This window comes from Carassius carassius, chromosome 49, assembly GCF_963082965.1.
Source record: "Carassius carassius chromosome 49, fCarCar2.1, whole genome shotgun sequence".
NCBI classification, from domain to species: domain Eukaryota; kingdom Metazoa; phylum Chordata; class Actinopteri; order Cypriniformes; family Cyprinidae; genus Carassius; species Carassius carassius.
In genome coordinates this window covers 8,353,018-8,474,913 of record NC_081803.1, presented here as the reverse complement: position 1 = coordinate 8,474,913, position 121,896 = coordinate 8,353,018, and the positions used below count along the sequence as shown (strand labels likewise).

The 121,896-nt window shown below is 37.1% G+C and overlaps 4 protein-coding genes and 1 pseudogene across 14 annotated transcripts in view; 2 read left to right on the top strand and 3 right to left on the bottom strand.

Moving 5' to 3' along the window:
• Positions 1-692: 692 nt before the first annotated feature.
• LOC132132434 (T-cell leukemia homeobox protein 3-like) lies at positions 693-5,253 on the top strand. The gene is made up of 3 exons (XM_059544802.1): positions 693-1,352; positions 3,644-3,881; positions 4,825-5,253. Exons 1-3 carry the CDS (start codon positions 908-910, stop codon positions 5,036-5,038), a joined length of 897 nt encoding a protein of 298 aa, XP_059400785.1. The 5' UTR covers positions 693-907; the 3' UTR covers positions 5,039-5,253.
• Positions 5,254-9,106: 3,853 nt separating this feature from the next.
• Positions 9,107-13,260, bottom strand: LOC132132139 (nucleophosmin-like; annotated as a pseudogene).
• A 466-nt stretch (positions 13,261-13,726) lies between these two features.
• Positions 13,727-50,805, bottom strand: LOC132132137 (Kv channel-interacting protein 1-like). 5 transcript variants are annotated; one of them, XM_059544428.1, is made up of 8 exons: positions 50,049-50,797; positions 18,508-18,632; positions 16,124-16,193; positions 15,939-16,009; positions 15,751-15,858; positions 15,568-15,672; positions 15,184-15,246; positions 13,727-14,802 (listed from the first exon to the last, which is right to left on the bottom strand). In XM_059544428.1, exons 1-8 carry the CDS (start codon positions 50,134-50,136, stop codon positions 14,755-14,757), a joined length of 678 nt encoding a protein of 225 aa, XP_059400411.1. In that variant the 5' UTR covers positions 50,137-50,797; the 3' UTR covers positions 13,727-14,754. The 5 variants fall into 5 exon arrangements, with proteins under 5 accessions (XP_059400411.1, XP_059400412.1, XP_059400408.1 ...); XM_059544429.1 differs by lacking the exon at positions 50,049-50,797 and adding an exon at positions 29,071-29,316; XM_059544425.1 differs by having other exon boundaries at positions 15,939-16,193; positions 50,049-50,805.
• Positions 50,806-69,799: 18,994 nt separating this feature from the next.
• Positions 69,800-93,918, top strand: LOC132132714 (protein mono-ADP-ribosyltransferase PARP14-like). 7 transcript variants are annotated; one of them, XM_059545207.1, is made up of 18 exons: positions 69,800-69,908; positions 72,303-72,390; positions 84,461-84,579; positions 84,887-84,917; positions 85,369-85,572; positions 85,869-86,102; positions 87,695-90,117; positions 90,353-90,589; positions 90,792-91,001; positions 91,097-91,205; positions 91,290-91,439; positions 91,550-91,612; positions 91,699-91,881; positions 91,985-92,191; positions 92,278-92,883; positions 93,009-93,157; positions 93,277-93,451; positions 93,540-93,918. In XM_059545207.1, the coding sequence occupies exons 1-18, from the start codon at positions 69,882-69,884 to the stop codon at positions 93,818-93,820; spliced, it is 5,496 nt and encodes a 1,831-aa protein (XP_059401190.1). In that variant the 5' UTR covers positions 69,800-69,881; the 3' UTR covers positions 93,821-93,918. The 7 variants fall into 7 exon arrangements, with proteins under 7 accessions (XP_059401190.1, XP_059401188.1, XP_059401195.1 ...); XM_059545205.1 differs by lacking the exon at positions 69,800-69,908 and having other exon boundaries at positions 72,185-72,390; XM_059545206.1 differs by lacking the exons at positions 69,800-69,908; positions 72,303-72,390 and adding an exon at positions 83,523-83,734.
• Positions 93,919-110,749: 16,831 nt separating this feature from the next.
• Positions 110,750-121,896, bottom strand: part of hrh2b (histamine receptor H2b) — a 12,948-nt gene continuing 1,801 nt past the window's right edge. The window contains exons 2-3 of the mRNA XM_059544924.1: positions 112,084-112,882; positions 110,750-111,745 (exon numbers count right to left, since the gene is read on the bottom strand). Of these exons, the coding sequence (XP_059400907.1) occupies positions 111,401-111,745; positions 112,084-112,704 (966 nt within the window). The 5' untranslated portion in view covers positions 112,705-112,882 and the 3' untranslated portion in view covers positions 110,750-111,400. The remainder of the gene's footprint in view (positions 111,746-112,083; positions 112,883-121,896) is intronic.

Below are 121,896 nucleotides of genomic sequence, written 5' to 3'. Positions count from 1 at the left end.
TGCCCCATGGTCAAAATAAACGGAAAGGGATATTAAATTAGTTTTATCTTCGTCTAATAAAGCAGCGAAAGAGTCTAAAGTTGACTGACATATTAGGGAAAAAAAATAAAATAAAAAAAATAAAAGGTAGAGGGCAGCTTTGAGGTCAAATGCACTCCTCTGAATGCTGGAGGCGACATAAAAATTCGATTTCTTTTTTTCATATTAATGCGTGAATTGATAAGTGTTCCTGATTTTAATATATCCTACTGATTAGAGTTTATAGAAACCAGAAATATTATTGAAACATTTAAGTCATCAAATTATACTTTCCTCATCTCATCTGATGAAACTACACTACAAACTTCTTTTTCTACACAAAAGTTAAAAAATTACAATTGATGAGCACTTTATTTTCCATAAGGCCATGGTAGAATCTCTATTAAATACTCAAGAATTTAAAAAGCCACTGATGCATGCAGATGTCAGCATGTCCATAATAAAGATACTTGATAAAGATACTTGACCAATACAGAAATGGGAGACTAAACGATCTGCATTTTAAAGAATGATGTCAAAACGCGTTATGTTTTGTGACTTGTAACGAAATGAAAGCCAACAAGGAGAGGGAGACTGAGCACTACCCAATCAGAGAACAGTAGAGCCCAACGAGTTCCGTGCAGGGATCCAGTTGAGAGAGAGAGTGCCAGAAATCTGCCAAGTCCTCGTGCCAAAAACTTTTTACAAACAGTCGAATGCGTCCAAGCCATCCTAAGTCAAGAACTGAATCTCGAGGAGTAATACATCATAAAGTATATATTAGGAGGGATTCCCTTATTCATAGAGATAGAGTTTTCCATTTTGCAATTCCAGGGCAATACGAAATTGTCTGTGGAATTAACCCACTGTAAAGGTTCGGGTGGTGAGGATGGACCGAGCCCCAAGCTCCAGCCCAAGTGGCACCAGTCAAACCTCACAACCTACCCAACATGAACCCATCAGCTTCGGCATTGACCAGATTCTCAGCGGCACCGATCAAGAATCACAGCAGAACTCGAGCAGGAATAATTCCGAGAGCAACAGCAGCAGCGCGAGCGGAGGCAGTTACCATCTCGGCAGCCCAACGGGAGCGAGCGCAACGCCGTACACGACGCTAACAGGCACTTTTCACGGTATCGCGGCTCCATATGAGGAGTCTAGTCCGTACGGAGTGAACTTGAACCTTGCACACGGAGGAGTGATTAGGGTCCCGGCTCACAGGCCCCTGGCCGCGGCCGTGCCTCCACCCATGGCCAGCGCGGTACCCGGACTTGGGAGCCTCAGTTTTCCGTGGATGGAGAGCAGCCAGCGATTCGCAAAAGACAGGTTTGCAGGTAAACAAATACTCCTATTGTTTCGATCTGTTATTTTAGTTTTTCTAACAAAATCCTCATGGTTGAAGTAATCAGAATCAGGAAATGGTGAATTGACTGCACAAATCACTCAAGTTCACCATTTGTGTTTTATAGCCTGATTATAACAACATAAACAGAATTGTAATAAGTCCAAACTCGAAGTGAATTAGGTTTTAAAATATGTGTAGTTTGAAATGTCGATGGTTTGTAGATTTGTGACAGAGTAAAAGTCAAGCAGACTTCCAACTTATGAAATGTAAAACCGCACTCATTTCTTATATTGGTAACATAACAGACTAAAAAATGTCTGTTTTTTTTTGGTTCTCATTTTAAATATATATATATATATATATATATATATATATATATATATATATATATATATATATATATATATATCGCACGGCATTATTATGAGACAAGAACTAAAACAAAAAAGTACTTAAGCTATTGTTGGTGACACGCTATAATAACATGCTTTATCAGTAACTTTAGGCCTACGGTATTATCTGATGCTTTATCATTAAAGTGCATTTAAACAATTAGACAATGTATTTTATTATAGTCCATATTGAGATGAACGAAGTACGAATTATTCAAATATTCTACATCTAAAAACGACGAAGCCTTTTTAAAGTCTTTGCGAGTTATCGCAACAGAAATGTAGGCATACTCAAAAATAGCATAGATGCACTCTTCATCAGTTGCCATTTTAGTTGTGCAAACTGTGATGCTGTTGCATGTTTGCTTGTGAAAGAATCAGATGGATGAATTGATGGAGTTTTCAATACAGTAAATATTAGACAGTCTGTCTGGGAAACTTGATCCTGCTCTTTCCATAAAGAGGCGGCAGATGAATGGATGCTGCAGAAGAGCTCGTTTTACTTTTATTTGACCTTGAAGAGCGTGATACACCTGTACCGGCTATGGGCGAAATTAAATGAAAAGGACGAGAGAAAGTCAACACCTCAAGATGTTCAGCTTATAGGTCAACGTGTCTGTTAACCGCACACACACAAAAAAAGATTATTATTTTATGTATTTTTATTATTATTTTTTGCTAGATTTTGCAACATCATTTAAGCTCATTTGACACATTTTAACACATATCTTAATAATTATCTAATCATTAAAATCATTGCATATTTTATTTTCATTTTTTTTTTAAAGAATAAACTGTTTTGATTAGCTATGCGGGCATTTGTTTTTATTTTTTCAAATACGTACTGAACATATAGCCTGCTACAGAAATACATGAATAAATTAGTATTGTTATATTTAGTGTAACCGCTCTTTTGCATATGAATGTAAACTCTTACAGTTCAGGCCTATCACATAGATCACCCGCTTTCTTTATTCTGGGTTAAATGGCGAACGCTGTGCCATTAGAAAGACATATCAATATTTCACCAGCTTTAATTATTGCCAACTATAGCTGCGGTAACAGGCGCTCTCTTCTCTGTGCGTTTTAGGTAATAAATAAATTAACAATATAGGTAATAACTTTCATTAGAAGAACAGCTGCTGTTTGTATTTGATGCAACATTAATAAGATAAGTTTTGTGTGATTTTGTTGTACAGCCTATATGTAACCTGAGTAACAGGCCTCTCAACAAATCCTAAGAGCATCAGCAATCCATCTATTTACGAGGGTTTTTAGTATTTATCAATCAATAGCCTAATATAAAATCTAAAAGGTATAGTGCATGAAGGCATAATTTATAATGTTGAGGAACACAGTTTCTCTTTGACTCAGCAAGAGTCAGAAACTTAGGCTTATTTATGCAGCACACAATTACACAAACCTTTAAGCGAAAGCTTATTAAATGCGCAAAACAAACAACAACAAAAAAAAAACAATTTGCTTCCTAACAGTCCTTCTTGGAGAAAAAAAAAAAAAAAAACAAAGCTAGCCCAAAACCAATATTTATATAGAACGAAAAAGTCCTTGATTCTGAGAATGTGCAATGCATCCCATTTTTGTGGGCTTGGACAATCTGTGTTTACAACATTTAAATGCATTTCAAATATATACACTAATACAGCAGAACAACAGTAATATTGTATCTAACATCTTGTATCTAAAAATTACATTACTAAGAGGCAACAAAAAAATATTTTGAATCTTGAAAAGGCAGGTTCCAATTGTGCTTTTTGTCTACTGAGAAAAATTATGTAGTGTGATAAGGAGGTCAGTAAGCTGATTGTCAGACTCTTCTTGACTCACCTTACCTCTCACTGGCTTTTCTCTCCTTATTCACATTTCACAGCAGCCCTGACGCCTTTCACTGTGGCTCGGCGTATAGGTCACCCATACCAGAACCGCACACCACCTAAGAGAAAGAAGCCTCGTACGTCTTTCTCCCGAGTACAGATCTGTGAACTGGAGAAGCGCTTCCACAGACAAAAATACCTGGCCAGCGCTGAACGAGCAGCTTTGGCCAAAACTCTGAAGATGACAGACGCTCAGGTCAAAACCTGGTTTCAAAACCGCAGGACCAAATGGAGGTGAGACCTAGAAAGAAAGTGAGATATATTCATATAAAATGCAGAAATGGGTGTGAAAAATGGTGAAAAACTCAAGTGTGATCAGATATGAGGAATAAAGGCATAAAATCACAATTTCACTAGACAATACCCAATTTTTCTAAACATTTGTCTGGACATTGATAGTGTCCAATAACACTTACTGTGAAATAGGTGCCCTGATTGTTTTACTGTCACATGGTTTTAGGCAGAGTCACTGTAAACAGTAATTATTTGAATGATTTACGTAATAAAAATTCAATTCTGGACATAAAATCTATCTATCTATCTATCTATCTATCTATCTATCTATCTATCTATCTATCTATCTATCTATCTATCTATCTATCTATCTATCTATCTATCTATCTATCTATCTATGTTTAGATAGACTAACCACATTAATGTCTGTAATGACCTGAAATCACTTTTCAGATTTGACCTACTTAGGGCCATAATACCTGTAAGAATTAATGGGAAAATAATGGTGTTGTCAAGAAGAAATATGAATTATTAATTAGGCAAAGGCACTAATGACATGCCGCACTTTGGAGAAAAGGAGGGGCTGCTCGTACATAACACAAATTTAATGTTTAAATAAATATTTACCTTTTGGCACGGTTGATTAATCAATCACATCTCCGCAAACTTTTCAGCTGCATGTGCACATCACGAAATTACAAAAACTTAGATGAATTATATTCAAATCCATAACCTGGTAAAATATTCACACAATTAGTGATTTGTTCCTCAAAGATCTTCATATCTTGATGTAGTCTTAATGTTGGGTCTTGGAATATCTTTCACCCTGTAATTTCATATATAACTGAATATCTGCAGTAAATTTGCACATGATCAAGTGTGTGGCAAATGAAAACCTCTACTCCCCTAATTTTCTCCATCTTTTCCCTCCATCTCATGTCAGGCGGCAGACGGCAGAGGAGAGGGAGGCAGAGCGACAGCAGGCCAACCGGCTGATGATTCAACTCCAGCATGATGTCTTCCAGAAGTCTTTGACTGAATCAGTTCCAACAGACCCGCTCTGCATCCACAACTCATCACTGTTCGCCCTGCAGAACCTACAGCCTTGGGCGAGTGAAGAGAGCGGCAAGCTCGGGGGAGTGACTGCGCTCGTATGAGTACCACAACTCAAGAAGCTAAGGACATTCTCGTTCTTTTTTGATGGACTGGGATGTTGGTTGACCTTATCTCCTTCCTAAAAGACTATTTAATTCCACAAAAAAGTGAGGAACTAATACTGAACCAATGAGCAAACCCATATAAATAAAAAGTTCTGCATCGTATGAGCCTCTGCAGAATAAACCAAGTCCATTTTTTTTAGTGGCGTGTGTGTACAGGGATTTTTCTTTATCCCCATCAGGGTCAGTTTCATTGACAAGGGAACAGGCCCTCTCAGCTGACCCTTTTATACAGATCCACTGATCTTCTCCTCCATCCTTTCATTTGTCCTTCTGCCCCCCTGTGTAATCTCTCCACCAATCACAGCTGTAAAACACGGGATTAATGCAGAAGAGGGAAGTAACCATCATCGATTCAAGTTATCGTTTTATCAGGCTGGGTAGTATATGAATATTTCATCATTTTTGGGTTCAAAGGATAACCAGCTACTTTTTTTTATGAAATTACATCCCAACCAGTTGAGGAATCACATGAAACGTCCAGAAGACAGGTGTATGATGTTGTACAGAACAGTTGCAATTTATTTTATTGGGTGGATTAATTCAGCAGTGATTCCGAATTGCGCTAAGAAACTCCTCAGAATCATGCTTCCATGGTTGAATGTTGTATGTCAGAGGGAAAGAACGATTTCAGATGAAACAAGGGTTTGTTAGATGCCCTGTGTTGTAGGTGTGCTGTGGCATCCCAAACTCTGTATTAAACTTTGTATTTGATAAATATGTAAATAGCATACAAAAAGTAATAAACAATCTGTTTTGGCATTAACACAAAAGGTGTGTTTTGGTTAATTGGCTATTCCCCTAATGTTTTTTTTTTTTGAAGAGGCATTTTCAAATTCCCTAAACTGCACTCTTCTCTTTAGTAATGCGTTGCTTTCAGAGGCCCTAATATTGTTCTACACAATTTGATCGACAAATAACGGAGTCCTGGTAGTTGCTTGCAGTCGATTATGCCTGCCACAGCAAAGAAGCACTTATGTCCTCAAGCAGATAAATGCAGGATCCTGTGGGACCATAAAAAAGCCTGTATGCCCTCTGCAACCAACTCCCTCCTCCCAAAGTGCTGACTCTCAGGAACTGACCGGTTTTAAAGGTCTGGATGGGGGGTAAATGGAGGGGTGTCCATTATAAAGTGATTTAACAGACTCGTTAGATAATAATGCTGTCGAAGCCTCTGCATGCTGAACCGGAGTTCCGCAACAGCTCTTTATGGACGGATGGTTAGTAATGACCTGTGCCAGAGCTCCTTTGACTGGAGAACAGTTGAGTCGGGGTCATTTGAGAAAGCCTTCAGTGATATAGACTCAATGCTCAGGATAATTTACACAGGAAGTATTCCTGGCTCCTTTCCATGTCTACAGCCATGACATCACATCTATAGTTGCTTAACTACAAATTGCTTGGTAAAAGGCGGTGTTTTACTGCCCTCTGCTGGCTATTACGTGAAAGTGATCCTTTGTCAGTCTGCATCCGCAAACTTACAACGTGAAATGTAATTGGCCTATATATGAAACGTCTAAAAATATATTAAACATATATTTAACTTATAAGTGCAGAAATTCATCCAGTTTGGTTAAAATGCTAAAAAAAAACCACAACGCTATGCCTAGCTAGACGCTGCTCTAAAAGCTGCCAGGGCCGAGCATATCTGCAAACTCATAGAAAACAACCAAACCTATTCAATGTTTTTATTTAGCACAGTGGCTAGATTAACAAATAATCATGTTATAAACAACATCTTTATTATATCCCGTGCCCACTAAATTAATAAAAGAGTTTTTACCTGTAGCTGCAGAAAAAACAGCTTCTCAATATGATTAACTCATTGTTATCTTTAGGCCACCTCCCAAAAGCCTTCAAGCTGGCGGTTATTAAGCCACTTATTAAGAAACTACTACTAGATCCCAGTGAACTGGCAAATTACAGACTTATTTCAAATCTTCTGTCTTTGTCTCAAATTGTAGAAAAAAAAGTTGTCTGTTCAATTGTGCTCCTTCTTGCAAAATAAATAAATAAAATAAAAAAAATCTATGAAGAATTTCATTTAGGATTCAGGCCCCATCACAGCACAGAAACTTCACTTGTTAAAATTACAAATTACTTGCTTCTTGTCATATCAATGCTGCAGTTACCAGTTTAACTTGATCTAAGTGCTGTGTTCGACAATACAGATCATGAAATACTCATATCATAGATAAATTACAAAGCGATTTGTGTATTCAAGGGCGTGCTTTAAGAAGGTTTAGTTCAGGGGTCTCCAACCTCAGTCCTGGAGGGCCGGTGTCCTGCAGAATTTAGCTCTAAGTTGCCTCAACACAACTGCCTGGAAGTTTCCAGCATGCCTTAAGACCTTAATTAGCTGGTTCAGGTGTGTTTAATTAGACTTGGAGCTAAAGACACTGGCCCTCCAGGACCCATTTTGGAGACCCCTGGTTTAAACCACTGGTTTTCACCCCTGGTGAAAAATTAACGCCAGTAAAATATGGAGTGCCACAAGGATCTGACATATGCCCTCTGGTATTTTGAATATACATGTTGCCCCTTGATAATATTATTAGAAAATATGGGATTAGTTTCCATTGCTATGCTGATAATACTTAACTAGACCAGATGAAACTTCTAAGTAATCTAAGATATCATAATGTGTTACAAATGTAAAAGACTGGAAGCCCAATAATTTTCTCCTTTTAAATTGGATTTCTCCTATTAAATACAATATATGCACTGGCTACCTATTAAGTTACGTATAAGTTACAAAATATCAATACTTACTTATAGGGCCCTAAATGGTTTAGCTCCTGCATACCTAACAAGTCTTCAGTAACGCTACAATCCATCATGCTCCTTAAGGTCACAAATCTCTGGACTTGATAGTATCTAGTAGGAAAGCATAGTCGGCTAAAGGAGGTAAAGCATTTTTCACATTTAGCTCCCAAACTCTGGAATAGCTTCCAGATAATGTTCAGGTTCAGATGCACTCTCTCTCTGTTTAAAAGGTCATGAAACCCAAACACATTTTTTGAGATGTTAACAAATATATAAGTGTTGTACATTATTTAAAACAATAATAGCAGTCACAAAATATGTTATCTAGATTAAAGACACATATAGCCAAGCATTGACATAACACATCTAATAACCTTGTACTCCAATTATATCGGTTCAAATGCATATTATCATTCTTTGCTTGGTTTAAGCAGCAGCTCCAGGATGGGAACGCTGAAGTAACTTCGAATGACACAAGCTTCAGTCTGGATCAGCTCTTACGAAGATCTAAGATGACCAAACACCTGAGAAGAGAAGATTCCATCCGCCTCAGATGATGCCACCCAGTGCCAACATAAAAAAAAAAAATTAATTATAACCCTGTAAGTTTGATCACAACACACAATCATTGCTCTTAATAATGTTCAACGTTTGTTATAATACATGCCATTGACAGCATTTTTTTGTACATATCTGCAATATGGACATCACTTAGAAACGTTAATTTTCTGTGAAGCTTTCATTTTTGTGAAAAGCTCTATACAAATAAACTAATATTTAATATGTACCCTTATCATTGCGCTCTCATTCTTTTAAGTACAGACAATCTTTTCATTCACATTTTCCCTCCAGTTGAGTGTTGGACGACTTGAGTTTTTCGTTCACTTTTTGTTTCAGTTGTATGTTTTAATATTATTCTGGAATCTCATTGTATCTACCTGGTAATAATTTTGAGCGATCATACAATTCAAGGTGCATAATGCTTACACTAGTTTTACTAGTAAGTAACCTAATTTCTTCAAGATTGGTCATTATTTTACATTGGGTACATACAAAAAAAAAAAAAAAAGATTTATTAGAAGACATTAGACTCATTAACCCGTGCTAAATGCTAGAAGTTCAGACTAGCTAAGAAACTATTAGACATAGATGTCACAGTCAAGCATATAACAAACCTTGGGGAAACCCATCAAAACAGTCCTGATTTCTCCAAGAGGAATTTTATGAGCCACATTAACTGGGTTAACACTTGTGAAATATAAACTTTATTTGTATTTAAACAGATTTAAGGTAGTCAAAAAAAGTGAACCACATCTGAATTGCAGTCCAGAGATTAGATTTAGCTGCACAGACTGTCATATTAACTTCAGTATTCATTGTTGACATTTGGATTTCTTACAGTTGACTAATCAATCCCAAACATTTAAACATCCCACCTTCAAGCATTTTACAGTATACTGATATTCACAATTACAACGTGAACTGCTGAAATTCATCACTGATACCATTCTGAAACCCATTAATCATGCATTACAAATCACGTTAAGCTGATTTCAGTAAATTGATTCTCAGGCACATCTCCAATCAGAATGCCATACACATTTCAATGTCATTTTAAAGAAACCATGGACGGGTAGTCAACAAGCCACCAAATGAAGGCCACACTCAACACCACAGAGGTGAGGAGAGGCCAGATTGCAAAGGATGAAAAAGGTCACGTTCTGAGACTGTCTTTTCAAAGAATGGCACGGATTAAGATAAAAATTGAGGAATATGTTGGACAAACATAAAATTGAAGATAACCAAAAAGTAAAATCATGCTAAAAAAATATAAAAAGATAAAAAAGGTGCCTAATAATTTAAGCAAAATAAAAGGGGTTTTAGTTCTTTTATTTGACACTCTGTCTCCATTTCCAGAGCTCCTCGATTACCTTGGGAGAAAACAAAACAAAACAGAAGAACAGGTAAGACCTTCATTAATCATGATAGGAACTTATTCTCATTAATTCAAGCATACAATGACTTGAATACACCTCTTCTGTAATTAACATTTTTACTTTAATTATAAACATTTGGGGGACAAAAAAAAAAAAAAAAAAAGTGTTCCAACATCATAATGAAACATTCTCAACTTAAGTATTTATGTAAAACTTAATAAATATTTGAAAAATTACTAATATGCCAAATCTATTAAAAGCACAAAATAAAAAAATAAATCAGTCTTGGACATTCTTATTTGTCGTTGACACAAATATCTACATCAAAACAACATAAGCACAATAGCAGTTCACATACCTTTGCGTCTGTGACTCTGAAGCCGTTCTTTACATAGTTCTCAAACTTTGGCTGTAATTTTGGCAATGCTACGCCCTGAGAGAGAGCGAAAAAAAAAGGTGTTTGAGTGCTATTATTCTTTATTTTCAAAAATATCATGCACTAATCAACCTTTTCCCATAATATCCAAAGCATAGAATGATAATGGTTTCTTACTAAACAAGAACTCATTGTGACTTTGTATGCAGAGAGGATGTGAAGGAAGCATACCTTTTCTACACTCGCCATCATCTTGGATTTGATCTCTTGGACAGTGAAAACCCGTGGCGTCTGTGGCGTTTTGGGTGACTGTGTTTTTTTGTCATCCTTTTTGTTCTTTTCAGGAGTCTTGTTCTGTTTAGAAGGCGTATTGGCCTTGGGTCCTTTTCCGTTCTGTGCAGGGGTCTGTGGTTTGGATGGTGCCTTTTCCTGAAAGAACAATCGGGACAATAAGCATTTCTGATCACACTTTTAAACATTCTACAAGATGCGGGGCCTGATTAACTCCTTTTACCTTTACAGGAGTTTCTTCTTCACTTTCCTCCTCATCATCATCTTCACCATCCTCATCATCATCATCATCCCTGGAAGGTAAAATGGAAATAATTAAATTTCTTATATATATATATATATAAAAAAATACTATTTCTAAAACAACAAATACGTATGACCTTACAAAGACTACACTTACTCATCATCGTCGTCGTCATCCTCCTCCTCCTCCTCCTCTTCTTCCAACTTCATTTTTTTCTATGAGATAAAGCCAATTAGAAAATGAGCCACAAATTACACATACAGATCTCAATTATAAGATCCTAATTCATTCCAGAACTTACCGAAGGCTTCTGAGACACCAACGCTGGCCTCTTCTTAGCTGGGGTCAGGGTCTCCTCCTCTTCTTCCTCCTCCTCCTCGTCTTCATCAAAGGACTGGTCTCCTCCCATGACTGAAAGAAAATGTAAAAAAAATAAGAAGCTTCCTGAAAATTCCTGAAGCAGTTTTCCATTATTATTATTATTATTTATTTTTTTTACGAAATACTTACTGACGAGATGCTGTCCACTAATGTGAACCGGACCGGAACCAGAGCGTAGACGGAACACAACAGGTGGAGTGATCTCAAACCCACCCAAACACACCTTTAGTAAAAATCACCAAGAGCAATTCATGGAGATCAACAAGTTTACCCAAAAGATGTGTGAAATGACACTGCTTACTGGATGGACATGGTACTTACGCTGGGGAGAGAGGACGGCTTGAGCGTGGCCAGAACTGCCTTGACCTTCTGACCCTCTGAATCTTCCCCTTCGATCTCCACAACGTTCAGTTCATCTTTTGTTTTGGGGTCAACGCAGACCTGCAACAATAACAGATAAACAATATGAAATAACATATATGAAATTTACAAGTTACTGAAAATCGGTGGACTGTTTAAAAAAAAAGGCCACTTACCATTCTGACTGATAACTGATGATCACAATCGTCATCCTCCGGATTAAAACTGACCTCCTTGCCTGCTTTGAGTTCACAACCTGTAAAAACAAACAAACAAGTTTATTAAAAAAAAAAGCATTAAGATCCCTCCTTTAATTAGAAGTTTAACTTACTTCTGTAAGCCTATATTCTCAAGCAATTCTCTCTTCAAACCAATGAAGTGATTCATATTCTTTGGCACGTGGTCCACAACACAGATCATGGTTTATAAATGAGTCAGTGAACCGCTCGATTCAATCCGATTCGTGAATGAATCATGAGTGCCCGATCTCGTGAACCGATTAATTTAAATAATCTGGCTCCAAAGAACACCTCGCTCAATCATTTTAAGCATGCATTTCACTGCATTGTTTTTTTTTTAGAACTACATTTAAAACAACGCTCTAATGCAACAAAACACAGTCATGGTTTCACGTGAAAGCAATAACCACACGTGGCAAGGTTTGTGAGATGCTCTACAGGTTGAAATCTTAATTTACTGCTCAAGGTCTGACAATGCAGACGAATTTTAAACCAGGGTCGAGTTTCCATTGTAAGCAAGTAACGTTAAATTAGATGATGGAGAATAAGGATACCTATAGTTTCAAACGCCATTAGCGTTGGTATAATTAGAGCAAATAACCTGGGTGTGTTTGTTAGGAAAACGACAAATAGAAAAAGTATCTAATAAGCATTCTATTGATTTATGACAAATAATGAATAATACAATTTTAAGTGAAATGCTAGCAAACGAGATTCCAACACTTGATGCATTGTCTCAACTAACACGTGGAGCACAGTGACGCCATTTTGGATCGCTAGTGCACGTGTTTAGACAGCGCGTGAAGGGACACACGAACTGTGGAAGAGTCATTGTATTAATAACTTATCCAGTAAGTTTATTATGAATCTGATCATAAAGGCTAGAACAAACACAAATAGCTGTCAGCTTAATTGCTAACTGCCACTGTGTGAATAATCTAGCAGGGGTAACCAACCCTGCTCCCGGCGATCGACTGTCCTGCAAAGTTTAGCTCCAACCATAATCAAACATACCGGACTTTAATTTTTAACTGATCCTGAAGACCTTAATTGGTTGCTTCAGGTGTGTTTGATTAGAATTGGATCTGAACTTTGCAGGACAGTCGATCGCCAGGAGCAGGGTTGGTTAATTTACGTTACCCCGATCTAGTGCTAACCGATTAACGTTAGTTAGTGCGAATTCATGCTCTACACGTGTTGTAGTTGAATGTCACTCCACATACCGCCATTTAATAGCTATATTACAATGCATTTATACAAGTTAACACCTCAACATGTGTTTTTAAGCAAGTTAAGCCTGAAATTATAACTTGGGCTGGTTGGCAAGGTACATTACGCCATGCATTTTGCCACGTTTACGTACAATACGTGGGATCTAATAGACTATATGACAAGAACGGATCAAGGTAAGTATTTATAGCATCACATACCGTACAGGAACGTTTGGGGTCCCATTTGTTCGAGATCCATCTCTGTAGGCTATATGAGTGGCTGTACGTAGACTGAACTGTGGCGCGCGCTCGAGTGCAGGTCAGGATGGATACAGTATGTCACGCCCATTACTGGGACGGTCCTTCTGCTCAGCCAATGAATCAGCTCCATTTCACGGAGGCTGGGGCTGCATTGAGATGCGCTGCAGATCTTGACACTCATCCGGCTAAGCGTGTATTGGAAGATTTAAATTAAATGTATTCCTCTCGCGAATTGTGTGCACTGATAAAAGAAATGTGTTGTAAAAATTATTGTTCGAAGTAAAACAAAAATATTGTTAAAGTACCGTGGTTTAATTAGGATATTTTTTTCTTCTTCTGTTGTCTCTGAAGCAAGCAGTGAAACATTTTAATAAAACGTTTACATAAATGATTAACACTAAACATAATGAATTTGAAATATCAATCAATAAATTATAATAATTCACAATAAAGTGATGCCCTTCATATACTCTACCAGCACCTAGGAAAAACAATAATAGCTTAACCCAAACGAATGACCCCAAATCTTCAGAGTATCACAATAAAATAAGAAAACACAGAATGTTATTCCACAAATGTTTTTAATCGGTTTTGACAGCGATATGAATTGCACCGCATATTTCTGATACTTTGTTTTCACAGTTTATTTCTGCCTCATCGGACATTTCTTCATGTGGCACCATACTTGCAAGAATAGCCTATAAATAGCTTATATGTCTTCCGACTGACACTGACCCATAAATAATTATTTTTCCTTCCTTCTATTTGTCCTTCTTGAAAGTATGCAGAGGTATGGGGATAGAAGGGTATCCAGGGACTAGATTGTCATTTGTTGAGTTTGAATACAGTTGTGATTTAGTAGTTTCCTAAATATTCCTGACTTCCATACTTAGACACACAGAATTTTACCTTCTGTCCCACCTTATTCATTAAGATCTGGTGGGCAAAAATGGCTTGGAAAGTACTGAAATGTACATTAAGCGGTTGGACTGGAAACACCAATTGCTAATAAACAACAGTTACAACACAAGACAAAATCAACATTCAATTAAGTATCCTTTAAACCCAATGTCATAGATAAATACATCATAAAATTAGATTTTTTTTTTTTTTTTGAAGGCAAGCATTATTTTCAAGCAACTCATCGGGAACAAATCTGCTGGCTTTTCTCATGCAAGCTCTTTTGGCAAAGAACGCAAGGCTGTATTTCCTCCTGAATGCAGTTCCAGTACAACAAATGTAGATTCCTGAGCTCTAGGGTAAAGCAAATGAAAAAAGCTTGAGTGGCTTTCTTTTTTGTATAGGGAAGATGGACGTTGAACATCACCACCCACTAGTAAGGAAATGCCTTTCAAACATATTATTCCATGGCTGGATTAAAGTGGGTTCTGGGATGGCAATTTCCCACAACACCAGCAAGAAAAACATGGAATATGTTACAAAAACTGAAGGAGGAAGAGAGGAAAAACAAAGCAGACTCTCATCCCTCTCTGGCCATCATTCCCCCAGAACTCAGTTCAGTGAAATATAGCAAATATACATTTAAACGTAAAATCCCTCTTGCATTCTTGGGTGTTCTTTTCTTCTTCTCTACATCACATTTTCAAAGAGCTGTATGGATCTCATCATGTTTTCATCCTGGTGAAAAAAAATATTTTTTTTAGATGTAATTCATTAGTTTGACCACAATGAGGCAGTATAACCTTTTCACACTTGATCCTATTATTTGACCATTGCAGAGGACTCTTTCTTTCTTTCTTTCTTTCTTTCTTTCTTTCTTTCTTTCTTTCTTTCTTTCTTTCTTTCTTTCTTTCTTTCTTTCTTTCTTTCTTTCTTTTATAATCATACAGTATGTGGCTTTTTCAAGTAGGCTAACTAATGCTGTTTTTGAGCTATGAGTCATTTTGCAAGTTTAAGATTACTATTACTTTTCTAGCAGAAAGAAATGTCAAAAGTAGTGACAGGACGCCATAAGAATAAGGCAGAGGTAAATAAATTCCAGCATGTATATGAACAAACCTCCTGACAGGCAAGGACGAACTCTTCTAATGTTACAACTCCATCTTTGTTTTTGTCCATTTTCTGTAGGAGAGAGAAAATTGATTAGGGTTGCGCTGACATTTTTTTTTGTCTGTAAAAATCACACATATATAATTGCTATGGAAGAATATAACGTTAGCAAATATGTTATCATAAGCAAATGTTTTATCACAAAATTAAAAGAAATGTATAAATCAATAAACATAAGTAGGCTATATTTTGAACCACATTATAATAACACCAATTAAATTGAGTATAATGGAAATTGTGTGTGTGTGTGTGTAAATAATTTTTTTTTTATTTTGTTGCAAAACTTAAACTTTTATTTAACATGAAGTAAATAATTAATTCCTAAATACTGACCTCAAAGAAGGCATCCACATGCTGTTTTGGTACATCCCCTTTTAAAGCCGGATACGTGTACTTCCCCATCATGTCATAGATGGCCCTCACTATCTCTGTCATTTCCTGGGAGGTACATGAAGACTGAGTGGGTTATTGAATTAAGTTATGTTAATTATTGCTGCCTATTTAAATATGATATACCTCCTTATTGATAAGTCCATCTTTGTTAATGTCATAGAGATGAAACGTCCATTCTAGTTTCTCTCTGACCGTCCCCCGCAGTAGTGTAGATAGTCCCATCACAAAGTCCTGAGAGAGAGCCAGAAAATAAATCCTGTGTGTAATGTCACTAATATATATATATTGCCAGAACAGCACATTGTTCATACCTCAAACTTTATGGATCCATTATTTCTGGTGTCAAATGCATTGAAGAGATAATGTGCATATGTGCTGGCATCTGGTACAGCAATGACAACAGATGAAAACATTAAACACTTTAATTCTCTAAAATGTAGCTGTTGTAATTGTAAGAAGCATGTAATATTTAAGGATTTCTCTTTTTTTAAAGTACCTCCATGTGGAAAAAACTGTGCATAAATGTGTTTAAATGTCTCTTCATTCACCACTCCACTTGGACACTCCTGAGAGGAAAAGAAAACATATTATTAAAATTATAAACATATTATTGGCTTCAGAGACGTGCACAGACATTTTGAGGGGCAGGGGCTCAAGTGAAATAAAGGGCACTTCTCATAATTAGTTTTTTTTTTTTTTTTTTAACAAAAAAGTATATATATATATATATATATATATTAACACAACTCTGACTTCCTTTTAAAAAAAAATAATTTAAAAAGTTAATTAATTTTATCTTCCTCAAACTCACGCAATTGTTTCATTTTAAAAAGATGTCTACAAAATAATCAGTTCACAGAAACCATGGTCTCCTTAGTATAGGTTTATAGAGCAGCAAAGGAAACCATTCCACAATGTGCATGTTTTGAAAACATTTTCTATGCTACTAGTTTCAAGTATATATGAAGAGTTCAGATGCAAAAGCCTCTAAGTGCCATCTGAAATTTTCTTATGAGCTTTTTTTTTCAAGCTCGCATTTAAGTTCAGTAATTTAACTTAAATGACAATTAATAGGCAATTTTCATTGCCAGTAATGTGAAATAAGTGAACATAAACATACAAGCTTGATAAAAATGATCATTATTGAAGGAAATTTCAGATGGCACTTCATCTGAACTCTTCATATTTAGAATAACCTAAATAACTGCATCAAACAGAGGGGCGTGTTTTACTAATAATTTGTTTATTTTTGCACAAGGCACTACATCGTTTTAATTATTTTGGTGTTATCAGAATACATAACACTTTAAAATTAAACTTACCAAAATAATTGAGTAAAAATTCAATGAAAGCCAATGTCATGTATGTATTTGTGGTGGTATGGAATACTATTTTATAAAGGTTTCGAGGAAATAAAAAAGTTAAATTACTTAAATAGTTAATTTATAAATATTGTTATTTTTAAAGTTTAATGTTAACTTATTTCTACTCAGTTTTATTTATTAATGTACCAGATGCAGTTACTCAGATTTACGACATTTTTTAGAGTGTATCCTCCATCTGTTTGCATCTGTAGATTTCTTCTAAATTCACCAATTTAGATTTCTAAATTTCGGGGGGAAAGACTCTTGATGTAAGTCAATAACTGGGGACGTTCTGTATGCAAATTAGGCGTCAACTAGTTAAAATGCGCACATTTGCATCTAATCGACAGGGAAATGCAGGTAAATAGGATAAACAAAATAACTAAAGCATATCACCTGGTGGTGATATATGCTTATTTTATTAACTAATTTTATTACATGGCTTGGTTGAATTCCAATGTAGAATGCGGTCTGTTATAACCAACAGACCGCTGTGCGGAGTATAACAGACCGTTGCCATGAAAAACAGAGCGTTGCTATGGACAGGATTCTAACCGTAGAGACGGAGCGGAATATTTTCTTTAGCGGAAGCAATACAATCGGGTTTAACAATCGGGGGAGAGGGAGAGGGAGTGCTTCAGAACTCCTGACCTGATATTTAGATACTATATTTCAATAAATATATTTGTTTGACAGGGAAGCTGTGTGCAAACAGAAATATATATTATTTTTCAAAAATAAAAAAAAGCATCCCAGATAAAAAGGCACTTTCTCTCCAGGAATAAAAAGGGCAGGTGCTCAAGCCCCCTTTCATGTCTATGTGTGCACGTGCCTGATTGGCTTGAGTCTGAGTCTTGCATATGCAAATATATAATAAATGAAGCTCCGCAGGCCCTTCCTAGATATAATTGGATTAAATAATAAAATAGAATATTATAATATTTTTATTAAAATATTTTTATTATAATAAATGTGATCTTTATACATTTATTATAATTACACATTTTAATAAATAATAAAAAAAACACCTGCAGTTATGTAACATTTTATTTTCATGAGAAAAATATCATGGGCTTCAATGCTCAAATGAAAAAGGTTGAGAAACATTGGCATAAAATACTACACAGTGTTTTTGGTAAAGCTTTTTTAACAGATTTATGTGGGTTGCCAAGCCTTACTTTTTATGTGTGTTTAATAGAGCGTGTGAATGCTGGTATTGTGAAATAGCTGACTGTTGCTTGAGGCTAGCACACAGTGATTAGTGACACGTTGGATAATGCATAGAGGAATAATAAGAGCTTTCAAGACAGATGAGACACAGCAAACAGAACCACAGGGACAGTATATGCAGATGAGATGTGATGATTCATAAGAGAAGATATTGAGACATAAGGATGCATTGCATAAACACTATAAGCTTCTTATCAGATTCCAAAATGTGTCAAAAGATATTTGTGTAAAGTAAATGTGCAGATGTGGGAGTGATGCAAAGGATGAGAAATACCGGGCAGCGTACATTTTTGAAGCCTCTGTAAAGAACTTGTAGCTCTTGTTTGGTGAAGTTTGTCTGCGCCTCAAGCTGCTCAAGACCCTCCGGCCGATGGGAGACCATTGTCATCTCTAATTCATCATCTATATTATCTAGAGAGAAAAAGAAAGCAACATGTCAGTTTCAGGCTGAGAAATGACCACTGCTTGCTCAGAAGTTGCTCTTTAACTGTACAGTAAATATAAACTTATTCTCAGATGCTCGTCCTCAAGTTTCTTAAGAGAAATAAACCATTCACATGGAAATCCCAAAGCGTCATCCTTGCAAATTTTAGCACAGTTAGTAGTTTAATGTGTAGTTTTACACATTTGCCTTAATAGTTTTCCTTTTCCTTCATTACATCTGGGTCAAATTATGCATAGTCATGACTTTGCTTTCCAATGCTATGCAGATGATATGCAATTATATGTCCCAATAAAGCCTGGTACCGGCACGGATGCATCCTGTATCATGTCCTGCTTCACCAAGATGTGATTTCGAAAAAAAAACAACAAAAAAAAAACATCTGAAATTAAATGACTACAAATCAGAGGTGCTTATAATTGCCTCATGGTGCTATATACAGGTGCTGGTCATATAATTAGAATATCATCAAAAAGTTGATTTAATTAATTCCATTAAAAAAGTGAAACTTGTATATGATATTCATTCATTACACACATACTGATATATTTCAAATGTTTATTTCTTTTAATTTTGATCAATATAACTGACAACTAAGGGAAATCCCAAATTCATTCATCTCAGAAAATTAGACTATAACTTAAGACCAATACAAAGAAAGGGTTTTTAGAAATCTTGGCCAAATAAAAAGTATAAAAATGAAAAGTATGAGCATGTACAGCACTCAATACTTAGTTGGGGCTCCTTTTTCCTGAATTACTACAGCAATGCAGCGTGGCATGGAGTGGATCAGTGTGTGGCACTGCTCAGGTGTTATGAGAGGCCAGGTTGCTCTGATAGTGGCCTTCAGCTCTTCTGCATTGTTGGGTCTAGCATATCGCATCTTCCTCTTCACAATGATTGTCTAAGGTCAGGTGAGTTTGCTGGCCAATTAAGAACAGGGATACCATGATCCTTAAACCAGCTGTGGCACTGTGTGCAGGTGCCAAGTTCTGATGGAAAACTAAATCTGCATCTCCATAAAGTTGGTCAGCAGCAGGAAGCATGAAGTGCTCTAAAACCTCCTGCTATACGGCTGTGTTGGCCTTGGACCTCAGAAAACACAGTGGACCAACACCAGCAGATGACATGGCCCCCTAAACCATCACTGACTGTGGAAACTTTACACTGGACCTCAAGCAACATGGATTGTGTGCATCTCCTCTCTTCCTCCAGACTCTGGGACCCTGATATCCAAAGGAAATGCTAAATTTACTTTCATCAGAGCACATGACTTTGGACCACTGAGCAGCAGTCCAGTCCTTTTTGAAGCGAGACGCTTCTGATGCTGTCTGTTGTTCAAGAGTTGCTTGACACAAGGAATGCGACAGCTGAAACCCATGGCTTGCATACGTCTGTGCGTAGTGGTTCTTGAAGCACTGACTCAAGTTGCAGTCCACTCTTTGTGAATCTCCCCCACATTTTTGAATGGGCTTTGTTTCACAGTCCTCTCCAGGGTGCGGTTATCCCTATTGCTTGTACACTTTTTTTCTACCACATCTTTTCCTTCCCTTCGCCCCTCTATTAATGTGCTTGGACACAGAGCTCTGTAAACAGCCAGCCTCTTTTGCAATGACCTTTTGTGTCTTGCCTTCCCTGTGCAAGGTGTCAATGGTCGTCTTTTGGACAACTGTCAAGTCAGCAGTCTTCCCCATGATTGTGTAGCCTACAGAACTAGACTGAGAGACAATTTAAAGGCTTTGCAGGTGTTTTGAGTTAATTAACTGATTAGAGTGTGGCACCAGGTGTCTTCAATATTTAACCTTTTCACAATATTCCAATTTTCTGAGATACTGAATTTGGGATTTTCCTTAGTTGTCTATTATAATCATCAAAATTAAAAGAAATAAACATTTGAAATATATCAGTCAGTGTGTAATAAATGAATATAATATACAAGTTTCACTTTTTAATGGAATTAGTGAAATAAATCAACTTTTTGATGATATTCTAATTATATGACCAGACCTGTATAAATAACCCTGAAAATCCTTTACATAGTGTTTCTGGACAAAAATAACTGGCCTTTAAAAAAATGCTTGCAAATATTTTATTATGCTATATTATAACTTGTTTTCCTTTAGTTTGCACAGATTTTGAATCTCTTTTTGAAAATTATTGGACATAGGCTTTATTGATCTGAGCTTTTGCACCCCTGTTTTTGAGTAAAAAAAAAGCATAGTTTGTGGGTAATTTTACCAAAGTTCATTCAAAAGTACATAGCACTCAAAAAAAAAAAAAGTATTTTCACACAATTTTTTTTTTGGATGCCAGTCATTTCCTAAGTGTTGGAAAGAATCCTCATGCTAACTGGCTGCCACCTCTGTAAATATGCCAGTAGCATAGTGTTGTTTGTTGAATATTAAACAATGGAACACTTTGTGCTTTACAACTGGAGACAACAGGAGAATCAGTAGCTGCAAGGATAAATAAGTAGAAAAGGCCAAAGAAATCAAAAAGACAAAAAACGGGCATAAACATTGAACAATTGTAAATACAAATTAGAAAGATTTAATCACAGAGAAAATCCTTAGTAATGCTCAGTAACACATTTTACATTATAATATAACCTAATTTGCATCAAATTCAGAGACCATCATGCTGATCCACATTCATAGATGACAGTACAATGTCTAAAAGTGTGGTCAAAAACTTGCAGGTGAAAAAGGTCCATTGTCTATAGTCAATAGAGTATTAATGTATGAAGCACAGGTCACACAAAAGTCACTTTCAAACAAAGAAGCTTTCGGTTGGTCAGCGTGAGAATCCGTGTGACCAGCCTGAACCTGATGCAAAATCTGCGGCTAAATCATTTACTCTCAGACAAAATTCCTGATTGCGTGGATTCCTAATGAAATGGATTTTCCCCTTCAAAATGCGTTGAACAACCATAAATTTGACCGCACCATCACTCCACTGTGGTATCGGTAATTAAAGTACATGAAGAACAGCAATGCTAAAGCTAAAGTCCCTGGATTTTAGTTTGTTTTTTTATTTTGGGTAACATTTTCTTCTCAGTGCAGCGGGTGAGATTATGGAAGCAAGATTGTCAGTGGTGATTAGAAACACACACTGTTTCCCTTTGCAAAACCAGAAACTGTGCTCGGGGCAATCCCACAATGTACAGTACACCTCCACTTCAAAGACTTTCACTTTGGTAGGAAAGAAACTTGGATGACATGTGTTTCGAGATGCACACACATACACACAGGCTCACACCTGTGCACTAGCCCACTGCAAGCCTTGCTTCTGCTGCTGTTGCTGTGTCAGCTCCTGCAGAATGATTGGTTGTGGGTAGAGAGGCAGATGGGGGAGATCAGTAGAATGAATGAAAATGGCCATGGGTGGCTTGAGGGAAGACCTTCATCTTTCTCAAAACACTGGAGAGCCATTGCATCTCCTTATAAATGCTCCAGCCCTTTCTAAATACTCTGGTTTTCATACAACCTCCTATATATCCTCTAACACATGTGCATATATACCCATAAACATGACAGGTAAAGGTTTATAATATTTGAGATGTTAAAATACTTTCTCATTTTGTTACATTGATTAAGTGTGCAGAGGGAACTATAAGAAAGCTATCCGTAGGCTGATTTCCCTGAAGAGTATGATCATTGTGCTGCTTTCAAAAGCTCGACTTGTTTGAGCAATCGATTCTGTCACCTTTGACTCGACCAATATTGTGACTTTGGGGTGTGTGTGGCTACCTATAAAAGATTGGCTGCTAATATTAGGGGCGTGTGCCTAAATTAATGCAGGATTTGGACCATATTGTGGTTAAACCATTTGTTGGTGAAAAGATTGATTGAACTATTTTGAATTAAACTTTCAATGCCAAACTATTATCTCAAATTTCCCCTTGCAATCAGCATATGGTCACATCAGCTTTATGATGTATAGAAGAGCCAGCAAAACAACTCTCAGCCTCTAATGAGTTTTATTCATTCTTTATTTCCTATAGTGCTCAGCATTTTCTGAAGACACAAAAGCACACAAGAAGATAAAGAATGATCTCATTAGCCATTTCTGGATTTTATGGAAAACAACAGATTTCGTCATGTTTAGCAGATTTTACCAGCTAAAGACCTGCTTAGTATGAATGTCTGGGGTCCTTTCAGGCTGTCTTATGCTGGTTGGTAATTTGTGGCTGAGAAACCATTATGCTTTTCATCAGCAAAATTTCACCAGCATGATATTTCTGGTGAAACTGATTGACAATGGAAGTTTGTTGATTTTTGACATTAGCTTCCAAAATAGAACATGCACTACTATTAAAAAGATGATATTTAAAGAAAAGTAATACATTTATTCAGCAAGGTCCCATTTAATTGATCCTTGATTCGTTTTTATCATAACAAGTAATGCTGGGCATTTTATTAATCAAAGATTTCTTAAAAAAAAGTACATTTTTTACAAAAATATTAAGCAGCACAACTGTTTTCACCATAATTATATTAAAAGTTTATTAAGCATCACACTTTGATCATGTAAATCAGGCTGGAGTAATTGCTGGTGAAAATTCAGCTTTGACATCACATGAATAAAACATATTTTAAAATGCAAAGCAGTTATTTTTTATTTGTAATAATATTGATGTATTGACTGTAAAATGTATATTTTACAGTAAAGTAAAAGTGTCTGAAGTGTTTTTTTAAATAGTGCATGAATTGTATGGACTGCTTTATGTAATTAGTTACAGTTACTAAGAAAACATGAGTAATTAAATTACAGTTACTTATGAATTTTTTTACGATTACAAAGGGGATTACATTTGAATATTTACACACATCCACATACAGATGTAACTGATATCTTTTCCAAATTGCACTGACTATTCTGAGACATACCGCCCTAATAATTTCCGGGATGCGGAAATACAGTCTGGTTCGTAGAATCCAGTCATAAAACGAAATGCCTAACGCGGACGGAATATGCCACATTTTGGATGACTAAATCAAAAGTAGGTCAGTTCACTTGAATCAAAACATGACATCGACTAGTGTCTGTGAATATAAAGCCCCAAAAATGCAATATATGACTTGCACATTCTGTGTGTCTGTGGAAATCAGGCGCGGACTGGACTACGGGAGAACCGGGACAATTCCCGGTGGCCTGGCAGCCGATTTTGCCCGACTATTTAATATCATTATTGTATAATTGCCTGCCGAATGTACTAAAGTGATCATTTGCGAATCCGCCATTTGATAATTAAATCTCTAATAAATCATGAATTGTTAGTCATGACAGTGAAAGTGAAGTGACATTCAGCCAAGTATGGTGACCCATACTCAGAATTTGTGCTCTGCATTTAACCCATCCGAAATGCACACACACAGAGCAGTGAACACACACACACACACACACACACTGTGAGCACACACCCGGAGCAGTGGGCAGCCATTTATGCTGCGGCGCCCGGGGAGCAGTTGGGGGTTCAATGCCTTGCTCAAGGGCACCTAAGTCGTGGTATTGAAGGTGGAGAGAGAACTGTACATGCTCTCCCCCCACCCACAATTCCTGCCAGCCCGGGACTCGAACTCACAACCTTTCGATTGGGAGTCCGACTCTCTAACCATTAGGCCACGACTTCCCCCACGAATGACTCGCGCACTCTCCGCGCCTCCGCCAAACGGTTTGGATTAGACTCAGAGTAAACAATGAGAGAGAGAGAGAGAGAGAGAGAGAGAGAGAGAGAGAGAGAGAGAGAGAGAGAGAGAGAGAGAGAGAGAGAGAGAGAGAGAGAGAGAGAGAGAGAGAGAGAGAGAGAGAGAGAGAGAGAGAGAGAGAGAGAGAGAGAGAATAAAGTGGACTGCTGGAGCAGAGAAGCAGAACTACTGTTCAGGGTTTCAGGTCAGTTTCATCTGTAAAGATGCTTTTTTGTCTTTGTTTTTTTATTTAGGAAGCAGCAGCACTCATCAGTGATCACTCAAATACTATTAAAGGACATCATTATTATCTGTTGCAATGTTACAGTAGTAATTTAGCTGAAAAAAAAATATTTTTTCGATTGCTTTTTATAGGTTTAGGGGGAGCTACGACAGACAGCAACAGAACCCTTATAAAAATTAACATTTTAATATTTAACTATAAATCCAGAGAAAATGGTTACTATTGTTTAACTGTGATAACCAAAAATGTAAAATAATTTTACAAATGTATTTATTAAAAAAAGTAAATACAAATCCATTTGCAAAAAAAAAAGGTTATTTTACTTTTATATAGGCTAATAAAAGCATGGTAATATTTTGTAAGGAAAAAACATGACTCGTGTACAGTATTAGGATTTTTCTATAAAGATATTGTAGTATTGTAGAGTATTGTATTGTAAAGTATAGTTTTGTTCAATCTTGAGTATTAAAGTCATGAGAGAGATGGATAACAGGGCAAAATAAAGAGACTGAAGAGAAAAATGGAAGTGAAGGTGCAGTTCAGGAGAGAACCTTTAATTATTTTGCATGTCCCCAAATTAAAGATTTAAACCTTTTTTTATGTCAGGTCCATACAAATAATAGTTTTGTCCATGAATTTGTTTGTATGAGTTTGAATTTTCCAGTCTGAATTGTTTTCCCAGTCCGCCCCTTCTGTAAATTAATGGCAAAGACATGGTTTCATTTACTACACATAGGCCTACTGAAGCTCGCAGTGTTTTCAACCTCTGCCATCTCAATATAGGAGTACACGAGCACATAAACATAATTTCTAGAACTGCTCTGTGTCACTTCATGTGCAGTTTACTTATTTTGAGAAAACTATCATCATATACAGAGACAGCAGTTTCAAAAAAACACCAATGTTTCAGGAGTTTATTACACAGAATACGTCACATGCTTATTAGATAACTGTATTTAAGTGGATGTATATGCTTTTATTTATTATTCTTTAATTTTCAAAAATTTAGAATAGTAATCAAAAAGTACTCAAAAGTAATTAGTTACATTACTTTAATAAAGTAATTGAAAAAGTTACAGTACTATTACATTTTAAACAGGGTAACTTGTAATCTGTAACCTATTACATTTCCAAAGTAACCTTCCCAACACTGTTTATCAATGAGTATAACTGCTGGTCACTATTTGCTTTCATTATTGTATTGAAAAGAGCAACAATTTCATTCTGATAAGCATCTTTTGTGTTCCACAGATAAAGGGAAGTAACACAGGTTTAGAACAACGTGAAGGTGAGTAAATGATGACACAAATTCTTTCAAAACATCACTGTAATATCATCTTAAAACACAACTCTCCACAGTCAAATATCAGTGTTTTCTCAGCATTAGCCATTTCTTCAGATTCTACAAAATCCTCCTTATTTCTTTGCCAGTTCTGCTTCAGTCTTAATCTCTGTCAGATCCCATACAATTTCAAACAAATTCTGTCTCTTTGGAAAGACTGCAAACCATTTTAACCAGCTTGACAAGATAAGTTTGTAATGGAGAGTATAAACTTGAAGCTGAACTGAATTATAACAACAAAGCAAACTGCATCCATTAGCTATGTGTTTTGAACAACTCCCAGATATTGTATGACCTGTCTAATAACAGCAACCTCATCTCATCACTCTTAATTATCATCTCTCTCACAGATTGTATGTTCTTTTTAACACATACAAACTGATGTAATAGTGAGAATGAAAAGGGAAGGTGAGAGAAAATTATGGGGAACACACCTAAGAAAGTAGTTTTAATTAGAAGGAGAAGGATTATGATAAGGATCAGTAGAGAATGGAGGAGTAAGATATCAGTGCATAAAAAATAACTCTCTCCTTCCATCTATTTCTCTCTCTTCCTCTTTAATGCTTAAAAAAGCTACAAAATCCTTGAAAACAGCGAAAGTAGGAACACACTAAAATTAACTTTAAAGACACATCCTCCATTTAAACAGCTATTAGTGCCATTAGACTGCTTCCTCTAGCACAGAGATGGAGGAAAGTCCAAAACAACAACAGCACACGTCTTCTTGTCAGTCTTTTCTTTACAGATTTAAAAACTGAGATTATGAGATTGATTATGTACCTATTGAATTCATTAGGAAAATCACTGCAGATTAAATTTGTTAGCTGGATGCAATTGCAGTACAGTTTCTGACTAGTTATTGCTTAAATTAAAATCGTTTTAGCTCTTGTAAGATTCATGTATTCAACTATTATTTTGCTTCCTCTGATGTTATTAACAGTGCAGAGATCACCGTTTAAAATGTAGCTGGATTTAATTGCACACTTTAACACTGGTTGAAATGAAAACCAGTAATTATGACTGCAGAGTGTTTTATTTAGTTTTATTTTCCAGTTATGTATCTATTTATACATATTTTTAATGAGCCGATTATAAACAATCAGGTCGAGTTTATCAATGTTACTGGCATTTATTCTCAGTGAAAGACAAGTAGAAGAAAAAAATAAATTGCAGTTCAGCACCACCATGACGCTATATAAGAAGACCGTGTCATTCCAAACCAGCCCTTGACGTCAAACTCAACAATCTATATCCTTCTAAAACGTAGTTTACCAAAATAAGCCGCCCACATTTAACCACAGGGAGTACTAGACCTCAGTGATCTGATAGATTTATAGGGGAAGATATCAGAGCGACAAATTGCAAGGAAATAGTTAAACAGTAGGATGAATATTCATGAGTAGCTGCTGTAAAGCAGTGCAGATCACTTGTTACTACAGCTCTAAACTCTGCTCTCATTAGGACTGGGGTTGGGTCTGAAGTCACACTCCACACATATAGAGCTGAGAATTCAAGCAAAGGCCTCCAGACCAGTCAAACGTCTTGGATCACTGATCTTTGAATGGTGAAATGGTTTACCTGGAGCCTAATATCTCAATATGGTAAACTGTTTGGCTGGAACAAAGGGAACAGAAGACCATCTGCCAGATGGCAGAAGTTTATTACGTAATTTAATTTTGCTTTAAACAATTTTAGGAAATTGTAGAGGAATAATTCACCCCCAATTTCACCAATAATTTACTCTTCTTACTCTTCTTCACAAGGGATTGTACAGAATTTAAATTCATGAGACTTCAATTCATGAGTATAAATCTGAACTGAATTGTTTACAGAAAGTTTAATAGGCATGACATGAAGTGGAATTTACTGAAAAATTATTCAAAGACAGGTAATGCATTTCAGAGAAATGTGTTTACATTTTATCTTTAGATTTAAATAAGTTACATTTATTGTTCTATCATTTCCTCTGTCTGGAAGCTTTAAAAAACTTTCAAGTCTTGGCTTTTCATTAACAATTATATTATATCTGTACTTCAATTTATTATTAATTCATTTGTTTGCTTTCATATTTGAATTTATATTAAAATGCATTCAGATTCATCGTATGGACACTTCTTATTTGTGGAGCAGCTTTTTAGTTTTTGGAGCCGCTCAACAGCATTGTATGGAAAAGAGCAGCTTGGACATTTTACAAAAAAAATAAATATATATATATATATATATATATATATATATATATATATATATATATATATATATATATATATATATTTGCATTTCACAAAAGAACATCACAATGACAAAGGTGAAATATAAAATTAAAAATAATTTTTGGGAGAATTTAGCTCTTCATAAATGAGGTATTCTATAATCTTATAAATAAATAATAATAATACAGTCATTTATATTGAAATGTATAAGCAGCACAGAGTTCCAGTGTTTTATAGATTCTCCCTTCGATTTGCTATGCTGATGGCCTCTAGTTTAGTTATTGATTGAATGAATAAATGCATATTATTGCTTAAATGTAATCATGATTAAACTTGTGATATGTGAATGGATCGAGAACAGTAGCAGTGCTGTATAATATTCCTGTGTATAATGCTGCCCTTGCTGTCATGTCGATCATAACATTCCATCATCTGCTGTGCCAAGCATTAGAAAGCTGTCTCCATGACAACTACACCATGGCGCATGTGAACAGGAAGAAGGCTGATATGTGAGCAGAGTGTTAAAACACGCTCATGTACAAAGATGCCACACACACCCACACTGTCGATGATGTTTATCTGCGAGGGATGAGGTTAAACCATCATTTGTAAACAGCAGACCGTGATGTGTTGCCTGTCAACTGCATATCTTCTCAACCTCGCATCCGTTCTATCCTCTCTCAGCTCTTTAGTTGTCTGTACATAAATCTCATCTTTTTTTTTTACTCTTATCTGTCTTTGAACACAAATAGGACACTCATTCTTTTCTCTAAGAGCTCTTTCAGCGACTAAGTTAGCCATTGTATAATTGATTGTGTTGTTATTGATTCTTCAAAACTCTTCCAGTCTTTCTCCATTGCAGAACCATTTAACAATAATGCATTGTTGAGTACAATTTGGATAATCTGCCATTAGTTAACATACCTCTGGATGGTTGTCTTTGTCTTGTCTGCAAAGTCAATGTGCCCACTACTGCTCCCATGTTGTCACTGCAGAGACACGCGTGCTCAAGCTAATAAGCGTTGAGTCTGCCAGTCTGTGTTTCTTTGTTGAAGCCCCTGCTCTTGTTTTCCTCTCCACTTTCCTCTAACTTGTCAGCGAATAAAGACAAGCTGGAATTTTCTTGGTAAAAGCATATGGTTCCTTCCTTGATGCCCCTCCCACAAATTTCTCTCTCTCTCTCTCTCTCTCTCTCTCTCTTCAGTTCTCTTTCTTTGGCTTATGCTCTTGCTGTTTCTCCATGGTCCCGTTTGTTATTCAGTGTCAGGAACTGTTGCACACACACACACACACACACACACACACACACACACACACACACACACACACACACACACACACACACACACACACAGCAAGCAGATCTGTTCCTTATGGAATTGCACATTTCCAAACAAACTGAATGTAACAAGATGGATAGTGACTTTAGTTCACACTCTACTGCACAGGCGTTTGTTGTTCTATCATGGTGGGGATGTTCCACTGACTTTTGTTGTTCTTATATTAGGCAAATTATGTTTTCTGTCCTCTAACCCAGGGATAGGTAACGTCGGTCCTGGAGTGCTGATGCTAAACTCTGCAGGACAGCAGCACTCAAGGACCAACGTTGCCTATCCCTGCTCTAACCTTACACCTAAACCTCATTAGAAAACATTTTTAAAGGGATAATTCACTCAAGAATGACCATTATTTAATACTCACACTCGTGGTGTTTCAAACCTGATTTTTGTTTTCTGTAAAAAAAACAAAAGATAATTTGAAGAATGTGTTTTTGTTTAAACAAAGAAATAAAAATCCTGTTCAGTTTATAGTAAAATAGCTGTGGTTGCCAGAAATTGACCATAAAAATTGAGTGATGTTTAGCATATATAACAGGGTGGAATATTGGTGCCTTTCTATTTTATAACCATATATTTCATTATGTGATATAATGTTTATTTATTATATAAGCTACAAATAATATTATTACAAACAATAAATATTAAGTAAAAAACTGAAAATGTCATAAAACTGAACAAAAAGTAAGAAAAATTTAATCATATGGGAATGTCCTTTTACTGTTTTTCACCATAAATTATATGGTCATTAAAAATAAATAAATAAATACATTGTGAAAAACACATATTTGATAGTTTTGGACTGAAAAAATTACATATAATTTTACAGTAATATTACATATAACCAATACAGTTAATATGTACAATTAACTAATGAACAGGTTTTTACTGTAGCATTTTTAGCCTTTTTCTGTAGATCCCCCAGTGTTGATGATTTTACTACATTTGTGGACACATTTAGTCCCCATATTGCAGGCAAAACCTAATCCATATACGTCAAATGACCTGTAGTCTGACTGTGAGTGTTTTGTTTATTCTTCCACTGTTCATTCCCATTTATGTGCCTTTGTGCGTGTTTGTTTGAAATGTAGTGACTAAGATAAGAATGATTCATGGATAGAGTACTCTAAATTTGAGTTTGTGCACTGTACATATACCATTTTAACGCTTTGTAAGTGACCCATATACTCTTGTTTGTTTATGTATTCTCTCTCATTAGTGGGGAACTGACCCCACAAACTTTTCAGATTAAAGAGATGGAAACAGAGATCAAGTAAACAGAAAGACAAACAGCGGAAAACAAATTGCCGTCGGTAGCTGTCTGAGTTTCAAAACAGCAGGTCTGTAACCTTATTAATAATCCAAAAAAGATGAGACTTCAGACGGACGAGCTTTGGGCTCAGAGTGTGGAGAGAAGTTGGAGGTAATGAGTAATTACATAATATCAACCCGCACCGCTCCATGTTACGCAAATCCAGCAGGACTGACCTGAATATCAGGCAAAGATATCCAGCAGTCTGCACTCCATCACTACAACCCGGTCTGCACAAAACACAACACTCTGAAGTTGAACCATCTGCTTTACACAGGATAAAGATGTTGGTATCAACATTCAAATTTCCTCAGACCACTTTTTTTTTTTTTGATGTTTGTAATGCTTTTCTCACTTTGGCAGAAACAATGATATCCAGCAAACGACTGGCATGCATGAAATCCACACAGGCAGGTGTAAGCCTCTTTTCTTGCTCAGTCTGTGTTAGACGTTGCTTTGCAGACGCCTCACTGAATCTGCTAATGCATTTGGGAGATGGTTACAGATGATTGACTTACACTTGAAAAAATATTCAGCGGTGTGAATGACAGCCTGAAACCTTGTATCACTGAGAACCTATAGTCATAGTGATATTGTTGAATAAGGTTTTGCAACAGTGGTACAGTAAGAAATTGCATAACAGAATTTTACCAGCAGTGCGGTAAAAAAAAAAAAAACAGCATTTGGATTATGTATGTTTGGATTTATTAATAAGTAATCTCTTCTATTCCTGTGTGTGCAGATCGCCATTGTTTCCGCACAACATTTCTTAACAAATATATATATAATATTTTGTAGTGTTGTAATTGTATTTTTTAAGCTGCTGATCTTTTGATAGCTTAAAAAAAAATTACTGAAAACTTTCTACTTTTCTAAGTTCAAGTATGAGTTGAAAATGTTAACATATATTAATATTGACATTAACATTAACATATATTAATATTTTAATATTAACATAACTATTATTTGTTATAATAATGTTTTGTTTTTATAGTGCTTAGCATGGTATCTTAAAATTAATAAAATACAACCAATATAAACCATGCATATAAATTAATTCAAGCATGTGAAATGACATATCATTTGGGTTTGTTTATGCTAATCATTTATTTCTCAAGTATTGATCACAGAATTTTATTTTATTTTATTTTATTTTATTTTTCATGTACCATGGCATGAATAACTAATTAGACTTCAGGTTTTCACTATTTGCCAGCTTTACTTATTTATTGTTTAGTAACTTGTTTTGTGAAATATGGAATTCATTTTGTAGATGAAATGCCCTTTTTTATGCAAAAAATTTATTACTCGCTAATTGTTAAAATTATCATGCCTTGTGTGTCAATTATTGAGCTCTTTGTGTTGTTTTGATTAGAATAGTCTTTAACCAATGATAAGACATAAGTCTTTCACATTACTAGGCTGTTTGCAAGGCATCTAAAAGGAAAGTCCACCATCTACAGCTATTACTAAGTGAGTTAAACCTGTGAGTTAAACACATTCACAAATACAAATCTAGTAATGAAACAGTACAGCTGCAGTCTTTTATATAGGCCATTCCTACAAACCTAGAGATACACTAAAGTTGAAACTGAAATCTCCTATTTATCATCCTCACATTTGTTTAATCCCCAACTCATGAACCTGAAGCAATGCCCTTCAGAAATACAGCAGAAGTTCTAGTCCGTCAGGGCTGAGTGCCAAAGCCGACACACAGTTTGTATCTCTAGTTATAAACTCAAAGGCAACTCCTGTAACTCCTGGGGATTTTAGTGAAGACTTCAAACAAGCTTTCTGTCTTCCTGCCCAGAACTGGTAATCCTTTTGGGTCCATAATCTTTCTTCAGGTCTCCCGTGTGTATACTGTATATGTGTGCACATGAAATATGGCTCTCTCTTTTGCTCTTATGAGCGAGTAAAAACACATGCCACCACATGTGAGTGCAGTGGTGTTGATGTTGTGTTGATTTGTTGCAGTATTGTTTTAGCATATTCTGTAGCACATAAAAGCTGTGGAGAATCAGAAATGGTACATTTGCATGGAGTACACGTTAATTAACCTTTAAGGCATAAATAATCACTAACAAACCGCCTTCTCTTTTTCCTCTATTTATGCATTTTCTTATCACACACTTGCAGCCTGATCGTTCCACTTTTCAAATCCTTCAAATTGCCTCCTCCGTGTTTTCAGCTCTAACTCTGAGCGTTACAGGAGGTAATAATTTTGGAATAAATGGGCATGTAATACTTTCATAACCCATTATGCCTTTTATGGAGCCTATGCTAGCATATGGCAACACATTCACTTCATCCTTCGCACATCCACATTTACTTTATCTAAACTAAATTACAGGCTAATTAAAATAGCTGTTTGTTAGCCCTTTGAGATATAAACTCTGGCATTTATTGAAATTAATAAAACATATTCTCTCTATGAACAGTTTTTTCCTTTATAACACAACCCCAAGAGAAGTTTTTCTGTTTTAGCCAACTTCAAGTGGCATTCTGTTGCAATTTTGCTGTCCAAATATTCTAGGTTAAACACACACCTAGAGACATTAGATTTACACATTAAGTAGAACAAGAGTGATGCGTGAATAAAAAAAGTAATATATTCTAATTATCTTGATCTTCTCATCTACTCGTCCATCACTCCTTCATTCTCACAAAAAATAGCCTAATTTTACAAAAAACGTATTAATGAAGGTATTTAAAGCTGGGTAATATGTAAATTGGATCCTACCTGTTCTGAAGGTGACCTGTTTGGTGTGCAAAGAGAAGGTCCCAAACACTACACCCATCTTCAACAGAGTTCTTCACTTTTTCACTTTCCTCACTTTAGATCTTGGCTTGAAAGAAGCACTGGTCCCTGTCTTTATCTCTTGATGTTTCAACTCTCTTTCACTCTCAGGTTTGCTGGTTACTTAGCTCTTGCTCATTCTCTCGCTCTTTCCTTTGCGTTCTGTCTGTCTATCATGTGGACTCTGAAGGCTTCTCATCATTTCCTGAGCTTTTATTGGGGGATGAGAGAGACATGGAAAGAGAGGGAGGGAGAGGGAGAGAGATGGTGAGTGGTTCATTTAGTCGAGAATGAGGGAGTGATAAAACTGCGTAGTTAATAGGTCTATCCAGTAGTGTAAGAGCAGACTCGTGAAAACAATATCAGACTTGGTCTAGCAGGTATAAAAAGAAGATCCTCTTCAGTCAGAGATTTTAAAAGTGAAGTTTCATTTCTGTGGCACTAGCATCATCGAAGATAGTTATGAAAATAAGACATGATTTCCAAACAGGTTTCCTAAACATTGTCTGCTAGTGGTTGATCAAACATTTTGCCCCACCCCAAATTCATATGCAGGTGCATATATGCCCGGGCAGTTTGGGGGCTACCGAGCTGGGGGAACTTTAAATTGAAATGAGCGAATGTCCAATGAAGAGATGGTGAGTCAGGTTCATCAAATTCATTTTTGCAACATTTACTCAGAAAACATCAGTTTATTAACAAATTAATTAAAATGTATCCCTTCACTATTTTTTACTTTTTTGTTTGTTTGTTTGCTTTTTGAACTGCATGGTAGACCACCAACACGAGCCACGGGGCAAGCTTGCAAATTGAGGTAAGACTAGTTAAGTAAGAAAGCAAACAAAATTGTGTTTGCATTCAGTAGCCTATATGGCAGCATTCTTGTTCCATGTTGAAAAAAATAAAAATAAGATTAACGTCATAATATTTTAAGAATAAATTAAAAATGACCATAGTAAAATCATGTTATATTGCGTGCAGTTAATGTGAAAATTTCACCTATAGGCCTACTCCTCAAAAAAAAAAAAAAAACTGTGGCATCTGTCATTCTTTTGACTTTTTTTAAAAACTCTGATTAATCGATTTATGCGACATTAGTTTGTATTAAATTGTTTAGATTTTTTTCAACATGGATTCAAATATTCATGTTTATTTCATTAAAGAGGAAAATATCATTGTTTCATGCAGCTTGAACTGAGGCAAATTATTTCACACATTAAAAAGCGTAAAAACACGTTTATTGATTGATGTTTAAAGACTGAGACTTTGTAGTATCAAAGCACAAAGTTGCATACAATTTTTTTTAATATGGGCCCAGGGCTGAATCGCTATGCCACTGGCCTGTCATCAATTATTCCTTATTTAACCAGTCTTACCTCAATTTGCAAGCTTGCCCCGTGGCTCGTGTTGGTGGTCTTCCATGCAGTTTAAACAGAAATAATGTTAGCACTCTGACAATGTTGTGGTATTTACAAATATTATTCTAAAACTTCAGAAATTAAGAATTAAGTGGTTGAAAAATAAATTATACCTTTGAAATTATACATTTGAACACTCTCGGCATTTGATTAAAGCGCAAATGGAAAGCAAAACACAACCCCGGCCACAAATACATGCCACTTTCAGAGGAGCTTCTGCGCCACCTTTGCAGTGTAAATTCTGTATAATATGATGATTTGGTGCTCAAGAAACATTTCTTTTTATTATCAATCTTGAACAGTTGTACTGCTTAATATTTTTGCAAAAATAAATATCAAATAGAAGGTTTTGACAAATAGAAGGTTTAAAAGAACAGCATTCTGATTTACTTAATGTGCCCTTGTTAAATAAAATAATTTATTAGAATTAATAAGTATTAATAAAAATATACAACACACACACACACAAAAAGTCTTACAGACCATGAACTTTTGAATGGTGAAAGTTGTTGATTTAAATGTATGGTATAAATTATGGCATTGATTCATATTTATCTCTACATATGTTCACGTTAAAGTGTTAAATATGTTTCCTTTTTTAAGATATACATTTGACTGAACCAATTGGTTTTCTCGCTCAAATACATGGGTTTATGGGCTCTATCAGTGGTCAGAGTATCGCAGTGTGAGGATTAAGATAATCACTTTAACCAAAGAGCTTTCGCTCGCTTTCTAGAACATGCTGGACTCTTATCTATCTGGGCCACTTAAACATTGATATCTTTTAGCGCAGCACTCCATATTGACTCATTCACACACAGAGGGAAAAGACTAGAGATTCAATTACCCCCTGCTATTCAAATACAAGTGTTTGGGCTATTAAAAAGAGAGCTTTAAAAGCATAAAATCCTTGGGCTGGAAACAACTCTGGATAAACACAAAGCAGAGCTGAAGCATGTGTTCAAGAGGGGGAGTGAAAAACAGAAAAAAAGGCTTAGAAGAGGATAGAAAGAACAGGGATGATGTGAGGACGGCAAGGAATTGTGAGGACGAGGCTTTGTATCCTTGATTTTCACAAATCTCTCTTCTCTTCTGTCATTCCTTTCTGCGTGCGGAGGAAATGTGTGACAGCCAGATAGAAGTGGATGAACGTGAAGCAAAAGAAAAGACAAATAAGGAAATAGTGGGAAATACTGATGGGAAAGAAAGACTGAGCTGCTGCTTTTGAGTAAAGCCTTGTTCTGTCAAGAGCTGATCACTGAAACACATCTCAGAAATGTGCTTGCACATCATTCCATGTCCTTTCATCTGCCAATCACATTCTTCTTATTCTTTCTTAATCTTCTACCCAAACGTCCCTATTTCCACCCGGCCTGCTATACATTTTTGTACCTCTTTCTTTTAAAGGGTAATAAGATCAGTATCAAGGCCTGTTCACACCAACACTAATGTTTGGTGTGAAAATTCGGTCCAATTTGAATTTGCCACCTGCTTGTCGCTGAGAATAAAGTGAAACAGTATGTTTTCAAACAGCCGATCAGATTTTTGTATTTGTTACTGTGTTTATCAAATAACACCAGATACTAGAGCCAGTTCCGGATTCTTCCTCTGCTATTTACTGCTGCATTTTTTTGTAACAGTTTGTGACAAAAGTGCACATTTTATTGGTTTGCCAGTTCTTCGCAGTTGAAAAGAGTTTAGAATACATAAAAAGAATTCTGTCACATTGATGTCAAGCGAATCTTTGTGTTTTTGTGAGTCGTTCTCACAAAAGTGTCGGTTGTGACACTGCAAATCAAAAATCAGAGATCTCATCATGAACTTTCTTTCAAAAATAAAATAAATAAATAAATAAATAAATAAATAAATAAATAATAATAATTAAATAAAATAAATAAATAATATTGTGAAATATTATTCACAATATTATCACAATAGAACCGCTTCTCAATATTATTAACTCGTCGTTATCTTTAGGTCACGTCCCAAAACCATTCAAGCTGGCGGTTATTAAGCCTCTTATTAAGAAACCAAAACTAGATCCTAGTGAACTGGCAAATTATAGGCCTATTTCAAATCTTCCATTTATGTCTAAAATTTTTGAAAAAGTTGTGTCTGCTCAATTGAGCACCTTCCTGCACAAAAATGATCTGTATGAAGAATTTCAGTCAGGTTTCAGGCCCCACCATAGCACAGAAACTGCACTTGTTAAAATTACAAATGACCTGCTTCTTGCGTCAGATCAAGGCTGCATCTCATTTAGTTTTACTTGATCTTAGTGCTGCGTTCAACACCATAGATCATGACATACTCATCTACACAGAATCTTGTAGATTACAATCTGCAACTAGACGGATGTACTGTTACTTCTTCTACAGTCACAAATCTGGGTGTTATATTAGACAGAAACTTGTCTTTTGAAAATCATATTTCCCATGTTACAAAAACTGCATTCTTCCATCTTAGAAACATTGCCAAGCTACGAAACATTTTGTCTGTTTCTGATGCAGAAAAGCTAGTTCATGCATTTATGACCTCTAGACTGGACTATTGTTATGCACTTCTAGGTGGTTGTCCTGCTTCTTCAATAAACAAGCTACAGGTAGTCCAAAATGCAGCGGCTAGAGTCCTTACCAGGTCAAGAAAATATGATCATATTACCCCTATTTTACAGTCTCTGCACTGGCTACCTATTAAGTTCCGTATCAGTTACAAATTATCATTACTTACCTGTAAGGCCCTATAAATGGTTTAGCTCCTGCGTACCTAACTAGCCTTCTACCACGCTACAATCCATCACGCTCCCTAAGGTCACAAAACGCTGGACTTTTGGTAGTTCCTAGGATAGCAAAGTCCACTAAAGGAGGTAGGAGGCTTTTTCACATTTGGCTCCCAAACTCTGGAACAGCCTTCCTGATAATGTTCGGGGTTCAGACACACTCTCTCTGTTTAAATCTAGATTAAAAACGCATCTCTTTCACCAAGTATTTAAATAATGTATCTTAAATTGTGAGTATAGTTGTATCTGATCAAATGTGCATTCTTATTCTTTAGCCTGGGTTAAACTAATTAATTTTACTTTGTTGGAACAGCAGCTATGCTAATGATGTCTCTATTTGTTTCTATGTTTTATGGTAACTAGGATTTACACAAGCTCCAGTCTGGATCCAGAACACCTGAGAAGAGATGATGCTGACCCTCAGAGGACCCCAGATGATGCTAACCCTGAATCAACAACAGAACTAACAAATATTGCTACAAGTGTGACTGCATCATATAATAATTATTAATTATTAATAATATTAATAATTTTCATCATCTGGCTGACTACGAATTTTTCTACAAATCCTGTCATACGTGCACAAACTGACAGTCACCACTTATAAGCTATTACTAAATATTGTAGAAACATAATTTTCTGTATATATATATTGTACTTTTTATTTATTTATTTATTTATTTTTATTTTTACTATTCACATTTCTTTTATAGCACTAAACTCTTTCTGTATGGTAATTGTATCATTTATTTCAATTTGTATTTCTCCTAAGGATTAGATAAAACATCTGAGCCAGAATCGATACTTAAATGAAACATTACTGAGTACTCGATTAAGTCTCCTAAGCTATGGAAGAGCAACCTCTTAGTTGCAGTCAAATTTTCCTTTGGGTATCTGTGCTATACTCCACACTGTAACACTAACAAGAAAGAAAAGAGTTAAAGCACTGTACCAGCTTGATGTTGTTAAAATGAGGTTATTTTTGCTCATTATATATTTTACAAAGCTAATGTGTCAGTCACTCGACAGCGGCAGCTGCAGCTCACAGTATGTGAGTTACTGCCTGGGGTAGATCATCAGCCTGTGCCCCCTCATATGCCCACAGTTCACAGTCAGCTTCTGCTTCAGGCCTGCTGTTGACTGTATGTACTGTATAAACACAGTCCCTCGTGACCACGTAAGGACTGCAGTATGATTTGCAAGTGTGATGCGATTACAAATGCTACAAATACATGAAATGCTGTTTATGCTATGGAAAAATCTACTTATGGACCTGAATATTCCATTGTGGAGAGTTTTTCAGGTTTCTTACTTTAAGTCATTTTCTTTTTGAATAGCTGTTACACATGATTTTGCCTTGTAGGCGATTTGTTGAGGCTGTTGGCTGCAGATATATTTTCCTTGTCATATCTAATTTTGCCAGCCACCCTCAGAATGCTTACAGAGGCATTACAGGTGGCCTATTATGCAAAAATCACTTTTATAAGGTGTTTGAACACACTTTTGGGGTAAAATAGTAAAAATCCACCCACTCATTTTTTATTAATCCCAATAAATCATAAACAGTCATTCCAAACAAGTGGTTCCAGATTTCTCCATATATTGACGTCATACTAGGGAAAAGTCCAACCCATTTGTGATGATCTCTGCCGTGTTGGCATAGACCCAGTCCTGAGTGAGAAACAGCAGTCTGCCATTACTATTTTCTTGCTGTAGCTGCTGAAGATTCAATAGCAGCACCAAAGAGGTATTAAAAGTTTCATGTGATGGGATGCACCAACAAACATAGGGGTCTATGTTTGTAAAAAAAAAAAAAAAGGAAAAGTCCTATATGTTTGTGCTAATCATTTTATGCCAGAATGCATCAAAATGAGGGTCAGTTCAGTGCCGGAGTTGTGCAAAGATTGCTTCTGAAAGAGGGAACGAAACCAATGCTTTGCACGCGAATGTCAGCTCCAAAGTAAGCATCACCCCTCATATGTTGTTTTCCAGAAGAGCTTCTTGGCACTTTTTTAAGGATAATGTCTCTGCCTGTTTTCACTGATGCTGCCTTCACGTGCTACCAGAATGATCGTAAATTGGAATAAAAATATGAATGAGGTCGTTAAAAAATGCATACGAAAGCAATGTGAAGTCGACCACTTGAATTTGTCAAGCTCGTAATGTGATGGCATGCGAAGGAACCATGAGACCAGCTATGTCATTTTTTTTTATCACTCCGTGCTCCCCGTCTCTGTAATTCATAAACACGCATTATCAGATTGCATGGTATATGTATGTGAAGGTACAAAATATAAGCCAGTTCAATGTGCACAGATGGCATGGGTGCATTCATCAGTCTGAGAGGTGCAGAAGAGAGTGTATATGAGGTGGAGGAAGAGGAGGATGGGTAAGAGCAAGACCAAGAACAGTAATTTCAGATGAAATCAGAGCTGACCATGTCCTTGTGCATGGAATGACAGAGGCGAGAGAGAGTTCAACCTACAGTAATTTGAGATACCCTGTAGTCACCATAATCAGTTGGAAAGTTCAAAAGAACAGCAAAAGAAGAGTGGAAAAGAATCTTGTGTAGAATTGCTAGACTACCACGGAAGAACTGGCCTGTAGTGACTTAAGGCCGGGACACACCAAGCCGACTTCAACCATCACGTTGGTAGCTTCGGACCAAAAAGCTACGCTGGAACACACTGCACAGACTACAGCCGACAGCAAACTAACACGTGTGTTCTGCACATGCGTGAGAGGAATGAGCTGTTCATATCAGCAGCTATTAAAGTTTTTCTCGATTGCTAAAACACTATAACCAGGCTTTTGAAGTTTGAAAACCATTACGCCATTTTTCAAAAAGCACCACCCAATTATCCAAGTGGAAACACTAGGAGTCAAAATTGATCACACACCAATTAGAACCTTCGATGGATAAAGGGCCAGAGTCAGCTTACAGTTTCTCTCAGTGGCTTTGCATTTCTCGAATCAGAAATTAAATTCTCAAAACTACCTTTTCAACCTCCACTTTATTTAGTCCCTTGTGCACATCATAAAAAGTTTTGATCTTCTGATCAAGTAGCAATTGCTTATTCATGCAACTGATTATGCACATTTGTCTGTGATTTCCTATTTGCTATTGTCATGTTGCTGAAAATGTATTGTATAATTCTCTGAAATAGCTCAAAGGTATATCTCATGAATCATATCCATTCTTTTTCAATCAATATCCCACATACAGTACTGTACACATTAGTACTTTTTAAATGGATATATGGCATACGAAGTGCAGCCTTCTGCATTTCAATACAGTAACTGTCATTTAAACACTTGTCATGTAATACTAACAGAGTGCAGTGTTAAACTGACAACATGACTAAGCATTTTGGCTCTCTTGTTTGTGAACAATGACACAAGGACATCAGGCATCAGCGAGAGGAATTTACTCCTGCTGCCTGTCCAAGGCCAGGGGCCTGTGATGTTGAAGAGGTTCTTTGGCCTGTTCCAGACCAAAAAACAGGATAATGGGGCAGAATAATTATTTTTGTTGTTGTTGTTTGTTGTATTGTACTGTACTCAAAAAAATTGAGTGATGGTTTCAAGAAATGTGTTTTAACTGTAGCCTAATACAGTTTTTTTTACATTTTTCACAAGTGCATTTATTTTGGATATACTGCCATCTTGTGGTTACTCATGCCTGGTGGTTACCTGCTTGGGAGCAGGCTCAGTTCACGTAAACAGGATTACAGTAGATTGTGCCATTTTAAGTGATGATGTTACTGAACGTCTGTCCCAGCCACTGATACTTTCATATTTTGTATTAGTTTATTCAAAAGTATGATGTATGACTACAGCAATAATCAATAGACTGATCAATATGATGATTGTTTCAATATTGGATGTCTCAGTACAGACATGAGTCTCAGGTGCTTTCCACTGGACAGTACCAGTAAATTTGGGTGAACCAGAGAACTTTGGGTAGCTTCCATGAATATGACAGATATAGCATAAACAAGTTTGATGTATAATGTCCCCACAAGGACACCTGCGCCCAGTGAGAGGGTGGAATTTGGAATGGAAAGGTTATTTAAAAACAAATAATAATATAAAAACCCAATTATGCAATTATGAAATATGCCAGAAGGAGTAATAATTATGTGGCAAACCAGACAAGCTTTTTTGATTAAAAAGGCTAATTTAAAAATTAAATTAAAATTATTAACCAGAAGAGGGCAGCATTTTACACATAATCTACTTCGGAGCCTCTGTGCTGTCAGACAGTCATGCTATGCAACTGTAAGTGTAGGTTACATATTGACATAAACTATAAATGCATCTGTCCAGTAAATAATGCCAATGAGCTGTCATGCTCTTCCAATCATGTAACCTAAGAGCTTCTTTACATTCACTGCATGATCATCGACCTGACTTAGTGTCAGAGATCTCAGTGGTCTACAGTTTTGTTACAGTTGTTAGTTTTTTATTGTATGTTTTATTATTATTATTATTTTACCCATACTTTTAGTGTTTCAGCAGATGTGCTTCATCATTGTTTCAGTGAAATCATATAAAATTCCACATCCAAAGTCCCAAGTAAAGATTTGAGGCAACAAATCTACCAGAGAAGTCATTCATTTTCAGTGAAAATTGCAACAATAACAATAAACTATTGGTTTAAAGTTACTAACATCAATTGTAAGCTACTCGTTGCAAAGAAAATGCAAGTTGGGGAGCCACTTTAAACAGGCCATGTCCTGCCTGAAATATTGCTAGAAAGCCCACAAGTGACAGTAAAGTGACTAGCAGAGACATAATTGCTGTCAGTGTGAATGGTGCTTATTCTGCTATTCTGCTATAATGCATTGGTCTCATAACTAAATGATTTCTAATGTTTGTTTTGGGGGCTTGTAAACTCCTCAGCGAGCAAATTCGAGCCGACAATGATTGCCTCAGTAAGAGCTGTGCAACATCGACCCGACGCACCGTCTCAAGCTTTGGGTCAGTGCGCATATGACAAGAGAGAAGGAAATGATAGATGGGTGGAAAAAACAAAGACCAGAGAAAGAGAGAAAAATAAAGTGTATGCGGGATGTGTCCTGAAAATAGAGGAAAGATGGGTAAAGGAGGAAAGAGATGGAGGGGAAGAGTGCTATAGATGGATAGGGACGCTGGGGATAAAAATAAACTGGAGGAGGAAGTAGATTACGTAAAACAGGACAAGTGATTTAAAAATTAAAGGTGGAGACGTGCACTGTCAGCTTCGATCTGCTGTTAAAAGGAGAGAGAGAGAGCAAGGGAAAGGCAGAGAGGCAGAAGGAAAGAGATAACATGAGTTAGAGTATCGTAGTAGATGTTTATGTTCACTCTGCAGGGAAGAGAAAATCTGCCGCCAACCAGACAGAGTCTCCGTCTTCACTGCAGTGAGTCTAACATCTGGCCTCTGCAGCACGACATCTGGACAGGCAGCATTTAACTGCTGTTTCTTAGTCTTTAGTCTAAGTGGATTGTCTTGAGAGTCTCATATGAACTTATTTTACTTTAAAAGAATGGGTGTATGTTTGTTTGTAATTTGTAACAAATTTGGTAAAAAAAAAAATAAAAAAAAATTGTACCTAAAAGCTAAATTGTACTTTTGAGGATGTCCTAATGAAAATAATAGAGGAAAATTGCAAATTAGTAATTTTTTATAAAGTAATATATATATATATATTTATTTAAATTTTTGCATTTAAATGACTTCTTTATATTTTAATATATTTTAAAATATAATTTATCGATGTAATGGTAAAGCTGAAATTTCAGCATCACATGATCTTTTGGAATCATGCTCAAGAAACGATTCTTATTGATCAAGGTGGAAAATAGCTGTGCTGCTTAATATTTTGTTGAAACCATGATTCCTACATTTATTTTAAAAAAATCCTTTGCTTTATTGTCACTTTTGATCAATTTAATGCATCTTCACTGAATTATCTAATAATTACTGACTCCAAACATTTTCATGTTTTGCAAACTTTACGTTTATTGGTTTACCATAATCTTTTAAACATTGGAGTTGTGAATTATGCTCACCATGATAAAGGTATCCAGCTGGTGAACATATTTTTGCTGTTTTTGCACACATATATATAATTTATTTATTTATTAATGAGGCAGTGTAAGTATATATGAATCTAAACCAACCAGCCAGCAGCAAGTTCTTCATGTTTAGCTCAAGAGAGAGAGTGGAAAAAAGGGAAAAAGGAGACGTGTGTTCATAGCTAAAGGTTTCTATTTGTGTAAAAGAAAAAAGGACAGAAAGGACGGCAAAAGAGAGAGAGAGGTCGTACGTACATTAAGAAAAAGCTGACTGCTATCTCTAGAGAAAGTTCAGTCCAGGTGTTTCTGAAACAAGTGCATCCAAGTGTGTGCCAATGTGCATGTGTGACCCTTGAAGAGTGCTGAATGCCTCTGTGGCTGTGGGTGTGTGTCTGTGAGGCTGCCTATCTCTCCTCAAACTCACAAAGACTCAAACACACCTCTGGGACACTGCAGTCAGATGGACTCTGCTCTCATACACATGCAGTGTTGTTCCGCTCTCATCTCTCCTGGTTCCAGCTTATCTTTCCATTAAAAGTCAATTAAAGGGCCTCTGTTAACATCAACTGAGGTAACCATGGTTGCACATGCATGCAAACCTCAGTTTGCTTGTGCAAAGCCTGCAGTCAGAAAGATGGTCAGAAACCAGGTTTTGTTCAGTTAAGATGAAACATGGTGCATTGAACATTAAATGAACATTGTTTGAGCAAACTACATTATAGGAGGAGTCCAGCTAAATAAACTCTCTGACTTAATGCAGTTCTCCAAAGGTGAGACATAATTTGCATACAAATATTTCTAAAAATATCCTCTTGAGGATGAAACAAAATGGAAAAAGGTAGCTTGATCATTCTTCAACACATCTCCTTTTGTGTTACTAAGTAAACTAGAAAGTAAAAAATACAGGTTACACACACACACACAAAACTGGTCCAGACTGCAATGTTTTTTCCAAATTTTCCAATTCTGGACTACACTGCAAATCTGACTCTGAGTTCATTCTCCCACACACACGTACAAACACATGCTAATTCAGGCATATTTTTTTAAATGTCATTGGGATGTGTGTTTAACATTCATTTAATAAGTTTAATAAATGTTTAATTACTTTAGCCTTCTTTAAATAAAAGGAAATTTGTTAGAGGTTGTGTCCTGCTGGAATTGCCTGTGTTGTTGCCGCAAGGTATTATGAACCTCACACACACACACACACACACATTATCAACAGCTCAGCAGGAACTGGAGGCCGAGGTGGAGGAGGAGGACGTGAACAGGCCTGAATGTATCGGGGATGTTCTGAATGTTTCACATCTAATGTTACATTTACATAAGATGATGCCGAGAAACATTTGGCACCTCCACAGCTGCTGAAGCTAAACCGAAACAGAATCATTGAGAAAACGCCAGAGTCTGAAAAGAGATTGAAATTCAGCGAATGACAGAGGAGGAGGTAAAATAGAAAGAGAAAATGTGCGAAGGAGGGAAAGAGTGTGGGAGAATTAAATTGCACTGGCATCAAACAGATGGTAACAAACTAGTGTCAACTAAAGAGTTTGAATGAAATCAGATAGAGGAGGAAAAACTTTTCTGGAAATAAGTAAATAAAAAATATATCATATTAGATCACTGCATAATAAAGTACTCTGACTAATCTTAGTCCTCATTTCAGTTTATTTGTTTATTTTCTCAAGCAAAATTATTGTATCTTTTCAGAAGACTTGGGATATCTTATTATGACACATTTATGGTGCTTTGTTTTCATTTTGGAGCATGACAAATCCAATCCCTTTCATTTTCATTATAATGAAAAGAGCTTTGCAAGATATCCATCAAAAATGCACCTTTTTGTGTTTCACAGAAGAATGAAAGCCTTACGAGTTAGAAACAACATGAGAGAGTCAATAATGCCAGAAATTTTCTTTTTTTTGGGGTGAACTATCCCTTTACTGTAATGAGACACTGAATAACTGAGTCACTCTCCCAAATCTCTTTATTTTTTACTAAGTGTGTGTGTGTGTACATCTTGGTCTGTTCTGAAAATGTTCTGTTTAGAGTCCTCAGGGCAATTGGACTGTGAACACTGCATCAGCCTTCAGATGTGATATAATTCATCAAAATCTATTAAAGGTGAAGACGCAGTGGAATTTTGTCTCTGGCCATGCTCACACAGCAGCACAATACAGTACACAGTGCAACCCCATTCTATAATTGAACTCAAACTTGTAATGTGTGAACTAAACCATGTCTGTCACATGATACAGTGTGCTGCACATACATGACTAGCGTGTTCCATGTTTTCATGTGTGCTTTCAGCAGCTTACAGGCACACAGATATTAGCTGTAGACATATTACCTACCCTATAATCAGAGCCTTAAAGAAATAATTCAACTAAAAATTGTGTCATAATTTATTAACCCTCATGTTATTCTAAACCTGTATGACTTTTCGGCAATGTAAGTATCTAAAATGTAATGAGTGACCACTGCATTTAAATATGGTAATGAATCACCTAAATTATAGTTTTGTGTGTGTATGGAACAGAGCTCACTCTTGAAATTGTGAGGATTGGCACCACGTTAACCATAGCAATGTTCTGGTATCTTGTGTGTTTGGTGTACACTATTTTTAAACAAAGTAATATTGCAGTGACCAAAGACTTATGTTCAGTGATTTTTTTGTTCTTCTTCTTTTTTTTTACTAAGCTTTAACTTCACCTTTGTTTATGTTTGGAAGACTGCTTTAAATTGAGCATTCTTGAAGGGTTGCCATGTCCACTTATTATAAGCAATGCTTATTAGGCGCCTCTGGGCATGGTGTTTGGACATGCAGAGAAGTTAAAATTACCGAACTATGTGCTGAGCCAAACAGGAGAAAAGGTGAACTGACAACCGAAATTAGCTGCACTGATTCTATGGCCTTTTATGCGAGAAAAGAAAAAAGAGGAAGACAAGTATGGAACATGAAGTTCAGTAAATGTTGACAGAATTTTACATTTTTAATTTTAGGAATTAAAACAGATTGTATGGTATATTGGTATATTGTAAGTATAGATATGTCATTCCTATTTTTTTAATGCTCTTTGGCATATGAACACTCAACCTGGTACAAAACTCCAAGTGCGTCTGCATCAGTATTGATTGCTCCAATCACAAGGGTTCACGTCAGCTGTTGTAAGGATATACTGTACTCTCTCATGTGTGCTACAGTTCTTCTACTGAGAACAGGGAAAATTTGCAGCATGTCAAGGGAAGTTGGAAGGATTGATCGACCTTGTACTCTTTTAAAATGTCAAATGCTCTCTCTCTTTCCCCCAGATGCTCATTCTATTAAAATATAAAACTGCAGTAACACCAGTAGGCATGTTGTCACGCGTTGTCACTCATAGTCACACACACACACACACACACACACACACACACACACACACACACACACACACACACACACACACACACACACACACACACACACACACACACACACACACACAGACACACACACAGACACACACACACACACACACACACACACACACACACACACACACACACACACACACACACACACACACACACACACACACACACACACACACCCTGCACTTAAAAAAACACTTACACCCTGCCATGTGTTTGACTGGCCTTTTCACTTGCACTGAAGGTTGCTATTGGTAACAAAAAAGCTTCTGATTGGGTGTTCATGGGCAACAGTATTTCTTCCTGCAATGTTCTTGCAGTGTTAAGAATTGTGAGATACAAACTCAGAATTATGAGAAAAAAAGTAAATAAAATAGAGTTTATGTGTCGCAATTCCGATCCCTGATTCTCATCATTTTACAGCAAAAAAGAGATGATTCGAATTTTTATTGCACAATTCTGACTTGTTTTTTTTTCTTTTTTATTCTGTGGAATAAAATAATACTGTTCTATTTAAAATGCTATCAATATTTTGTGCTGCTAAATATTTGATTCTGTTCATCTATTTTAAGCTCTGTTCTGATAAAGATTCTATTCTATTAAAGATTCCATTTCATTCTTCTGTATAGAGAAGAATAGAATAGCATGATATACTGATTATATTCTGTTCTATAGAAAAGCTATTCTATTGAGCTAAAATGTAATTACATTGTTCTGTTGAAGTTTCTGTTCTATTGTATTATATTCTGCAAAAAAAAAAATCTCTTTATTATATTAATATCCAATTTTACTTTGCTGTATCTTGCTAAGTACTCTATTTTAATCCATTAAAGATTCTTTTATTGTGTTTTAGTTTCCAAACTATTCTAATTTAATCAATGCAGAATAGTATTTATTTATTTATTTTTATTCACACAGCATAAGATAACACTAAGATAAGCTCAGAGCACACAAATACAAAATATTTGAGTCACAGCTTCCTTTCAACGCTTTAGTGCTCTCTGGTCTGATTTTCTTACTGTGCTTCTTTAGTGGTCAAGAGAGAATGGTTTAGATTATATACTGTGGCTTCAAATCCTTAATATCCTCTTTGAATTAACTTCCTACTCCCCTGTGTATAGAAAGACTATCTATCTGTGAGGAAGATATAATGAAGTAGTCGTGAGATAACTGGGGTTCATCATGCAGTGCGCGGTGAGGTTCCGGCTCTCCGCACTCAATGACAGCAGATAAACAGCCACTGTTTGGTGCCAGAATCTCCACGGGCCCCGTCGGCATTGAGATAAACCACGCAGTGATTTTTCTGCTGACACAGTGCTATGGTACTCAAGAAACAAAGAAAAAAGAAAACAGAATGATAAAAAGGATTTTCTATAGGAGTTGCATGGAAGTATAAATGTGTGCTGATGAAAGATTCCAAGTGAAGCGTGAAAGAGTTAACCATTGGAACTCCATCCTAATATTGACTTACTATTTGGCACTATGATACAAAGGTTGAAATATCAAAAGAGAAACAACAGACAAATAAGTAAAAACAATCAATGTGAATACAGGTAAACTGGGACACTATCAAAAATTTTGTGATTGGCGTTGTTTTAAAATATGATGCCAAATGGCTCATGTCCCCAGAAATAATACCATTTTAAATAGCTACATTTCTCCTCTACACTATACAAAGGAAAAATGAAGAAAAATTAAAAACAAATACTTTGCATTAATTATAAACTTAAAATAAAATATTTTAATGAACTATTGTGTAAAAAAATATACAAATAAAAATATTATTAAAACAAACTTTAAATTAAATATATTATAGAATAGAATAGAATAGAAAAACAACATGTATTAAATATAAGGACATAAAAATGCTTTTATAGTTAATAGAATGTAAAAAAAACACTTACGAATATAAAATGTATATAAAATACCTTATATTAAATATATAAAAACTTTATATGGATAACTTTATATTGATAAAATAAAATGGAATAAAATAATAAATGATACAATATGATTCAACTTTATTTTCAGAAAAAGTCTGAAATTCCCCCTCACAATTACAAAACATTATCAAATGGACAAGAGCCCAAGTCCGTCAAGAGACTTATTAACATAACATTAATTAACATGAAATCTTTATATTAACTAAATACTATAACAAAAATTCTGTCATTAATTACGCATCGTCTTGTCGATCCAAACATGTAGGGAAACCTCTCGGATTTCATCAAAAATATCTTAATTTGTGTTCCGAAAATGAACAAAGGTCTTACAGGTTTGGAACTACATGAGGGTAAGTAATGACAGAATTTTCATTTTTGGGGTGAACTAATCCTTTAAATATTAAATGTATAAATAAATTACATATAATACATATATAATAAATAAATATTAAACAAATAATTTATAACATATATAAAATCATTGTATAAAATATATTTTTAATTATTTTCATAGTAAATATAATATTCAAAATAAAAAGGTATTGCCATTAATAACATATACTTTACAATAATTATAATATTTTAAACATGATATTGAAAATGATCTTAAGATAAAATCTTTATATTAAACATTATGCAAAAATGAAAACATTATTTAAAGCAATATTTTTTTTATTATACAAATACTTACAAATAAAAAAACAAATAATAATAATAATAATAATAAAAATAAAAAAACTTCATAATTTGTCCCACTTTAACTGTACTTTACTATTTTAAACAGTCTTGTCTCCTTTTTTTCTTTGAATTTGATATTAATGCAGGTGTCTTACCTTTGCTGAGGGTTCCTGAGACAAGCCTCTGAAGGGACTGAATGAGCTTTAGCACACCCTGTCTGCAGCGGCTGGAACAGCCAGCCATGATGACTGAGAATCCAAGGGTGCACAGTCTGCCCCTTCAACAGCCTAAACACTGCTTTCACCAGCGGTGCTCACAGACGAGATGTAAGTTCCATACGAGCCTTTCCTTGGCCTCCAGAGTGCTTCTCACACAGCCTCTTGCTCGTTTAGTCCCACAAGAGCTGCGATTTTAACAATGGGTTCCAAGTCCAAGAATGAGATGAGCAGGATGCCCTCTTTCCAGACAACACACACACACCTTTCACCCACTCTCCTCATACACACACTCATAAACACACATAAGATGCACACAAAGTGCTTAAACCTGTTTTCCTCTGCCTCTGTGCCAACAGTTTAAAATATAAAAGGAAAATTGCTGAAACAGCCGTCTGCTGCTGTGCAAAAGTTAGAGAAGGTAAAGTTGGTGAGCGCTGCAGGCTCAAAGCTCAGAGACCGACCTGATGAATTATTAAGTGGATGGCAAGATCCCACTACTGCGCTACACAGACTAAGAACTGCTTGGAGGAAGTTGAGTGTCCATGGAGACAAAAGAGTGGCTTTCCTTTATCTTGACGGTGCTTCTCCTGGTTACACCTCTGCCTCTCTCATCCTCTAGTTGTATGTGTGTGCGTGCGTGTGTGAGTGTGTTGTGTGGTGTTGTGGTGAGAAGTCTGTGGTCTGCTGCAGCGTTTCCAACTGCTCTGTGCTGCTGGACAGATCCCTGCAGCATAAAACAGAAGACTACGCTCTCTCTCTCTCTCTGTCTCTCTCTGTGCGCATGTGCTGAGTGAGTAGGGTAGAGTTGAGTGCAAGTGTTTGGCATGTGCAGGTACGAGTGGTATACTTTATTTTAATCCTTTTCTTTCCTTTTGTGTTTATTGTCAATTAAGATTGGGAGAGTAAGGTAATTTAAAACATACCGGAGCATCTGCTCCCGGTTTTGTATCAGCAGCATGGCTGCCTCAGGTAGTTGGAGTTTTGATTTCCTGACAAGGCGTCACGGTGTCAAAGTAGACTCTTTGTGTGTGTGTGTTGCATATTGCAGTCAGGTCAAATGACTCGTACTGAAAACATACTGTCTGCATCCCGTATGAACAATGCTATTGTAGTGTTCCTAAAGACAGAGGTGTAGTGATCAATGGAATTTTCACCCCAATGCTTCCCCTCTCTACTCTATCGAAAAGAGTAACTTTGTCTAATGTGCCACCTTTTATCTTCAATGAGGTTTCGACTGGAATGCTTTCTCAATAGGGCAAACTTGTTTCTCTGATAAAGATGATTCCAATTGGGTGCAAGTTCCAGTTAATGAAGCGTGTTGTGTCTTTTAGGCATTATGTCTATATGAAGACAATTTGGTTGAATTGGATTTGTCTTTAAATTTTCATCAGGATGACTTTAACTATGTAATTTTTGTCACAACAAACAACATGAAATGTTTTGCCTGTGGGGAAACAGGTCACTTGATTTGTACTTGTCCAGGTAGATCAAATCAGCCAGATAAAAATCAATTATGTTAATGTTATTGTTGCTTTGCCTGCTTCTGTTGATGCACCTGCCTTAGAAATTGGTACCAAAGACCATAGTGGACAAAATAATCACAGACGTAATGCTGATAGACTGATATGCCTGATGAGAGAGAGAATGCTGTAGGTGACACAGAAAGACACAGGTCTTCCGTGGTAGATGAGCAGTCAGTGCAGGTTCTGGTGAACGAATCGCGAGATAGCGGTAACCCTGTTACAGTTGGGGAGCAAACGTCTCTCAATATAGAGCAGGATCAGATTTCTATGACGGATTTAGACAATGTTGCTTTTAAAAAGCTTTAGCAGAGACGATTAAAGCAACAGCACAATGGTAAACAGACAAAAAAAAAAAACGGACAACTGTGACTTGGTCACAGTCATGATTGCCCCTTCTGTCAGCAGAGAGACACTGTATTTTACGAATTTATGCAATGTTCTAGACTTGAGCCTTTGTTTATTGATTTACATAATTTATTTTTGTGTTTTGGTGAGACTGTTTCTATTAGGCTTTTTAATTGTGGTTTTAAATATTTTCAGAGAAAATCAGCTTTTGAATTTTTTTGTTAGGTCAAGCTAAAATGGCTATATTTGGTACTAGGAGACACAAAATTGAATGAAACATGAGTTATATTTTATTGTTAGTTTTTTTTTTATTCTTTCAAATCTAGAATTTTCATTATTTTAGAGCTATGGATGATCTTCTTTTAACTTGATTTTGGTGTTATGGTAGAGCTTTGTGTGAGTTTTTTTTTAAACAACTTGGTCTTTGCTCCTATTTTTTCTTAATTCTCTGTAATTTTTATTTATTTATTTTCTTTTTTGACTTAATTTTCTGGATAATATGTTAATATTTTGTAATATATATATATATATATATATATTTTTTTTTTACCGAAAATCTCTCTCTCTCTCTCTCTCTCTCTCTCTCACTCAGGAAGCATCCCTTGCTAAAATACATTATAATCTATTCCATTGTACTCTCTATTCTGTTCTGATTTGCTCTATACTATACCAGTATATTCTACTCAATTAAAGTTTTTATTGTATAACCTTCTATTATAATCTCTATTCTGTGAAAGAATATATTCTACAAAAACCCCTTCACCTGCTACATTCTACCATATCTTATTATATCCTCTATTCTATTCTATTCTATTCTATTCTATTGCATCTTCATTCTTGTTAGGGTTATGTTTAGTTTTCTTTGTGTCTTCAGTTCTAATTATCATTTAATTCACCTGTGTTTGATTATTAACTCATTAGTTCTTTTGTTTGCTCCCCTTCAAATACTCTCTGTTCTTCCCTTAGCCTTTGTCCGTTCTATTTTAAGTTGAATTGCGTATATCTTGTGGTTCTTTGAATTAAAATACGATTATTGGTTTTGCAACCATTTGCCCTCATCTAACTTCCTTTGACACAACCGTAACAATTCTTCTGTTCTGATATATTCTATTCTTTTAAAGTTTCTATTCTAATCTACCCCATTGTATTATACTATATTCTGTTAAAGATTATATTCTATTTAAACTACATTATTCCGCTCCTCAGAACTCTACCGGATTCTATTCTATTCTAGTTTACATTATATGCCACTCTGTTCTATTAAAGGTTATATTCCATTATAAACTCTGTTCTTCTTCTCTATCTTTATAGATTCTATTCTATTAAGGTATATATTCTATTATATTCTCTGTGAATGTAAGAGACTTATGATTTATAAGCTGCAATAAATAACTAGAATAACAACAAAGTGCAGAAAACTGTAAAACTGTTTGTGTCACAAACCACTGTGTTTATAATTACAGTAATTATTTAAAATACTGTAGTATGGAGTATTAAGCAGGGTAACAGACTGTTTTTGTACAACTAATATAAATGTGAGCAAATTACATTGAAAGCCTTGCACAATGGTGTTGCCGTGACAAACAGCTACACCTGCTAATACTTAAAAAATATTGTAGATACTGTCAAATATTGTATTCTATTAAATACATAATTTTTCCTGCTCTATTATACTAGATTCTGTTCTATTACAGTTTCTGTTCTAGAACAATTTTGACCTAAACAAGCCTGTATTATAATCTAAAGTGTTTAACATTTTGGCTTCTTAGAGACTTATAATATCGGTCAGTTACCCCACAAAAACACAAAATATTAATTTGATAATAGTAACTAAACAGAATATCAATACTGTGCTGTTAGGTACAATATTACTTCTTTGAAATATCATTGTTTCCACCCCTAAACTCCCTCACACAGCCCACTCCAATCTCTCGCCCTCATTTATCATTCTTGCCTTGGTTGAGGGGAACCCAAAATAGTCAGACAGAAGTAGAGGAAAGTGAGAGAGAAAGTGGGAAGAGGTAATGAGAAGTGACAGCTGTGATAGATGGCAGGATGATGCCGTAGGAATGAGATAGATAAAGTTAAATGGAAATATGATGGAAAGATGCAAAGACGTATGTGAAGATTTGGATGATCCACTGTTTCTCTCTTCTCCTGAGAAAAATACACCCATAATCTCACATGTATCTCCACTAAGGTCCCAGAAAAGAATTCAACAATGTCTCAAACTGTGCTCAGATTTGCCAAGATACCAAAGTCTGCAGTCAAAGTAAGAGATCTCAATATGAGTCCAAACAAACTGTGCAATGACATCCACATTATTTATATCTAACCAACAACTATAAATTTTTTTAAAGGCACATCTGGTTATACTGCAATGAAATAGCTGAGAGCTTCTAGGAAACAACAAACTCTGGAGATAGAATTTACCTTTAGGCATAATTCAACACTTTTTTTTTTAAATATGGCTTTAAATATAGCAGTATAAAGTGATAATTGAATATTTGTTTCTTTATTTGAATTATTTCTGCCAGTGGGACGTTTGTAAAGGTTAGGTTTAGCATGTCCCCAGAGCAGATGCTTCTTATTCTATTAGACATGCTCAGAAAAGCCCTTTTATGTCCTTCGTTGCATATTGAAATATTTTTGGACTGTGTGGGTGGAAGTGCAAAGTGGATAGAGAGCTAGCAAGACAGAGTGAGAGTTTTGCTTTTATTGATTAGAAGATTTACATAACCGATGTAATAGAATAGAGATAGACTTCAGCGTCTAGATTTCCTTTTATATTTCAGTTCTGCTTCTGTAAGAAAGTAAATCTTTTATAAGCACAGATGCAGATCAAATAATTTACTCTTGTGCCTAAAACAATAAAAAATGGTTTCTCACATAATTATGCAGAAACAAGTTTCAGTCCTATGAAGATGTGCTTCAGTTCTGCAGGTGTGACATCTCCAATTCTATGTGTTGTTCAATTTGCAAGCTGCTGGATGCATTTGTTTGGGATGTATTTAGTCAAACGGCATTTGAAGAGTCATAAATTACATATTCAGAAAAAAGCATATTGCATATGTACATGCATGTTTAGATAAGTGCTTAATGCATGCTTATTCATATTGTGTTCTTTCCTCTTTATTTGAATACATAATGGTTAGTGAGGCTGATATGTCAACCAGGAAAATAAATCATAATTTTAATAACATTGTATATTAGAATGATACAGAGTAAAATAATATATATATATACACAGACACACACACACACACACACACACACACACACACACACACACACACACACACACACACACACACACAAATAATAATAAATAAAAATAAAACAAGACATAATATTTGTTTTTATATTTATTTTTAGTTGTAAACTGCTTAGTGTCATGTGTTTGCATTGAGTAATAATAGTAAAATTATATATGCAGAAAGAGAGAAATATTTATTTTATTATTTATTTAATTTTATATTACTTTTTTGTGTCAACTGCTCAATCTCATGTCTGTATTAAATAATAAATACTAGATAAATAATAATAATCATAAAATATTCATACAATTATATATAATGCTCATAGACTGTGTGTGTATATATATATATATATATATATATATATATATATATATATACAGTAAAAAGGGAACAGAAATTTTGCTTTATGCTTCTTTCCAAACACAGAGTTCCTCCAAGGACTTTTGTTTTGCATACAGCTAACTATGCTCCAGTGTGCCCATTAAAAAATGCCATCCCATCCCAATCTATCCCACAAAGCCTGAGCACCTCGAAATGTTCTTTGCCACACACAGACTCATGCCAGCGATTCAGTTGCCATTATATCACACTGTCTGAGCACACACATCTCAGGCTATTTTTACTGCTAACCCTTTAATGAAGCTGCCACGACTCACACTTACACACAAACACTCAGTGATACACGCACACACGCTTAGGGCAAGGAACTGCACTCGGCACTGTTGAATTAACCTTCAGACTCCTCTGTAGATCCCCTGCACCTGTTCAATCCCACAGCTCTGAACGACACTCCTAGACTTCTTACTTTTTGAATTTATAATTAACAAACTAAATCTATCTGAATAAAACTCTTTAAAATACCTAGCAAGGTCATGCAAATAATCTACAAAAGTGATGATTTTGATTGATACAGGATACCTGCCAAACGTACCGTATCATCCGTGAGACAGAACTGCAGAACATTTTCTGTGTTCCAATTTAGATACAAGCAGTAGATCCAGCAAAACCCATGAGATTACAGATACATCAGTCAACTCATCTATTAAGTTTATCTTCAGAAACAAAAACAGAAAAATGAGGCATCATTCTAGTTCAAAAGTTTACACTCTTTAATGGTCATTAACTATGATGCTTTTGGTAAATGAAATTTGCATATGCCCAGAATACACTAGCAACTAGCAGGCTGTCTTTCTCTCTATTTGTCCGGGTGACTGTAAACGGTCAACAAAAGCATCAAATCAACTTTTTTTTCTAGTTTTAAGCATCAATATTTTGTGCAAGACAAAGTTCGTTTGAAAAAAAAGAAAAGAGAAAAGAAATACAAACTGATATGCAAATATAATTATAACTAATTAATCAGATATATTCTCTGAAAATCTTTGTAATACTTATTGCTTCAAAATTTTTATAAATAATATTTTAGATATTTTTTTATTTTATTTTTTACTGGAAAAAAAAAGAAGAAGAAAAAATCTGACTGACTACAAAAGTATTTTTGCAGTGTTGATACCTTCTGAATACCAATGGATTCTAATTCACTTCAGTTAGTTTATGGGAGAGAAAGAGAGAAAGTTAATGATCTAGAGAGAGTTAATATGATAAAATGAGGTAGTGGTATGACATAAATGTAGTGTAATTTATGAAGAGAGAAAATACATTGGGATATAATGATATAAAGCAAGACTAATTTGCACTCACAAGCCAGAATGATAAAGCTCTATGACACATAATATATTACAGTTCACTACACCTCCTCTATCCTGCTATACCTGAAAATGCAGTCACTGAATCAGAATCAGAATCAGAAGGAGCTTTATTAACAAGTATGTTTACACACAAGGAATTGGACTTGGCAACAAGAGCTTCCACTGCAGAAGATATTACACACATAGTGCAAACATACATTATAGTGAAGACATACATAGAATTACACAGTAAAGATGAAATAACAATAATATAAGAAAAGCAGAAAAATACTATAAAAAACACTATATATGGAATCGAAATACAGAGAAAAAACATATTATTGATTAAATTAATGTACAGATATGTTATTTACCAATAAGTGTACCGATTATGTAGTTTACAATATACAGTTTCCAGATACTATGTATAAAAAGTGTCAGTTATGATGGAAAGTGTGTAGTTGTGAACATTTTAATTGTTCAGGCTGAATATTGCCTGCGAAAAAAAAAAAAAAAAAAACCCTGTTCTTATGCCTGGCTGATCTGGCCGTCAGTGCTCTGTAGCGCCAACCAGAAGGCAACAGATCAAAGAGAGAGTGGGCTGGGTGTTTTTTCTTAGCCCTTTTCCTCAATCTGGAAGTGTAAAGATAATGGAGGTTCGGCAAAGGGAACCAATGATCCTCTCAGCAGTCCTGACTGTCCGTCGTAGTCTGTGGATGTCTGATTTGGTAGCTGAGCCAAACCAGACAATTATAGATGCACCCAGGACAGACTCAATGATGGCCGTGTAGAACTGATTCAGCAGCTCCTGTGGCAGGTTGAACTTCCTCTGCTGGTGAAGGACATACAGCCTCTTCTGGGCCTCACTGTAAAGTAAGATACCACAGCCTCTATTTAACACAGCATTTTATGCGATAATGGACAAAGCATGTGTGACTCAAGTGTGTTTGATAGGTGACAGATAGCAGGTGCCAGACAGTTGTGGCACCACATCTCAAAAGCGAACTGGAAGAAGGTTTCAAACTGACAGGAAGATACGGACCAAGCGAACGCTCAACAGAGCAATCCAGGCTGTTAGCTGAGAATGCTATAGTGAAGGTCTGAAGTGCTCAAATTGCTTATTTTAGAACCACTGCTATGATTTACATCTTTTTAACCAGTTTAGGCAATTAACGTGTTTCAAATGATCTCCTGTGACTACTTAATGTAAGTTCAGATTTTGTCGAGACCCCCAAACACTTTTAAATGAACAAGTACAGGCTTACAAAAAATCCATCATGCCATTTTAACTTTAAACCATTGATTCGGCGCAGAATATGAGTTCATAATCCATAATAATGCCTCCATAATAATAATTAGTTACTTTTTTAGGGAGTAACGCAATATTGTAATGTATTACTTTTAAAAGTAAAAATGCAAAATTTCACCAAATCTGTTCTGATGAAGAAACAAAAACTCATCTTGGATGGACTGAGGGTGTACATTTTTCATTTTTGGTGAGCTATTCCTTTAAATCCAAGAGTTGTTCCAACATGGTCCATAATGGCCCATGCATGTTCATAAACCTATTTTATTTTGTTAAGGATCAAGCATCTTTAGGCGACGGCTTGCTTGAACAATGGTTAACCCATCGAAATCAGTGTGAGATGGTGATTCAGGAAGCATGGACAACAATACCTGAAGAAAATTCTAGCATATCATGGTCTCCATGGCTCACAAAATACAAGAATTGGGGAAGATAATGGAAATGCAACATGTATCTGTTTTTTCCTTCTGCGCTGGACGAAACAGAGTGCTAAACCTGATGTCACCCGAAGTAAAAATAGACACTGTCTTCTAGATCCTGACTCGCATGCATGCTCCTGAATGAAATCATGTGATGCTGCGCTCTTCTCCCTCCTTGCTACCCCTTTTCCTCTCTCTCCTCCTCTTTATTTTCTTTCCATACAATATAAACAATTCCAAGACACGTACAATCCACTGTGCAGGATTCTTCTTTTTTTTTTACCACCCAGTTAAGAAAAAAAAAACAGGCTTCTGGAGCTCGTCTTACATTACGAGTAACAGACATAACGTTTTGCTTGTTTCACTCATATTCACATGAAGGTATTTGTTTTCTTCATGTTTCCCTTGAGAAAGGAAATAATGCGTGCTTTAATCATGCTGCTTTTCATCACCACTCTGACCAGCCAAGTCCAGAATGAATCCCTCTGGTCTCTATCTGTCTTAATCTTGCTTTCTCTTTCACCATGGTGATTTTTTTTTCTGGTTGCTGGTCTTATTTGATTTACATTGTTCTGGCGTTTTCCAGTTTGTCGGTTATTTTGTTAATTTTATTGTATAATGATCAGTGTTTTAAAATGTACTGATAGCATTTATGGAACTCATAGTTTGTGTTACTTGAATATTGCAGTAGAAGTGCTTCTTGAAACTCTCTGATGATTGGACCTTGGCATCATGTGACCCCTTACATCAGCACATTTTGCACATTCTTAACAGAAACGGTGAATCCATCTAAGTTTCACCCTTGTGAGCAATATAGAGCACAGTTTTACGATCATTAAATATGAAAGACTAAACGTAAGCAATGAAGATGCTGGCATGAGGAAATCTACATGAAAATCATTGCTGTGAGGTTCAAGGGCAGGGGGATTCAAGAGAGAATTGTAAGTGTTTGGGTTAAAGGTATGTAGTACATAGTTATGTAACTGAAGGAGACAGACATATTTAGACCACAGTGTTTCATATCTCACTGGGCAGAGGACATTTTCAGTAACTCACTCTCTTTTTTACATACTCCTTCTTGTTAATATTTGGTTATGACTGTCAAAGCTAATCTTCTGAAAAAGAAAAGTGATCCACACAGTACTCTTAGTGTTCATGAACAAGATAAACACACCTACAAAAACCATGTTGAGAGCTCTCCCTGACATGAGTCTAAAATGCTGGGGGAAAAGCAAAGCAGCCACAAAAATAATAGGATTTGTATTATTATTATTATTATTGTGTATTTATGTATTTAATAGAAACAGAAATACAGAACCATTTAGTCATGATCCAGTCCATAGACTGAAGTGATAGTTAATCCAATTATGAAATTCTGTCATCATTTACTCATGGTGTTCCAAACCTGTATGCATTTTCTTTGTATCCTGACTGCTCTTTTCAATGTAATGAAAGTTAATGAGGATCTTCTTTTATTTTCCACATATAAATGAAAATCAGCTGTGGAACAAAATTATTAAATGATGACATCATGTTATTTCTATTCAACTGTGGACACTTTTCACATTTCTTGGCTCTCAAAAGCCGAAGTTGTCATAGTTGAGTAAACTTCTATAGTGGTGTACAAACTATAACAAAAACAGTGAAAAAAAAAAATATCAATGAATAGTATATGCCCTTATATTATTATATGCCCTTACAAAAGAAAGAAAGAAAGAAAGAAAGAAAGAAAGAAAGAAAGAAAGAAAGAAAGAAAGAAAGAAAGAAAGTTTGACTACAGTAATCAGAAGAGAGAAATATGTCAAATTTGCCTTCACTCCCAAAGTCATTGTATAAGAAACACTCAATAGTTTTCTGTAATTTAATGGCAAGTTAAAATAACAAAATGCACTGTTATAAATGTACATTGTATATAAAAAAAAAAAATAAGTAAATCTTTGCTAGATTTACTATGCAAAAAACTGTGGAAACACAGTATTTGAGAAGGGTTAATTTCTTTTTATTATGTGGAGTCCATTGTGGACGTTCATTTTACCAGAGCTCTATATCTTAATTGATCCTGGAAGATAATGCCATTACTCCCTAAAACCAAGAGCATACATAGCGTACATACGTACCTTCCTCAAGAAAACTTTGTGCTGACTTCTCCTTTGATTTCTGTAACAACACTGCACACAAAATCAATGAAGCATTGTCGATCTCTCTCTCTCTCTCTCTCTCTCTCTCTCTCTCTCTCTCTCTCTCTCTCTCTCTCTCTCTCTCTCTCTCTCTCTCTCTCTCTCTCTATCTCTGTTTGCTTCATTTCTCAGGGATGAACTGTGCTGTAGACGAATAACTAAATTCAATATTTCATGAAGCTACGGTCATAACAGTTGCATGTTTATGTTGTGCATATATACAACTGCATGCTTTAGTCGCACCTGCACTGATTGTGAATTCCATGCTCCATTTTTTTTTCTGTGTGTGGAGGGAGGTAATTGCTGGAGCTTTGTGTTGTGCCGGGACTCAGTGCTGTTGGTAATAATTATTTATTTAGGGCTCTGTGCTTGCACATGAAGCAGTACTATACCAGACCTCAGACAGACACCACCCTCCTTCTCTGACCCTCATAGTTGGGTGAATAAAGGCTAATGATGTTGAGTAGCTGTTACTGAACTTAAACTGTAAAAGGTGACAGAAGATCAAAGAACTAATAGCTGCCCAAACCTCACGAGGTACATCTTGTAATAAAAGTTTGCATTTACTTTAATGTGATTGGATGAATGGTAATTATGCATTCAGGTCTAATTACAGAAGAGAGAGAAGAAACTTTTAAACCTGCTACATTTGACTGTGAAAGGAAAGCACCAAGCTACCTTGAAACGAATGAGTGGCCATGGAAGTGTAGCCTATCTTAAAAGCTAATAAGCAAATATCTGAATGCTACAAATTTGTGTTAAAATATTCTAGTGCTAATTTTATACATGGAAATGCTATTTTACATACTAACTGGATGTGTTTTGACTTAAGTTTTATGAGGCCAGACATTCAGGATAAAGCTGTACTGCCACCTGTTGGTTGTAGGGTACTATTACTTTAACAAATCTAATTAAGGGACTTATATAAAAGTTAAATTCTGGAAACTGGCTTTTACTGAACTTTGTGTGACCTCACATGCAAAATAAATAAATAAATAAAATAAAATAAACTAAAATAAATTGACCACACATGACAACGATTAATTCACAAAATTGAAAATTAAATGATACATGACCATAATTGTGAATAATTTATAGTATATTATAGTATATTACTATATACTATAATATATTATTATATCTAATAATAAAAGTGTAAAGAACCAATATTTTTATTTATTTATTTATTTTTGCTAAACATCGACATTTTTTAAGCATTTTTTTTCTTACACTAATGTAAATCAGGTCGATAAGAACTGTTTTCTGTAAAGAACTTAACGGATCATACGTGGGCACTCTTTTCACCTCCAGAAACTCCAGAGCCCTCAAAACTCACTGTCATCTCACTATCTCGATATTCTGGCATTGATATGTATGTTCCTTGCATTACAAATACTCTGAATTTGGACAAAAGTGACTTCAGTGTTATCAGACTTAAGGTTATACTGCCATCTATTGGTTTTAGTGTACCATTACATTTACATTTATGCATTTAGCAGACGCTTTTATCCAAGCAGTGACTTCAGGCTAACATTTTTTACCTAACTTCTGTTCCTTTTCAGGAACTCGAGCTACGTCGAAACGCTTTTGGGGAACGTCCCTGACGAGACCGACTCTGAATATCGTGTGCAATCAGTCCATCGGAAAGGCGTGACGTCACGGGCGGGGTGATGTAGCGACCAGGAAGCTATAAAAGCACGTGCCGTGCAGCTGGCTTCAGCTTCGAATCTGTCAGCAAGCGCTCTGTGTGTGCATGTCAAAAGTCTGTCCTGTTGGTCCTATTTATTGTTGTCTGTCCCTTAGCCTTTAAAAAGATCACTAAAACAGCTCAATATGCATAAGCAAAAGCAAAAGACCAAACATATGAAACATATGATTCCAAGCCACGTTATAGATTGTGTGTTCCTCCCAACCCAGTTCCGAAGGCGGACGCTTCGATCCCGGAGGGCTCTCTTCGAGGAGGGAGACTTCACCAGCGTTCCTCGCGGTGCTGGCCCCGCTTCTGCCGAGGCAGAGCGGCTGCTGCACTCGTGGGGTTCGCAGGTGGATCTGTCAGAAGGAATGGAGACGGGCCAGTCCTTATCTCCTTCCTCATCTGCCAGATCCGGCGCCCAAACCCTGGGTTCGGAAGCACGCTCGTCGGTTTCTTCCCCCCGGGGTGAGGGATCAGCTCTTCACCTCTCGTCCTCCGAGGAGGTTGATGTGGAGACTGTTGCTGGGGATTCGCCACCCCTGTCGCCCCAGTATGAGGAGCTTTTGGAGGTGGTCACGCGAGCAGTAGATAAATTAAAAATCGACTGGCCTGCTGACAAACAAACTGAGCCGCAGAGAAGCAAATTAGACGAACGCTTTCTGCGGCCGAGGCAACCATCTCCACGTCGGAGCCTTCCGTATTTTCCCGATCTCCATGATGAGTTATCGAGATTGTGGAACCACCCGTATTCGACCCGCCTCTTTGGCCCCGATTCACTTTATTATGGCAACGTGATGGGGCTGGGAGAGCGTGGTTATAGAGCGATGCCACGGGTCGAACAGACGCTCGTGGGCTATCTGTCGCCCGGTTCGGCTTCGTCTCTAAAGGCTCCGACATTGCCCACTAAGCCGCTTCGAGTTACATCATCGCTAGTGGACAAAGGTTATGTGGCAGCAGGTCAGGCTGGGGTGTGCCTTCATACTATGGCAGTCCTGCACGCTTATCAGGCTGACCTGCTGAGAGATATCGATGAGGGGGAGGGGATTAAGTCTGAAGACATAGAAGAACTCAGAAAGACCGCTGATCTCTCCCTCCGCGCCACTAAACAGACCGCTCGCGCAATTGGCCGGTCTATGGCAGCCTTAGTGGCCGCGGAGAGGCATTTGTGGCTGACCCTGTCAGAAATTAAAGAACGAGACAGGGTCTGCCTCCTGGACGCCCAGCTTCAAGCCTCGGGCCTGTTCGGCGACACAGTCAACACTGTCGTCATGGTTCCAGGAGGCACACAAGCAGGCGGCGGCGTTCCAGAGTTTCCTCCCTCGTCGCTCTCGTGGTGCATCTGGGCGGGAGATGACCACGCCACATACCAGCTCCTCACACCGGGAAGCGCAAAAACAGAGCGTCGCCGCTCGTGCTCCCCCACGTCGGGACCGAGGGCAACGACGCTCTGAGTCGGGGGCTTCTAGGGCAAAAACCGATTTAAGATCTGTCATCGAAGCCCGGAAGTCCTCGACGAAAAGATCCTGACGCCAGGATCCAGAGGGTAGCCCCTGCTGGGGTAGAGCGCGGTCCACCTCATTATACGGTGCCCGTCTCACCTCAATACCCTCAGGAGGTCGGTCTGCCAACCCTGCCAGAGTTTCAGGGCGCAGCGGCCTCCAGCGAGCGCCACTCCCAGTTACTTCCGCCCGTGAGCGTAGCGGAGCTGGGATGCTCGCCGCCCCTTCGGGGGCCCCTTACACCAGAGGTCAGTCTCGAGAGACTGATTCCCTTAGTAGATTATTTAGCAGCGTGGAAGCTACTGCCAAATGTATCTCAGTGGGTCCTGTGTACAATAGAAAAAGGCTACTGCATTCAGTTCGGTCATCCACCACCGAAGTTCAACGGGGTTACACCGACTGTGGTCGGCCCCCAGCAGGCTCTGGTTATGGAACAAGAAGTGAATACCCTTTTAAGGAAGGAGGCCATCGAGGTGGTCTCTCCTCTAGACAGGGAATCCGGATTTTACAGCCGGTATTTCATAGTTCCAAAGAAGGATGGGGGGTTGCGTCCGATCTTAGACTTACGTCACCTGAACCGCTCAGTTATGTCACTGAAGTTCAAAATGCTCACTGTCAACCAGGTTGTAGCTCAAATCAGATCCGAGGATTGGTTTGTCACAATAGATCTCAAAGACGCATACTTCCACATATCCATCCTTCCACAACACAGGAAGTTTCTGAGTTTCCCTTTCGGGGCAAAGCTTATCAATATCGAGTACTTCCCTTTGGCCTCGCACTCTCACCCCGCACGTTCATGAAATGTATGGATGCGGCTCTGGTATCCCTCCGTATGCAGGGCATCCGCATTTTAAATTATATCGACGATTGGTTGATCCTAGCTCAATCAGAGCAGATGGCAGCTCGACATCGAGATGTCGTTCTCGCACACATGGGGGAGCTGGGTTTGAGACTAAACGCCAAGAAGAGTGTACTTTCTCCAGTTCAGAGAACCACCTATCTAGGCGTAGTGTGGAATTCGACCACGATGCAGGCACGTTTGTCTCCTGCTCGGATCGAGTCGATCCTCACATCAGTCGAGAGAGTCAAAGAAGGCCAGTCACTCACTGTCAAATAATTCCAGAGATTGTTAGGGCTGATGGCAGCTGCGTCCAACGTGATACCTTTTGGCCTGCTGCACATGAGACCCCTACAGTGGTGGCTCAAGTCCAAGGGCTTTTCCCCGAGGGGAAATCCACTTCGAGTTATCAAGGTCACGCGGCGGTGCCTTCGTGCCTTAGACATGTGGAAGAAACCTTGGTTCTTGAATCAGGGCCCGGTGCTGGGAGTTCCTTGTCGCCGTGTAACGCTAGCGACAGATGCGTCCTTCACCGGTTGGGGTGCGGTCATGAGTGGCCACCCTGCCCGCGGTCTGTGGAGTGGTCGCCATCTGACATGGCACATCAATTGCCTAGAGATACTAGCAGTCTATCGAGCATTGAAATATTTCCTCCCAGACCTGAGAGGTCACCATGTGTTGGTGCGCACCGACAACACATCAGTGGTCTCTTATATCAATCACCAGGGGGGTCTGCGTTCGCGCCCCTTGTACAAGCTGGCACACCAAATCCTTCTGTGGTCCCAGGGCAAACTCCTCTCGATCAGAGCAGTGTATATTCCTGGGAGATTGAATGTGGGAGCAGACATACTGTCGAGATAGGGGCCGAGGCCCGGGGAATGGATGCTTCACCCCGAGGTGGTGAAGCAGATATGGAGAGTATTTGGCACAGCCCAGGTGGACCCCTTTGCGACTCAGGAGACATCGCAATGTCCCCTCTGGTTTTCTCTAGTTCATCCAGCTCCTCTGGGACTGGACGCTATGGTACAGACTTGGCCGAGGCTTCGTCTGTACGCTTTTCCCCCTATCGCTCTGCTCCCGGGAGTTCTGGCGAGAGTACGCCGGGACGGGGTCCGTCTACTACTAGTAGCCCCGTTCTGGCCGGGCCGAGTATGGTTCTCAGATCTAGTCTCGCTCCTCGACGGCTCTCCGTGGGAGATACCGATCAGGACATACCTACTCTCACAGGCGCAGGGCACGATAATTCACCCTCGCCCGGAGTTGTGGAAGCTGTGGGTGTGGCCCCTGAGGGGGCACAGCTGTTAGCAGCTGGTCTCTCAACCGAGGTTGTTGAGACCCTACTCCAATCCAGAGCTCCCTCTACGAGGAAACTGTACGCCCTGAAGTGGAAGCTCTTCACTTCATGGTGCAGAGACCGCCAGCTTGACCCAGCAGACTGCCCAGTTGGTACAGTTCTGGAGTTTTTACAAGCCAGGCTCTCTGCGGGGTTATCCCACTCCACCTTAAAGGTTTACGTGGCGGCCATAGCTGCTTTCCATGTCCCTTTCAATGATCAGTCAGTGGGTAGACACCCCCTAGTTACACGTTTCCTCCGCGGTGCGCTGAGGCTGAGACCTCCAGTATGATCCCGTGTTCCCCCCTGGGATTTGGTTGTGGTTTTAGAGGCTCTTTGTAAAGCTCCATTCGAGCCAATTCAAGATATCTCAGATAGACATCTGACACTTAAAACTGCCCTGTTACTGGCAATCACCTCACTAAAGAGAGTTGGAGATCTTCAGGCCCTTTCGGTGGCCCCTACTTATTTAGACTTTGCCCCTGGTATGGCCAAAGCATTCTTATACCCTCGAGCGGGTTATGTTCCGAAGGTTCCCTCTGTTACACCACAACCTATCGTACTGCAGGCCTTCTGTCCTCCTCCCTTTCGGGAGCCAGACCAAGAGAAGCTAAACTGTATGTGTCCAGTGCGAGCACTGGACGCATACGTCCACAGAGCTGCCCTGTGGAGAAAATCCGACCAATTGCTTGTTTGCTACGGTCCTTCTAACAAGGGTTCTCCTGCCACCAAGCAGACCCTTAGTCGTTGGATAGTCGAGGCTATCAACGTCTCCTATGAGTCCTCTGGTCTTCCCCCTCCTTTGGGGGCCAAGGCTCACTCTACTCGGGGTATGGCGGCCTCCAAGGCCTTTTCAGCAGGTGTGTCCCTCTTGGACATCTGCAACGCTGCGGGGTGGTCCACGCCCTCCACATTTGTCCGATTTTACGATCTTGACATGCGAGCCACGCCGGGCTCTTCTGTTCTCTCGTCTTAACTGTGCTCTTTGACTACACACTAGGCAGGGATTTGGAAGTCTGGCAGCGTGGGCACATCGTTCCCCAAAAGCGTTTCGACGCAGCTCGAGTTCCTGAAAAGGAACGTCCCAAGGTTACGTATGTAACCCTAGTTCCTTGAAGGAACGAGATGCTGCGTCGCAGAGCCATACTCCCGGCACCTTTGCCGGCGCTTGCTTCCCTACTCGAAGCTGAAGCCAGCTGCACGGCACGTGCTTTTATAGCTTCCTGGTCACTACGTCACCCCGCCCGTGACGTCACGCCTTTCCGATGGACTGATTGCACACGATATTCAGAGTCGGTCTCGTCAGGGACGTTCCCCAAAAGCGTTTCGACGCAGCGTCTCGTTCCTTCAAGGAACTAGGGTTACATACGTAACCTTGGGACGTTTCCTGTGAATCGAACCCACATTTTTTTGCGCTGCTAACAGGTCACAGGAGTCACAGGAACGTGAGCGTGACCAGTCATCAATTTTTTTAATAATAATTATAAATAAATAAATACATTTAAGTCCTATTCAATATAAGCTAATTCAATTCAATAATTGTTCAAACACTACAAATGTCAATTGTACGGTATTTAGCTGTTGTGTTTATATTAAGTAAAAAAATAGTAGAATTGTATACTCTGTGTTGGGGACGGGGGAGGGTTACCACACAGTAAAACCAATGCAGTAAATTAAACGAGGAAACAAAAGTGTGAAAAGTGTGAAACTATAAGTGTGAAAAATAAACTTCAGATTTACTTTCAGAGTAAGAAGAAATCTCAAGGAGGGGACTGCATCGTGCAATATAATGACAAGTGTACCTTCGCTACGATCCTGTTCAAATCTTTCGGCAGTAAATGCTGAAAACGAAACAAGTTTAAGAGGTTACAAAATAACATTCTATATATATGTTATTATAGTGTTATTTAAATTTGTGAGAGAAAAATGCTGTGTTGTGGTATGACAACATTGATACCAATTTTGCCATAGTCAGCCGAACTTCCTGTCTGCCATTTTGATTTGTTGAAACCTACTTTTTTTTTTTTTAACTTCTCATCAACCATTGATTAGATTTTCACCAAAATCGAGTCAGATGATTTTCAGACTGTGGTGACAAAGTTGATAAACAAAAGCGTTTTTGTACAGCACTGCTACAAATTATAGGCAAAGCGCCAAACTGCATCTGAGGCTGTATCTCTGCAAACATTTGACATATTGACACCAAACTTTGTATGTGCCATTGTCACCTTTCACTGACCATGCCACATTAATTTGGTAACCGTGCCAACTATTGGTTGCCTACACTGATCTTAAATAAGTCGGGAGCGAAAAGTATTTCAAGACTATAGGGTAAAATGATGTCAATGATATTGAAAGAAAAAAAAATTTGGTGGTTCTTCTGGAAGATGATATGCTTGAAGAGGAGGAGAATTTTCAAGGTACAGTTAATGGTTAAAAAAAATGTAGCAAGATAAAAAAAAAAATCACTTATACATCGTTTTTTTTATCTTTAGGACCTTGTGGCAGAGTTGTCACAGCTTCTCCTGGTATACATGAACACAGACAGAATCAAAACATGTACAGAAGATTCGGTGAGAAAATGGAGAAGGATAAACATGTGCTTTCCAAATTAAAGGTCAGTAAAAGAAAAAAATTGTAATTTGTTTAAAAAAAAAAAAACATTCAAGGGGGGAAGTTCAGAATCTCCCACAAATGAAGAGTTTTTGATGATTGGTGAAGAAATTGATCCATGTGTTTCAACTGTGTGGAGAGACACCAAAGGACCTGAGTGAAGCCAGGACATGATCAACAGTTTGATATTACGGGAACATGCGACCATGCCAATCCATGATCCAGCCATTGCTCATTTCACCAGGAAGGATTGCAGAAACACTGAATGTCATGCAGAGGGAGCTCACAGTCAGTGTCCGGCTTGAGAAGAAAGGCCAAGACTCTGTCATCACACTGAATGAACATCACTCTCTTCCACTCTCAGTACTCATGGCTGAAGTGCCCTTGAGCAAGGCACTGAACCCCCAGTTGCTCCCCAGGTGCTGGATATAGCTGCCCACTGCTTCGGGTGTGTGTTCACTTCTCACTGCTGTGTGTGTGCACTTGGATGGGTTAAATGCAGTGCACCAATTCCGAGTATGGGTCACCATACTTGGCAAATGCTGTTGGCCACACAAGACACATTTATGTTTGTAAAATATCTATGGAACTTGTTCAGTGTATGATCCAGATGTTTTTTTTTATTTTTATTTTTTTTGGTAATAAAATACACGTTAAGAAAATTCCTCGCAATAAATGCAGTTTTGGACAATGAGAGGACTTTTTTTTTACTGAGTCTAACAGAATGTATGAATGAATGAACTAATAATTCCTATTCATTTAAAGCAAGAAAAAAAGTGTGTCACATGGCTGGTGGTTTATTTTAAATAATAAATTAATTCATTATAATAAAACAAGTAAAATGTATTATCAGCGGATGGGTGTATATTTTAGCAGCTGGAGCTGGTGCAAAATTGCTTTGCATAAAAAAAAATAAAAATAAAAAAAGGGCACTCAAAACACCGCACACTGAAGACATCTACTGGTTAAGACGCTGTAAATGCAGCCAGAATATAGCCCAATAATGACATGATGATCTTTAATACACAAAGTTTACATTGCTTCATGTAACACAACATTCGTTTTGATACCATGTATAAATGTGGGACGAGACTGGCCAGTTATGTGTGGGTAAATGGTTTTATATGAAAGCACAAATATCTGTTTTTTTTTTTTTTTTTTTTTTACCTTTCCATTCAGAGTGATTAACATTATTTATTTCCACTCGCTGTGTGGGAAGTGGAACAGAAGAATATTTGTTGCGGTACTCATATGATCTGGCGGCAGTCAGGGCCAGATAAACACTTTGTTGTACCCTGGGCAACAATATTCAAGGGCCCCATCATCACGACCCCAGGATCACCATAATATGGTCATATACAGAATATATTACTGTAATATACAGTAAATATACTCAATACTTCAAATTCTAACTGTCATCAGGTGTATTTTGATTTACAAATATTTAAATGCTCATAGAACTACAAATGCACTACTATGTCCCCTATCAAAGACATTCACTCACATATGATGCTATGAAAACAAAACACATCAGCATCTGTATAATCTGGTAAAATTGACCCACTACATTGAGAGGGAGGGAAATATCCTCCATTTTCACAAAAATGAATAAATAAGCAACCACTTTCAAACCATTATTTATTTAACAACATTTATTCCCAATAGAAATGTATTGAATTGATATAGCTATAACAGAAGACCACAGACAACACATCAAGAAACATTTTGGTCCTCAGCTCATTTTAAGCAGAAATCACCCTGACAGGGTGACCCTGTTTCCTCAGAATTCAACAAGGCAATAAAATTATTAGTCCAACACAAACAATTTGAAATCTGCCAGTTTTCCCTCCACAACAATATACAGCATTTTAATAAAGCTGGCACCTCAAGGAAAAAATAAATAAATAAAATGCAGTATCACTGTTATCTGCTCATAAACATTTTTATCCTAAGCTCATTTTAACTTGTTTTAAAATAGAACAACAACATATCACAGCACAATTAACCAGTTAAACATTGTAGTGCTACATAAACATTTAGAAATCTGTCAATTTCTCTGAAGAAGACAAGACAGAAATAAATGCTACATAATCTGGCAAAACACACAATTTTAGTCCTAAATAAGTGCATGTTTGAATTTGAAATGCCTTCAAACACATCTTACAATGGCTTTTTTCTGGACTTTGACTGTGCAAACTGGTGTACAGTATAACATCTTCAAAATCAAGGCCACTAACAAGTTCATGTCCAATAGCTAAAATAGAAAGTGCAGAGCCGTGTCTGTGACACAATTTCTCTCTAGAAGACAAGATAAAAATAAATACTACAAAACCTGGCAAAACACACAATTTTAATCCTAAATAATGAGGAAGTGCATGTTTGCTTTCATTTGGCATCTTGTAGAAAAGTCCTGGCTAGCTGAGTTGTCCTCGTCGTTGACGGAAGCTGACTTAACAGAACTGTCGGCAACATTAACAGGAGTGAAGAAATTACCTATTTTAGGTATATACTTTACATTTTCTGCGTTTCTGATGTCCTTTTCCTTTTTTAATTTCCGCTTCGCGCTCCCATTTAGCTTCTCCATGTCAGATATTTTTCTGTTGTAGCAACGCCTGACGTAACCCGCTCGGCGTAACATTTGACCAACCTCATGCGGACTGACCAATGAGGAGAGGGTCTTAACTTGAGGCCCTCTCTTCATTGGTCATTCCGCATGAGACTGACTCTCAACAGCTCTCAACTCACGTTCAAAGTCATAGGCAGCGCAGCGTCTCTCTGTGCAGCGCAAAAGCCCGTGTTGACAGTTTGTTTAATGTAAAGCGGGAGATTACCAGATACAGTATTTTGCTCGTGCCCTTGCTGCCCTGGGCCCTTTAGAGGTCTTGGGCCCCTGGGCAATTGCCCAGTTGCCCGTATGGTTAATCCGGCCCTGGCGGCAGTGCAGCTTTAAACATTCTCTGCATTCCGAGTTTGGTTTGGGGATGGAGCGCTAAAATTTAGATTGTGATTGTAAATTTGTGATTTACTGCTGCGTACTTTCGCTAAAGGGCAGACTAACGTTAGCCACAGTTTCATTTGTATTTAAGTTTCTATTTTATTTTTTTATTTATTATTCCAATTATTAGGTTCACTTGAAGGCAGTATAGCCTACTAGGCTATATTATTGTTTATCAGTCAAACGTAAACGTTTAGCGGTAAATAACTCTTGTGTAATATGCCTGCTGCGTTTATTAACTGCTGTTTTAATGTCAAATACAGTCGCACTTGTCCCTGTGCTGAAAATTTGCAACACTCATAGTTTTCGTGCTCTTACGCAGAAACGAAACTGAAGAATAATCAGGAGGGCGTGATCAACTTCATACACGGACTCAATTCATTTCCTGTTGACCAGAAGTATCACGATGGAGTCTGACGAATATCCGTATCCCATCATAGTAGAGGGAAACTGGGAGCCTGAACAAGCTAAAAGTGTGAAAAATAAACTTCAGATTTACTTTCAGAGTAAGAAGAAATCTGAGGGAGGCGACTGCGCCGTGAAATATGACGTCAAGAGCAACTCTGCTACGATTCTGTTCAAATCGCCTGACAGTAAGTGCTGGACACAAACCATTTTATGTTAACAGAATAACACGTTTTTATTTAATTATTTATTAATTTATATTTTATTAAGTAATGTGTAATCGAGCTATGGTCTCGTGGCACCTTTCAGGTTAAAAAATACGAAGCGTAGGCCTAACGTTACTTACTCTAGCCACCACTGTCATTGAAAGAAGTGAATATCAGACTAAAAAAGGACACACGCAGACTCAGCAAATAATTAATAAAGCAATACATGTAGTATGGATAAACATTTCCGAACATGTAGGACGTCCTACAGGAAGAGTGATACATTCATAATTCTAATCACATTAGCTAATCACGTAAAATTATATATAACTTACTATGTTGTTTTGTGCTGTTCTTTGTTTTAAAGTATTGCGATCTAAGTCCAATTGTTTGTGTTTAAGTTCGAGATGGCGTGGTCTCAAAGGCAGAACACTTTATTACCATTAACAATCAACAAATCAAGTTGAAAGTGTACAAACCTAGCAATGCAGAGGTACAGGCAGACAGCGCTGGACAACAAGTAAGTAGTTAAAAAAATAATAATAAAATAAAATGTTTTTCATTTTTACAGTTGGTTAAGACATAGACATATAGTTTCTATAAGAGGATCGTTGTCATTTCTCCAAATTGTTGAAAATGGCTGGAGAGACCAATTAACTAACCCTGCTTCTCTAATTCTCCATTTACATAATTGTATATAATTTATGCTTGTGTGGTTTCAGACGGACCAGGGCTGTGGATATCAGGAACCAAGTAAGTAAATCATCTGAACTTTGGTCTCTGGCTAATTACATGCATGCAATCTTTTATTGATTGTTATTGTGGAAGTACTTGTTAACATTGATTTTCAACAGTAAATATATCAGTTAGGTAGTTAATTGGTACATTTATTTATTTGGTTGTTAGCTGTATCTTACACTGCTAGGTGGCTTTGCAACAAATAATTTGCATTGGGATTTGATGAATATGTGTTACTTTCATTATGTCCAAAGCTCAAAGTGCCTCTCAGTCTGATATGGATGTGAAGAAGCCTCCAGAGTCAAGTGCTGTGGTCTTGGAGAACCTCCCAGATGATATTAAACAAGATGTTTTAAGTCTTTTGGTGGAGAACATCAGCAGTCTTTCAGAAAATGACTTTAGCATAGAATTAATACCAGAATTAAGAAAAGCAGTTGTGACCTTTAAAAATCCTATTGGTAAGTTCTACTGTAAAATATACTCTTATTTGTATGTTTTATAACATTTTACAAATTAAAAGTTAGTTTAGCTTAATCTTGATTACATTACACTTTACATGATGGTCTTTTTATTTGGACATGGGAAAGAGTTTGTGTATCTGAAAATGTTATTTTTGATAATTTGACAACTTAATGTTTTTTTCATGTTTCATTAAATCTGTCTGGTACATAAAAAAAATAAATCTTACAGCTGCAGAAAAATTTCTTGAGGACAGCAGGACACATGGCAAGTTCAAGAAGAATAATCTGAGGGCCCGTGCACTGGAGAGAAGCACAAGTGTGCGAGTGGAGAATATTCCAGCTGAGGCAAACAACAATAAGATGCTGCTGGATCTGTATTTTGAGAAATGGGGCGGAACAGTAGAGGAAGTTATCAAAATTGCATCAGAACAAGCAGCCATTATTATCTTTAAGGAGGAAGAAGGTAAGTACATGTGCTATTGCTGGTAGCCTTTGCTATTACAGTTTCAGATTTGCTAACACTTGCCTCATTTTTTCAACACCAATGTATTCATTCATTGCACCTCTAACTTTTATTGTTTTTCAGCCAAAGAGAGAGTTTTGAAGCGAGAGAATAACATCTGTGATGTTCCAGTCAAGATATATCCCTACTTCAAATCACTTGATACTGTCTTATACGGTGGCACAAGACCACATTTGAAGCTGCCTGAACCCATTACAGTCAGTATACATCCTGCCATCAGGGAATTCATCCTCAAGAAAGGCCAGATTTCTTCAATTATAGACCAGATGAGCCCACACTTCTGCCAGATAAACATGGACAAACCTGAAGTTTTTCTCAGTCTTGATCCAGCATTACTGAAACAGAAAGGACTTACCAGAAGACACATAGATGACTGGAATAAGAATGCAATTGATGTCTTCAAGAAAATCATCTCCAACTACACAACATCTGAGTGGCCGGTGTCACACGCCTTGTGGTCTAAAGTGGAAAGTGATATTAGGAAAGTAGTGAAAGATCAGGTTTTTACATATTTGGATGCCTCTAAAGGGGTTCTGACATTGGCAGGAATGACCCATGAAGTAATTGGATTGAAACCCATCATGGAGAAAATCTTAGAGAGAGCAACAAATCAAATGGAGAGAGAAAAGAACAGTGTGACAGAGTACATGGAGATTTCTCCTGCCATGTACTCTCTGCTTGAACGAGATGGCCTGAACAGTGCTACAGCTGTTTCTCCACATCTGCACATTGACTACAACAAAAAAGTGAACAGATTAGTTTTATCAGGTCTTCATACAGAAACTCTTGCCATCAAAAATTGGGTCCTTGAGAAGAAAGTAAGTATGAAACAGAAGTCCTTACAGATTAATCGTTCAATCATGGAGTTCCTGAGATCAGTGGATTGTAATGAAATGTCCACAGATCTTTTCATATCTCATGGAATAACTGCTGTCTACACAATCGAACATGGAGATGTTGTTGTGATTGGAAGCACAGAAAGAGCACTTAATGAGGCAGAGAAGAGGATAAGTGCATTTCTTACAACCAAAGACCTCATTGTAGGAGATCAGCATGTTCTTCAAATGCCAGAGTGGCATGATCTCAAAAGACAACTGGAAAATTCATTCAGTACTTTCAAAAAGAGATCTGTGTTTATAGACATCTCTAAAAAGAGAGACAAAGTTATAGTGACTGGATTCAGAGAACCAGTGATGGAGGTCAGTCAGGAATTAGGACGATTCATTGAGAAAAACACTAGAATTGAAGAAACTGTTCGTGTCAAATCACATGCCGCGGTTGAATTCATAAAAAACAGAAAATCACAAGACTGGCAGCATTTTATTAAGTCTGATGAGGTGAAAGTGAGTTTTGGTCCAAAGAGACCCTGGATTCAACTGTCTGGAAAGCGTACATTTGTCCTGCCAGCTTTGACTCTATTTGAAAGGTTGGCAGATGCTCTCTACACAGACACACTGATCATTAAAAAGGCAGGAGTAAAGAAGTACTTCATGGAGCAGGGCAAAATGATGTTCTCAATGCTGTTAAAGGAAAAAAGATTTGTTGTGGTTCTTCAGGAAGATGACATGCTGGAAGAGGAGAAAAATGAATTTACTGAAGTTAGTTTTGGAGATATTGACCAGGTCTTTTGTGAGGTTCGAATCCCAGGTGGTGTAACTGTAACTGTCAGGAAGGCAAACATTTGCAAGTTCCATGTTGATGCTGTGGTCAATGCTGCTAATGAAGATCTGAAGCACATCGGTGGTTTAGCTTTAGCACTTCTCCAAGCTGCTGGACCAAGTCTGCAGCAAAACTGTGACCTACACACAAAAGCAAATGGACCTCTGATGCCTGGAGATGCCATCATTACTGTTGCTGGTCGTCTTCCCTGTAAATATGTAGTGCATGCTGTTGGACCTCGTTTCAGTGATTCAGACAGACCTACTTCTGTTCAACGCCTGAGACGTGCTGTGAGGGAGAGTTTGAATCAGGCGTCAAGCAGAAACTGCTCCTCCATTGCAATTCCAGTTATTAGCTCAGGGATATTTGGTTGTCCTCTTGAACTTTGCACTGGATCTATCGCAAAGGAGGTACATGAGTACATTGAAGATCACAAGCACAGAGCCTCTAATTGCACCTTAACTGAAATTCACTTGGTTGACAATAATGGCAACACTGTGAATGCCATGACTCAAGCTGTCAGTAAAGAGTTTGCTGCTTATAACCCCAAAATAACTTTCACGCACAAAGCCAAACCCCCTGGGTATATTAAGTATGGACAAGGGTATCGTGGCCGTTGTCGTGGCCATGGTCGTGGAAACTATATCCAAAAAAACAAACAGTTTGAAGGTCCCAAAAGCCACGGAAACTTTGAAGGACAACCATATTCAAAATCAAGATCAGATAAATCTGAAGGCTTAAGTGTTCTTGAGTCCAAAACTACACAAGAGGGACTAAAATTCATTCTGATCAAAGGGAACATCCAGGATGCATACGTAAGTGAATAATAGTAATGGCAAAAACAAATACAGTTATATAAAATATACTTAAAGGGATAGTTTATCCAAAAACCAAAAGTCTGTCAATTGCTCACCCTCAAGCCATTCCATAACATAATTATTTTTTTTCATTGAACTGTTGCTTTAAAGATACAGTCTCTGAAAAAAAAGCTTATATACCGTTATAAGTGAAATATGATAATCAAAGGATGATCAATTCCTATAAAAGAAGTGTCTGATTTTATTCTCTTGCAGGCTAATATCATTGTAAACACTATATCGGAGGACTTGGACCTCAGTAAAGGTGGCGTCTCCAAAGCACTCCTTCAGACTGCTGGTTATCAGCTCCAGTCAGAAATCAATGCAGCTGCTCGCTCAAACAATGTGAATTATGGTGAAATGCTCATCACAGATGGTTATGGATTGAAATGTCAAAATGTCTTCCATGTAGTTTGCCCATTTTGGAGACAAGACTCAGAAGATAAGGTGAGAAAAACAATTTTTTTTAATTGCATTTTAACCAAATTGTCATTAACTGTGTTACAGCTGGCTGTTTTTAGGAATAATTGTTATAGTATATGTAGGCTTCATTTATTTATTTAAATGGTACTTTCTTCAAAGATTAAAATAGATATATTTATTTACATTTTAAAAGGTACTCACTCAGATCATTAGAGATTGCCTGAATAAAGCAGAAAGCTTGAGAAAGGCTTCAGTCGTCTTCCCAGCTATCGGAACTGGGAATCTTGGCTTTCCCAAAGATCTAGTAGCCAGAATCATGCTGACAGAAGTCCAGAAATTTAAGCCTACAAACCTTCGAAAGGTAACTGTGATTGTGCATCCTTCTGACAAGGAGAGTATAGAGGTGAGAAAACTTGATTCAAGAGCCATAAAAACTCAGACAGTATGACCTATATATGTACGTTTATTGTTTAAACTATAAACTTGTTTTAATGATATTTTGTATATTTCTGTCCTTTACCTATTAGTGCTTTACCAGAATCTTTAGACATGAGATTCAGGGTCCCATTACAAAAGAACCACATCAGTATGCCCTGCCTAATATTTCTAGCAAATCAGCTCAGAAATCTGGTAACTTTTTTTATTTTTATCTGATGTCCATCACATTTATTTTTTTACTCCATTTATATATATAAATTTATTCTTTTAACAAAAATATCAAATTTTCTCAGGCTAGTGTAGTGACAAGGTTGAGATTTTTCATACATCTTTATGTTTTTCTTTAGAGCTTGTTGGCAAAGTCTCCTCTCCCTCTCTCGGAGTGCACAGTATGCAGCTGGGTCAAGTGACTCTGGAGGTTTCATCTGGAGACATAACTAAAGAAAAAACTGATGCCATTGTCAACTCCTCAAATCAGACATTTTCTCTGAAAGCAGGTTAATCCAGCGTCAAACCCACTGTCTTACCTGTTTTTTGTGAACCATTTAACTTTTTTTCACATTCAAAGAGAATTATACAATTTCTCTTTGTAATCTAGGAGTATCCAAGGCCATTTTAGATGCTGCTGGAGTACAAGTGGAACAAGAATGTTCAAAGATTGGTTTGTATTCATTTTAAATTATTCTTTCTTCTTGTTGATGAACTTCACTTTTTTGAATACATTAAATTTGGCATATACTTCAAGGGAGATCTAATGAATTTTAGATGCTTTGGTGAATGTAGTGTACATGTTTCAATAGTGGGATCATCAAATATACAGCAAACAGAGATTGTGACCTCAGCCGGGCGGCTTCCATGTGGAAACATCATCCATGTTACTGGACACAAAAGTCCATCTGACATTAAGGATGTTGTTTTGTCTGTTCTGATGTTATGTGAGTCACGCCACATTACTTCTGTTGCCTTCCCAGCTCTTGGCACTGGTAAGACTTGTAGCCTCTGGTTTTTATTCTATTTGTGTGATCTTATTTATTCAGTGACTTTTATTTAGTTACTTATTGTGTAATTAATTAAAAGTAACAATGTCAAAATGAATGCATGTATTTATTTAGTTTAGTTTAATGCATTAAAAGTATTTAACACAATTTACGCTGCATATATATCCCCCCCCCCCCCCCCCCCCTCATTTTGGCAGATTGGCTTCAGTTGTTTTTTTCAAGATGTTTTTAGACTAAAGAGAAAGTTTTGAGTTCTGAAACTTACACAATGTTTTTATAGTACAAGGACCTCTTATATGTCAAAAGACCAAGGGAAGTTTTATTTCTCAATTCATGACCCCTTTAATTCCGTACTGGTGCACTATTTCTGTGCTGCTCTGTGTGAGCACAGGGATCAGGCGCACAGAAAGCTGCTTCAGACAGCATGCTGGTAGTGCAGTGAGATTTATTTATTTTTTCACTTCAACTAACAAAAACTCACTAAATTATGTAAAAATGTTTTTGGCGAGTGACCTCGTAAATTAAATGAGTCAAAAAGTCCTAAATTACCTTAAAAAACTGGGAGAAATTCAGATGTATCAGTCATGTGCTTCAGGTTATAAAGAGACAACACTGCTTTTAAAGTGAAACCTGCTGCAGTCAGTCACTGATGTAAATCAAAGAACAGAAGAAAGAGATATTACTCAGTGCTCTGCTTGCTGATAAACTTTTGTAGGTTTAATGAAGATTAATCTACATTCAGTTTATAATTTAAGCATAGGCCTATAGAATTTATGTGTAGATTGTTTTAAGTTCACTTACATTAAAATCTTTATTGTTTTTGCATGAATTTTGAGATTCAATGTGAAATTATGACAATATTAATTTGCGATTAATAGCGAATAATTCAGAAAATTTCAGCAATTGTGTTTACTTGCATATTGTGTGAATTATTCACTATTTTTTTCCTTTGTCTCTATCTGTTTAGGTCAGGGTGGTGCAAATCCAGCTGATGTTGCAGATGCAATGGTTGATGCAGTTGTTGACTTTGAAAAGAAAAAGAAACCGGTGCATGTAAAATTCGTGAAGTTTCTTATGTTCCAGTCGAACATGGTGGCAGACTTTCACCAATGCATGGCCAGAAGATCTGGTGAGAAAGTAGAAGAGGATCAAAGTGTGCTTACCAAAATTAAAGGTCAGTAAAGAAATATATAATATATAAACAATAATTGATCCCTTCCTTTTATTTGTAAAGATCGATAAAGAATAATAAAAAAAAGTATTATAATCCCATCCATTTTTTTTTCAATCAAACTTGTTCCTGGAAAAAAGACGAAAGTTCAGAATCTCTCACAAAGGAAGAGTCTGTAATGGTAGGTGAGGAAATTGAGCCAGTTGTGTTTCAACTGTGTGGAGAGACACCAAAGGACCTGAGTGAAGCAAAGGACATGATCAACAGTTTGATATTACGGGAGCATATGACCATCCCAATCCATGATCCAGCCATTGCTCATTTCACCATGAAGGATGCAGAAACACTGAATGCCATGCAGAGGGAGCTCACAGTCAGTGTCCGGCTTGAGAAGAAAGGCCAAGACTCTGTCATCACACTGGAGGGCCTGACAAGAGATGTTCATACTGCAGACAATCGTATTCGAGACATGATCCACAAAGTAGAAAAGAACCAAAACCGAAGAAGTGAGGCATTTATAATTAGCAGAGTGATTAGGTGGGAATATCAAGAGAATGGACACAGCATCGAAAACTTTGATATTTTTACCAATTATGAGCTGGAACAGGCCTTTCAGAAGAGACAGCCTTCAGTGAGAATAAAGATAAATAATGATGAATATGATGCTGATTTAGATCTCAAAGTGGCCACAAAAGGGCAACTGATGATTTCACTGAACAGAGTAGAATTGTAAAATTGTTATTTTATAATTAAGACATCGATAAGAATGGCATCATATACAAATATTACTTCCTCAAGTAATTAAAAAAATCAATTTTATTTTCTGTAGTAGCTTAAATCTATTTTCCGTTAAATAAACTAAAATTTATTCTTGCCTTTTGATTGAAAGAGAACAGAACAGCACACTTTGGAAAAACTATATGTTCAAAACACATTTACAAAAACAATGGAAAGCACCAGCCAGATCAACAGTCATGACTTCAATCACAGCTTTGCTGGAATGTATCAGTCAAATTCAGTATGAACTGTTTTTAGGAGCCTTCTATGGGAATAGTATAGATTTTGTTGTGGACCTGAGTTTCTCAGCCCAAAGCCACATAAAACCTGATGTCAACGGATATAAATGCATGTACCTTGCCAGTGAGGTTGTCATAATTTAAATCAAGGAGTGAAATCTTGTTCGGCCTACGAAAAGTTGACAGTGTGACTAACAACATGACCAATTCAGCCAATACCTAATCACCTAATCAGTTTCCAGTAATAATTATGAGATAATTTTTTGTCAGCTATAGTGTTTTTGTTTCTGTGTTATGTTGTTTCTGTGAAGGTGAACACATAATGTTTCAGTATATAATGTATATGTAATAATTACTGGCAGGAATTACAGTAACTATTACAGTGTAGACTGTAACCTGTTCATAAATTTCCAAAAGAAAAGAAAATTCTTTAAAAGCATTAAAGTGATCCTGAGAAAGTCTACATTCAATTCTGAAAACAGGGCTGGTTCCTGACACTCACTATAGCTGTTTTAATCTTATAGTTCATATATATAATCTATAACTAATCAGCAGTTATTTGTTTTCAGATACTGAACTGTTTCCTAACAAGGAAAAGAGTGTTTTGAGCACTTGGGGATTTGTTTATGGGGCTTAAATTAGCACATTGATTGAAATTATACATACAATTATGTAACCTTAGATATAACAAAGAACTTCAGTAAATAATGATTGGTGAATAAAAATGTGAATTATTTACTATTTACTGAATTAATTTCTCGAAAAGATCTTGAAATTGTCATCCATGCACTAATCTCTTCAAGACTGGACTATTGCAACTCTCTGTAAATCTGCCTTTCTCAAAGCACTCTATCTCGGCTTCAGATGATTCAAAATGTGGCAGCCAGATTGTTGACCGGAACAAAAAAAAAGGGAGCATATTACTGTACTTGCTTCATTGCACTGGCTCCCTGTCAGATTCAGAGTTGATTTGAAAATCCTTCTTGTTGTATACAACAAGGGAAGTCGTGGCCTAATGGTTAGAGAGTCGGACTCCCAATCGAAAGGTTGTGAGTTCGAGTCCCGGGCCGGCAGGAATTGTGGGTGGGGGGAGTGCATGTACAGTTCTCTCTCCACCTTCAATACCACGACTTAGGTGCCCTTGAGCAAGGCACTGAACCCCCAACTGCTCCCCGGGCGCCGCAGCATAAATGGCTGCCCACTGCTCCGGGTGTGTGCTCACAGTGTGTGTGTGTGTGTGTGTGTTCACTGCTCTGTGTGTGTGCATTTCGGATGGGTTAAATGCAGAGCACAAATTCTGAGTATGGGTCACCATACTTGGCTGAATGTCACTTCACTTTCACTTTCACTTTACAAGGCATTGCAAAAGTCAGCCCCGATTGGATTCTATCTGTGATCATTTCCAGCCATATCTTGTAACCAGCTTATTTTATCTGTCCCTCATTCTCGCTGTAAATCTGAAAGTGACAGAGCTTTTGCCGTTGCTGCCCCTAAACTCTGGAACAGTTTACCCTTTACTATCAGGGCCTCTCCATCGCTCTGTGTTTTTAAATAAAACTTAAAAGACTAATTTTTACACCCTTGCATTTGAGTGATGCTGTGTACAGTACTTTTGATGTGTGTGTGTGTATATATATATATATATATATATATATATATATACAAGTTTGATTTGTGGCCTTTCATAGTAAAAAAATAAATAAAAAATAATAACATGAGTAACATTGCACATGACTATCCCTCATGAGGGATAGTTCACCCAAAAATGAAAATTCTGTCATTAATTACTCACCCTTATGTCATTCCAAACCCAAAAGACCTTTGTTCATCTTTGGAAAGTAAATTAAGTTATTTTCAATGAAATCCGAGAGCTTTCTGAATGTTCATAACTGAACAAATAAATAAACAATTCTGAAGAAACCTACTGATCAATGTAAAACAAATATTCAGTTGTGATGTATAAATAATAGAAATTAATAATTGTCATTTTTAATACAGTAATTATTTGGATTTGTTGTTTATACTTTCTTTCTTAATTTAAGCAATTTTCTTGTTATGTTTTTCTTGTTATCCGATTTGAATAAGTGAGGGATGGGTGATACCAGTTATTTTGTTTTTGGATACGATACCATCATTGATATTGATACCGATACAATACTTCTAAACTAAACTTTTAAAATATACAAATTATTAAGTAACTAAGAGTAAAATGGGTAATGATCTCCACCCAACTTTATATGTTAAACACATTTTAACATTCAATATGCAATATTGCAGCTTATTAGGTTATATTTTTGTTTACATGTTAAAATATGTGTACTTTAGTGGAAACCAATTCTACAAACATATAGTTGAACTATAGTGTATACTATACTACAATGCACTACAGTTTACTGTAGTAAAAATTAATTATACTGCAGTATTTACTACAGTTTGCAGTTGACTATAGTTATAATATATATATATATATATATATATATATAGTCACTGGTTAAAAAAAAAACAAAAAAAAAAACATTAGTATCGACATTTTTATTTGAGTATCGATACTTCAGGATCGCTACGCCCATCCTTAGTGACGTTACAACAAATGCCCGACTTGTAGATAGGCTACAGTTTTCAGGTAAACTAGAAGACAGCAAATAATTATATTTGTTTAATCGTCAAATATAAAAGTTGTTACTGTGGTTAATTCTTTTCAGGTTATTCGTTAATAAATAATTGCACTGCTAGTCTCTGCGTTAAAAACAGACCACACTCTCAGTTTCATGATAACTGACGCAGAAACGAAAGTGAAACTGAGGGCGTGATCAAATTTATAAACCCATGACTAGCAAATAATTTCCTAGTCGACCAGAAGGATCACGATGGACGAATATCCCATCATTGTAGAGGGAGACTGGGGGCCTGAACACGCTAAAAGTGTGAAAAATAAACTTCAGATTTACTTCCAGAGTAAGAAGAAATCTCAAGGAGGGGACTGCGTCGTGCAATATGATGACAAGAGCAACTCTGCTACGATTCTATTCAAATCGTCTGTCAGTAAGTGCTGAAAACAAAAGCATGTTGACAATTAAATAGGGGGGTTATCTAGCTTTCCAGACACTTAAGGTAATTTCGGCTTCAAATACAATATATCCGTGGATTTTAACGTTCAAATATGGCCTGTTAACCTGAGGCAAGCGGGCCAGTGGAAAAGTTGGACAAAGTTAAACATTAACCTTAAAACTTTACATAATCATTTTATATTTGGAGATTTAAAAAATAGTAGCTTCATCAGAATGAGATGGCACGATGATGACACGATGATGCCACACAGTTTTTGTTGCATTATCTATGTGAACACACCATTAGCGGCTGTAAATTTAGGTGTGGCATATTCTGGGTCGTGGCGCTAATATATGAAACACATTTTGTAAACTTTAAATTCTAATCTCTGAACACATGGGGACAACATGGGGACAACATGGGGAGTGGCGCGCTGTTCTGTTGATTGGTGCTACGCTGTCATATTTTGCCACCTCCCATTAAAACGGTAGTCTACAATTCGACAACGAAAAATGCTACCTGGAAAATGATGGTTAATGAACGTCTACATACCACAACCCTAAACCTAACAGTAATGCAAACACAGTAATTATGTGTTATTTATGTGTGTTATTATATGGAATTACATTTGGTTAAGTAATAATGAACGTAACTTGTGTTGTTTTGTGCTGTTCTTTGTTTTAAAGTATTGCGATCTAAGACCAGTTGTTTGTGTTTAAGTTCGAGATGACGTGCTCTCAAAGGCAGAACACATTATTACCATTAACAATCAACAAATCAAGCTGAAAGTGTACATACCCAGCGATGTAGAGGAACAGGCAGACAGTGCTGGACAAAAAGTGAGTAGACTTATTACAAAATGCAGAATTAGGACCAGAATACTTTTACAACCAAACCTCAGATGAGTGGCTCTGTAATTTAGACCCTTTAGATTGTGTCAAGTCATTATATATGAACAGAATGGTCTATCATAATAGAATATTAAATCAGTTTTATGGTTGAGAAATATTTACATTTTAGAGTTTCTCTAAGACGGCTGTCATTTCTCCATATAAAAGGCTGTAGTATAGAGACCAATTAACTAACATATACTTTATAGTTCTCCATTTATATAATTGTACATGCTTTATGTTTGTGTGATTTCAGATAGAGCAGGCATGTGGATATCAGGAACCAAGTAAGTAAATCATCTGAACTTTGGTCTCTGGCTGCTTACATGCATATGATATTTATTGGTTAAGTTATTGTAATGTTATTGAGGATGTACTAATTTACATTATTTTTTAATGGCAAATATAACAGTCATGTATAGTTTTTGAAACAAAAAGATGAACAAAAAGAGAATTGAAACAAAAGATGAATTTGTTTTCTTAACAGTAGTTGATACTACTAGCTGACTTTACACACACACACACACACACACACACACACACACACACACACACACACACACACACACACAAACAAATATATATATAAATATATATACATATAAATATATATATATATATATATATATATATATATATATATATATATATATATATATATATATATATATATATACTGTATATATAAAGCATTGAAACTTCATAAATATGTGTTAATTTATTTATTTTTTCTTAAAGATCAAAGTGCTCTGCAGTCTGATGTGGATGTGAAGAAGCCTCCAGAGTCAAGTGCTGTGGTCCTGGAAAACCTTCCAGATGATATTAAACAAGAACTTTTAACTCTATTGGTGGAGAAAATCAGCAGTCTTTCAGAAAATGACTTTAGCATAGAGTTAATACCAGAAATAAGAAAAGCAGTTGTGACCTTTAAAAATCCAAGTGGTAAGTTCTCTTATAAAATATACATTTACATTTTTATCATAATTTCAACATATTTTACTTAGTCAAGATTTTTTTATTTGTATTATTAATTTAGTTTAACTTTGATAACATAACACTTGAGATTTACATGATGGTCTTTTTGGACTGGGAAAAATATTTGAGTTTGTATATACAAAAATAATAATTATTTGTTTTATGACATTATAACTCCAATATTTAGCTTGCATATGTGTCTGGCACTTTTAGTAAAATTGAATTACAAATATATATATTATTAATATTTTTTTATCAAACAGCTGCAGAAAAGTTTCTTGAGGACAGTGGGACATATGACAAATTCAAGAAGAATAATCTGAGGGCCCGTGCACTGGAGAGAAGCACAAGTGTGCGAGTGGAGAATATTCCAGCTAAGGCCAACAACAATAAGATGCTGCTGGATCTGTATTTTGAGAAATGGGGTGGTCCAGTAGAAGAAGTTATCACAATTCCATCAGAACAAGCAGCCATTATTATCTTTAATGAAGAAGAAGGTAAATACATGAGCAATTGCTGATTATAGCTGCATTTCCACCGCATCATTTTGAAAATATTACTGTTATTGTGTCATGAAATGTTATTTTAAAAGTATTTCAGGTGAGAATGTAATTGTTTAAAACTCAAATCTGTGGTTTATATATAAAGACAGCGCCTGTTTAAAAATGTGTTTCGCCGATTTCGGAGACTTGAGCTCCACGCGATCAGCGGGAGCTCAGTGCTCATGTATCCGCCGAGAGCAGCCTCACCTCGGGTAGTCCTTCTGATCTGTGCCTCTAACTCTGATGTCTCTTTAGTGGTTAAACATAAAATATAATTCGTTTTGGGTAAATCTAACAGGTAATCTTTGGTCTGTATTCAATTTATCTATATGTTAAAATCAAAATAAAAAAGGCAATTGATATATTTCGTTTCATTGTAATGGCTGTATATATACACATTTCCCTGAACTAAGTACATTTCTGTGGCTATTATTATGTTCAAATTAAAACGAAAGGAGGCAGTGGTATTTGATATCCTATTTCGTTTTATTGTAAATATACAGTGAGGAAAATTGCAGCAGCCAAGGTGAGCTGACTGATGTTATCAAGTACGCTGCTATTTTGCAGAATTAAGTCGAATGCTCGAAGTACGAAGTACTGAGGATGCAAGTCCAAAATCAGTGTCTTTTGTATTGAGAAACGCGCGCAGACCTATGTCACCTAATCTATTGGCCTAATCTTCCCGGTACTTTAGACCGCGGTGGAAACGCAGAAAGCAACTGGTCTGGGGGGAAAATAGTTCCTGGGAAAAAAAATTTCCTGGTACAATTAATCCGGGTAATTTCGATGGAAATGCTGCAAATATTTGCTGTTACAGTTAAGACTAGACCAGGGGTGCACAAACTCAGTCCTGGAGGGCTGGTGACCTGGAGAGATTTAGCTCCAAATTGCCTCAACACACCTGCCTGGAAGTTTTAAGTATGACTAGTAGGAGCTTGATTGGTTCAGGTGTGTCTAATTGGGGTTGTAGCTAAACTATCCAGGACACAGTTTTTTCCCCTCCAGGACTGAGTTTGGGCATCCCTGGACTAGACTAATGCTGGGTACACACCAGAAGATAATCGGGCTGATTTGGGGCAGATTTCGCCCCTTCCGACAATCCTAGCTATGTTCCGATTATCTTAATGGTTCTACAGATTATCTCATCAGATTTTCCCTTGGTGTGAGGTGTGTTAAGAGTGTCCTAACCTGATCGGAAGAACGTCGGAGCCGCCCCATTCGCGAATCGTAAATATTAAACATGTTTAATATTTACGATTTTCTCTGCTTTACCAGAGATTTCCTGCGTTCACAGTCGAGACTCTGGTTGAAAATCTGTTTGTGTGTGGTGTGCTGCCTTTGTCACATCATGGCACACCACACACTATAGGAGCAGAAAAGTTAAATCTAGGATTTTTTATCCTCATGCATATATCTCATTTTGAAAATCTTATAAGGTGTAAAAAATCTTTTGGTGTGTACCCAGCATTAGTAAAACTTCTTCAACTAAGTAAAACTTCAAAATCAATGCATTGATTCACTATGCCTACATGTTTCAATCTTTTCAGCAAAAGAGAGAGTTTTGAAGCAAGATAATATTATCTGTGAAGTTCCAGTCAAGATATATCCCTACTTCAAATCACTTGATACTGTCTTATACGGTGGCACAAGACCACATTTGAAGCTGCCTGAACCCATTGCAGTCAGTGTACATCCTGCCATCAGGGAATTCATCCTCAAGAAAGGCCAGATTTCTTCAATTATAGACCAGATGAGCCCACACTTCTGCCAGATAAACATGGACAAACCTGAAGTTTTTCTCAGTCCTGATCCAGCATTACTGAAACAGAAAGGACTTACCAGAAGACACATTGATGACTGGAATAAGAATGCAATTGATGTCTTTAAGAAAATCATCTCCAACTACACAACATCTGAGTGGCCAGTGTCACATGCCTTGTGGTCTAAAGTGGAAAGTGATGTTAAGGAAGTAGTGAAAGAGCAGGTTTTTACATATTTGGATGCCTCTAAAGGGGTGCTGACACTGGCAGGAATGACCCATGAGATAACTGGACTGAAACCCATCATGGAGAAAATTTTAGAGAGAGGAACAAATCAAATAGAGAGAGAACAGAAGAGTGTGACTGAATATTTGGAGATTTCTCCTGCCATGTACTCTCTACTTGAACAAGATGGCCTGAACAGTGCTACAGCTGTTTCTCCACAGCTGCATATTGACTACAACACAAAAATGAAAAGATTAAATTTAACAGGTCTTCATAATGAAATTCTCTCGTTCAAGAATTGGGTCCTTGAGAAGAAAATACATATGAAACAGAAGTCCTTACAGATTGACCATTCAATCATAGAGTTCCTGAGATCAGTGGATTGTAATGAAATGTCCACAGATCTTTTCATATCTCATGGAATAACTGCTGTCTACACAATCGAACATGGAGATGTTGTTGTGATTGGGAGCACAGAAAGAGCACTTGTTGACGCAGAGAAGAGGATAAATACAGTTCTTACATCCAAAGGCCTCACTGTAGAAGATCAGGGTGTCCTTCAATTGCCAGAGTGGCTGGATCTCAAAAAACATTTGCAAGAATTGTTTAGTACTTCCAAAAAGACATCTGTGATTATACATTTATCTAAACAGAGAGACAAAGTAATGGTGACAGGATTCAGAGAACCAGTGATGGAAGTCAGTCAGGACTTAGGACGATTCATTGAGAAACACACTAGAATTGAAGAAACTGTTCGTGTCAAATCACATGCCATGGTTGAATTCATAAAAGACAAAAAATCACAAGACTGGCAGCATTTTATTAAGTCTGATGAGGTGAAAGTGAGTTTTAATCCAAAGAGACCATGGATCAAACTGTCTGGAATGCGTACATTTGTCCTGCCAGCTTTGACTCTATTTGAAAGGTTGGCAGATGCTCTCTACACAGACACAATGATCATTAAAAAGGCAGGAGCAAAGAAGTACTTCATGGAGCAGGGCAAAATGATGTTCTCAATGCTGTTAAAGGAAAAAAGATTTGTTGTGGTTCTTCAGGAAGATGACATGCTGGAAGAGGAGAAAAATGAATTTACTGAAGGTAGTTTTGGAGATATTGATCAGATCTCTTGTGAAGTTCGAATGCCAGGTGGTGTAACTGTAACTGTCAGGAAGGCAGACATCTGCAAGCTCCATGTTGATGCTGTGGTCAATGCTGCTAATGAAGATCTGAAGCACATCGGTGGTTTAGCTTTAGCACTTCTCCAAGCTGCTGGACCAAGTCTGCAGCAAAACTGTGACCTACACACAAAAGCAAATGGACCTCTGAAGCCTGGAGATGCCATCATCACTGTTGCTGGTCGTCTTCCCTGTAAATATGTAGTGCATGCTGTTGGACCTCGTTTCAGTGATTCAGACAGACCTACTACTGTTCAACGCCTGAGACGTGCTGTGAGGGAGAGTTTGAATCAGGCGTCAAGCAGAAACTGCTCCTCCATTGCAATTCCAGTTATTAGCTCAGGGATATTTGGTTGTCCTCTCGAGCTTTGCACTGAATCAGTCGCAAAGGAGGTACATGAGTACATTGAACATCATTGCCACCGAGGCTCCAGTAGCACATTAACTGAAATTCACTTGGTTGACAATAATGTCAATACTGTGAATGCCATGACTCAAGCTGTCAAAAAGGAGTTTGCAGCTTATAACCCCAAAATGACTTTCCCTCACCAACCCAAACCACATGGGTATAGTAATTATGGACAAGGCTATTCTGAAAATGTTCAGGGAAACTATGGCCAAATAAACCAAGAGTTTGAAGCTGCCAAACCCCATGGTAATAGAGAAGAGACTGGAGAATACTGGAGAAGAGAAACCTCAAGCTATGGTGACAGATCAGATAAATCTGAAGGGTTAAGTGTTCTTGAGACCAAAACTACACAAGATGGACTTAAAATCATTCTGAGTAGAGGGAACATCCAGGAAGCACATGTAAGTGGATATAAGATTAATTATTACTCATGGAAACATTAAGATAGTTTTTATTGTGTTTTGTTTATGTGTTTATGTTTTTTTTGACTGGATGCCAGTAAAAAGATTTTAAAAAAATCCTTAAACAAAAATAAATATCTACCTGAAAAGCAAAACTCCTTAAGATATTATAAGTGAGATAGAGAGAAAAAAACCTCTCCCTTTAAGTGTATCATTTCATTTGTTTCTCCTGCAGTCCGACGTCATTGTAAACACTATATCGGTGGACTTGGACCTCAGTAAAGGTGCTGTCTCCAAAGCACTCCTTCAGACTGCTGGTTATCAGCTCCAGTCAGAAATCAACACATCTGCTCGCTCAAACAATGTGAATTATGGTGATATGGTCATCACAGATGGTTATAAACTGAAATGTTCCAAAGTCTTCCATGTAGTTTGCCCAATTTGGAATGGTGGAAAAGACTCAGCAGAAATGGTGAGTCATACATGTTATTGACCTCAATCAAACGTATCCTTGATTTCCGTTTAATAAAATGTTTTTGTTAGTTTTTATTTTATTTTTATTTTTTAGCATTACAGACATGTATTTCCATATGCAAATGTGCCTCATTTGTAACCTCTTCTTATTTAGATGGCAATTTAAAGATTTTAATATATATATTTATTTAAAACTTAAGGTACTCATTCGGTTGATTAAAGATTGCCTGAGAACTGCAGAAACACAGGGAATGGCTTCAATCTCCTTCCCAGCTATCGGGACTGGGAATCTTAGCTTTCCTAAAGATCTGGTGGCCAGAATCATGCTGACAGAAGTCCAGAAATTTAATTTCAAAAACCTTCAAGAGGTAATTGTGATTGTTCACCCTTCTGACAAGGAGAGTGTAGAGGTGAGCGGAATAAATTTAGATAAAACCGATTAAATAATCTACCATTGTTGCTTGTGTTAATGTTAACTTGTATATTTCTGTGCTTTATCTATTAGTGCTTTACCAGCGTCTTTAGACATGGGATTCATGGTCCCGTCACAAAAGGAGCACATCGACATGTCATGCCTAAAATGAATCTTTTCGCCAAATCAGCTCAGACCTCTGGTAACACTTTGATGTCATCTGATGTCCATCACACATATTTTTCTTATGAACTTCATTATGAACATATTATTTTCTTATCTGTAGAGGTCATTGGCAAAGTCTCCTCTCCCTCTCTCGGGGTGCACACTATGCAGCTGGGTCAAGTGACTCTGGAGATTTCATCTGGAGACATAACTAAAGAAAAAACTGCTGCCATTGTCAACTCCTCAAATCAGACATTTTCTCTGAAAGCAGGTTTATCCAACTTCACACACACACACAGTTACTTATTTTGGTTTCATTTAAAATTAATTTAACATTCAAAGTAAATTACAATGTAACTGCTATTTTTATTTGTAATCCAGGAGTATCCAAGGCCATTTTAGATGCTGCTGGAGTCCAAGTTGAACAAGAATGTTCACAGATTGGTTTGTATAATTTCAAATTCTAATTTATACTGAAATGGAGATATATTAAACTTAAGATGCTATTGATTAACATGTTTTTCCAATAGTGGGGTCATCAAATATACAGCAAACAGAGATTGTGACCTCAGCCGGGCGGCTTCCATGTGGAAACATCATCCATGTTATTGGACACAATAGTCCATCTGACATTAAGGATGTTGTTTTGTCTGTTCTGAAGTTATGTGAGTCAAGCCAGATTTCTTCTGTTGCCTTCCCAGCTCTTGGCACTGGTAAGATGTTTTGCTTCTTACTTTTCTGCACACAGTGGTTGCAGTATATTGTTGAATTTATTTATTTACTTTTTTGGGGGTAAATATGTCTCTAACCCTTTAGGTCAGGGTGGTGCAAATCCAGCTGATGTTGCAAATGCAATGGTTGATGCAGTGGTTGATTTTGTAAAGAAAAAGAAACCGACGCATGTAAGGCTTGTGAAGTTTCTTATATTCCAGACAAACATGGTGGCAGACTTTCACCAAAGCATGGTCAGAAGATCTGGTGAGAAAGTAGAAGGGGATAAAAGTGTGTTTACCAAAATTAAAGGTCAGTAAAGAAATATAAATGCCCTTTTTGTAAATAAGTTTAATAAACAACAACTGATCCTTCTTTTCTTTCTAATAAATCTGTAGACTTCTTCTTGTCTGGAAGTTCAGACTCTCCTGCAAATGAAGAGTTTGTGATGGTTGGTGAAGAAATTGAGCCAGCTGTGTTTCAGCTGTGTGGAGACACACCAGAGGACCTGAGAGAAGCAAAGGACATGATCAACAGTTTGATATTACGGGAGCATATGACCATCCCAATCCATGATCCAGCCATTGCTCATTTCACCATGAAGGATGCAGAAACACTGAATGTCATGCAGAGGGAGCTCACAGTCAGTGTCCGGCTTGAGAAGAAAGGCCAAGACTCTGTCATCACACTGGAGGGCCTGACAAGAGACGTTCATACTGCAGACAGTCGTATTCGGGACATGATCAGAAAGGTCGAAAGAAATGAAAACCGAAGGCGTGAGGCATTTATAATTAGCAGTGTGGTTAAGTGGCAATATCAGGAGAATGGAGACAGCCTCAAAACCTTTGATATGTTAACCAATTTAGACTTGGAACAGGCCTATCAGAAAAATCAGCCTTCAGTGAGAATCAAGATTAATAATGATGAATATGATGCTGATTTAGTTCGAAAAGTTGCCATAAGAGGGAAATTGATGATTGAACTTAACAGAATAGATCTGGAAGGTAAGATAATTTTAGTAATAAAAAACAGAAAAGTTATTCATTAGCTGGAAAAAGATGACTGTTTGTCTATAGAAAACATGAATTAGAATGCAAAGATTAGATTGGTGTCACATTTTTTTTCACAGATGCAGCTCAAAGCGCTTTGCCTTCAAACTGGCAGGACATGAAAGGACAGGCAGTTGTTCTTGTAAAACTCAGAGCAGGCTCAAATGAATATGCAGAAGTGGAGAAGGAGTTCACAAGCACCGGACTATCCAGTGACAACATCATTTCAGTAAGACAAAACTGAGGGGGATGAGTAATGTGTATTTAATTATAATTTTAAAACATTCTGGTGTCTAAATTTATTACAGTGGTCTTAAGACTCCTTTGCTGATGTTTATTTGTCTTTAGATTGAAAGGGTCCAGAACAGTGCACTTTGGAGAAATTTTATGATCAAAAAGGAGGAATTGGAGGACAAAAACAAGCACAAAAACAATGAAAAGTATCTCTTCCACGGCACTGCCCCTGATAAGACAGATCACATCAACAATCACGGTTTCAATCGCAGCTTCGCTGGCATGCATGGTATCAGTAAAATTCAGTATAAACTTTCTATGCTTTTGTATCCATTTGTCATTTAAATTAATAGTCTATTGCTCTTGTTTAGTTTTAGGAGCCATGTATGGGAATGGTTCATATTTTGCTGTGGACCCCAATTACTCAGCACAAGGCTACTCTGCACCTGATGCCAAAGGACAAAAACGCATGTACCTTGCCAGGGTGCTTGTTGGGGATTTCACTCAAGGAAAAAAAGGCCTTCTTGTTCCCCCTGCTAAGAGGTCCAATAGTGCTGATCTCTATAACAGTGTGACTGACAACATGAGCAACCCAACCATGTTTGTGATCTTCAATGATGTACAGGCTTATCCAGAATACCTAATCACCTTCCAGTAATGATTTTGAAATCTCTATTTCTGTCAGGTAGTGATCACACTGGTATATACAGTATAATCTATAAAATATGTACTTGCAGGAACTTCAGAATTTGTTACAATAATTAGATCTAGATTTAATCTTATGGTTCTCTTGTAACCTTATATGGTTAATCAGAAACTGTTTGATTTTATCCTGATAATTTAACATTACTGAGTAAAAGATTTACTCAAGAAAATGGGTTCATGGGTACATTTCTGTTTTACAAGAGATGAAAGACCACACTGATTAAAATTAAATGATGTAACATTTAACAAATTAACAAATGTCTTGACATTTAGCAAAGAAAACATTCTTTGAAACCTAGTTTGATCATTTCAAATAAATTAAATAAATTTTATGACATTGTTTATATCCTTGAATGATGATGTCATTAACTGCTAGATAAAATGTTATTAAAATTTAAAACAGTCTTCTTTTCATGTGAAGACTATTTAATAAGTAAGCTTTATTTCAATAATTTAAAATCTTGTTCATAAAATTGACTGTAAAAATTGTAATTGTATTGATTAATTGTTAATTATTGTTTCGGTGATTATAAGCTCAGTTCTACAGCATAGATTGATATCGTGATTTGCGACATACTAGGTTATCAGAGTGACTTATGACATCAAAACTGGCCTCCTCCTAAAAGAAGAGACAAAATATAAACATGTTTGTTTTATTCTTCAATTATCAATTATTGTTAATTAGTTATGATTACAAGCTGCCAGAACTATTAACACACCTCCACTACACTGCAAAGCTATATGATTTATTAGCCAGACCCCCCCTTTGTTTATTGACATAAAACTGACTTGCCCTGCTAAATTAATTATCAGATGCACGCCAGGTGCATCTTGTGTCTGCAAATTTTGCATCTTGTGCAAAACAACTGAATGCCTGTGACAGTGGAATTTGTACTGATATGTTATTTATGGGACCTTTTTCTGTCCTGAGCAGTTCAACTGCCCACCATTCTTCAGAAAAATACTCTAGGTCCTGCAAATTCTTTAGTTTTCCAGCAACTTTTACATATTTGAACCCTTTCCAGCAGTGGCACTGACTTTGAGATCCATCTTTTCACACCGAGGACTCAAATACAACTATAACAAAACCTGCAAACATTCACTGATGCTCATGTGTAAGTCAAGAAGAAAACAATGCAAAATGTTTTTTTTTTTGTCTTCAAGGATTCAAAGCACTTATTGTCATATGCCCAGTGAGGAAAGCAAGTTTCCCTGAGCAATGAAATTCTAACTTTGCTGTCAAACACATACACAAACCATACACTATACAAAATATACACACATACATACATACATGCATACATTGTAAGAAACATAATAAAAAAATGCTGTATAATATATAGTATGAAAAAATAGAAATATAGACTGTATATCTATATATGCGAGTGTATAGAGTAGGAATATAGAATGTGAAAAATAGAAATATAGTCTCTCTCTCTATATATATATAAATATATATGTGTGTGCGAATGTACAGTATTAACTTGTTTGCAAAAAACAATAATGCAGTAACGTGCAAATTGAGTGCAACTACATGATAACAATAGCAGTAGTAACAGATGTGCAAATGGTGATGAGGATACATGAGTAATATTATCAAATATACAATGATAATGATAACAGAAATAACATTACAGATGTTCAAAAGAGATGAAACAATTTGGACCGACTGTTCTCTGAGATCCACTAGCTAGCTTCCTGCTTAAGAGTCTAATAGCTGAGGGGAAGACGGAGTTCCTTAATCTGGAAATCCTGCAATTTACACTCCTATACTTCTGTCCTGAGGGTAGGCGTGTGAACAGTCGGTGTGTTGGGGGTGGTTGGGATCTTTAATTATGGATGCAGCTCTTCTGTGGACTCTGCAATGGTAAATGGTCTGCAGAGAGGGCGGTGTAGTCCTGATGATTTTCTTACCAGTCTTCACCACCCTCTGCAGATGTTTGCAGTCCCTTATAGTAGTGTTGCTATACCAAGCAGTGATGCAGCTGGTCAAGACAATCTCAACTACGCTGTATAAGTTGTTGAGGATCTTAGGAGACATGCCAAACTTCCTCAATTTGTAACACTGCAGTTTGTGTGTAAATGTATATTTCTGACAAACGTTTTGCACTTTTGATGTTAGTTCTAGCAAGAAATCAGTATTATAGTAATAATATATTTGTTTTGTTATCACAAAAACTCGTTCTATTTGGTTGTAGATCATTAAACCTTTAACGCTGCCTCAGAAGTCTGTCCGAAATGCCTGCAAAGTCATTGCCTCGTACAGCAGCGAGGCAGCAAGTCAGCAGTTTTCGGATGCAGCCACTGCTTCATGAAGCTTCGCAACATTTGCAAATCTTTTGTTTTGAATCAGTGTTTCAGTACATGTATCAAACTGGCCAGGTGACATGATTTTTAGTAAACAAAGCTTGGTTATGTCAAACTGTTTCGAAACGTTTTGAAACTCTGATGGTTCACCACTAGGGGGTGTTGATCTCAAAGTGAACCCATGAACCACTTCTGGTGCTCTGATGCTCTGACTGAGGGAGAGGTTGAAGATGCAAGTGAGTACATCAGCCAGCTCTGTAGCACAGGTTCTGAGGGCCCATCTAGGGATGATGTCTGGCCCTGCTGATTTGCATGGGTTGATTTCTTTCTTTCTTTGAGCACTGCAGCGGCTGAGACAGTAGAAAGGGGGGAGGGGGGTTGAGTGGTCCGAGTGTGTGTGTGCCTCCTCTCTGTGTCGATGCTGGAGGTCTCGAAGTGGGTGTAGAAGGTGTTGAGGTCATCCGATAGGATGTCTGATGAGCTGATGCTTGTGGTGGTCAAGTAGTCTGTGATGTGCTGCATGCCTTTCCACATCCGCCTGGCATCAGCATTAGAGTAGCAACTGTCCAGCTTTTCTCTGTACTGTCTCTTCCCACATGGAAATAACCTATATGTGGATATATGCGCATATATGAAACCTATATGCAGTGTATATGCACATATATGCTGCATATATGCACATATATGCTGCATATATGCACATATATGACACTATATATATGCTGCATATATATACGGCATATATAAAAAACATTGCAAAAACATTGCAAGAATTAGATGTTTCCAGCCAAGACTTGGAGAAACTTGTTCATGCCTTTATCACCAGCAGGGTGGACTATTGTAATGGGCTCCTCACCGGCCTTCCCAAAAAGACCATTAGACAGCTGCAGCTCATCCAGAACGCTGCTGCCAGTATTCTGACTAGAACCAGATAATCTGAGCATATCACACCAGTCCTCAGGTCCTTACACTGGCTTCCAGTTACATTTAGGATTGATTTTAAAGTACTTTTACTCGTATATAAGTCACTAAATGACCTAGGACCGAAATATATTTCAGATATGCTCACTGAATATAAGCCTAACAGAGCATCAGATCATTAGGATCGAGTCAGTTAGAAATAACAAAGGGTTCACACAAAACAAGGAGAGTCCGCCTTTTGTTACTATGCCGCCCGCAGTTGGAATCAGCTTCCAGAAGAGATCAGATGTGCTAAAACACTAGTCACATTTAAATCTAGACTTTAAACTCATCTGTTTAGCTGTGCATTTATTGAATGAGCACTGTGCAATGTCCGAACTGATTGCACTATATTTTCACTGTTTTTTTATTTTATTTTATGTCAAATCATTTTCTAACTGTTTTAAATTCATTTTAAATAAGTACATTTTTTAATAATTTCTATCCATAACCGTAAGTACCCATTACTTCTTCGGCCCCGTCCACACGGAGACGGATCCCCGATCTTTTTTTCCCTTGTCTCAAGAAATATCCGCGTCCACACGAAAATGATGTAGTATACATGCCAGACCAGCATGTGGCGCTGTAATTCTGCCACAGAGATACACTTAAAACGGAGAAGAAGACATGGATTTGCTGATAAACCTTGCGCGTGGTACACAAACGAACATGGAACAATACATTTATTAATCCGTGTTAATGTTAGTTAATAAAAAGACAATCGTTCAGTGTTTATTCATGTTTTTGTTGCTGTTACGTGATGTAGTGGAGACGTGAGACGTGGGCTGATGACGTTATATTTTCAGAAAATGTACGGATTCGCCGTCCAGACGAAACGCAAAGGCGGAGTTTTCAAATATATCCACTCTGGGACCCGGTTTCAAAACATCGGTTTCAATCTTCCAAAACGGCAGATCCGTGTGGACAAAAATGCCTATCCGCTAAAAAATTTGTGCCACAAAAAAAAAAGAAGGAAAAAATAAAAATCTCGGACACCCTATCAAATGTCATTGGATAGTGCAGGAAGGAAAAGGAAGAGGAGGAGGAGGAGGCGACAGAGGAGGAGGAGGAGGAGGAGGAGGAGGAGGAGGATGATGAGGCGCGTCATGACAGACCTTCAAAGAATAATAAAGATAATTTTTTTTTTCTGTTCATTTTTTTGTCTTAATTTTGTTCTTGTACTATTTGATTGTTCTTGTAAATACATAATGTACATTTCTATATTTTGGACTTTTATTTATGTTGCCTAGCAGGTTTTTGTCTTATTTTTGTTCTTGTACTATATTTTTTGTTTTGTACTATTTGATTGATCTTGAGTAAATACATAATGTACATTTCTACATATCTACACGTATATATGTGCATACATATACCTATATAGGTACATATATGCACGTATATATGCACCTATATGTTCACCTATAATAGTAAAATTAAAATCCATAGCTGCTAGGCAACATAAATAAAAGTCCAAAATGTAGAAATGTACATTATTTATTTACTCAAGATCAATCAAATAGTACAAAACAAATAATATAGTACAAGTACAAAAATAAGCCAAAAACCTGCTAGGCAACATAAATAAAAGTCCAAAATATAGAAATGTACATTATGGGGCCTGCACTTCCTTCTGACTCTCTGTTGATGCCCTTTCTGTTAAACTCAGAATTGGTATTAACATCATGAAGAACCTAAAGATGTTTCCTATCGCATTTCTTACACTTAGCTTTCAGTGTACACTTTGAGGTCTGATGACTTCGGCCACATCTCCAAGCATCTATTTCCCATCTTGATCCAATTCTCAACCTGTTCTTTTTTCAAGAGCTTAAAATTGGAACACTGATTCATGTAATGCTGGATGGTATCGCAGAACGGACAATACCTTTTGGGCTTATCCTGATCTCTTTCAGAGGATGCCATCCCTGTCTTTTGATTCTCAGCTGGCACTTGCTTCTGTTCTCCCCCATGCAGAACAGTGGTTAGCTTTCAAGGTGTGAATCCTGGCATCTTCTCTTTGCGGAAACTATGCTTCTCATGATCAGGGTATGTACCGTACTGGGTTCCCTCTACTTGCACACGAACCTCATATTCAAGCCAATCAGCCAAATGAAGTAAAGTAGGAATGGGAGTTTGAAGAGGGTTAACAAATATCTTAAAATTGCCCCTTTGGTCATAAGGTAACTTAGCTAAGAGACGAGATACATGAGAACCTCACTTCAACTCAGTCCAGCCTGGGCTACCCAACTGATTCAACATTCCGACTAAGGCTCGAACACGAAGAGCAAATCCCTTGAAAGCTTTGACATCACCACCTTTAATGTTGGGCCCATCCATCAAGCTGGTGATCCGATGCAATGCCAGCTGATGTGGTTGCCCATACATGTCGGTAAGAGCTTGCATAGTGTCACTAAAAGGAGAACGGCTGTGACTGTAAGAATCTGCAACAAGTAAAGCATCTTCCAACTTCAAATGATCCAGGAGTATCTGAAACTTGAAAGATTCTGAGGCATCGTTGGGCAGAACATTGTCTGAAGCAAGCTTCAGTCTGGCGAACTCTCATGGATCATCATGAATGAAGTCTGGGATGGTGGGTGTAGGCCCACGATATTGCACTGGCAATGGGTGCCAAGGACGGTTAAGATCTTGGTCTAAAAATGGGTATGAACGATTAGAGGGATACAGCTATTCATTGCCACCATATTGGTCCGTTCTCCGTGCCCGTTGACGATAAAGACTAGACCGATCAGTTAAGCCAGTCCTCAAAGCATGGATCATGAAGATTTCTAATGGGCCGATACTCTAAATGTGAATGTAAAGTATGTGCCTCTGCTGGAGAATGACTGAAATCCCGAGGTGGGTAGCATGGAGGATTGGGCTGCAACGACATGGCACACTCTGACTGGTGATAAGGAGAATCAGACTGCCGATGCTGCAAACCATTGACATTAGCACTATGGCCAGTAACATGTTGCGGAGAGTCATTCTCACCATGAGGAGGTTCAATATACTGAGGGGTTAACTGGCCTGAATTTAATTGGCTACCACTCTCTCTAAACGATTAGTAAGATCTTTGATAAGATCTTGATAGTTATCATGTTGTGAATGCAGGGACTCATCCCTAGGGGGCACCAACGGAACATGTTCAGATTGATTGGGATTCTGATCTTTCTGCTTAGAGACCAACATGCTACTAGCTACTGGTGTAGAAGAAACTCTATCCTCTGCACTAAGAGAACACTGTGAAGGTGGGTCTGTACTGGGTCTGTACATCATTGCTGAGACGCTTATAACATCCGGCTCGAAACACCATTAAATGTTTGGAAGAAACTGTATGAGTCGATTACCACATCTCATGTTGAATGACCACGAGAGAAATGAAGAGGAGGCAGTTGTACTAAATTGTAATAATTAACTCTTTATGATGCTGAATATCAATGATCAAATACACAAAGTACATATTTTCCATAAAAGTAGATCACAATATAGCAAATAAAATGTACATATAAAGAGCATAGTCCTATGCAGTGTTGGGCAAACTACTTGGAAAATGTAGTGAGCTAAGCTACCAGTTACTCTACAGTAAATGAAGCTTCACTACACTGAAGCTACCCCCTGGAAAATGTAGCAAGCTTAGCTACATCAACAGTAGCTTGCTACATCTAAGCTACTTTTAAAATTCAATTTTTATGTTGAACACGTTTTATTACAATACAATGCTATCTCAGTGCTCAAAACTGTCAGTCAAACAGATAGGCAGGTGTAATTGTTTAGTTCAATTGTGTATTGTGTTTCTTATCAATCTGGCAACAAAATAATCAAAATACATGTAATTCACGTAATAATGTACACACAAGTATGTGTACGCACCTGTTTGCATGGGCATGCTTAATATAGGCCTTTGCAGAACAAAATGCAATGTGAATGTCTTTGGAAACCCAGCTAAATTGATTTATTTTCTGATTTACTGTTTTCTACATTAAATCATCCTAAAGAACATTATGTGAAAATATAATCTTGATTACATTTAAATTATAATTAAATAATATAATCATATCAGTGATTTAAATCAAACTTTAATGGGGTTTTTAAATTCACAAATTCTTAATTTAGCACGAGGGCATGTCCTATTTTCCCCTTTGTTTACAATATATCTGAAATGTGATTTTCTTAACAAGGGAAAACACTTTTTTTCTACCAACTGATAGAAAAAAAGATAGCGAGAAAGTGCTTAGTTTGTGATTGAAGACTGAATTGCAATGGTCGTATATTTGGGAATCAGTGTCATGTACTTGTCGAGGTACGGCCACGGTCGACTCGCTCCTCGGGATTTTTGCCTGACTGGCCAAGGAGTGGTACCGTCCGGAGCAGAAGGTGGCGGTAATGCATCATAAAGCTGGTTGGTTGCTATCCACCGTAAACAAGAACAAGATGAAGTGGCGGCGTCGCGTCACTTACTGATCCAGGATCAGTGATCTTAGCAGTTGTATTTCCCGATTTGAGTTTGAGCTTCAGAAATGCTTGCGAAAATGTAGCTTGTGTGGAAGCTACCACGCTATTTGGTAAAAAAAAAGAGCTTCGCTACAGAAAAGCTATTTGATTCAGAAAGCAGCGAAGCTACGACCACGCTACTGAGGAATGTAGTTAAACTAGTAGCTTTGCTGCTTGTAGCAACGCTACTGCCCAACACTGGTCCTATGCAAAATAATAAACAAACAAATTGAATTACTTCAACAGATTTGGATTTCAAGGATACAGATGGAGGCTGATTTCACAAATATGTAGTGGAAACAAGGGGTGCAACAGTCTGTGTTGGTCTCCACAGTTCTTTAAGATGTTCAGATGTCAGGATAGAGATGTGAAGCTGGTCGGTAAGCTGTAGTCTCAGGACCCCTGATGCACGATGAATTTTCGACGATGATGAATGCAAAGTCTAAGATGCTTGTTATTGATTTATCCCATTGCTGTGTATGACTCTAAATGTGGTTCTATAATAAGCAAATAAACAATCAGTAACAGAAAAATGCATAAATGTGTGATAACAGCACAACAGAAATTGCTGCGTCATAGTAACTTAGCCGTATAATGGCGATCATACTCGCCATCATAAAAAGCATATACTTCACATAATCGAGGAAACACACTCATTTTACATAAATTATAATCCAGCAGCGTTATATCAAGTTAAACGGTAAATAAATGGCATAATTATAATATAATGAATACTCAAACGAAACTCACGGTCTTCAATGACACACATTCCAAAATCGTCATGAAGGAAACTTCAACGAGAAGTCTGAGACAATTAAGCATCATCCAATGCTAATCGAAATCACAAATATTCTCCCTGTAGTTCACGAAGTGAAATCGCTACAGAAAGAGATCTTAATTCGCATTATTTTGCCGCTTTACAGGGAAACCTGCAGTACCTATACTTCCACTCTGCCATTCGCGCATTGAAAACTGATCGGCTCTCGCGCAATCACCAAACAGGCCACGCCCTCTCAATTAAATTCAATGACCAACATTACAGCTGTACAGCCCTTATAATAAAAGAATGCAAACTGAACATGGGCTTTTTTACAGGAACCTTCATCAGATCAAATTTTGAAGGCAGCATAGATGTATCCTTTGTTGACTTTGATATCCCACAATCCTGTGCGTTACATTCCATGATGGTTGAGCTAAATAAAATAGGTGACATATGAAAGTTGCGTTTGGTAGTCAGTTTGTGTGTAGGCCTAAATGTATATTTTTATACATTCTTCAAACTTTTGCACTTTTGATGTAAGTTCTAGCATGAAATCAGTACTCATTCTATTTTGTTGTAGATCATTAAACCGTTTCACTGCCTTAGAAGTCCGTCCGAAATGCCTGCAAAGTCATTGCCTCATACGACAGTGAGGCAGCAAGTCAGCAGTTTTCGGATGCTGCCACTGCTTTATGAAGCTTGGAAACATTTGGAAATCTTTTGCTTCAAATCAGTGTTTCAGGGCACGTATCAAACTGGCCAGGTCACGTGATTTTAGTAAATGAAGCTTCGTTACTTCACACTGTTTCGAAACGTTTTGAAATTCTGATTGTTCACCACTAGGGAGTGTTGATCTCAAAGTGAACCCATGAGATCACACAAAATTTTACTACAAAAAAAAAAAGTTAAGAATTCAGGGCCAGATGTTGTTGGTTAAACAACAGATAACTTCCCTTTAACACAGATGGCTATATAATGAGTAAAAACATTCAGTACTTTCAACCTACAAATCACATCATATCTTAAAAATAACAAATGAGCTTAGGATATAATTAAATCCACCTCCTTCTTCTGACTGAGAACACTATCTTCCCTCCTCTTTTTTATAGACAACTCTAAAGAAAACACTTAATAAATTAAATAATTACATAAATCATAATTGTGTGTTAAGGGTTTGATTATATATATATATATATATATATATATATATATATATATATATATATATATATATATATATATATATATAAAATATTTAATAGTATTTAAAGGAACACTCCGACTTTTTGGGACTTTAGCTTATTCACAGTATCCCTCAGAGTTAGATAAGTCCATACATACCTTTTTTATTTCTGTGCGTTCTGTAAGTGTTATTTGACGCACCCACCGCTAGCCTAGCTTAGCACAAAGACTGGATGTAAATGGATACTGGTAGCATAGTAATCCCAATAAGTGACAAAATAATGCAAACATTTTCCAATTTACATGTTGTGATCTGTATAGTCACAGCTTGTACAAATAACAAGGCTATATGAGACAGAGAGTATTTTTAATCGTATAAATACTGGGAACTATATTCTCACTAGGCGTAGGAGCACAGCTAACGTTACTTGGGCGGAGTGGCTACTTGGGCGGAGTGATTAGCGCAGCACACGAGACCGTAAACAAAACAAACCTGACTAACTAGCTAGACGTGACTCGTGATCATGGCTTACTTTGAGGAATTGGCAGACTCAGAGGAATTTTACTGTGTATCAAACCAAGATGCAGAACCATATAGTTTTGAGCCAGAATACACAGACGAGGAGTTACAAACTTTGGAAGCTGTAAGACGAAGGGAGAATCAGAACGAACACGGACTGGTGGTGTAAATGTGGAACATGCCAACCTATGCCGACAGAAACCGAGTGCCTTTGTTGTAATGAATGGGACCAGGTATTGCCATCAATGTCAAGGCTTGATGACAATCAAAATATTTGCGTCACTACCACGGAAGATTTCTCTGCCCTAATACACCCGGCAGTTGTCTTTTTTCCCCATTGTGACAAGATCAACTGGAAGAAACGCCCCATGCCGAGTGAACCTAATGGTCAGTTATCCACCAAGTAAGTGATTTTGTTATAATGATCATTCATAGTTCAATGAAATAGTAGTATAGCCATTGCATACAGTGTGTCACAATAATAACAATAAAGGAGATACACGGACCCCCTATTCACGTAATAGTGTCACTACTAAGGTTATATTACATTAGCATGGCACTGTTACAGTATGGCTAATGTTAGTCATCTCAAAACATAACGGAACACTTACCGCAGCAACAGGTGATCCAATTTGTCCTGTCTTTATTATCGATGGGATGGCTGTATCCTTTAGCACACGTTTCATGGTCCGTGTGGCAACTTGCATTTTTTCAAAATAGTCGTCTACAGTAAAATGTTCAGAGCAAACGAAATACTTCGTGATGGTGTTTACAGGTGTGTTTGGATCTATTTCCAGAGCAAGTAGCCATCGATTTATCAGGTCAGTGTTTGTGGTTGGAATTCTATGAAACATCATAGTAATACCTGGTCTCCCCTGTTTATTGTCGCAGTTCTTTACAATACAGCGATCATCCATGATTGTACACTATAAATCTACTATCTAGTAATTGCTGACTCTATTACTCCAACTCTGAGCGAACTCTCTTCTCCTCACCATGGCGCGTCTCGTGTGCTGCGCTAATCACTCCGCCCAAGTAACGTTAGCTGTGCTCCTACGCTAGTGAGAATATAGTTCCCAGTATTTATACGATTAAAAATACTCTCTGTCTCATATAGCCTTGTTATTTGTACACGCTGTGACTATACAGATCACAACATGTAAATAGGAAAATGTTTGCATTATTTTGTCACTTATTGGGATTACTATGCTACCAGTATCCATTTACATCCAGTCTTTGTGCTAAGCTAGGCTAGCGGTGGGTGCGTCAAATAGCACTTACAGAACGCACAGAAATAAAAAAGGTATGTATGGACTTATCTAACTCTGGGGGATACTGTGAATAAGCTAAAGTCCCAAAAAGTCGGAGTGTTCCTTTAAGTGTTTATTATTTATTTAAAAAAATTGTATAAAAAAACATTTTAATTTGTTTTGTAAGTTTAATCTGAGTTTTCACCAGCAGGTGTCAGCGCCTGCTGTTTCAAGTGCTTCGAAACATCAAATCAATTTTCGAAGCAGCTGGTTTAATTGATTCAATGCTTCAGAAAGCTTAATTTCTCCCATCTTACTGATCAGCTGCACTTTATATTGAGTTTGTGTTTGTTAATTTTCTGTTGGATTGTTGTGTTGCTCACTCTGGTTCTTTGTTCTTTGTTCAATAGTGTGCTATGCCCCAGTGTTCCTGCCATTGTGGATTACCTGCCTCATGAAAATGCATATAAATAGTACACAAAAAAACCCCCAAAAAACACTTGTATTGATACGCAAAAATTGACTTTGGTGTACATGCTATGCGATGGGTAGGTTTAGAGTTGTGGGGTAGATTTGTATCATATCTATGTGAAACCTGCTTATCATATGCATGCCAACAAATTTAGTATCATATGCACGTGAAAACTGTGTATTATATGCATGCCAAACACATGTGTATCATGTGCACGCCAAGGTCCAATTTTGCATATCAATATCACAAGTTTTCATTTTTATTTGGCGTAATGTTTATACACATTTTCATGAGACTGGGATGCATTATGTAATGTAGCTGTATGTGAATGTAAATTATCTGCAAAGTTGTACAGCCGAAAGTACATGATAAATGAAGTTATTGTCTGCCAAAATAAAGAATCGACTCTGTACGAGTCCTTAGTAATTCGAATCCCACCTCCATGAAAGCTACACGTCACGGGGTAGAACATTTGCATAATACCCACCCTGCCCACAAACATGTTATGTTACTGATGACCGCTTCTTTAATCTTGAAGAGTTCAACAAGGCATTCACAAAATACTAGCTCTGGAAAGATGGCTCAGTACCCAGTTTATTTGGACCAAATTGCTCTACTGAATCAAAATCTGTAAATATGATACAAATTTTTTTTTTATATTTTCTATCTAGCATTCAAAATGCAGAACTATTGCAGAACTACGCACTGTATACAGTAGACCAACAGACTGGGCCATCTGACCAATTTGAGCAGTGTAGGCTTACGGAAAGGAGGGGTTTAGAGATACTAAATCTTAGAACTGCTTTCAAAAAATGGTTTGAGAAATGTTGAGAAAAAAAATTACCTTGCGTGCATGCAAATGTATTGTAGGAAACTCCCAAAACAATATATAGTAATTAAACTTAAAATTTTCATAATGGGGCACTTAAGGTGTTTTGGTTTGCAAGTGAGGTAATTCGACTTTGTTCGTTTATCTCAACAGCCATAATGTATGCATTGTCAGTTAGTTTAATGATATTGCTCTTTATTAAGCCTTTTTTTTTTAAATAGGGTTGCACCAAATGAAATATTTTTATCTGATTTTAAACATTTGTCCAGACATGGTTTGTTCACTTTACCTTCATTCTTTTTCCAGTAAATGTAATAGGTCAAAACGTGTGATTCACAAATTCATTCAGATTGCTGTTTCATGAAAATGATCAGAGATACCATTAGTGTCATGAACTGCACATAGACATGAAGGTTGAGGATTCAAACATTTAATGCAGGGGTAATACATAATTGTCATAAAACAGGCAAAGGTCATACATAATCAGACAATCTAAAACTCTGACTGAGGTCTGAGGCGAATAAATCCAGAGTATCAGGCAGATAAATAAACCAGGAAACAAGACACAGGAGAATCAGGAAACAAGGTCTAGAAATACAGATATGACAAATGCAAGACTTAGCGATGACTGACAAAGAGAACGAATCAGTGTTAAAAGGAAGTTATATTTTGTTTAACCCACAACATCTGGCCTTGAATTCGTTATCTTCTTATAGTAAATGAAGAGTGAGCTTATACAGGGTGAGCTAACAAGGTTAATGAGAAGCAGGAAGCCAGGCCAGAGGCAAAGACCTGAGTATGTGGCAAATCTGGCAGAACTAGAGACCAGCACGGCTGATCAGGCAAGACTGAAACACATACTGTAACACAGAGATGTTACAAACGGCCCCTGTGGCCGTAATATGACAGGCAAAGAGTTCAGGGACAACATCCATGGTCGTGTCAGGTCAGGCAAAGAGTTTAGGGGTGACCTCCGTGGTTGAATCAAGGCAAATAGAGAGTACAGGGACGGCCTCAATGGTCGTGTCGGGACAGGAAGGGGATTCAAAGACAGTTTCTGTGGATGCATGGATGGGCTGTATTTCAGATACATGTATTTAAAATGTATTTGAAATACAAAATACTATTTTGTTTTTAAAAGCCTTTGGAAAAATCAAATGTATTTTGCATTTAAATATATTTAAGATTAATATTTTATTATTTTCAAAATACATTAAATACTTTGTGCCAGTCAAACTCTTTATCAGGGTGTTGATTTTGTTCATCAACTAGTTCAGACACGCACCCTCCCTCCAACATTAAAGGGGTGGTTCGGGATTTTTGACATCGGACCTCATTTTTAAGTCAGCCTGGTTGTTATTCATCAGTGGAGACATTTTTTTTTTAAATTATCCAGTCTTTATATTTGGATAGATAGCCGATGCTAGGCTAGCGCGAGTCAATAGGTATATGTTAGCCAGCCATTAAAAACCGTTTTACCCGCTCCACAGTGCACCAAACGCAAATCAATTATAACACTAGACTATCGATGCAAATGTTCGTTGATAGAATAATGTTACAAATCAAACTTACCTTTCATCACATTGCATTAGTTATAATTTGTTCCCTGTAATCATAAGCCTTGTCGACAGCAGCAGCAGAGTGATATTGATTACCTAGGCAACCGAGTGAGCCGGTTAGCTGGATGTAACGACTGTAGTGCGCTTCTGTTCTGTGTTTACTTTTTGTCGCATTACTAACCGGAGCAAAGTAAAATTCCGCAGCGGCTGAGAAACTAGTTCCTTTAGGATCATTGAGATGAAAGGTAAGTTTGATTTCTAACATTATTCTATCAACGGACATTTGCATCGATAGTCTAGTGTTATAATTGATTTGCGTTTGGTGCACTGTGGAGTGGGTAAAACGGTTTTTAATGGCTGGCTAACATATACCCATTGACTCGCGCTAGCCTAGCATCGGCCAACTATCCAAAAATAAGGACTGGATAATTTAAAAAAAAAAATGTCTCCACTGATGAATAACAACCAGGCTGACCTAAAAATGAGGTCCGATGTCAAAAATCCCGAACCACCCCTTTAATCACATGAGCTGCTGCTGTACAGCTCTATGCAGCATTGGGTCAGCATTGCAGATTTGTCTTCAGTTAATGAAAGAAGAAAAGAGCACTGAAAAGTGCTAGCCAATCAGTTTTGATAGTTAATCAGTTGTTGTTTTTTATCAACTACCTTGTCAAATGTGTTTAAAGCATCACTGTATTTTAGGCCTGCATGGGTAATATGACAATACATATTGTGGTGATGATATATAGTCTGAATCAACTTTTTCTAAATCATTTACATAGTAAAAGGCCTTTCAATGTTTTTAGTGGGCAGGAATTACTGGAATGTTGGAGTGGAAAAAGAAGTGAATAAATAAGCAATAGAATGTGATGTGCTTGTTACAGAGTGGATCACCAACAAGAAGGCCTACACTTTTGACTTAAGGCCCTTTTACACTCCCAATTTCTGTCTAAGTGGAAGCATTTTGTGCAGTTGAAGCCTTGTTTATACTCCTGTCTGCACACTCCTCCCTAAATGGATGAAGCTTTTATACTTGATGCGCTCTCCATAGTGTGAAATGACGGTGCAAATTATAATATTTGAAATATGAGTAATTATGAGCAGCAGTGGGAAGAGAAGTTTGCCAAGTAGTTCACTAAACAGTTGTGAATACATTGATTTTTTTTCACATATAAACTGATTAGGTTGTGGGTAATTTTGGAGGACACATATAAAAATGTTTTTGAATACACTTCTTAAACCCACACAAAATAATTCAAAGAATCGTGTAAAATGCAGTAAACTTAAGATTATGATTAGTGACATTAGAACAAACCATATGAATATTATAAAGTGTATAACACAAATTTAAATAATGCTTTCTTATGTTTTTTATTATTATTATTATTCATTAAACATGTTGTTTTAATTAATGTTTGTATTTAACATGGACCATTACTTTATTCATTATTTCTGACATTGCAGGCTCATTATATAATTGTAAGCATTTAAAATTTTAGACAAGTGCAAACTTGGTGTTTAGTGAAAAATTTGTCACATTTACAAAATCAGTTGATTGTGTTCATCCATCTATGCAAAGACGTAGGGAAAGGCGAAATGTAAGCTCCAGGGAGAAGAGTGTAGTCTCGCGAGAACCAAGTTTTGTTTACAGCACAGGGAAACCACGTTTATATAAGTGTATACACGTGCATAACTACAGTATATCTGTAGTTTGTGCCGCCGCCACTGCAGCCTCCTCCACCTTGCGGAGTTCGTGGTCGGTATACTCTGTTTCAAACAAATATGGTCGGGCAAATTTTAGCTGTTTCCTCTGAGCTTCCACGTTCGTCACTCTCTCCCTGGAGCTTACATTGGGCCTTCCACTACACCTATGTCATACGCACGAGCTCCTTTTCATAAACGTGCTTGCTTGAGTGAATAGAGGCTGCAGATTACGTTTTATACATTAAAAAAAAAACTATATTTTTCATACAGAAACACATCGTTTTACTACAGAAGGGCTTCATTAACAACCTAGAGCCATGTGGAGTAGTTTTATCCAAGCTGTATAATGACGGGCACCATTATACAGCTTGGAAGATCCAGGACAATATTACTGCGATTGTGTTTGTCTGAAAGAGGAATGTCAGATATGCATAGGATGCCCTGAGAGCGAGTAAATCATGGGTTAATTTTCATTTGTGGGTGAACTGTCCCTTTAAGGTTTTAGTTTTATTATTCATAAAAAATTAAATTAATTTGAGCAAATAGTGTTAAATGCTATCTAAATGAATTATATTAATATTAAAATTTTTGATAAACTTTCTCATTTGAATAAACCTTATATACAAAAAAAAAATTAACTTAACAAAATAAACATGCTTTTTTTTCTATCTGTAGTTTTGTATTTCCTGCAGGGTAGAGGAAAGGGAAGTGGTATGTCAAATGAAAACAAAAGTTCTAAGCAGTCGTACTCATCGAACTGTCTTTGTTTGTTTGTTTGTTTTCTTTCTTTCTCTTTCTTTCTTTCTCCAGAATAGGTCCAGATACAGTTTTTTGGGATACCTGAACTGGATGGCCAATTCCACATGTATTTTGTGTATTTTCAAAATACAAAATACTGTATTTAAATACGCTTCTACACATGATTTTGTTTTTTTATTTTAAATACATTTTTGTGTATTTATCCCCATCTCTGCCTGGATGTAAGCAGAGAATTAACTGGTGATCATTGTGGTCAAAAAAGGACAGGCAGGAAGCTCACAGCTCAGCTCCAACACAGGACTGAGCTCTGGGACAAATTCACCAACTGGAGCAGGCTCTGGAGTGGATTCATTGACGGGAGCAGGTTCCAGAGCGAACTCAAGGGCTGGAGCGGATGTTGCCTCAAACGTCTTTAAAAACACCTGGGTGTCTTCAAATGCAACAGGGAAGACTGGAGTGGCATCTGTGATGGCTGAAGACTGTGGTGTGATGTTCATGGTGGCCGGAGGCTCTGGCTCAGCGACCATGACGGCTGGAGACTCTGGAGCAGCAGCCATGACATTAGATAAAGGCTCTGGTGTGGCGGCCATGTTATGAGCTGGCTCTGGTGCGGGAGCCACAGGACGGGAAGGTACTGAAAGCACAGGCCTAGCAAACATTGGACAACTGGACATGCAGGTGACCATGGTAGGCTACAGGAGCTTTGTGTTTTTAATCACTGGTGCCAGAGGATTTGAATCTGTTCATTTAAAAGGGCTGAACAAATGGCAGTTGCCCCGATTGCTGCGTCTACAGCAAAGCAGCTGTCCGCATGCCCGACGGAAATCCCTGTTTAAGGCTGGGTAAAGAATGGGGTTCAATGCAGAGTTGAGGTATCCCAACCAAAGAACGATAGAGTGGGTCAGTTTGTTTGGGTGGACCTCTGCCCACATACCCATGTACGTGAAGTAGGTGAAATAAGGGAACCAGCAAATGACAAAGGCACCAAGCACTGCGGCCAGGGTCACTGTGGCTTTGTGTTCCCGAGCACTGGCAACTGCGTTTGCAGACTGCAAAAAGGAAGGAGTAGTTGCTCGTATACGCCGCACCTAAAAGTGAAGAGAGAGTTGAAAGTGAACAAATAAATTGCATGTTTCTTTTTCAGAAGGATGCAATGAAATCAAATGTAGTGGGTGGACAGATAAGAGTGGCCCAATATATATATATATATATATATATATATATATATATATATATATATATATATATATATATATATATATAATTATTATTCATTATGGTATCTGTAGTTTTTTTTCAGTTTTCTTCCTGCTGAGATACAAAATGAATTGTAATTCATTAAAAACATCATGTCCATCCGAGGTGTATTCAAGTCACTGTATGTATGAAATGTATTTCAGAATAAAATAGGAGTTGAGAAACGTACCTGTTCACGTGCCACACAGAAAATGCGATGATACATTCCACACATGACCAGCAGGGGGAGGTAGAAGATTAGAAAGGCTTTAAGCAGCACATAATTATTATTCCATTCATAGCGGCAGGTCCTGCCTTCCTCTCCTTCATCCCACATGTCCCAGCCCAGGTTCTGCACTCTGAAGTCAGGTGTGTTCCAGCCTAGGTTAATGGACAAAAAGGACACAGCCAGAGAGCACGTCCAAATTGCAGTCAGAGTGACCGCCACACGACGAGGTGTGACCCTCCTGGGATAGCAGAGTGGGTTTGAAATGGCAAGGTAACGATCAACACTAATGGCTAGTAGGGTGAGGATTGAAGCACTGCAGAGCATCACATCCAGAGAGATGTAGATATTGCAAAAAACACCCCCGAGAGGCCATCTCCCATTGCGTAATTCCAGCATGGCAGAGAGTGGAAGTACCAGCATACCCAGCAGCAAGTCTGTCACGGCCAGTGAGAGTATAAAACAGCTACTAATCTGGTGCAGACGCCGACTGGTGGCCACAGCCAGACATACCAGCATGTTTCCACAAATGGTCAGCACGATGAAGACCACCAATACTACCCAGCGCAGGGCCGTGAACATCATGTTAGCTTAAGAAACAGGAAAGCTTGCAGATTTGTGTCCTGATATGTCACAGTGATAACCAAAGTAATTAAGTCAGGACTCCACATCTGTTTTTCACCAACAATGACATTGGGTGCTAGAAAACTTCCATAATATTAACGTCTATGGCCACTGCTCAGATATCAGCTCAGGATCATTCCTAAAAGAAAAAAAACAACAACAACAACAACAAAAAACATGGTTACAGAAGAAAAGCAGCCAATTGGGTAATTAATTTAGAAACTATACTATTTTAAATAAGTAAAATATTTTAATTGTTGCAATACGTCCTACTAACTTAGTTTAAACTGCACATAAGGTTAGTTGGAAAAGTGTAACTCCTTTTCTTCAGTATTGCTTCAGATTCCTGACTCATCCTGCATAGTAACATTGGCTCAGACAATGGCATGGAGCAGGGACAATGGCATGGTTTGGAGCAATGATATTTGTTTTGACCAACCAATAGATGGGAGCATTGGTTGGAAAAGTATATGGTAGATATATTAATTAGTGGTTATAGCAACCCAGGCTGATTGAAAAATAAATAAACCAATAAATAAAATAATATATATATATATACACAAAGTACAACATGTTCCTGGATTAACATCCATGTTGATCCTGGAACAACATTCCAATCAACTAATCAGAATTCAGATTTAACTTTTCAGGAAATATCTGTTTTAGGTTTAAAATCAGGCTTAGGTGCTTCTACACTCTTGTTAATAGGCTATAATTTACCACTGATTTTAGGAATAAATTATGGGTAGGGTTATGTTTAGGGGTAGGGATTGGGTTAAATCTTTATCTTTAATAATAATGTTGATCCAGGATCAACAAAAGAACATGTCGTACTTGGCAAAATCACGGGAACCATATATATATATATATATATATATATATATATATATATATATATATATATATATATATATATATATATATATATATATATATATATATATATATATATATATATATTTGTATATGAACCCATGTATACTATTCGCTGAAGTTTCCATCTGAAATAACCACTAGAGACAATAAAACATCCAACAGCTTTTATTCCCTTACACAAAAATCATGATTGCAGGGGCAGATTATCAATTAATAAATACTTGCACGGTTTCTTGCGCAAAACAATAAGTTATTACTTCAGAACACTTTTGCATGATGTGCATGATTTGAAAAGTAATACATTTTGACATTTGCATCACATAAGCATCTCCATATTTAGTCTTTTTGGTGTAGTAAACTTGCTTAGTAGCTCACCTGGTACAGCATTGCACTTGTGGAGTGCTTGGGTACGAGTCACAATAAAACAGCTCAAAACTTGTAGACACAATCTAAAATTACATGGTTGCTTTAAAGAATTTTTTTTATTTATTGTTTACTCTTGTAAATGGTATTGGTTATTTTAGGGTAGGGTTTAGCGTAACTGTTATGTTATTTTTAATCACGTTTCACTTTTAGCACCTCTCCCCAGACATTTAATTTCCAAGATGCCATGTTATGTACAACAACAATAAAACATTGTAAGATTTATGTTAATATGTTTGGGATAAAGCTAAAAGTTCTTTTAGCTCCATGCACTGGACATTTTACTTTGAAAGTGTAAGAAATGTAAAAAATGTAAGAAGAAATGTAATATCATTTTGAAGAAATATCACTGGCACGTGTTTCTAATGAGCCTGGGTTGAGTTATTCATTTCCATTCATAATTTGAAACTTATATGTTAGTACAAGAAATGTTAATGAATGCACTTGTCTGTATTCGGTGGTATTCTGTTTTTTGGAAGGTCACCAAAAAAAAAAAAATGCAAATCTGAATCTAAATTGAATGCAAATTGAATGCATAACTTTTGGTCCCTGTTTACTGCAAGGACAAAATGTCCCGAGTTATACAAGATCTCATAGAATAAGCCATCTCTTTCATTTGAATCTTCTTTTTTTAATTTTTCTCTTGTTTTTAATATTATTTTTAAATTTAAGTCACAGATGTGCTTGGATGTTGATACATTTTTATTTTATTTTGAATCCAAAGCTACGTAAGTTGCCACTGATAAACACTTTTGAGATAAAATCACAGTAAGAGGTGACAGATACTTATAAAGAGAGGAAAGCACTATGACTGTGTCAATGGTGTTCATGTAGATTTTACAGCAACTGGCATGTTTGAAAAATAAATAAATAAACATTAAACAGACCATTCAATTTCATATTCCTTTGACATCTATGTAAAAACTCTGGGATGTTTGTGTCTAAGTACTACCACCAAACCAGATTTGTATCTTCTTGAGTAGTGGTGTGATTAGACATATAAATTTTATATATATATATATATATATATATATATATATATATATATATATATATATATATATATTAGTGGTGGGCCGTTATCGGCGACTCTTACCGGGCGATAAAAAAAAATATCGCCGTTAATCTATTCTCAAAGTTGGGTTGGGAGCTGGGTCTATACTGAGCAAGCTATGATGACTTTCACCTTGATATTTTATATAACCGACTGGATGAGGCAAGTCTAAAAAGATGCTCAGGACAGTTGACGGACCACTGCTGCGCATCGTCACGAAAGCTTATCTTTTTCACATGTTTTTAAGCCTTACCGCTTGTCGATTTAAACATTAAAGCATCCAAACACAAGACGCAGAAAAGCTGAACAGAGTAGCTGGTTACTCGCGCACTGTGTTAGGTCGCGTATCACGGACAGCGACACTGAACCTAACTCTCTTCTGCGAAGTTCTCCTCGAAGTCCCTCCTGCACCTGAACGAACAAATACAAATCGCAGTTTGAAAAAAAAAAAAAAAAAAAAAAGATGTGAAAGAGCCCAATTCAGTACTCGCGGTGTTCTGGTGTTCTGGTGTTCAGGGCTCACGCAGAGAAAGGCGTCTCAAAACACTTGAACATCGAATTTGCTTATTTTTGCTCTTGTGCCGACAAATACATACAAAATATACATAAAGTACGACATCCACCTTGGAAATTATGCTTGAAAAAACTGTCAGTTATTTCTTAAGTGAAAGTAAACAGTTGAGGAAAAAAATGGGATGTTTATTATATTGGATGCGTTCATCGTCTCTTAAAGTGACCGCGCCTAATTTAGCTACTAGCTGCTGTAATGTTAATCAAAGAAAATGAAAATGAAAATCACTCACTGCTCTTCACTGAATTACTTTGTAGTTTTAACAGTCAAACCAAAATTTTATAAGACACAAAATTTTTGATATATATAGCAAAACTGTAATAATGTGAGAAATGTTGAAGTGGTCTGAATAAATGTAGGTTTGATTGTATATTTCATTTTTACATTGAAGACTATAATCCAGTGCTATTTTACATTTAATTATTTGGTTTCTGTACCTTGACACCTACAAACTTGAAAAAAAAAAACCTTAAACATTGTCTAAATAGCACAAATAAATAAAAATAAACAAACATACAAATTAAATAATTTCAAACAGGGCCCACTGGTACAACCTTCACCGGGTCCCTGCTGACCCCAGATACGGCCCTCATCACGCCTGTTTAACACATCCCTGTCTGCAGTGCGTATGCAGTCCATGTGCGTTACATACTCGATGTGCTTTCACACAGGACACGTTAGCAGTCCGGTACTCGGTATGTAAACGATCGCTGCACTGCTGCAGACGCAACGCTCCTGGAACGCAACTGGAATCCGTTAACATGGGTGCGTAAAAAAATATGCAATGCATACGCACTGCAGACGGAGTATGTGTGAAACAGGCGTAAGGTTGTTTGCACCTTGTGCAATGTGGAATTAGTTTACAGCTTTTTCAAGCACTTTGTGATGCATTTTGGAAACAGGAAATGAGCCCCTTTTCTAATGCACCTCCTAGCTTGATAAACCCCTTCTCAAAGACTTACTGTTTGTCAATTTTATTTGGGTAACACACATATTCTGAATGCCTTCGGCAGAATTCGAATGAGCCATTTTAATCTAGATTAATCTAGATTAAATTCAAGATCACAGTGAGATTAATCTAGATTAAAAAAAAATAATCTATGCCCACCTCTAATATATATATATATATATATATATATATATATATATATATATATATATATATATATATATATATATATATATATATATATATATATATATATATTAGAGGTGGGCATAGATTATTTTTTTTAATCTATTATTTTAATGTAATCTTTAGTATTCAGGTTATTTTATACATACAAGACAGATTAAATTGATTGCCACTATATATGATGGCCAGACTGTCTTTTGCATTTGCAGGTGAAATAGTTCTGTTTGTCCCATGGTGATGTTTGTTCCAGCTAAAACTAAAAAAATATTTGCTTAGTTCAGACCTAGGATATTCTTAGATTTTTATATATTATTTATAATAAATATATTATTTATATTTTTATTTTATAATATATATCTTATTTTTTTTATTCTTTTGTTTAATGAATAATTTAATTTGAAAATGTTTCTAGTGAAATTTGAAATCGGCTTTTTGTGCACATAGAAAAAGTCTTAGATTTTTAAGTTCAGCTCATGAAAAATGTGGGCAGAAACAGAAGTGTTGCGTATATAATTTTGTTCAGTGTACATAAAAATGCATAAATGATCATTAAAATGCAAAACATGGTTGTACGTGAAAAGATACATTTGTAATGGAAGGATGTCTTTTAGTCAAAGGAAGACATATTTAATGGTAGACAAATTGAATAAAAGCGTGGTTAAAGATAAGGCAATATCAATTTGCATTGTGTAATGTTTGTGTATATTTTATTTAGCATCTCCCTGTAGTACAGACTGTAATCTCCCCCCCCCCCCCATTCATTTGTTACCACAGGAACATATTTAAACAAGAACAAGCATTTTCTTTTCACACCTTAATGGTAGAGTTCTATAAAAAAAAGACAGATTGAAAGGAATGCCCATAAATATAGACAGTGTTGGGGAAAGTTACTTAAAAAAAACAACAAAAAAAACATGCATTTCAATATTGGGTTACTCCCTAAAAAAAAGTAACTACTTACGTTACTTAGTTAGAACAGGAGAAGAAGGTTCAACAGTTTAAGTCATGTTTTTTTTTTTTTTTTTTTTTTTTTGCTTATTAGTATGGTTGAACTGGATCATCAAAGGTCAGCAGCAAAGACACTGGTTAATGAAATTGGATAAGATACATTTTTGCTATTTAACATTGTGACGAGTGGGGCGGGGCCGAGGGACGTGGGAACAGGAGCGAGGCCGGTGGAGTGATTGGAGATGAGTGACACCTGCGACACTCGCCGGTCTCGAGTCCCACTGAGGAGATGGAGGGATATAAAACCGGAGCGACGACAATGACGGACGAGAGAGGACCAGGCCTGGACTTTATTTTGTGTTTTGATTTTTATTTGTGCGTGTCAGTCGTCAGTGAGGGGCTGATGCGCTGTTTTGTCTTTATTTTGATCATTAAAGTATAATTTGATTGTCCGCCGGTTCCCGCCTCCTTCTTCCCGAAGATTACGATGGTTTTATCGTTACAAACATATTTATTTATTTCAGGTTTGCATATTCTGAGTTTGCATTTCACTGTTTTAATTCATTTTGATGAATACTAAATCTGTTTAGTTTTTTTTTTTTTTTTGATTGGGATGAATTAATGCATATTCACATTTAGTCTAGAAACCACATCATGTTCACACAGCGCACACAACAACGATTTCTCCCAATATTGGGACAGGAGACATGCGAGTCAATAAATGGGAAAACAAATTACTTTTTTGAAAAAGTAACTCAGATACTCTCTTGTAAATTTAAAAGTAATGCGTTACTTTACTAGTTACTTGAAAAAAAGTAATCTGATTACGTAGCTCACATTTCTTGTAATGTGTAACCCCCAACACTGAATATAGATGCAGGTGAGAAACGGCCAATAGCAACAGCACAGGCACTTTCATTCAGCATTCTCTGCAGTGTAGAAACATGAGCTAAAAATGATTCCATGACAAAATTAAATCTCACCAAGTTATACAACGTTTGGCCAGTGTCCTATTAGACCTTTTGCTTTCTGAAACAGCATGAACATTAACAGGTCAGAAATGAGTCTGCTAAAATATTGCAGTACCCTTCCATTATCGCTGTTGTTCAGCATTTTAAGTATCTTGGGATACAAATTTTTCCCTCTTTGAACCACATTGTGACGCACAATTTTTCAGAAGTAGGCAAGGACATCAAGAGAGATTTGGATAGATGGATCAATCTGCCCAACTCTCTGCAGGCTCGAATCTCTATTGTAAAAATGAATGTTTTGCCTCGATTGAATTTTTTTAGTTCTATGATTCCCCTCTCCCCTGCTGTCAACTTCTGGAATAAAATCCATGGTAATATCTCCCAATTCATCTGGAATAGAAAGAGACCACGTTTAAAACTGACTACTTTACAAAGGAAGAGGGTAGATGGAGGTTTGGCAGTGCCTGATAGTAAGTTCTATTTTTGGTCTTTTGTACTTCGGCCTTTGCTTGTATGGTTTAACCCTTATATTCCTGTCTCTTGGCGCAAGATAGAAAAACATATTGTGCATCCATGGAATCTAGAAGACATCCTTTTTTCTAATGTATCAAATAAGCAATGTCGGCTGCGCTTTGGTCCCATAGTTTCCCATCTTATTCAAACCTGGAGGTTAGTTGAATCTAGATGCAAGGTCTCTTGCAAGTGGCATACACAATCTCCCATATTTAGTAATATAGGATTGACAATTGGAGGCAGACCCATTCCTCCTTCACATTGGAGTAGGAGTGGTATTCGTCATTTGAAAGACATTTATAATGATTCTGGTTTGTGCTCTTTTCAAGACATTGCAAACTCATTCAATTTGCCAGCATCCTCATTTTTCTTTTATCTACAGCTTAGATCGGCCCTCAAAGCATATGGTGTTCCTTGGCAGCAACCTTTGCTTGTACACCCATTGTATAAGTTGATTATTGCTCAAGGGAATAATAGGGGCTTGGTGTCCATATTAGAGCTGAAACAACGAATCGATTTAATCGATAAAAATCGATTATTAAAATAGTTGTCAACTAATTTAGTCATCGATTCGTTGCTAAATAACTTTTATTTGCCGTAAGCGGCTCATTTCGTGCATATTTCAAATCTGCGGTGACCAAAGTGTGGCAGTAATGAGCCACCGGAGGTTTTACTCAGCCAGTACAGCAGGAGAAGTAGCGAATAGCCAATAGCTGGCCTCGTTTTATGTCACGTGCTTCCCGAACAGCGTCTCTGCAGCGGGATGTGGGAGACTGGGAGTACTTTACTTTGAGCCTTCAAAAAAGAAGATTAACCTGTAAACTCTGCACTACTGAACTGTTTAAGGGGACGGTCACATATCGCGTCTTTTGCGCGCTCAAGTTCGTTATTTCCAACACCGCACCGCGTCGAGTTAAAAACATCTCAACTTTTCAGAATGCTGCAAGCGCATCGCGGGTCATGTGACAAGAACTAACCAATCAGCTTCATCCTTTCCCGTAACAACGTTAAAAGCTCAGTCAAGATGAAAGGAACAGCTGATCATAGTTGTATATGGATTTCCATTTTGAAATAAATTTGGTAGCAGAGCTACTGCAAGCGATTTTTTGAGCTGCAAATCCATTTATCCTTTGCTGAAATTTCCGCGTCTTCAAGGAGAGAGCACGTCATGGTTGCTTAGCAAAGGCAGACGCCTCAGGGGCGCTTCTGCCCGAGCGCTTTGGAAAGGAGGAGAAAGCGGTGCGCCTAGCGTTTTCCACGCGTTTTTAGGCGCGATATGTGAACGGCCCCTAAGACTTTTATTTGTGCAGATTCTCCAGTACAATGTTGTTTGCAAATGTTTAGTCGTAAAAGCTGATAACATTGCTTTTTAACAGTTAACATTTAAAGCTTTACAAACATGTTCTGTGATCAGTTTGTAGTTTACCAGTTCAAAATTCAGTCGTGCAGCCTAATTATGACTGAATGAGAGAGGTAAATGTTTAAAGATATTTGAAATGCACTTTTTTTCTAAGTATTCACTGCTCTTTTTCACACAGCAGGTTTTTTGTGTGTGACTGTCCAATTTTTTTTTTTCTGGACAACCTTCTGATGGATTTTACTTTAAATTGTGATTTCCATTCAGGTTTCATGCCATTGGCACTTTATTCGAAGGATTGTTTACAATTTCACAGCAAAAGCTATAAAGCTGTTTCCCAGTAAATAATAAAATACAATGCACTGCAATTTTATTCTGTTTTATCCTTATTCTTCATGAAAATATGTTCTGAAAGATTCCTTAATAAGCTTCGTTCGGGATGTTAAACTACTTTAGGAGCTCTAAGGACTGCCATGGTGAAAACATTATTTTAAATCTCCTTGTGAAATTTGCTGGAGTATGGGTCAGTGTTCTGATTGCAGAAGAGTTCGACAAAGGATTACTAACACAATAAAACAACTCCAGGTATATTTTTGATTAGGATATGACAATGCAAAATGGTTAAAATCTCTTAAAAATCTATGCTGAAGGATAAAGACCATTTATTAATAATTTACTTGGGGGAAAAAATGGAAAAAACTAAAATATAAGTACATAAACCGATTAATCGTAAAAATAATCGACAGATTAATCGATTATCAAAATAATCGTTAGTTGCAGCCCTAGTCCATATTATATAACTTTATATTAGAGGCCTCTTATGCCAAATTGCCTTTAGATAGGCTGTGGAGACGTGACTGCCCAAATTTGGATCCAGAATTTAATTGGGAGGATGTTTGGGTAAATATAAAGGAGGCCTCTCGTAATCCTGACCACCAGCAGATACATTTCAACTTTGTACATAGAACGTATTTAACACCTCGTAAACTCCATTTAATGAAGAGATTAACTGATCCAACCTGTACCCAATGCGTTCTGAAGGTTCCAGGCACTTTCTTACATATGATGTGGGAGTGTCCACCTGTTGCTCAATTTTGGACTCAGGTGGCATCCAGATTATCCGATCTGGTTTCAGCAACGATACCTGTAACGGTGCCTGTCCTGTTACTGAATAACCTAACAATGTTGAACCTTAATAACCAGCATAAGCGCACTGTACTAGCTGGCCTCACAGCTGCTAAAAAAATGATTGCATTGAGATGGAAGCCTCCTCATTCACTTTCTGTTAAATGTTGGATTCTTACA

What these genes read in the sequence shown, in the direction of transcription:
- LOC132132714 (XM_059545205.1), top strand. Translation starts at nt 72,204, where the DNA reads ATGGAGTCTGACGAATATCCGTATCCCATCATAGTAGAGGGAAACTGG. An exon ending in TCTGTTCAAATCGCCTGACA is followed by an intron (nt 72,391 to 84,460) that starts GTAAGTGCTGGA and finishes TTTGTGTTTAAG; the next exon opens with TTCGAGATGACGTGCTCTCA. An exon ending in CTGACAAGGAGAGTGTAGAG is followed by an intron (nt 91,002 to 91,096) that starts GTGAGCGGAATA and finishes TTTATCTATTAG; the next exon opens with TGCTTTACCAGCGTCTTTAG.
- LOC132132137 (XM_059544425.1), bottom strand. Translation starts at nt 50,136, where the DNA reads ATGGCTGGCTGTTCCAGCCGCTGCAGACAGGGTGTGCTAAAGCTCATT. An exon ending in CTCAGGAACCCTCAGCAAAG is followed by an intron (nt 18,633 to 50,048) that starts GTAAGACACCTG and finishes TTTTCTCTCTAG; the next exon opens with ATAATATAGATGATGAATTA. An exon ending in ATGGACTTATCAATAAGGAG is followed by an intron (nt 15,673 to 15,750) that starts GTATATCATATT and finishes TGTACCTCCCAG; the next exon opens with GAAATGACAGAGATAGTGAG.
- LOC132132434 (XM_059544802.1), top strand. Translation starts at nt 908, where the DNA reads ATGGACCGAGCCCCAAGCTCCAGCCCAAGTGGCACCAGTCAAACCTCA. An exon ending in CGCAAAAGACAGGTTTGCAG is followed by an intron (nt 1,353 to 3,643) that starts GTAAACAAATAC and finishes CACATTTCACAG; the next exon opens with CAGCCCTGACGCCTTTCACT. An exon ending in AACCGCAGGACCAAATGGAG is followed by an intron (nt 3,882 to 4,824) that starts GTGAGACCTAGA and finishes ATCTCATGTCAG; the next exon opens with GCGGCAGACGGCAGAGGAGA.